The 144,179-nt window shown below is 43.9% G+C and overlaps 2 protein-coding genes across 9 annotated transcripts; both read right to left on the bottom strand.

Annotated features, from left to right (window-relative positions):
- Nucleotides 1-7,739: 7,739 nt before the first annotated feature.
- Nucleotides 7,740-87,623, bottom strand: ATF2 (activating transcription factor 2). Of its 8 annotated transcripts, XM_069982986.1 has the most exons (14): nt 87,253-87,623; nt 86,667-86,835; nt 76,112-76,182; nt 73,865-73,961; nt 71,882-72,000; nt 70,630-70,758; nt 69,251-69,426; nt 66,566-66,680; nt 60,184-60,270; nt 55,250-55,303; nt 48,437-48,589; nt 45,621-45,827; nt 23,289-23,394; nt 7,741-11,067 (listed from the first exon to the last, which is right to left on the bottom strand). In XM_069982986.1, the coding sequence occupies exons 3-14, from the start codon at nt 76,157-76,159 to the stop codon at nt 10,841-10,843; spliced, it is 1,518 nt and encodes a 505-aa protein (XP_069839087.1). In that variant the 5' UTR covers nt 76,160-76,182; nt 86,667-86,835; nt 87,253-87,623; the 3' UTR covers nt 7,741-10,840. The 8 variants fall into 8 exon arrangements, with proteins under 8 accessions (XP_069839092.1, XP_069839087.1, XP_069839086.1 ...); XM_069982985.1 differs by lacking the exon at nt 86,667-86,835 and having other exon boundaries at nt 87,437-87,623; XM_069982984.1 differs by lacking the exon at nt 86,667-86,835 and having other exon boundaries at nt 87,253-87,622.
- A 16,241-nt stretch (nt 87,624-103,864) lies between these two features.
- Nucleotides 103,865-110,040, bottom strand: ATP5MC3 (ATP synthase membrane subunit c locus 3). The gene is made up of 5 exons (XM_069982992.1): nt 109,934-110,040; nt 109,635-109,728; nt 109,042-109,119; nt 108,530-108,723; nt 103,865-104,120 (listed from the first exon to the last, which is right to left on the bottom strand). Exons 2-5 carry the CDS (start codon nt 109,671-109,673, stop codon nt 104,006-104,008), a joined length of 426 nt encoding a protein of 141 aa, XP_069839093.1. The 5' UTR covers nt 109,674-109,728; nt 109,934-110,040; the 3' UTR covers nt 103,865-104,005.
- Nucleotides 110,041-144,179: the final 34,139 nt, after the last annotated feature.

Genomic DNA, 144,179 nt, shown 5'->3' on the forward strand with positions numbered 1-144,179 from the left:
CAAATGCCAAAAATTTGATTGGTCAGGGTCTCAGTGCTAAGACCCCCATAATGATTAGAACAAGTAGGGCTTGCAGCGATCTCAGTCCCACATCACAGGATGGCCCTATAGATTTTAAAAAGTGACATATAGTGAAGCAAGACAGAGATAGCTTAGAGCTGGGGTGCTACTATGCACTTCTCCCTGATTATTCTGATGATCGGCAATCTGTGACTTCTGCATAATGAAGGGGGATTATCTGCTCTGATTGGGTCCAGTGGCCATACTGGATAGTTGGCTGTTCAGGCACAGCAAGTGCAGCCCTAGCAGCAGCCTTGGTCAAAATGACACATGTTATAAGTGACTTCTTTTTCTAAATCAGTAATCCCTTAATGAGAACACAAATAAATTAATATGGACTAAGTAAAGAATAAAGTTAGGGGGGATTAGTTTATCAGTTTTTAATGTAAAAAGGTGCACAGTATAAAAAAGGTAATTTATGGTACATGTTCTGCCAAACTGCACCCAAAGACAATACACAAAAAAAACAAGGCCTCATACAAACACATCAATCAAAATAGGTTTTGGCTACTTAAACACAGAGAGTCAAAAATGAAAAAAAAAAAAAATCTGCTGCCTATTATGGGGTTCCAAAATAATCTTTCTAATTAAAACTACCAATAATAGAGGAATAAAAAGAAAATATTACAGATCACAGACTTGTAACTTGTATTTCTGGCCACTAGATGGCACATTAGACAAGCAGACAAGATTTCCCTGGATATCTTGCTAGCCTGCTATTTGCTTTCTACCAAAAGGGTTACAACTCCCATCATGCCCAGACAGATGAAGACACAGTAACTCTCCCCAGGTGTATTGCCTAGTTTAAATGACCTAAGGACTAAGGTCCAAATACTTACTGTTCCTGCACACAATGTATCAGGCCACAGCATATATATATATATATATAATCTGTACAGTTAATCGGCTGCAATTTATGTTCCCAACTGCTTTGTTGTTAGGTGAAGAAGACACATGGCCCCTTTTATATATCTGTCTGTACTGCCATAATGTAGAAAAACACTTTCATTCTCTAAGGCCAAGTGTCAAAAGAGTTCCCAAGCTCCTGAAGTGCTGAGGGCTGTAATACCTCCTCAGCTCTCCCTTCCATCCATGTTCTTCCTTGATTGACAATCAGCAGGAAGCTGAGCCTTGCTTCCAAATCTTGATCCTGTGCTGTGCCTACAAATTGTGGCCAAGTTTGACATTTGAGGGATAGATTTATAGCCAGAGGCTACCCACCAAATACACTTAAAGGGGTTATCCAGCACTACAAAAACACGACCACTTTCCCCCCTCTCTTGTCTCCAGATTGGGTGCGGTTTGAAACTCAGTTCCATTGAAGTGAATGGAGCTTAATTGCAAACTACACCTGACCTGGAGACAAGAGAGGAGGAAAAGTGGCCATGTTTTTGTAGTGCTGGATAACCCCTTTAAGAGAGTGCACCATTGTGCACTTATACAGGAGAGAACTAATCTCCTTACCCCCAGAACTGATAGAGATACTGCAAAGGTAACCTGTCTTATGGCTCCTTATGACATGCAAAAAGCTTTTTCTTTCAAATCCACTGGTTTCAGAAATGTATACAGATTTATAATTTACTTCAGGAACTGTCCCGAGCAGCACCAAATCCCCATAAAAAAAACCTTTCCTGCTCTGGACAGTTCCTGTCTCAGAGCACTGTGTCAGACTGTGTCAGACCACTTCCTGCAGGACATACAGCAGCTGCTAAGTATGGGAAGACTTGCGATTTTTAAATATAATTAAATTACAAATCTATATCACTTTTAGAAATCAGTTGATTTGAAAGAAAAAGATTTTCACTGGACAACCCCTTTAAAGATAGTTAAGATTTTAAATAGTAATTGGGACATCCTAAGAGCACATCCAGACCTTGCAGATATAATCCCAGAGAAACCTAACTAAGCAATAACTTATTGTAAGGAAGGTAGCCTCAAAGATGGGTTATTTCATAGTCACTATGTGAGACAGAGAGCAGCAGACAGCTGGCTGAATGGACGTTTTATTGGATTTACAGGCTGTAGAGGGTGTAAGGCCTGTCCGTTTATTGAACAAGGAAATAACATCCTTAGTGCTTAGATGGGGGCTAGCTTGTCATATAGGTGTCAGGGTGTCATATATCTCTGCAAGTGTAAATACCGACATTATTATATTGGAAAAAAACAATTTGAGAATTCAGACGGTGCATTCCTGAACAGGTGGGGGATGTAGAGTATAGGAGAGACATGTGGGAGCATCATGGAAGAGACCCCCGAACATTACGCCTCTGTGCTCTAGGGCAGGGATGGGGAACCTTCGGCCCTCCAGCTGTTGCAAACTACAATTCCCACCATGCCTGGAGCAAAGCTTCGGCTGTCCAGCCATGATGGGAATTGTAGTTGTGCAACAGCTGAAGGGCTGAAGGGTCCCCATCCCTACTCTAAGGCATGGATAGGGAACTTTTGGCCCCCAACTGTTGCAAAACTAGAATTCCCATCATGCCTGGACAGCCAAAGCTAAATCTGCAACAGCTGCAGGGCCAAAGGTTCCCCATCCTTGCTCTAGAAGCTCGACAGTCACGACGAAAAGGTGACTGGACCAAGGAAGTAGTACAATGCGAACTCCAATGGATATACAGAATTAGGTTTAGGCTATGTTCCCATTACATAGAGAAGCGCTAACAATTAATGATCATGAACATTAAATTCTGGACGTTGCTCTACAACGGCTGTTGTTAGCACTTCTCAATACATAGTGGGAACATAGCCTTATGAATCTGTGTATGTTTTAGTACCTACTTGCTTTTTGACTGGTCATGACTATTACAAGCATGGTTTGCAGACAACTAAAGGTTCACATTAGAGATGAGCGAACCTGGAGCATGCTGGAGTCTATCCGAACCCGAACTTTTGGCATTTGATTAGCGGTGGCTGCTGAAGTTGGATAAAGCGCTAAGGCTATGTGGAAATCATGGATATAGTCATTGGCTGTATCCATGTTTTCCAGACAACCTTAGAGTTCAGCAGCCCCAGCTAATCAAATACCGAACTTTCGGGTTCGGATCGACTCTAACCCGAACCCGGTTCGCTCATCTCTAGCTCGCGTATATAGTGATTCTATGATACGGATTCATTATAGGCCTAGATTCCAGAGCGGGACTGCTCTTTAAGGGAGACCACCCTGCCTAGGTCCAGGGTATTTTATTAGTGCTGACCGGGGAGAGAGACCAAATCCCTAGTCCACTCTATATACCCACTCTGTGCCTCCCACTAGTTCATCTATACCAAACCTCAGAGGTAGTTTAATATATCGGTTTTCTTTTCTGGACAAGTAAGACTAAGTAATCACTTTCATTTTTGCACAGATAAAATGTCATATTTTAGTTATATTTGACCTTATTATCCTCAATTTTTCCTGGAATACCCCTTAAGGCTATGGTCACACTTTGTAAGAGACCGGCTGTTCCGTGACCCAGTCGGTCTCAGAAAAGATCATCCCGGACGGTACTGCAGTAGCAACCAGATTATCTCTAGCGCCGCTGAGTTCTGATGCTCGCTCCATAGTGTGCACTGACAGGGTTTTCTGCGGCCACCATTCAATGAATAGTGGCCGCAGAAAACTGACATGTCAGTTTCTCGGTGCTGCTGGGGATCCAGGCCGGAGTGTATACTATTTGTATACGCTCCGGCCGGGATTCCATAGACAGACACATAACGTATATTTTCGTATTAATCATGGCCGTTGTTGCAATCGGCAACAACGGCCGTACTTTTATGAAAATATACGTTGTGTTAACATAGACTTAAAGTGTAACTACCATTTTTAATGACATGTCAGAAGTGCGTATTGGTCGAGGGTGGCTATTGAGAACCCCGCCAGTTGCCAGAACAAAGGGGCCAATACGAGCAGTCTACAATTCCGTAGCAGAGATGAAGGGGCAGAGCAAGCGCTCGCTCGTGTGCCTGCCCCTTTGTTCTAGCGATCGGTGAGGTTCTCAGCAGCTGGACCCCAACCAACCGTTTTTTTGACGGACACAAAAGTACTGTTGCCACTACTTTTGTGTCTGTTAAAAAAAACTGATCCGTTTTGATCCTTTTTTTTTTTTTTTATAATGAAAGTCAATGGAAAAACGGATCAAAATGGATGCACACAAATGCATCCGTTTTTTGCAAAAATGCATCCGGATTGCAAAAAACGCAGTGTGCACCTAGCCTAGCAGTAACAAATGCTTCACAGCAAACTGAAACCATTTTTTTGAACCTGGAGCAAGAGTTCCCGCTAATACTAGACTAGTATACTGTGGTCCCTTAAAGTGACTGTACCACCAGGCCCAGGCTAAAGCACTGGAGGCGGCCAACCCACCCTTAGTGGGAGGAAACCCTAGCTCCTCTATGATAGGGTTCCATTGATTCTAATGGAGTCACGTCATGGAGGGGCTGGGGTTTCTTCCCACTGGGGGTGGGTCAGCCGCCTCCAGTGCTTCAGCCTGGGCCTGGTGGTACAGTCACTTTAAGGCTGTATTACATGGCACAATGTGAGGAGTAAGGAGGCGACAGCGAGTGGGGGTGGGTTGGGTGCGTGGGAAGTCCATTGAGGTCAGCAGCAGTCTGTCCTTTTACAACATATCCTTTTACACGAAACTATTATTGTCCCGAACAAGCAATTGGCCAAGTAAGGCCAACAATTGTTTCAGTAGTAGGGCCCTTAGTTGAGCAGAGAATGCAAATGTATGAGGTGGTCAGGCACCATAGCTGTCAGCCAAGAATGTCAGCTATCTAAAGTGTATAAACATACACGAGGTAAAGTTAGTGGGATCAACCAAATATACATTTTGTATGTTCTCTCCCCTACTGTGACGCTCACTGCAGCTGATGGGGAGAGGTGGAGTTGGCCATCTTTAATTTTAACAGGTCTGATGCTTTGTTTTCATGAAACAGTGGTTTACTGCCATCTCCTCGGTGAAATAAACATGAATGATCAGTGAACAACTGAAGACTGAAGAATGAACGACTAATATCTCATGTATACAGCCGACTTTGGTCTAGGTTCAGACAATAAATTTAACCAACAAACATTCAGCTTAAACATAAATGATCCTTTCTATGACGATCTGTGCACATAAAACCACAACAAATTACCCAATAGGAAGAAAAAGATGACATCAATGGATTTTTAAAATGTTTATTTAATGTACATTTATGTGCTTGCCTTCTAGACAGATCATAAAGACATTTTGTAAACAATGGAATTACAGTAACTGAAGATTATTAAAAAAACAAACAAAAAAAAAACAATTTTAAAACAATATCTCATTTATTTTATACATAATTTACTCATGCAAACTGTACTAAAAAATGATGCCGTACAGTTTGTGAAATGTTAAATCCAGAGATTAAAAATTGCTACGCATAGACTTGTCGACAAGTTGCAAAATGGACTCAAGAACAAATCATTTACTCGCTTATTTCCAGGACACAGATGCACATTGTTTTCCTAATATCGAGACTAACACCATTCACCATTGACATTTTCTCTCCATACTTACAGAATGAGATCTTAATTTACAGCTGCGACAATTTTATAATACAAAAAAATTAAATAAAATGAAATGTATAAATAAAGTGAGAAGTGTCGGCAATAGAGATTAGGAAATGATTCGACGACAAATAAAATATAAAGCTTTCCTGCAGAATTCACATTTGCTGTAGCTGAGGTTAACAGGCATTAGAAGAAAAGAAATGCGTTGTGTATGCCCAGTCAGCTGGAAAATTAAAAATGAATAGAAAAAGGTAGTGCATTGTCTATAACCTGGACTACTGCAGCTTCATCCAGTGCTTGATTCGTGCTGACTTACATATATACCCTAAGACATGACAGATGAAAATCAATTCAAAGTGTAGGATGACTTTAAAATGCGATTTTTTGGGGGAACTAGAAAAAGTTATGTGGACCACCCCTAATAGCAGCAGTCTTCCGATGTAGTCTGGACCCCCACTATAATAGCAGTCTTCCTGTGAAATCTGGACCACCCCCATAACAGCAGTCTTCCTATATAGTCTGGACCAACCCCTATAACAGCAATCTTTCAATGTAGTCTGGACCACCCCTCTAATAGCAGTCTTCCTATGAAGTCTGGACCACCCCCATAACAGCAGCCTTCCTGTGTACTCTGGACCACCCCTATAACTGCAGTCTTCCTATATAGTCTGAACCACCCTCTATAACAGCAGTCTTCCTATACAGTATGGGCCACCCCTATAATACCAGTCTTCCTATGTAGTCTGGACCACCCCTATAACTGCAGTCTTCCTGTGTAGTCTTGACCACCCCTATAACAGCAATCTCCCTATGTGCTGTGGATCACACCATATAACAGCAGTCTGGCTATGCAGTCTGAACCAACTGCAACCTGGACCACCGCCTATATATGTGGTCTTGACTACCCCAACAACAGCAGCCTGTCTATGTGGTTTAGATGGTCCCCTACAACAGCAGTTTATCTATGTAGTGTTCATTGGCCCCTATATCAGCTGTCTGGCTATGTAGTCTGGACCACCATCCCTTATACCTTCAATCTTGCTATGTAGTCTGGACCACCATCCCTTATACCTTCAATCTTGCTATGTCGCCTGGACTACCCCATATAAAAGAAGTCTTGCTATGAATTCTGAAGTGGCCATTATATGAACCGTATGGCTATTCAATCTGGAGTCCCCCCTATAACAGCTGCTTGGCTATGTAATGTGGGCTGCTCCCTATATGAACAATCTGGCTATGAAGTCTGAAGTGTCTCCTATAGCAGCAGCTTGGCTATGCAATCCGAACTGCCCCTACAACAGAAGTCTGGCCATGGGGTATGAACCACTTTCTATAAAAGCCATCGAGCCCCAAAAACAGCTGTCTGGCTATGCAATTTGGACTGCTTCCTATAAAAGTCTGGGTATGCAGTTTGGACCACCCCCTATAATAGCAGTCTTGCAATTCAATCTGGACTGACCATTATATGAACTGTATGGCTATGCAATCTGGAGTCCCCCCTTATAACAGCTGCTTGGCTATGTAATCTGGACTGCCCCCTATAGGAATTAGCTGGCTATGCAATCAGGAGTGCTCCCTATAAAAGAAATCTACTGACGCGTTCTAGACTGCAACCTATATAAGCAGTGAAGCTATGCAATCTGCACTGCCCTCTATAATAGCCGCCTGGTTATGTTATCATGACTGCCCCCCATAACATAAATCTGCCTATGTGGTGTAATCTGCTTCCTATAAAAGCACCCTGTGCCTCCCCTATAACAGTAGTATATTTATGTAGTTAGCAATCCCAGACATTTCCACTATACCAGTAGTCTAGTCATGTCATCTTACCCTTCCTCTATATACAGCAGTCTGACCAGTTTGCTCTTCCGCCCATCACAGCATCTATGTAGTCTGGACCTCCCTCTTACAGCAGTAGTCTATATGTTCTCTACATTCCCTTACAATTCCCAAGTGGATACCCAGGCATGATGGGAATTGTAGTTGTGCAACAGCTGGAAAGCTGACGGTTCCCCATCCCTGCCTTTTAAACAATAGTCTAGCCAAGAAGCCCTATAAAAGAAATTGACTAGTCTGTATTGTCTAAGCATGGGTCTCCAAACTGCGGCCCTCCAGCTGCTGCAATACTACATTTCCCATCATACCTGGACAGCTAAATCCAAAGCTTTAGCTGTCTGGGCATAATGGTAATTGTAGTTTTGCAACAGCTGGAGGGCCGCAGTTTGGAGACCCATGGTCTAAAGTAAGGATCTGTCACCTATCTGCAAAACCTTCTTAAAATCATTCACTTTAGGCCTCCCATCATTTTAGAGACATCATACACTTCAAATATAATGTTCACTTTAAATACAATAAATTACTTTGAGTTAAAATATTTAATTTAAGTTGGGTCCGCAACCATGGAAAGTTTAAAGAAAAAAACATTATGTAACCCCCTATCTGTCGCAGATATGCTGCTACGGTAATAATTTTATATACATAAGAACTGTGAAAAACTGATTTGAAGTCAAGTAAACACTTTTTACTTTCCTAGTAATCCTTGAAATATTGCATTGTGAATGAGAATACATAATGGCACATTGAGAGGACTCAATTATCCTGCAGGCAACCTCCGTAATGAGAATGTGTACCTTACAATCATCTCCTCCAAGACAAAACTACCTCACATCATGGAATGTTAGTTATCAATCATCACACACAGAAATATATATATTTATATACATATACTTTTTTTTTTAACCTGCAGTCTTCTATAAGCCAGCATCACATTGAAGGCATCGTAAAACATTCAGGCATAGATTGCTGGCGAAATCTATGGGTTCCACTCTCCCCTTCCTGTTCCCTTACACTCCTGACTCACACATCATAAATCATATTAAAGGGGTTCACCGACAATATATAAATAGGGGTAAATAACAAAGCACTGACTGTGATAGTATAGTCTCCATCTACTGTATCTCCAGTATGATGGGATTTCCCACTCTTTTCCTTTAGGCTCCCGAATGAATGGTATTCACGTGCTGTATGTGCCAGGCAACATATCTAAGTATTGGGGCTGCTACCTAACAACATGAGACAATGACAGCACTCCTTACTCCAGTGGGACGATGGACCACAAGTTTCTGCACCCCATGAATATGGCTACTGGTCACTGACACTGTACGCAACAATAAAAAACATTGATTTTTCTATATTGAGTTGGGTTGGTGATCTTGTGCCCAGTGTGATTCCTTTTACAATGCACACATCAAACATTGATCCACATGTATGCAAACACAAAGCCTCCCTATTTTGAAGGCATGGGTCACAAAATGTATATTCTGATGGTTACATAGCACCAACATATCCTACAGTGTTGTGTAGAGATTGCCATTACTCATATTAGACCCGGTCTTGAGTGAAGGGTACAAATTAGAAAGAGTTTGGTAGGAATCTAACCAGCCTATCTGCAAGCTCGGGAAACAAGAAAAGACACCTATAAAGGTCATCCTTTCCACTGAACAGAGTCCAGGACTGGTAGTATGTCGTAAGCGCCAATTAACTGGAGTTTACGTTATATAATACCAATGACCAGGACATTGTAATATAGACTCTTTTCGGTGGAAGGGATGCACTTTATGGCTATGTTCCCACCTCGAGAACATATCAGGCAAAGGCAACCATCTTGTTTTATAGACTTGTTATATTTGCCTGATGTGTTCCCGAAGTGGGAACATAGCCTATAGGTGTCATCTATCACTAGAATGAGCCGGTAGAAGTACTCGGCTCATCACTTCTCTACACATCTCTCTGCAGGAGAAAGGCTCCTTAGACAGCTGCATGCTCCTCCCCACTTATTCTAGCGAATGATGGAGGCCCAGACCGATCAAAACTTTTGAAGTGTCTCTAAGACATACCAAAAGTTTTTGGAAATGGCACAACAAGAAAATTTTTGTCGGTGAACATAACCATACACCCATACAAACATGGAGAAAACATACCCCATGTTGATGTTGCCCTTAGAGAGATTTGACTCCAGGAACTCAGTGCTGCCAAACAACAATGGTAACCACTGAGCCACCATGCTATCCCCAGATTGGCACTTAGGGAATAGTCAAATATCCAACATAACACATTAGGAGGTTAGAATACATTGACCACTTAGCTAAATATTACATACATATATTGCCACAGAACTCCTTCACCTGACTGTCTCTCCACATGTATCAAAAGTCTGGTACAGAATGATAGTGCTTATACAAGAGTTAAGTACATCTCAGGTTGGAAATATAATGAAAATGTATGTTCCAAGTTATCTAATGTATGTATGTAGGTCTTTAAGCTCTTCCTGGCCATCAAACGTACAGTAAATAAAACCTTAGGGAGCCAAGATATACAGATCTCTTGAAACTATCCAGCTTGTTTCTAATAAACTAGAACTCCGTGGGCATCGGGGTCCTTCTCACTGTTTTCAGTAGGTTTGCCCAAAAAAAAAAAAAAAAATTATTATTATTAAAAAGGAATGAAAAAAGGCAACTAAAGTGGTATTGCACTTAGACTACAACTTATCCAAAGAAAAAGCACTTTATTTTTTTAGTTTTTTTGCTTATAGTTTTGTTTTCTTTTAAACTTGAAAATTTTAAAAAAGTGGCGATGTTCAGACCACTCAGATTTTGTGCAATTAGAAAGAGGAAAAAATGAAAATAAAAATAACGACAAACAAAATGTGAATGTAAAGTAATATCCTTAACTATTCTCCCTTTCCGCTGTGCAAATTATAAAAAGACAAAGAAACGGCAAAAAGATTAAAAGCAAAAGCGATTTTTGTCTTTCTTTCTCATGCCTAGTGCATTTATGACCTTAACAATCAAGATCAAAAGGGACTATGCAACTTTGGTATAAAGGTGACATAGTAATTGTTATGAGCATATTTTCTGCCCTGGGTCTCAGGAGATCACCCCAGTATTGTTTACACAAAAATAGGGTTACTTTTGTTTTGTTTTTTTCACCTCCTATAGTCAAACATATGATACATATGTTTTTAGGGAGGAAGGGATCACATTAATTAATTGAAAGTTAAAAATAAGTAACTTTAAAAAGCCAATAAAGAAAACTAAGTGACTTGTTCCTGAAGAAGGGCAGAACTTGTTCCATAGTGGCTACAATGTAAAACCATAAAATAAGAGTTTACATTTTTCTAACTCTTAAGACTGGCATTTTGCAGTTTTTCCCCTCTGAAGTTACCAATCATCTGCTAAAACCTGGCGTGGTACATGTTTCTAATCAACTTCCCGAGGGCTGCGCAGGAGGCGGGGCCAGAGGAACGTGTGAGGCAGCTGGTTCTGTACTCTGATCTGCCATCTGGGTGAGAACAGATGTCGCTATTGCTTCTGCCACTGAGGTGGAGCTCACGCCATTGGAAGTGCTGATTGAACTGTGCTGGATTGCTTCAGTCTGTGGGCTGCCAGGCATTGAAAGGTCTTCTGAACTTTCATCTTTTTCTGTATCAACTAAAAATACAAAAATATGAAAACATATGTTAGTGTCCAAATATACTAAGCATCTGTGCTACCCTATCTGCCATTTGATTTCCGTACATTATAATCATGAACTAGGCCCAATGAACATCTCCAGACCCTATTCTTTGTATGGGACACATTTGTAAGCATGCTGTATGACCTCTGTGACCTGTGCAAAGCTCTTTTCAGAGGAAGGGTAAGGCTGAGCTTTATACATTATCTACTGTCTTTGCAACCAAATGGTTTAAATTTTCGCTGTAATGCTGTACAGATCACTTTACAGCGGCCCTCTGCTTAGCATCACAGACACAACAGGAAGTTTTAGCTTAGTCTTAAGGCTAGTGGCCATAAAGAAAAACTGCTAAATTTACGGATTATTTTGTAAAACAGTAAATTGAAAAATCAGGAAATCATCGTCAAAGACTATGTACAAAATAAAAACTTGATTTAAACAGTAGGTCACTTTAAGATGACAGATTATGTTGAAAATATCAAGATAAACTCTTTAAATCTTGAGAGTCTAATTGGTATAGTTAACCGATTCACAAATATTAAAGAAGAAGTCCGGTGATTTCTAAAAGCCGGCAGCCAGCAGGGGGAGAGGGGAGGAACTTATCTCTCCCCGTGCCTGCGGTGAGCAGCTGGAACAGCCGCAGGACGCCCCCCAACCCCCCCCCCCCCCGAAGTCATTTTCCCCTGAGTTGTGATCACATCAAAGTCCTTTCCCGGCTAATGGACTGATGGCCAATCAGTGGCTGGAGCGGCGTCCTGCCCCAGTCACTGACTGGTTGAGTGGCCAGTTCATCAGCCAGGTTGTGACGTGGACACCCCGAAGATCCCAGAGCGGGTCCTGCTGTCGCTCACTGTGGGCATGAGGGAGGTAAGTTGTTACTTGTAATTAATTTCCCCCTACAGGCTGCCGGCCTTTAGAAATCGCCAGACTTCTCCTTTAAAATAAAGGAGTTAATTGTTTATGAGCTCCTTCAGTAAACAGCTACAAGCAACTTTCTGTGGAGGACCTAACATTATGGAAATAGCTGATTTATTTTAACAGCACCATGCAATGCTCCATTTCTCCACCGGTGGTGCTGCAGTAGACGTAATCACTTGCTGCAAGGTTCCACAACAAATCACAGCTGATTCTTGGGCTAACACGAGACTATTTTCTATTCAAATAAAAAGCAGATAACCCCTTTAAATACTATACATAGGGCTATTCTTCTCCAACTCTAGTGCAAGAGTGGGTGATCAGATGAGCATGTTATTTTTTTGGTGAGAGAAGGAGTAATCCCTTGATAGAGACATCTTAAAAATGCCACTATCTTTCTTCAGAAGCCAAAGGCAGATCCTGCAGCTTAATAAAGATGCGAGTTTACTGTTAGATTCCAATGAAAATAATCTCATGTCTATGGCCAACTGGTTTTCTCGCTTAATGGAAAAAAATTAACGATGGTCATGGAAAAAAAAAAAAGACCTGTGAAGACCCAACAATTTAATCATTACTGTCATTTGTAATAACATTTGACGTCCGCTGCGATGCTAAGATACAGCCAGGGAGAAATTAAGGCAGTGCTCTACAATCCCCGGCCAGCCAAAGACCTGACTCTCTTGCTTCATATATGACTATATGTAAGCCAAACAGTAGGATTAGCCATAAAGAGATGCGCACCTCCCCCGACTGTATCTCAGGTTCACAGCTGGTCTCATCAGTATAGCCCGCCGTGATGAGTAACTCTTGACACGCCAAATGTTATTACAATTGAAAGTAACGTTTAAATCTGAAAGGGTTTGGTCTTTGAGGAGACAAAGAGACACCCCCTTCCACTTTACAACCCTCCTACAAAACTCCACCCACAAGGTTCCACTTCCCAATCAGCCACAAGCAGCCTACGCCTTTAAGACGGAACGCCAGCAATTGCAATCATCTGCCATTCAGCTTCGGTAAAGTCCCCCGACATCTGACATTTTCCGCTTTCAAATTTAGATCAAATTCGGAAGAAAAACAAAACATGTCAACCGCGCAACCTTTTTTAAATAAACTGCAAAAATGTTGTTCTTGAAAATTTCTACTGTAACCGGTCTAATTGGACTAATGGCGTCTAATTATAGATGTGATGTAAACACACCTTGCAATGATTCCATGGCAAATAAAGATTATTTTTCACATTTATGGGGATGCCTTTCCATTAAGTGCGGCAAGTGATGATGCCGGCACCTGACTGTAATGGTGTGCACTCAGGAGAATAAGCAGTATTTAGAGTCTAAATGCCACCAGCTGTTCCAGAGATGCACAAATTAATTGGGCTCAGGGCACCGAAAACATCCACTATTCTGCACGCTGAATCTAATAATTTAGTCATTCTGAGCGGATCCTAAAAAGATAATTAAGAAGCCAATGAAAATACATCACTGTAAATTGTAGATGGCAAATGTGCAAATTGCTTTGCTAACCAACAAACATTTTTTAATGGTAAGGTAATGATGATGATGTTTTAACACATAAAAGAGTTAAGGCGAGCGCTGCTATGTTGTGAAGAGACCGGCAATCATGATCCGAGCCGATAGAGCTTGCTTATTTGTGAACAGATTTTACACTAATGCCGCTGCAAGGACGCCCCAAAGTAACTTTGCAAACATGTTCTGACTTAATTATTGTTTGGAACAGTAGCTGAATAGGAAATTACAGTCAAATGGAGGCGTTCGCTTTATTCTAATCCCCAATTTGTCTAGGTAGAAAAATGCTGTAAGTGCAAACAACGAGGTTTGGTGGATCGCCATTTCAAAATATCCTGTCTTTTTCTTAATAATATAATCAATACCATCTATAGGGTTATTATTGGAATTACTACATTTTTTATGTATTTAAATACATAAATTAATTAAAAAAAAATATGTGGAAAAAATCCAGGGCTGTAGAGAATCCTGGGACTTTCAGACCAGTAGAGAATCCCGAAACGTTTTCTTATTTTTGGCAGGAAAAGATGCAGCGAACTATTTGTGTGCCCTGCAGGAGCCACTACAGAACAAATACTATCTATATAGTACAGGATAAAGCTAGAGATGAGTGCAACTCAAGCATGCTCAACTCTGTTCGTTCGGCATTTGATTACTGGTGCCTGAAAAAGATAAAAAGAGCCTATGCAATAATTTGTGACTTTCGTTTCCTGCTCTGATTTCCAAGGGAAAAGTGTGTGTGGTGGTATGAATTCTTATACTTGTGGCCGCTCTCATAGACAAGTTTCATTTATTACTTTTTGCCCAACTCTACACCAGCCCTGATCAGTATTATTTATACACAAAAACGTACACGCTAGGGCCTAGTGGTATACACTGCACATGACATGTCCTTTGCCCGGTGTGTGTACTCATCTATGACCAGTTTGAACAACAGTAAAGGCAAAACCGCTAATTTCGGTGAGACCACCCAACCGTGTAGTGTGTATGGGGGGCATCTTGACACTCTCGTAAATGTCGTCGCTGGAGAAATGGATGAGGAATGTTAGATATTAAGACTTGTTTGGCTTTGGCTTACTTGCTCTTTTTCTGTTTGGGTAACATTCTGTTCGACTACTCTGGGCACTAATTTGTATGGGGCGAATTAAAGGGATGGCGTCTAACAGAAGTTCAGATGGCAGCTATTAATGGTCAATTTATGGCCAATATAGACTATAATCTATATGGCTGGCTCTACAAAACAATTGCTCATCAGATGATCATCAGTTCAAAAATCAACTAACTTCTCGCTAACGGTTATATCTATCTTAAAGAAGCATTTCCTCAAAATGTTTGATAATCGCATGATACAGCTTCATTCTGATGGTACGTCGCCTTTTGGATCCTGCTGATGCTTATGTCACAGCTTTTCTGACCCTCTCGGTTCTTCAGTGATTTTAAAGACCAGAAATTAGTGTCTTCAATGCATCTGTATGAGAGAGCTCTCATAGAGATGCATAGAAGATTCTTACTTCCGGTCTCTGAAAATATGGGAAAGCTAGAAGAGGAGGTCACGTGAGTGCCAGTGAGATTTGGTCGGTGTTGTAATACCAGAATGAAGCTCTGACACGGGAAAGCGATCAATATGGAAGAATATACCGAGAAGCCTGCAGTTGGTGGGGCAAATAAAATATTTTGGGGGGGGGGTGCTTAAGACCAAACCCCAAAGACAAAGCAGGAGTTACTTTACCACCTAGGCCGTATTCCTCTGAGGATGCAACTTTTGGTGGTCTGGCATGACCCATGCTAGCTTATTGGGATTTAAGGAATGTTGATCGATAGATATGCATACATATATTTTATATACACACACGCAATATGAATCGCAATGTTGTTTTTACTAAATGACAACTATGTTGAATGAGCAAATTTCAGGAATGATCATATCATACAGCAGAATTTCCCAATATGACAGCACATTTAGACATCATAATTGCATCACACCGGGATCTCATTTACTCTGCCGATGAATATACATGTGGCATGTTTACAAGGATATTGGGAAGTCATCAAAAGACAACGGCAGCACACAATGCCAGATATTGGGAGCATCTATTTGACATTATGTGGGTTTATCAGATGTAAAGGATAATAGCCTCATCCTTGCCGCAATCATTGTTAATACCCGTCTCCAACATATGCCTATGCCGATCCAATTTACTGCAAAATGTTATTCTCTAGCCCTGTCAAATGACTGTGCCTCCGTGTAGTAAGATTTATCAGCTCAGAAATGACAAAATCAGCTCCCTAAATATATATGGCAATGGAAAGTTGCCTTTACCGCTCAATTCTTTTAAATTAAAAAATATTGCCTGTTCAGATAAAACCGCTTAAAATGACTACAAGTAAAGATGGAGGCTATTAAGTTTTATCGCGAGCACCTGAGGAACTGTTTGCATGCAATTCAAAATGTTTCTTTATCCTCCTGAATTACTGACACTGGCAAATTAAAATGAAGTGGCTGCATATGGCAGGGACAATCTTCACATTTACAAATATCCTGGAATATCATTAAATCATAAAGGAGAAAGCTGTGGGTTATATATTATGAATGTTGCCTAATGCATTCCCAGCTTTGTTATTTGTTACAAATTTGTGTACCAGGGACAAAATTGGCCATTTATTCAGCGGCAGCAGCTGGTTGGAGCGTTGTATATCACAGCCAAAAAAAGAGAGAGCAAGGCAAGGCTCAATTAACCTTCCAAATGCCAAAGAGGTGACTAGTCACATTCTGATGGACAGACGTTCCCAAGCATCTGCTTTTATAAGCTGGATGTCTTACAATGTTAACACTGTGCGGAGACACATGAATAATTAGCAATGGCCGGGATTCATTTTTATCCCGGGTATAGGGTAGTTTTTTCCCATTAGGGCTCATCCTGACATGATTTATTTCTTCCATGAAAAGAAAAAGTAAGAGAGAAATGTATTGTAAATAAATAAATAAATAAATAAAATATAAATAAACAAAAGTAAAAAATAAAAAAAGTTAAATATATTAAAATTCTTCCCCTTTAAATTCAATGGCTATGTTCACACTAAGTTAAAAAAGAGAAAAAGTGTCAGCTTTTTCTTTTTAAAATGACGTCCGTCCGAGCATTTTAATTGAAGCTAAGAGAATGCATTGAAGTTAACAGAATGACGGACGTCCAATGCACATAGGGGGACATTTAGAAAGGAGTCTAATTTGTGTGACTCTTGGGTGTATTATGGTGTATTTTGTTCCAATATCTTGTGATTGATTTATTAACATGTAGCACTGCCATAGTGAATGTATCTAAGTAAAAAGTCGCAAAAGTGCAAAAATTGCGCAAGAATAATCACCTGGTACTGACCAGACGTAAGCCTGCACTGTTTTTATAGGCGGCCAAGCAGGGAAATGATTGACGTCATTTTGACCTCAAAATAACGGCATCATTTAAAAAAATAAAAATTAAACGGAAAAACTATACGTAAGCATAGTCTTTGGGAGATTATGGAGGAAAAAAAAGATCAAATATGCATTTTGGGTATCAGTTTATCACTCTTCCATTGACATTAATAAAAAAAAAATGAATTCACCTGCATGATACATGCACCAATACCTCTATCACTCATTCCCGCAGAGATTTTCAGTTTTTATCATTTTTTCCCTTCATATTATTATTATTTTTTTGCAGAATAATTTGTACTGTTGTGGTTAAAAATTTTCGGACTGATACAAATTTTGGTTTTCTGGCTCAGTTTTTACAGTTGGAATTTTTTTTTTTTTATTGACGATAGATTGTTAAGACGATTAATCAGATGAATGGTAATATATTGTAAAGTCATTCCTTGCCATGAAAATGAGCTGAATTCACAAAACTCAACTTTTACTACATTTCATCCCTGACAATAAATTACCTGCTATCATGCTTTTTCAGTGATCTTCTCTCTAGCTTGGGAAAAAGTGTTAAGAAAGACATGGCTGCTTGAATTATATGGTGCTTAAAATCATTGTTTTCTTTTGTTAACCGTGGTTACCTTCAAGATACGTGCAATCATCGTTGCTGTGCATCAAAAGGGCGTTACAGGCAAGGACACTGCGGATGGTGACATAGCTCCTAAATCAACTATTGATCAGATTATCAAGAGCTTCAAGAGAGATACAACTGCGGTGAAGAAGGCTTCAAGGCACCCATGGAGGTCCAGTAAGTGCCAGGATCAGCTAGATGGCTGGTTCAACACCAGTGCAGGCCTTGCTCAGGAATGGCAGCAAGCAGGTGTTCTGTGTTCATCTGCTTTTCGCTCATATGGCTTATTACCAGTTCTCAGATATCCTCCAATGTGTGATTCCCCACCCCTCCCATCCTCTCCATACCCCCAAAGGCAACACTGGCATTCCCCCCCCCCCCTCCACTCAAACATTTACACCCTAAGGCAGGGTTCACACTACGTATATTTCAGTCAGTATTGTGGTCCTCATATTGCAACCAAAACCAGGAGTGGATTAAAAACACAGAAAGGATCTGTTCACACAATGTTGAAATTGAGTGGATGGCCGCCATTTAATGGCAAATATTTGCTGGTATTTTAAAACAACGGCTGTTATATTGAAATAATGGCAGTTATTTACCGTTATATGGCGGCCATCCACTCAATTTCACCATTGTGTGAGCAGAGCCTTTCTGTGTTCTCAATCCACTCCTGGTTTTGGTTGCAATATGAGGACCACAATACTGACTGAAATATACGTAGTGTGAACCCAGCCTAAGGGTATGTGTACACTGAGTAATACATGTGGAGGACTTGCGGCGGATTCCGCCGCTTGTCCATGCATGCTTATGCTTCACTCTCCGCCTGTGCCATAGACTCTAATCTACGGTCAGGCAGATTCCGACGTCCACCCAAAGAATGAGCGGGTTCATTCTTTGGGCGGACATTGGAATCTGTCAAACCATACATGAAGCCTATGGGACCAGCGGAGATGCGCGCGGCCACCATTGGGGGCGAACTGCGGAATCCACAGCGGGTGATCCGCAGGGATTCCATAGTGTGCACATACCCTCACACTATAATGTATAGAAGTAGGCCTGGTAGGCCCCCTTGTAATACAGGACATATAACCAGATAGCTAGAGCGGTTGTCTTTCCGTTATTTCTATGGTTATTTACAAAAACTCTATAGTGAAGATTTTTTAAACATTATTTAGTAAGTTACTCTCTGCTTAATAATGTGGCTGAAACTACTGAATAATATAAAACATGGTGCAGAGTGTTATCCGAAAATGTTTGTCCTATTCAGACGTTTCTGTTTCTACTACCCTTTTCAGATTTTCTTTCCTGAACCCTTTATTTTTATTAATAAAAGTTTAAATATAAAGAAAGGGAATGACAGCAAAGAAGACCCTTCTCCCCATGAAAAACATCAAGAACAGACTGACATCCTGCCGGAGTTACAGGGACTGGACGGCAGAGCACCGGGGAGAGTTATTTTCACTGTTAGGGACATCTGAAAGAATCTTTGTCTGGAGAAGTCCTGTGACTTGCCAACAGTATCCTGAGAATATTCTAGGGACGATTATTGTGCGAAAAATCGTTATATGGTTCGAATTTAAACGATAATCGTTGTGTGTAATTGCAGGCAATGATCAAAAAAACGTTTTTTTATGATCGTTGATTTAGATCTGAACCAAAAATTATTGTTAATCGTTCGCTGTAATTCCACGTTCATTCGCTTAAAGGGGTAGTGCACCAAAAAAAATTTTTCTTTCAAATCAACTGCTGCCATGAAGTGCCAGAGATTTGTAATTTACTTCTATTAAAAAATCTCAAGCCTTCCAGTACTTATCAGCTGCTGTGTGTCCAGTAGGAAGTGGTGTTTTCTTTCCTGTCCGACACAGTGCTCTCTCTTGCCTCCTCTGTGCATGTCAGGAACTGTCCAGAGAAGGAGCAAATCCCCATAGAAAACCTCTCCTGCTCTCCAGACTGGAAATAATACCACTTCCTGCTGGGCATACAGCAGCTGATAAGTACTGGAAGGCTTGAGATTTTTTAATAGAAGTAAATTACAAATCTCTGGCACTTCATGGCAGCAGTTGATTTGAAAGAAAATTTTTTTGGGTGCACTACCCCTTTCCACATGTGTTCACTAATCGTTCAGTGTAATTGCACATTGTTCATTGTTTTCCTGGGATCAGAAGGAGTAAACAATCGTAGTAACAATCGCAACAACGATCATAGTAACAATCGTAACTAACGACCATCGTTCTGTGTAATATGGTGAACGATTTCAGGTTAACAATAAACAATCTCGTTTGCGGTCGTTTATCGTTAGTCGTTGAAAATCGTTCCGTGTGATTGTACTTCAGTATATGATAAAAACAACTCACTAAAAGATCTGAAAACAGTGAAGTGGCAAGCTTTGTGAAAACCAAATTTTTTTCAAAACTTTTGGCCATAACGGTAATATTTATTGGCCTTTTACTTTACCATGTAATGTACTTCAAAACTGGAAAGAAAAAAATCAAGAGTGGGACAGTCATTTTTTTTTCTCTGTTCACCGTATAGTAAAAGTGACATGTAAGCTTTATTCTGCAGGTCGGCACCATCACAACTATACCACATTTACATGGCTTTTGTTTTCTTTTACTATGTATCAATCTGCTTTGTATCGCCATATTCTGAACTTTATAATTTTCCCATCTATAGCGATGTGTGATTGTTTTTATTGTCATATATTTCTATAGCAACTACCTGGATGTAGTAGTGACTGTTTGCACACATCTAACGGGGGGCTCTGACAGAGTGCTGGGTTTAGCTTTCCCAGTGTCAGGAAGCAGATTTTATCATCAACCTGTCACAATTCAGGTACTGGCCTGCTAATATAATTCAAGCACATACTGCCATTAAACTAAAGCTGACCATACATTCCTTTCGGTGGGACAGGCCAGTTTTCTTAGGACCATCTTATCATATAAAATGTAAGGAGCTGCCCGACATTTTCTCAACTCACTTTATTCTTTTTAATCAGGCATGTTGGATTTCAACTGCAAGATTACCTCCCCCCCCTTTCAGAATAGGAAAGACAGCAGTCCACCAAATGAGTATTTTGTAAACATACATCTTATGCGTATCTTGTATTTTATTTTGAATATAATCCAAATCTAGTGTAGGTAGGTAGTATCTCCTATCTATCTATCTATCTATCTATCTATCTATCTATCTATCTATCTATCTATCTATCTATCTATCTATCTATCATGTCATCCTTATCATTTGGCCAGACTGGACAGTGGCTAGAGAGGTCCTCTATCGCTTCAGAAGAAGACTTTTCCTGTATTGCAACCCACTGATTTGAATGAGAACTGTGTCTTTATTTATTTCCCCGTGGGACATCGGGCTCTTACTACCAGGTTTATCAACAGAGACAGTTGCTGAGAGTCCTAAGAGAGAGGCGCTTTGTGATCAGATTATGGTCAATGAAGACTTCTAAAGGCCCTATTCCACAGAACTTTTTCGAACGATTATCGTTCATAAAATCGTTCAAACGACCGCTCGTTAACGAAATTCGTTCTGTGGAGTAGCTGTAAACGAGCGAACGACAACAGCGAAATAGTCGTTGAGTCGTTCACTATTTTTTTTTCAACATGTCGAAAAAAAATCGTTGGTCTTTCAACAATAATTCGCTAATCTTTTTGTTGAATAAAAAATCTTTCAGTCGTTCTTGAAATGTCTACCTACATTTCCCCACGTTTTAAACAACCAAGTAACGATGTAACGACCGCAAAAAAATCGTTACACTACAGATATGTGCCACTGTTTATACTCCTGTGCGGTCCGGTACTGTGCCGATATTAGCTAACTACTGATATGCTAATAAGCGGCTTCCGAGCATTTGCTTCGGGCGTTCCTCATCAGCCTGGAGCACCCGTTCGGTCTGCCTAGCCTGCCCTCCCACTATGCATATTCATCTATGCATAGTTAGGCCACTTGTTACAGGCTGCTCCCTTCACATGCGCAGTAACAAGCAGCCTAACTATGCATATATGAATATGCATAGTGGGAGGGCAGGCTAGGCGGGCCGAACGGGTGCTCCGGGCTGATGAGGAACGCCTCAAATGCTCGGAAGCCGCTTATTAGCATATTAGTAATTAGCTAATATCGGCACAGTACTGGACCCCAGATGAGTATAAACAGCGGCACTGCAGTCCTAAGGTAAATTGCGGCTGGCGCATATCAGCAGGTTCACTGGCCTGAATCTGCAAATAGTGCCGCTTTCATTAAAAAAAAAAAAAAAAAGGGGTTAAATATTTCCAGGGCCATCTTGCACTATGGTTGGCCCTTACTTGAAAACATCTTTTAATACAACATTGCATGTACACAATGCTGCTTAGTGTATCCCCTTCCTTGTTAAGCTGCTGCTTTCCTATATGCTTACACATCACATTGTGTACCCAGTATATTAATAACCCCTTCATCGTGCCATCTACAGTAGTGTATTGTGTAAATCATCCCCAGCACAGTGCCAGTCTGGTCAGTCTAGGGCACCTTCTCTAGCACTGTGTCATGGTATAGCACAGAGGGGGTGCTGTCCTGTGACTGGACAGACAAGTAAGGGAAAGAAAGTACATGCACCATGCAGGGGGCTCTTAGGGCTTATCAACCCTCTGAAGAATTACAGTAATAAAACCATGCAGATTTAAAAAAAAAATCTGTACAGGTATGCTTCAAAACTTAGCTTCAGACATATAAAGATCTGTATTTGTTTCCCATTATGATTATGTATAGGAGCTAACATATTCTGTATGGGGCTAAGAAATTCTGCAGAACACAAGCTGTAGTAATTCACTAGTGTCCCGCACAGCTCATACTCTATTATTCTAACTGAAGTGGAAGTCCCAGAATACCCTGCAAGCTGTTGTGTGGCACTAAGGTCACACTCAGGCTCAGGAAGATTTGTTGCACAATCACGTAAAATCGACAACTGTTGATAGTACAAGGTTAGTGAATAGTGCCTGCAAAACACTAGGCAAATCCACAGCAAGCACCCCCCCCCCCCCAACCTCTCTGCACGCTGTACAATTCAAAGAAGTGAGAGAGGCCATGCTGAGACTTTTAGTTCTACAATGGCAGCAAGAAGTGTAATCTAGGGTCTTGTGAATTACATGCTGTCTACCTCTGACAACATTAACATTCAGAACACAAGCCGCCAACGCAGAAATATTAGACGTTTAATTCAAGATGTGGAAATCAATTCCGTGTGCAGCCGGAATAAATCCCATTACAATAAAATCTGTCAAAATATACATACATATAATTTTTTATGTGTTTATTTCACACACTGGAGAAACTTACCCGAGTCTTTTTGCATATGTTTATCCCACTGTATATACGCAGACAGGAGTACAATAGCTTCAGGGATTTTTTTCTTTAACATACACTACTAATTAAAAAATGCTTGGAAAGGAGAAAAAAAAAAAAAAAAAAGCTACAAAATATTTTAAAGCTTTAAATGCCGGAGAGACTCGCAGTGAAGTTAATCATGTAGAGCGGAAAATATTTCATGGAGAAGCGGTGTGGAGATTAATTCTATTGAAACAACATCTAAATGTAGCGGAGCTCTAACCTTCCCTTATTCTCCATATTTAATGTTAAACACTAGAAGTGCATATGAGCCTTCCTATATTAATAGAGGCACGGGTTTTTTTGGCAGTATTTCACTACGTAGCCCAAGGCCATGGGTAATGGAACATTACTCACTATGATAGCCAGATTTCTTCTGCATGGCGGTTACAGGGCAATCTTTATGAGCCAGAAGAAGCTGTTTCAGCTGCGCCACTTCATTTCTCAGCAGGGTGACTTCATTCTAGAGGTAAAGGGGAAACTTTCTCTTTAGAACCGAGTAGAAAGAAGTTCTCAAAGTTCAACGCAAAGTAATAACATCCATGCAAGTGCCGTGACAACTCTGGAAAAGGAACTATTACACGGTGTACAGAAGAATACCTGAGAAAAACGGACAAAAGTCAATGAACTAACAACAAACAGTATAAAAAAGTTTTCGTTTTTCACGTTTACGTTTGCTGTCGGGGTTTTCCATTACTTTTGATGGTAAGAATGGCACAACGTGCGATGCCGGTTTTGCAGTGAAAACTATGGCAGCCTTGATGGATGCATGACAAAGCCAAAGCGCGAATGTAAATGGAGTCTAACCCTAGTCTCACGAACACAGGGGTGTTCGTTCATAGCGCTAAAAGGTTATACAATGACATGGTTGCCCTCGAGTTTTTAACAAACAAGAAACACCATCCAAAGGAAATGAATTCAGTATGAATGCATAGTGCTATATTATCTTCACTTACGGGCAGTGTCGGACTGGCCCACCAGAGTATGGGAGGATCCTCCGGTGGGCCTCCAGCTTTAGAACCTGCACAAACACTGACTGATATGTTGTTTCTCACTGGCTCTTCATTGATGGGCCCCCAGGATCATTTCCTCTGGTGGGCCCCAAATACCCCAGCTTACGGGACCGGAACTCTTGTAGTTCATGGGTGTCCAGTGTGAAATCTGTTTGTTGGGACTGGCTAGCAGACTACCCCTGCCTCTGTATCGGCCCAGTTATCCTGCATGGAAAAGCGGCCTCCTAGCATTTATCTATGTACTACAAGACTTCTGGTCGCGGTAAGTGCAGATAATATAGGACTATGCGACCAGTTATAGTTATATAACTTTAGTGGCCAATCCAATAGTTAAATATTGCTTTTGGCTGACATACCCCATTAAAGTTATGTTGGCTTTGAATATGAGAATGTGGGTTAAATGGACTAGTTTGACAGTCAGATGCTGGCAGAGTTTGGGGAGATCACCAGAACAATCAGAAGAATGCAATATCAGACACTTACCAAAAGTTGTAAGATGTCTGTGCTGCATACTAGATCTATGGTGTCAAACCTGCTGCAAAACTACAATACCCATCATGCCTGGACAGTCAAAGCTAAGCCAGGCATGCCAGACATGATGGGTATTGTACTTTTGCAACAGCTGGAGAGCTGCAGGTTTGACCCCTGTGTACTAGATCACCCCCCTATTGGGGGCCAAATATCTCCGGGGCCAGCAGGGTTATTGTGCCATCTTTAGTTGGCCCTTACTTGGAAACATCTTATACTGCAACAGGGTGCCCATACACATTAGATAACACAGAAACAAAAAGCGACACCCACTAATGAGTCTAGTAAAGTTGGCCATACACTAGTGATTTTTGTCAGCCATGGTGATGGATTTCGAGAAGTTAATGCTGTTAATCACTCTTTTTTCATGACACGAAAGACCCTGTTAGACGCTGACCACATGACAGTACTGTGAAAAGTCTCATCTGTCAGATGCTGTCAATGGTCAACACTTATAAAGTTGTGTGCAACAAACAACAGATTTGCACCTTATGAATAGAAGCCCGGATAACAAATTAACCCAGAAACACTGGTAATCAAATTGGTTTTTCTAGTACAACAGACTCGCATAAAATAAAATAAAAAAAATACTTACAAGCCTGATAGCTCACTGCTGCAGTCCTGATGGTGCCCAATCCTCACTGATTGGTGCCTCCTTGGTGACATCTCGACATGCAGGAGATGCCTGTTCAGCCAATCACTGGCTGTAGCAGTCACCCACTCCTGCCAGGGGTTGGCTAAGCAAGCATTACCTGTGTGTTTAGATCAAAGCAGGAAGCAGAGCTGTGCTGCAACTCCAGGGGGGGGGGGGTTAGTGTTTAGCTAAAGCAACTTATTTAGTCACTAGCAAACTTGACAATCGCTGGGGTTTGTCCGAATGATCAGCATTTGATTCTCGCTGCCTTGAAAAGTTGGATGCAGCTCTAGGGAGTCCTGGAAAACAAGGATTCGGCCATAGGCCATAGGCCAAAGGCTGTATCCATGTTTTCCTGGCAGCCCTAAGGTTGCATCCTAATTCTCCAGGCAGCGAGAATCAAATGCTGAGTGTTCGGATTTGAACAAACCTGAGCGTTCACTAAGTGCGCTCATCACTAATCATCTTCTTAAAGTTCTCCATATACAGCAAGCAACTTACTGGAAACAACAGGATCCGACGTGTTTTGAGGGAAAGCTCTTATTCAGGGTCTCTGAATAAAATTTTTCCCTTGAAACACATCAGACCTGTTTATTTCCTGACCATAACTGCAGAGAGAGCAATTTGTTTTAAGGAGGTTTTACTTCAGGATGCTTAGTACATCTGACTTATTGCTATGCTCCTAAACATTTTAACACAGATCTCTCATTTTAGGTCAATACATAGTAAACATGGTCATACACACTCAGGACTTTCGTTCTTCAAGTAGTAAGTAGTAATTCTGAGTAAGAATGTGAACTAAGGATCACCCATAAATTCCATGTTAGTTAACACCTTATGAGCCTACACAGCACACATTGCAATGCAATTTATACAGAGGTTTTCAAAGAATAGGCAATTTTAATAGGGCAAACATGGCTTTGCTCCAATGGGTTAATTTTCCCATAAAATCTTTATGAGCTGTTGAGAACTGGCTGCAAACTGAAAGTAAATCATTAGAGAAGATGGCAAATGCATTGAAAGTGGAATAGACGGTATAGGCTGGGCAGTAAAACTAATGCATTAAATAATTATATTTAATCACGGACAGAAAGGCACGACGTTACAATGTAAGTTATGGTTCTGAACACAGGAAGGTTCTATTAAAGGAGGAACAGAAAACTCAATTCACTTCATGCTTGTGGTCCTGGGAATCAATAGATACTTAAAAGTAAGTCCAGGCACATAAACTGTCCCGAGATTGCTTCCAGGGAGAAATGTGAAGTGTAGTGCAGAAAATAAGTCTCACCTTCAAGTACTCTGTCCGTGCCCCTCTAATGGCAACTCTAATAGTGCTAGCCAGACAGTGTGCTCATAGTCTGCCAGGAAGTGTGCCGCAAACAGCCAGAGAGTGCCCACATACAGTGTCAGCCAGAGAGTGCACCCACAGTGTCAGCCAGAGAGTGCACCCACATAGTGTCAGCCAGAGAATGCACTCTCATACAGTGTCAGCCAGAGAGTGTGCCCACATACAGTATCAGCCAGAGAGTGCCCACATACAGTGTCAGCCAGAGAGTGCCCACATACAGTGTCAGCCAGAGAGTGCCCACATACAGTGTCAGAAAGAGAGTGCACTCACATGCAGTGTCAGCCAAAGTGCGCCCACATACAGTATCAGGCTGGGTTCACACTACATATATTTCAGTCAGTATTGTGGTCCTCAGATTGCAACCAACACCAGGAGTGTTTCTGTGTTTTCAATCCACTCCTGGTTTTGGTTGCAAAATGAGGACCACAATACTGACTAAACTATACGTAGTGTGAACCCAGCCTCAGCTAGAAAGTGAGCCAACTTTGTCAGACAGACAAGGCACCCACATACTCTGTCAGCCCACATACAGTGGCAGCCAGTGTGTGTCCACACAGCGTCAGCTGGAAGGTATGCCAACAGTGTCAGCCAAAGAGTGCATCTATAGGCAGTGTCAGTCAGAGAGTGCACCCACATACAGTGCAAGTCAGTGTGCGCCCACATACAGTGTCAGCCAGAGAGTGCACCCACAGTGTCAGCCAGAGAGTGCACCCACAGTGTCAGCCAGAGAGTGCCCACATACAGAGTCAGTCAGTGTGCGCCCACATACAGTATCAGCTAGAAAAAGTGCCAACTTTGTCAGCCAGAAAGGGCACCCACATACAATGTCAGCCCAAGTGCTCACATACAGTGGCAGCCAGTGTGTGCTAGAAGGTATGCCAACAGTGTTAGACAAAGAGTTCACTCACATATGGTGGAAGTCAGTGTTCACACAGTGTTGGTTAGAGTGTACCTACAGCCTGTGCCAGCCAAAGTGTGTGCCCACAAACTATCACCCAAAGAGTGTGCCCACATAGAGTGTCAAACAAAGAGTGTGCCTACAACTGGTGTCAAAGAGTATGCCCACACACTCAGCAAAGACCTAGGGCAGCAACCAACTTCTCCAGCTGCCAAAAGTCAAATGCCGAGCATTCAGGTTTGGAGAATGTTACAGAACCCAAACAGTTTGGAAAGTTCGCTCAAGAGACAAGACTTCTCAAGAGTCATAGTAGCCGAGCCGAGCTGCAGCATGCATGACTCCTCCCTTTCTGCATGATGTACATAGCTTGGTTCCAAGAACTAAGTCTTGTACATCAATCATGCTGAGCATTGAGGGGTGGAGGAGGGACAAGACATGCATGTTGCAGCTCAGCCTGGCATCTACAAGGAAGGAAAACATGATGTTTTATTTTGCAAATATCCATCAGCTATGAGACCGGTATCATTTATGTTATTCCCCTCTCACCTATCTGCCTATGTCTGTAGCTCTGACCATTATATAGAGCTGACAAATTCTCTTTAGGTTTCTCCAGGATTACGTAAACATAGTTGCAACAAGTCTTACATTTCATAGCTTTGGAAGTTTTTTCCTCTCAGAAGAACATAGAGGACACTTGGTAGCTGCAGTAGTGGAACCCTGAGACACCCCAGCCTAAAAAGGGGACATTGGGGGATTCGCCCCTTCTCCCTGGAATACGCCTGCCGTATTCTTCACTTGCCCGATGGGCGGGCCGGCGCTCAGCAAGGCGAGTAGGAGGCATGACAGGCGCAGGTTCAGGCACCTGGCCGTCCGGATTCACTAAGAGACGTGCGCCGGTCTTGATAAATCCCCCCATTGTGTGCAAATTGGCAACTTTTATACACCTAAAAAAAATTGAATTCTTCAGTTATAAATTTTTCCTGAGTGTTCCTATTTATTTTAGCCAATTTTAGAGAACCTCTTTATATGGTTTTTGTTTTTTGTTTAGCTACAACACTGGTTTTTACATCCTGGTTTATATGTTTATCATATTCATCATGGCTTTAAAATCTCACTTGCAACTTGTTTCTGTAATACATAAATTGTTACGGATTTTTGGAAATGGTTATTAATAATCTTTGTTATCATATACAGATAAAGCGATAGAATTATCTTGTTGGCTCACTACGATATGAGCGAGCTCTATATTAGCGGGTGATTTAGATTGAAGGATTCAGTAAATCAATTATATTGGCGGAGGACACAATCATTCTTGTTCTGCTCTGCCGCCTTACTACATAGTAACATAGTAACATAGTAAATAGGGTTGAAAGAAGACAAGAGTCCATCAGGTTCAACCTAGGAAAATCCTACTGTGTTGATCCAGGAAGGCGAAAAACCCCCACGGGGCAGAAGACAAACGCCCCACCACAGGGAGAAACTCCCCCCCCTCCCCCGACTGCAATGGCAACCAGAACAATCCCCGGATCAACGTATCACCAGAAATCTAATGCCCATAACTTGTAATATTATATTTTTCAAGAAAATCATCCAGGCCTCCCTTGAACTTATTTAATGAATCAGCCATGACAACATCATGTGGCAGAGAGTTCCACAGTCTTACCGCTCGTACAGTAAAGAACCCGCGTCGATGCTGATGATGAAATCTTCTTTCCTCTAGACGTAGAGGATGCCCCCTTGTCATTGTTACAGACCTAGGAGTAAAAAGACCACTACAAAGATCTCTGTACTGTCCATTCATATATTTGTACATTGTGATCAGATCGCCCCTAAGACGTCTTTTTTCTAGCGTAAATAACCCCAAGCGTGATAACCTGTCCTGGTACTGTAACCCACCCATTCCCTTAATGACCTTTGTTGCCCTCCTCTGCACCCGCTCTAGTTCAGCTGTGTCCTTCTTATATACCGGTGCCCAAAACTGTACACAGTATTCCATGTGTGGTCTGACCAGTGATTTATAAAGAGGCAAAACTATGTTCTCATCTTTAGCATCTATACCTCTTTTGATGCACCCCATTATTTTATTAGCCTTGGCAGCTGCTGCCTGGCACTGATCACTAAAGTTGAGTTTACTGTCCACCAATACCCCCAGGTCCTTTTCGGAAGTAGTTTTACCCAGTGTTTTATTATTTAGCACATAACTGTACTTATTATTTCTATGGCCCAAATGCATAACCTTACATTTATCCACATTAAACTTCATTTGCCATTTCTCCGCCCAAGCCTCTAGCTTCTCCAAATCCCTCTGTAATATGATATTATCCTCCTCTGTACTGATTACTTTACCCAGTTTAGTATCATCTGCAAAAATGGAGATTCTACTCTGTAGCCCCTCTACAAGATCATTAATAAAAATATTAAAAAGAAGTGGACCCAACACTGACCCCTGTGGTACCCCACTAGTAACTAAAACCCAATCTGAATATGTTCCATCAATGACCACCCTCTGTTTTCTATCACACAACCAGTTACTTACCCATTTGCATACGTTTTCCCCGAGTCCCAGTATCCTCATTTTGTAGACCAACCTTTCATGCGGCACAGTATCAAATGCCTTTGAAAAGTCCAGATACACAACATCCACAGCCTCCCCCAGGTCCAGTCTATAACTTACCTCTTCATAGAAGCCGATCAGATTAGTCTGACAGGACCGATCCCTCATAAATCCATGCTGGTGCTGCGTCATAAGATTATTTTCATTAAGATACTCCAGTATAGCATCTCTTACAATCCCCTCAAATACTTTACCTACTATAGATGTTAGACTTACAGGCCTGTAGTTTCCAGGATCACTCCTTGACCCCTTCTTGAATATTGGTACCACATTAGCTATGCGCCAGTCCTGTGGAAGAATCCCTGTCGTAATAGAATCTTTAAATAATAGGAATAACGGTCTGTCCAACACAGTATTTAATTCTTGCAAAACCCTAGGATGGATACCTTCTGGGCCCGGTGACTTATGGATTTTAATGTTTTTAAGGCGTTTCCCCACTTCTTGTTGTGTTAGGCAGGTGAGATTTATGGGAGGATTAACATTATCCCTAGTCATGTCGTCTGTTATGGGATTCTCCTCTGTGAATACAGTAGAGAAGAATGTATTTAGTAGATTGGCCTTTTCCTCTTCCCCCTCCACCATTACACCCAGATTATTTTTGAGGGGACCAACATTTTCGGTTTTAAGTCTTTTGTTATTTATATAGGTGAAGAACATTTTGGGATTTGTTTTACTTTCTGTGGCTATCCTTCTTTCTGTTGCTATTTTTGCTTCTTTTATTTGCGTTTTACACATTCTATTCTTCTGTCTATAGTTGCTCAATGCTTCCCCACTACCTTCTTGTTTTAGTAGTCTGAATGCTTGTTTCTTATCATTTATTGCACCCCTTACAGCTGTAGTTAACCACATTGGATTTCTCTTATTTCTACTACGTTTATTCCCATATGGTATGTGTCGTTCACACGATTTACCCAGGATGCTCTTAAATATGTCCCATTTCTCTTGTGTACTTTTATTTCTGAAGGCATTGTCCCAGTCTATGTTCCCAAGGTCCTCTCTTAGTTTTTGGAAATTAGCCTTCCTGAAATTTAATGTTTTTGTAGCCCCTCTGCTAATCATTTTATTGAAGGATAATTGAAAACTTACTATGTTATGGTCACTATTACCTAGGTGACCCCCCACCTCTATTTTTGATATTCTGTCGGGCCTATTGGTTAAGATCAGGTCCAGAAGGGCCCCCCCTCTTGTTGGTTCCTCTACTAGTTGGGAAAGGTAATTATCTTTTACTATTTCCAAAAACACGCTTCCCTTCCTGGAGCTGCAGGTTTCTGCTTTCCAGTTGATATTTGGGTAGTTAAAGTCCCCCATAATAATGACTTCCCCCTGCTTCGCTGCCGCATCTATTTGTCTTATAAGAAGATTTTCTGATTCTTCCACTATACTTGGAGGTTTATAACTCACTCCTATAAGAATTTTATTATTCTTCGTCCCTCCCCTTATTTCTACCCAAAGAGACTCCACATTATCATCACATATATCCTCCCACAGAATAGGCTTAAGGCATGATTTAACATATAGACAGACCCCTCCCCCTTTCTTATTTTTACGGTCATTTCTGAATAGACTATAACCCTGGATATTAACGGCCCAGTCATAGGTCTCGTCCAGCCATGTCTCGCTTATCCCCACTATATCATATTTCTCTTCAACCATTATGAGTTCTAATTCCTCAGCTTTATTAGTGAGGCTTCGAGCATTAGTATACATACATTTAATATATTTGTCCATATTCCCTTTCCTTTTATCACTAGTGACTATTCTAACCCCTCCCGCCGCTCCACCCCCAGTTCCATAATCTAGGCCCAGCTCTCCATCTACTCTGTCTTCACTTACTATATTGTAGTTGCCCTCCCCCCCGGTCCCTAGTTTAAACACTCCTCCAACCTCTTAGCCATCTTCTCCCCCAGCACGGCTGCACCCTCCCCATTGAGATGCAGCCCGTCCCTACCGTACTGATATCAATTTTCAAAATATAACTAATATAAACGCTGTCAGAAGTAACTGCGAGACTTGCCCCATTTTTCATCTATGCTTAATGTTTAGGTGGCGTTTATTATATAACTATTTTATCACAAATAAATAGGAGCTGGTTCATTGGGTGGTTTGGGCTATCTGTGCTGGAGGATTAAAGGAGAAGTCCGGCGACAATTTTTATTAAAGTATTGTTTAGCCCTACAAAAGTTACACAAATCACCAACATGCACTTATTACAGGAAATGCTTATAAAGTGCTTTTTCCCTGCACTTACTACTGCATCAAGGCTTCACTTCCTGGATAACATGGTGATGTCACTTCCTGGATAACATGGTGATGTCACTTCCTGGATAAAATGGTGATGTTACTTCCTGGATAACATGGTGATGTCACTTCCTGGATAACATGGTGATGTCACGGCCCGACTCCCAGAGCTGTGCGGGCTGTGGCTGCTGGAGAGGATGATGGCAGATGGATGCTCAGTGTCCCTCCAGTGCCCTGTGTCCCTCAGTGTCCCCCTGCCATCATCCTCTCCAGCAGCCACAGCCCGCACAGCTCTGGGAGTCGGGTCGTGACATCACCATGTTATCTAGGAAGTAAAGCCTTGATGCAGTAGTAAGTGCAGGGGAAAAAAGCACTTTATAAGCATTTCCCGTAATAAGCGTACATTGGGGATTTGTATAACTTTTGGGGGGCTATACAATACTTTAATAAAAATTTGCTGGACTTTAATATGGAGATAAGATTTTAAAGGGTTATTCAGAATAAGAAAAAAAAAAACCTGTCACTTTCTTTCAAAACAACTCCATACCTGTCCTCAGGTTGTGTATGATATTACAATTCAACTTTACTTACTTCAATGTAACTGAGCTGTAATAGCACACCAAAACTGAGGGCAACAGTAACGTCATTTCCGGAAGAAAACAGCTATGTTTTTTTCATTCCTAGATAATCCCTTTAATTACCGCTTAGGCTACGTTCACACGTAGCAAAACTAGCGGAATTCCACGGAATGCCGTTGGCCTCCCTCTCATAATGGGAGTCAATGGGAGGCGCACGCAGCTGCTCTCTCCGCGCTGAAGAATGAACATATTCATTCTTCAGCGCGGAGAGACGCTGTGAGAACAGCAGCGCACGCCTCCCATAGACTCACATTATGAGAGAGAGGCTAGCGGCATTCCGCGGTGGAATTGGAATTCCTCTAGTTTTGCTACGTGTAAACGGGGCCTTATGGTTTGACTACCTAGATGTCACAGTCAGTTGCATCCTGCTGGTCACTTCAATAACTCTTCCAATGAATGATGAGGATCAGATGTCATAGAAACTGGCAACTCCTATTATACCCTAGTAAATGCAAGATCAGCAAATTGACAGTACACTGAAATACATAAGCATTACAATGTACTGTACAAAAAAAAACAAAACACCAAAATAAAAAAAATGTTTGAAAGAAAAAGCAAAATAATTATATAAAAGTCTAATGTACCCCCAAATTTTACCAATAAAAACTACAGATTACAGGACAACAATACAAGCTCTTACAAGGTGAAAGAAAACAATAAAAAAGTTGCTCAATTAATATTTATAGTTTTATATGGGGGTGTTCATTACATGTAAAATGTACATATGGGTAGCACGGTGGCTCAGTGGTTAGTACTTTCTTGTTGTCCCACCAAGGACAACATCTGCAAGGAGTTTGTATGTTCTCCCTGTGTTTGTGTGGGTTTCCTATGGGTACTCTGCTTTCTTCCCACAAACATACAGATAGTTGAATTTGGAATTTAGATTATGAGCCCTAATTGGGACAGGGAGCAATAACCAGCTATGTAAGGCTCTCGGTAACTAGTCCCAGCCACTTACGTTTTATTCCCAGCCTGAGCACTGCCCTTGGCATTAAGTTCCCAGCACTCAGACTGCCAATCAAGCATGAGCGATGGGGAAGAGGGTAAAGACAGTGTGACCACTTGCCACTACGGCTCCACCCTCATGACTAGTTACCAGGAGCCAGGACTGAGCATTTAAGATGGATTTTTTAAATTATCGCCCTGTCTAAGACTGCCGGGCACAGTGTTGGAGAGCTGTGCACAGCATCTAAAAAGGTACTGGGGCCAGCTCACCCCCTACCATGGAGGTAATTGGCTCCCTTTAAACACAAGTTTTGATTGGAACACAAAGGGGAGAAGAGCTCAGGTGAGCACTTAATCTTCCTACCATTAACTTGCTGCAGGAGATCCTATAGAAAGATTCTAGGGTACGCATAGTCAACCATCTAGTTCACAGAGATGGTATATTATACTGTGTCTTCAGGATATGACTGTATAATATCTGTGTTTGTACTGATTTTTAAATATACAATGTCACTGCTACACTTTGTTAAATTGAAAAATGTTGAAAACTTTCAATAAAACATTTATAACATTTATACAGTTATAAGACAAATAAATACATTCTAGGGGAGAGAAGTGTTTGCCTGAGTACCTCTACCTGCTTTTTCTAGCAATTCTAGAAATCAGTGGGATTCACAGCACCCAGACCCCAATTGATCAAGACTCTAAATATGACTTTGGGTACTATTACACGGGCCGATGGGGGCCCGATAATAACTGTAAACGAGCGCCGATCTGCTAGATTGGCACACGTTTACTGGGCCTATTACATGGCCCGATAATCGGGTAACAAGAACTGCATGGACATTGTTACCGATGTCCTTGTGGCCCTTGCTTAAACTGTATCCATTACCTATCCATGCTGCAGGGCTCCTCTTGCACACTGCTTCTCCCCGCTTCAGCTTCAGAGCAGTCTGTCTCAGCTGACAGGCCGCTCAGCCAATCACGGGCAGCGGCGGTCCCGGCCTGTGATTGGCTGAGCGGCCTGTCAGCTCAGACAGGCCGCTCTGAAGCTGGAGCGCGCAGGACCCGGGGAGAAGCAGAGCACAAGAGGAGCCCTGGAGCATGGATAGGTAATGTATAGAGTTTGGAAATCGTCAGCCGCCGTCCGCACACCGCTATTACACGTAGCAATGCACGGTCGGCGCCTGACAGTTATAGGTTCAAACCAGGGGCGTAGCTAGGATTCATGGGACCCCATAACAAAAAACTGTACGGGGCCCCATGAATCCTGTACCCCCCCCACACAGACAATGACGCACATATACACACACACAGAGGCACCATTAATTTATATACAGATACACCGCTGACATACACACATATATACGCTGTAATGTGATTACACTAGTGCTGATGTATACACCATGAATAGACTGTACACAGGGAAATCATCTCAGTGTAATAAGAAATACTCAACCAGAAATAAAAGAAAATGCAGCAGATATTAGTGGTGGGTTCTTTTATTAGAGCCCAACATTAATAGAAGCTGCTGCAGAACATCTTTGGGAGCAAACCTGTCAATCACTTGAGACACTACTGACATACACAAACACACACACATATACACCAGTGCTACAGACATTACTTACATATACACACATATACACCAGTGTTACAGACATTACTTACATATACACACATATACACCAGTGCTACAGACATTACTTACATATACACACATATACACCATTGCTACAGACATTACTTACATATACACACATATACACCAGTGCTACAGACATTGCTGACATACACAAACACATATATATAGCCACAGATACATACACATACTGACATATACATATACCCACAGATACATATATACACTCACTGACACACAGCACTTACAGCTCCCAGGCTTCCCCCTCCTCCTCCTGTAGTCCGGGCTGATCTTCACATAGAAGTATTAAGGACCTTTGGTCATGTGACCCAAAGGTCCTTCATCCCTCTCCTGTGCCGTCTGGCAGGTCCTGCTCCTCTGTTGAGCCCGCTCACCCGGCACTACAGTGAGGGGGCTGAACAGTGCAGTGGGGGTCACTCTTCCTCTCTGGACCCCTGGGGGAGCTGGGTGCCTACCATAAAGGCAGGGCAGGCTTCCTCGGGCCCCCTTCCTGCAGGGGCCCCATAGCAGTCGCCTTCCCTGCCTTCATTGTAGCTACGCCACTGGTTCAAACCTATATCAACGATCAGCCGATAATCGTTGTGTTTATTACACGGAGCGGATAGGGCCGATTCGACTGATTATCGTTACCTTTCACAATATATTCCCCTAAGCAAAAATAAACAAAACTACCAATTAGTCTAAGGAATAGATGTAACTAGTAAAGACTCAAACAAAACATCTAATGCATTCGAATGAAGAGAAAACTAAATGACCTATATATGTATATATAGTACTAGTGATTTTTTGACTGGGGGAGAGTATTTAACGGAGAAGTGACTAAATGATTTTATGTGCCGACCACCAGCATAATGATGTCTAAAGACAAAGAGGTAAAAGTGCTTTTCTTGGTAAGGAATGGAATCTATAAAACGCCTTTTACCTATGCCAAGCACAATCTTGACACGAAGTGCAATGCAAGCTCAAGAGAGAAGAAAAACAGTCCCTGGTCTGAATTGCCATGTGAAAGGCAGACCTCCAAACATATTACTTTTACTATTAAATGCAACGTAAAAGTAATCATGGGTCATTACTGCCCACTATGCTCATCAGCTCTGCCAGCATGTCAAGTGAAGAGTTATTAAGGAAAACGCCGGATTGATTAATGCGCTCACATAAAGAACACTTTAATTATTTCTGTGACATTCAATTTTCTTTACAAGTCATTCTGTTCTTCACAGCCGACGGTTCTGCTGTTGGCAGACAGAAAGATTTCATTCTCTTAAAATCACCCCCGGTGTGGGCATTTTAACACCTTACCGCCTGGCAGACAACTCCTAGGCATTTATGTCTGCGACACCTGCATTATAATAAATGGGCGCTCTATAGGGATCTGCCAGGACCTTTCCATCTTTCCATGGTTTAGTAGGCACTGGTACCATATTATAGGACTTTGCTAATACTAGGAAACTCTTGGCTTACACACAATTAAAGTGACAGTCACTTTACACATGCGAAGAATGAAGAGTTATATTCAGCCCAGTTGTCCTATTGGCCTAGAATGGAACAAGCATTGTTGGTAGAGTTGTATGGTCGAGTTTAGGGGGGGAGGGGGAGCTAAGGCTCTAGGCACACTAGCATCATGACTTCCATTTAGGACACAGTCACCTATCCACTGCCCAACTGATCTAAATGATCAATCACTGGAACTCTTGACAAAAAAAACAAAAAAAACTAGAAAGACAAAATCTAGAAAGTAAAAATGTGCAGTTGTAGTGGATTTTGCAGCATAAACACCGGTGGGGTGGGGGTTGGGGGTTAAGGCTCGCATGCAGGTTCTCTGGTGGAAATTTCTTTTTTTTTTCTTTTGCACAAGATTTATTCTGCCTTAATGTTGTTCAGATATGTCAGAAAATAATGATTGCACCCAGGGGCGTAGCTAGGAGTAATGGGGCCCCATAGCAAAAAACTGCATGGGGCCCCATGAAACCTTGAATGGGGTTGTGAGCAATTAGAACTGGGGCAGCTGGGGGTGACTGGGGCAGAAGGACAGTTGGGGGTGATTGGGGCAGGCTTAGGTTAGACTGGGGGGGCTGGGGCAGGCTGGGGGGACTTGGACAGACTGGGGGCAGCTGGGGGAGACTAGGACAGACTGGGGCAGCTAGAGTAACTGGGGCAGGCTGGGGGTGACTGGGGCAGAGGGACAGCTGGGGGTGACTGGCAGACTAGGGCAGCTGGGGGTGACGGGAAGAGGGACAGCTGGGGGGCAGGCTTGGGTTAGACTGAGGGAGAATGGGGCAGGCTGGGGTGGGGGACTCGGAAAGACTGGGGGCAGCTGAGGCGGGCTAGGGGTGACTGGGAAAGGCGGGGGGTGACTGTGGCAGGCTGGGGGGTGACTGAGGCAGAGGGAGAGCTGGGGGGGGACTGGAGCAGGCTGGGGCAGAGGGAGAGCTGGGGTGGGGGCGGAGGTGGGGGCGGGGGCAGAGGGAAAGCAGGGGGGGACTGGGGCAGAGGGAGAGCTGGGGGAGGGACTGGGGCAGAGGGAGAGCTGGGGGAGGGACTGGGGCAGAGGGAGAGCAGGGGGGATTGGGGCAGAGGGAGAGCTGGTGGGGAGGTGGGGGCTGGGCAGAGGGAAAGGTGGGGGCTGGGGCAGAGCTGGGGGGGAATGGGGCAGAGGGAAAGGTGGGGGCTGGGGCAGAGCTGGGGGGGAATTGGGCAGAGGGAGAGCTGGGGGGGAGGTGGGGGCTGGGCAGAGGGAAAGATGGGGGCTGGGGGGGAATAGGGCAGAGGGAGAGCTGGAGGGAGGTGGGGGCTGGGCAGAGGGAAAGCAGGGGGGGACTGGGGCAGAGGGAGAGCTGGGGGGGGACTGGGGCAGAGGGAGAGCTGGGGGGGGACTGGGGCTGAGGGAGAGCTGGGGGGAGACTGGGGCTGAGGGAGAGCTGGGGGGAGACTGGGGCTGAGGGAGAGCTGGGGGGGACTGGAGCAGAGGGAGAGCTGGGGGGGGGACTGGAGCAGAGGAAGAGCTGGGGGGGGGACTGGGGCAGAGGGAGAGCTGGGGGGACTGGAGCAGAGGGAGAGCTGGGGGGGACTGGAGCAGAGGGAGAGCTGGGGGGGGGACTGGAGCAGAGGGAGAGCTGGGGGGGACTGGGGCAGAGGGAGAGCTGGGGGGGACTGGAGCAGAGGGAGAGCTGGGGGGGACTGGAGCAGAGAGAGAGCTGGGGGGGGGACTGGAGCAGAGGGAGAGCTGGGGGGGGACTGGAGCAGAGGAAGAGCTGGGGGGGGGACTGGGGCAGAGGGAGAGCTGGGGGGGACTGGAGCAGAGGGAGAGCTGGGGGGGACTGGAGCAGAGGGAGAGCTGGGGGGGACTGGAGCAGAGGGAGAGCTGGGGGGGGACTGGAGCAGAGGGAGAGCTGGGGGGGGACTGGAGCAGAGGGAGAGCTGGGGGGGGGGACTGGGGCAGAGGGAGAGCTGGGGGGGACTGGGGCATAGGGAGAGCTGGGGGGGGGAATGGAGCAAGGGAGAGCTGGGGGGGGGACTGGAGCAGAGGGAGAGCTGGGGGGGACTGGGGCATAGGGAGAGCTGGGGGGGGACTGGAGCAGAGGGAGAGCTGGGGGGGGACTGGGGCAGAGGGAGAGCTGGGGGGGATTGGAGCAGAGGGAGAGCTGGGGGGGACTGGAGCAGAGGGAGAGCTGGGGGGGGGACTGGAGCAGAGGGAGAGCTGGGGGGGGGGACTGGGGCAGAGGGAGAGCTGGGGGGGGGACTGGGGCAGAGGGAGAGCTGGGGGGGGACGGGGCAGAGGGAGAGCTGGGGGGGGGGGGACGGGGCAGAGGGAGAGCTGGGGGGGGGGACTGGGGCAGAGGGAGAGCTGGGAAGGAGACTGGAGCAAGCCGAGTGACCGGCCCGGGCACACACCTGCCATCCCCTCCTGGTCTCATGCACTTGCACCGGAAGTGGGGCGCAGTGCAGTCCTCCGGACACCAGGGACCTCCGGTGCACGAGATCAGGAGGGGAGCCATTGTACCGTCCTCAAGGGTGGGGGTGGGGGAGGCTGCTGCCGGGGACGGGAGTACTGATGATGCCGGGGGGGGGGGGGGGGGTCCCGAAACACACTGTCACAGGGGGCCTGGCAGATCGCACTGTATTCCCATGGAATTTTTACCGCGGGGGCCCGGGCCCCCAGCCCCCCGGGCCCCATAGCGACGGCGTACCCTGCCCCCATGGTAGCTATGCCAGTGATTGCACCAGGTCTCTCTCCTGAGACTCACTTCGCTGCCGGGATACAGCGGGGAGAATCTTACGTACCAAGCTTCATTCCCAGGCTCTCAATCAAATCCAACTCATTCCAATCAGATCTATGGAGCAAACAAGTTGGATGTCCCTGATACCTGGAAAGTGGGGAGCACTGCTGGGCAATCCCCCAGCTGTAACTCGGGATTAGAGGTGGGAGCAACTGGAACATGCTCGAGTCCTATTGTTCGGCAGTTGAATACTGGTGGCTGGAGAAGTTGGATGCAGCCCTCGAGTATGCTCAAGATGCTATGATCTATACTCAGGATCACAGTATCACAGTGTGTCCCAGAAGTGAAACCCGCTGTGATCAGTAACTTCTAAAATGTCTTAGTTAAAAACAGTAATTCTACAACTTTTAGGAGGGTTACTTTTTACACAAATTTATAATATGTATTCATTCAGTGTATATTTTAGCATAGTATTTCTTGCTTGATGAGTTGATGTCTTTCATTCAGTTTTAGGGAAATGAGTATATATATATATATATATATATATATATATATATATATATATATATTACCTTGGTTTAAGAGTAACTTGGATTGAGAGCGTTTTGCAAGAAGAGCTCACAGTTTTTCAAAATTGTAACTTGGTTTAAGGGCATTGCTCCCTGTACTGGGTGGGAGGGGAGTGGAGGAGGGGCAGGGCCTGCTGAGCTGGGTCTACAGCCCTGTACTCTGAAGCAGGAAGTCTCCCTCACCTTCCAAATCATGGCAGATCCACTTCAGGCTGGGGCTTGCATCAGGGGACAGGACTGTGAGGTAATCTCTCCATAGCTGCGACCCCTCTCTACCAGGACAGAGAGCGCTGCATGTAGGTGCCCATATCTGCTCATTCCTTCGTGCTCCCTGCAGTCTCTGTCCGCCCTTGTGTTTCCCATCCTCTCCATTCCTGTACAGTAACTTATAATATCACATATTCTGCTGTTTCTCATTGTTTGTTTCATCAGTTCTACATGTTATTCAGAATAAAAAGTCATCATTTTGGGGGTGTGGAACCAATTGTCTGCATTTCTATGATTTCTTATGGGAAAATTTGCTTTGCTCTAAGAGTGATTTGTCCCAGAAATTCTCAGCAGAAAACCGTAGCTTGCTAGAAATGACAGGGTTAACACTTGTAGGGCTCTTAAGTAACCATATGGCTCTTACAAGATTTCCACTTAGTGCTAGAATTTTTATTGGCAACAGCTTGTCTGTTTTACTTCTTAAGGTTTGTTCTGCCTCAAAACCCCAAGGTTTAAATTAAAAGTTCTAGATTCTCTCAAGAATGTCGCAGCCTCCCAAGAAGACAGCGTGCGACCACAGCAAAGATCCTCGGCCTCTCGGTTCCTCCTAAAGCTTTGGCTGTCCAGGCATGATGGGAAGTGTAGTTATGCAACAGCTGGACGTCAACAGATTCCCACAGTGAGTGCTTCATTTATCTTGTGTCCTGTCCTTCTCCATTTACATCCAAAGCAAGCTTGAAAACATTGATGGCTGCCTGTTAAAAGTGCATTGTGGAATTTCAGATGACGGCTATAAAACTTAAAGGGATTTTGCCACCGTGCACAATTATCCCCTCTGTTTAGAAGACCGCATCAGGAGTCCCTTTGTCCAGTTGGGAGGGGTCCCAGTGGTTGGTCCCCCTGCAATCACACACTTAGGGCCCTATTACATGCACCTATATTGAGGAGAAAGCGAGTGCAGACCTGTCAGGTCAGTAATTGCTTACTTCTCGTTCCCCGCTCGCTGTCTGTGCTATTACACGCACAGCTATTAACAGGGGTAAATTACATCTATTTAAACATATCATGTCTTCTGCTACTTATCAGCTGCTGTATGACCTGCAGGAAGTGGTGTATTCTTTCCAGTCTGACACAGTGCTCTCTGCTGCCACCTCTATCCATGTCAGGAACTGTGCAAAGTTGGAAGAGTTGCTATTGCTCTGCACAGTTCCTGACATGAACAGAGGTGGCAGCAGAGAGCACTGTGTCAGACTGTAAATAATACACCACTTCCTGCAGGACACACAGCAGCTGAAAATACTGGAAGGTTTGAGATTTTTAACTAGAAGTAATTTACAAATCTGTATAACTTTCTGACAACAGTTAATTTAAAAACATTTTTCTTTCCATGTGGAGTACCCCTTTAAAGAAAAGTCAGCTGAACCCGCTGTGTGACTGGCCAACTAGTTTATATATAAAGACCTTCCAACTCTCCTGAAATCACCACTATTTAACATTTCTCTTGGGAAAAAAGCCAAATCTCCGTGGGTGTTTGACAGCAGCTTACTCCTCTCTTCCCACTGAAAACATATGCATGCTCAATTGAGACGAACATGTGTGCGTATGAGGGAATCAGGGGGAACAGCTGTTGGCTAACAGGGATGGAGGGTGCTCTAAGGGCATCAGCCCTATCAGCAGAAATGTTACTTTTACTTTGGATGTGAGAAACTTTTTTTGCTTATATAATAATAATAATAATAATAATAATAATAATAATAATAATAATAATAAAATCTGGAAACCATCAACATGTATGTAGGCCAATGCAGGCAGATCTTATTTTCCTTTTTAGGGTACGTTCACACGTACCGGATTTCTCGCTGCGGATCCCTGCCCAGTAAACTCTATGGGCAGACAAACTCGCAGCAGGATGCACATCCCGCTGCGAGTTTGTCAGCAGCCCGCCCATTTAACCCCCCAGCCACCGGGGCCTATAATTCACCTGGTCCCCGCTCCGGCTTGCTTCGGGACTCCCGGTGTCTTCACGTCCGGCTCAGCCAATCAGTGCGCTGCGGCGGGGCAGCGCACTGATTGGCCAAGTGGGACGTGCCGAAGCAAGCCGGAGCGGGGACCAGGTGAAGTATAGGCTCCGGCGGCCGGGGGGTTAGCTGGGCGGGCTGCAGTTTGTCTGCCCACAGAGTTTACTGGGCAGAGATCCGCAGCGGATCTCGCTGTGAAGACGCAGCGAGAAATCCACTATGGATCCGGTACATGTGAACGTACCCTTAAGCATGGTTTGGTATGTAGAGATGAACGAGAACCTGAATGTTTGCATTTGTCTCCCAGTTGCTGAAGAAGATAGGTGTCCTTGAAAACATGGATACAGGCTATGTTCACACAACAAACATTTTATGAAAAGAACGGCCTTTGTTTTTAATCAAAACAACGTCCATTCTTTTTATGTTGAAATGTGTTGCATTAAAGTCTATGCACACAATGTATTAAACAGCGGCCGTTGTTCTCTACGGCCGCCGGAAATAATTAACATGTCAATTATTTCCAGCCGTTCTGCATTGATTTTAATGCTATTTCCAATGCAACAATAGCCGTTGTTTGACACTGAAGACAACAATTTTTATTCCGCTGCCAGTATGTGACCCGGCCCCTTTAACCCTCTGCCATCCGCAGCAGATTTTGCTGCAAAGTTGCAGTGTGAAATCCTCTGCGGATCCAGTACGTGTGAAGCTACCCTTAGGCCCCCTTCACACGTCCGGAAAAACCACCCGGATTTCCTATCAGGAAATCCGGACGGTTTTCCGGACCCATACACTATAATTAATTTAATTTCTCCGGAAGGGTGTCCGTTCCAGAAAAATGATCCGGAAAAAATAGGACATGTCCATCAGGAAAGTGGTAGGGATTCCGGACTGCCTTCTCACCCCCCACCGCCTATACCCCTCTTCCCCACAACTCACCCTGCACCCGACTCTTCCGTCCTCCTGCTCCCTGGTGGCGCGCATCCTGGTGTGCACCGGGTTCTGCTGCTGCCGCCGCACCTGCCCTCAGGTTGGCGGCCCCCTCGCTCGGCGGCACCCGACAGACCCCCCCCCCCCCCCCCCCCGGACTTCAGGTTGACGACCCCCCCCCCCCCCCCGGACCGCCCCCAACCAGCAGCACCGGCGGCCCCCGAATCTCGCCCGCCCGATCGCTCACCCAGCAGCCCGGCAGAAGACCAGGACGGGTGAGATCACTGCTCTCGCCCTCCTCCTCCCCCCCCAAAGACGTAAAACTCCCACCATGTCCTGTCAGCAGGGCATGTTGGGGGTTATACTTCTGCAACCTAGATGGCCACAGGCTGCAGAAGTACAACTCCCATCATGCCCATCTGACAGGTCATGATGGGAGATGTAGTTCTGCAGTCTGTGGCCATCTAGGTTGCAGAAGTATAACTCCCATCATGCCCTGCTGACAGGTCATGATGGGAGTTGTACTTCTGCAACCTGGATGGCCACAGGCTGCAGAAGTACAACTCCCATCATGACCTGTCAGACGGGCATGATGGGAGTTGTACTTCCGCAAGCTGTGGCCATCCAGTTTGCAGAACTACATCTCCCATCATGACATGACCTGTCAGACGGGCATGATAGGAGTTGTACTTCTGCAAGCTGTGGCCATCCAGTTTACAGAACTACATCTCCCATCATGTCCTATTTTTACTTCTTCCATCAGGAAATCCTGAAGGTTTTTCCTGATGGTTTCCTGAAGGTAAAAACGGATTACTGTCAGGAAATCCTGATACTTTCCTGATGACATTTGAGGTCTCCTGATCAGGATTTCCTGACAGTAAAAACTGACACGGACGTGTGAAGGGGGCCTTAGTTGGGATTTCTCATAAAAGTATATAGAGACTATATAAAGATATAGGAACTGTTCAGAGTAGTAGCAAATCCCGATAGAAAACTTCTGTTTTGCATAGTTCCTGATATGGACAGGGGAGGCATACAGCACCTAATAAGTAGTGAAAGACATGGCATTTTTAATAGAAGTATTTTAAAAAATCCGTATAACTTTCTAATACCACTTGATATAAAATACATTTTATTTCTCTCCAGAGCACCCCTTTAAGCGAGACTGGAGTTATCCCTGATCCCAGCCTTTTCAGCATAGTGTGAGCTGTAATGTAATGCTGACATGATGATGTACTGATAATGATGTGATCAAAGCTTAATACATATATTAGCACTGTATACTTATATGGTACCAAAGGGTTAAAAAAATTATTAACAGGTATAAGATACAAAAAATCTTGTTCCATTAGTAATACTGGTGTACTGTAATGAGGCAGATGTGACTGTGACCTCTTCACCTCCCCCAACCCCCAGCGTTCATGTTTAGTGGGTTTAAAAAAAAAAAAAAAAGAAGTTTACAGAAAATATGTAAACCGCTCACATCAGATCGAGACAACCAAATCAATGATTGTTTTTATTGTCTGCATAGCCAAGCTGGAGCGCTAAGTACACAATGAATTCCATGACGAATGATTAAAGTGTCAGCAGTTTATACCATCCCTGTGAGGCATTCCTCTGTTTGCTTTAAGGGCTGTAATATGTTCTTATAATGAATGGAATAAACCATGCACGCTTTAATTGCCTTAAAAAAACTAAAAGAAAAAAAAAAAAAAGAATGTATTAAGACCGTTCAGCACTGTATGTGTGTTTGTGAAGATCCCGTTCCTACACTTCAAGTGTCTCCAAGTTGCAGCCGGTTATGGGTTGAATTAGCATAACGATCCCCCTATCCAAAAAATACCGTCTAAGCATCGATGGCAGACAGGCTGCAAATAAAACGCTGAGGCGAAATGACAACTGTCATCAGCCCCGCCATCTAATTGTGAGATTCATCCTATAAGGCATTTCATTAAACAGCCAACCATTTATATGCTGTCATCTTTACCAATAAAGCTTTCACATTCAATGTATCAAGCGGGAGGAATTTTAAGAAGAATTCCATTTTACATACGGGGAGGGGGGGGGGGGGAACATAAAAGGGCCCCTTTCCGCTTCTTTTAAATGATTACCAGTTTACGAGACTGAAAAAAAACCATTACGCCGGAAAGAACACATACGCCGCGAAAAGCTCTCACTCGCTCTGCACTTAGATGCGGCAAAGTTTTATTTTTTTTTCCAGGTCATCCATACCTGTAGCTGCACATTAAATGAGCCCAGATCCTCCGCTTTCTTTTCCAGGGATTGCACCCACACTTTCCTCTTCTGCCGGCACCTGGAAGCGGCAGCGCGGTTCCGTTCTAAAAACTTCCTCCTCTTCTCATCTGGGTCATCGCTTGCTGCTTTCCTCCGACGTCCCCCTGTGCTTTGAGTTTGTGGTGCGGGGGGAGCTGGAGATGCCTACGACAAACAAGGACAAAGTAGTTTGGTGTCTGGCTGATTTGTATATACAACTTTACTTGCATTAAAAAAAAAAAAAAAAAGGGGGAAAAGCAAAGGAAAATGTAAGCATTAAACAATGGAGACAACAGCTGGTGAAGCAATCTCCCAGAACTGCCTTCTGTTCGGTAGATGTTGAGGAAGTGCATGGAGCAGGAATGGAAAATTGCTCCTTCACCGCAGTAAGACAGCATGTGCGATTTCAAACATCGTAAAGCAACAATAACACATAGCACTCACATTTATGTAGAATGTAAGCGCTGGTAATGCTGCTGTAATGCCGGAACTGTAACTAGACGTTTACTTAAAAGTTATGGCTCCAGTCCGGATAAAAAGAAACTCACACCAGAGAAGGGATTTTAAAGGCACATTCCACCGAAAACCTACATCCACTTTACCGCTCTGGGGTGCATGGCAATTTTTATTTGTTTTTGCTACTTAACTAGCGGCTAGCCGTTCCATGAGTGTGAATGGGGCGGCCTTAATTTAAAGGGTTCTTGTGCGGATCATTTGGCTCATTTGCGGCACAAAGAAGAGAATGTATCAGGATTCTCCGTTAGGGTGCCTTCACACTTCACGTAGCAAAGTTCTGCAGTGAAATCCGCTGCGAATCTAGCCACTGTAATTTTGAATAGAAATACATACTCGCTACGGAATTTTAATCCTGCTGCGAGTATCTAAACATTGTCCCCCTTAGCCCACCGCTGAAAGGTGAATACATTAACGATCCACACTCTGATTTGCTTCTAGGGCTCCTGTCATCCTAAAGTCCCGCTCAGCCAATCAGTGCACTGCCCCACTAGTGCCAATGATTAGCTGAGCGGGACGTCAAGATGTTGGGAGCCCCTGAAGCAAACCTGAGCGTGGACCAGTAATGTATTCACTGCTCCGTGGTGGACTAAGGGGGATGGTGTTTACATACTCGCAGTGGGATTACAATTCCGCTGTATGTACTTCTATTTAAAATGACAGTGGCTGGAATTGCAGGGGATTTCACGCTACGAGTTCCGTAGCGAAATCCGCTGTGATTCCAGCCACTGCCACTACACTACGTGTGAAGGCACCCTTAAAGGAGAAGTCCGGCGAATATTTTTATTAAATTATTGTATTGCCCCCCAAAAGCTATACAAATCACCAATATACACTTATTACAGGAAATGCTTATAAAGTGCTTTTTTTCCCTGCACTTATTACTGCATCAAGGCTTCACTTCCAGGATAACATGGTGATGTCAGGGAAAAAAAAGCACTTTATAAGCATTTCCCGTAATAAGTGTATATTGGTAATTTGAATAACTTTTAAGGGGCAATACAATACTTTAATACTTCTCCTCTAAGCATACACTGGATTTTGCATAGACAAATTCTGAACATATATGCTTAGCTGTATAATCTGTATAGCATTACTTTCATTGTAGTATCTTTTGATGGTTCATCAGACTAGTCAAAAGTTACTGATCCCACTGGGTCTCACTCCTGAGATACAGCCAGTAGGAGAGCACTGCAGCGTGCCTTGTGCCCCAGCTGTCAATCAAATCCAAGCCGTTAACGTCATTATAGTCTATAAAGCAAGCGCTTTGAATATTCTGCCGGGGAGTCGAGCGCCCTCCCCCAAATGTATTGTGGGCTTGCAGCGGGTCTCAGGAGTGAGCCTTGGTTTGATCAGTAACTTTTTGACATGAGGATATGATGAAAAATCCTGTTAATGACACTACTGCTGTGAGTGTTTAGATCCGGAACAATTGCTAGAACTAGCGGGACGTGAAAAGCTTCCTTTTCTCTGTGCACACAAGCAAGACGGTCCCATAGACTTACATTAGGAGTTAGTCTCTTTGAGAAGACATTAAGTGTATGGAGGATCTTTATGACCGTTCCGGTCGCTTCTCCCGGACATTTTGTTATTGGGACCAATTTACTGATACTTCTAAGTTTAAATCCTTCTTAACTCAGAAGGCCAGCCAGCAGTGGCGCCCTCCACCCCCCCCCCTTTCCCATTCTCTCTTTCTTGTTCTCCCTCTGTTTGGGTTTCGGCCCTCTCTGGATTTGCCACGTTTCCTTTATCCTATTCTCTGACATTTGTTGTAACTATTTTGGGGCCTTTTTTCTGAGGTTATATCTATCACATGGTAACTTGAAAATTGTTTCTTCGGTTGCACCTTATCCGGCGCCTATTATTGTTAGACTTGAAAAGCGTTATTAATAAAATTAAGAATTAAAATAAATTAATAAAAGGAGTTAGTCACATGGAACAGAGCTGGGAGAGCACACCCCTATGCTGGCTCCTTCTTATGATTGGTCCGGGACAAGTCAAAGCTTTTTTGACAGCACCAATTTGAAAGGATTGTCCCAAAAAAAACCTTCTCTAAAAGTGTCTTACTTGGGGCAAATGACTGTGAAAAAGCTTTGGCTGTCCAGGCATGATGGGAATTGTAGTTTTGTAACAGCTGGACATTCATGAACTTTACACTTGTGACCTACAGGACTACTAAAGAATGATCGTTGGATACGTGTACCCTCCGTCATGTAGAAACTAGCATAAGAAAGCTTGATGCAGTCCTGGTTGTGACATACCGGCGTTTCAGTAGTTGATGTGGCAGGTTGCTGTAGTGACTGTGGGTGCGTTTCCTCCGGCTGCTTCTTTGCAGTTGCGCTCGTCGTCTGCCCCTTGGTGGTTTCACCATTTGTTACCTGAGGATGCTGCTGGGTCAGGGCAGCTTTAAGTCTCTAAAAAGGAGAAAAAAAGATAATGATTTAGGCGGAGACAAGTATAAAAAAGTACAATATAATACATTGCATATATAAGGAAATGTGGATTTCTAGCACAATAATCTTATAATCAAACCCATTTCCTTAAAGCCAAATATATTCAGAAAAAAAAAAATTACGTCAGACATCTCAGCAGATTTTATACACGTTCATAATAAAAACCTACAACCTTGCCCCTCACCGGGCCAAAAAAAGGAATGTTGCCTCCCAAACCACCCAGCTATCTAAGGGTCCTATTACACAGAGCGATTTTTAACGATTAACGGCTAATGATAAACGATCGCAAACGAGATTGTTTCTCGTTAACCTGAAACCATTCACCATATTACACAGAACGATGGTCGTTATTGCGATGGTTACTATGATCGTTTACTCCATCTGATCCCAGCAAAACAATAAACAATGTGCAATTAAACTGAACGATTAGTGAAAAAATGCAGAACGAATGTGGAATTACAGCGAACAAATAACAATAATTTTAGGTTCAGATCTAAATAAACGATCAACGACACATGAACGATTTTTTGATTGTTGCCTGCAATTACACAGAATGATTATCGTTTAAATTTGAACGATATAACGATTTTTTGCGCGATAATCATTACGTCTAAAAGGGCCTTTAGACTCTTTGATCATTTCCACTCCCTCCTTTACACTGCCCATACATGATCAATGACACTGGGAGAGGGATGAACAATGGGGGTTGACCCTATGCCCTTATACTTCTGTGATCCCACTACTACTCACTTAACTAAAACATTTCAAGGGGGTTTCCTAGCCATTGTACATTGTTGGCCTAAGCACATAATAGGTCATCAATATTGGATCTGCGAAGTGCTGAGTGATGATCAGCTGTTTGACAGAGCGGAGGTTCCAGCACACACACAATAAATGACTGGAACCAGTTGGCTCCATTCATTGTGTAGTAACAGTAAAGTCCCAATGGCAGTTGTTGCTTATTAAACGATGCAACGCTACATTTTACTGTCCAATTACAGTTTACACTGCAAGCGCATAAAAACATACAAAAAAGTGGAAATCAACCACAAAATATTTATTTACAGGGAATGCTTTATCAGAAAACATCCTATTGTTTATCTCCTTAAATGGGCACCACAACTTTCAGAAACGTATATATGTATCGTATAGAAACGTATATATCTTGGTTTTGGACTCCTGTCAATCACAAGAACGAGGCGGGATAAATGCACACTAAGGGCGAGATTTATCAAACAAGGTGTAAAGTGAAACTGGCTCAGTTGCCCCTAGCAACCAATCAGATTCCTCCTTTCATTCCTCACAGACTCTTTGGAAAATGAAAGGTGGAATCTGATTGGTTGCTAGGGGCAACTGAGCCAGTTTTACTTTACACCATGTCTGATAAATCTCCCCCTAAGTGCATTCTCTCTCAGCTCTGTGTGACCAGACTTCCATAGTATATCTAAGGGCCTTATTACATAAAGTGATAATCTGCCCGATCAGGCTAACTGGGCAGATTATTGCTCTGTGTAATAAAGACAATGATCAACCAAAGAACGAATTATCAGCTGATCATTGTCTATTAAACATGTTTACCTGTAGTAGTGCACTACATAATGTTTATATTTACTAATTCTCCCCCGATGTCCTGCAGCCCTCTCTCTGCATTACCCATTCCCCGCTGAAAGTGAGACTTTGACACTTTCCATTCTGATATCTCTTCACAGGTGTAAAGGGTAAATTTAGCAGTTTTCATACCTTATTTTATATTATATGTCATGGTGCTTGTTCCAGTAAAAAGTGATCTTTTATCATCAGCGGATTGTGCTACGTGGGCGGGGCTTCTCAACTGAAGTGCCCCGGGCTGGCCTAGAGGTCTTGGCCCCACCCCCTCTAGGTTGGCCTATACCAATGGCTGCCGATGGGGGCCTATGCGCCGATGGCATCACGGAGGGGAGCCCCTACGGTGGTGATGTGGGCGGGGCTAAGTTGCGCTGTGGCTGTGAAGCTCCGCCCAGGTAGCACAATCCACAGATGATAAAAGATCACTTTTTACTGGAACAAAGACCATGGCGTATGATATAAAATAAGATATAAAAACTGCAAAATTTACCCTTTACGCCTTTGTAGAGAAGTCATAATGCAAAAAGGGAGAGACAGTGTCACTTGAAGCTTCCGGCTCAGTTTCTTCAGTGACAGGCCATTCATCCAATCACTGGCCACTGAACTGTCTCATCTCGTCTAGTGATTGGATGAACAGCCTGTCACTGAAGAGATGGGGCCAAAAGCATCAGTGGTGAGGAGGGAACACAGGCATGAAGCTGCAGGACAACAGGGGAGAACAGGAAAGTATGAACTTTCATGTAAAAAGCAAGAACTGCAGGACATTGTTGGCAATGTATATACAGCCCTCATGCACGATTATCGAGCTGTGTATAGGCTTAGTAAGTGAGCGCCTATCTGGCAAATCAGCGCTCGCTTACAGAGAAATGTCAGGCTGTCTAAAACGGCCCTAAGGGACTGAGCCAAGGGCACAGAGAAGCAGCAGTCACCAGCTTCTCCCAGCTCATTCTGGCAATCAATGTGGGTCTAAACACCCAGACCTCCACCGATCAAAATTTTTGATGTGTATCTATAACGTGTCAAAATTTTTGGGGCGTGACAGGTATGCTTTAAAGACCATACCAACTTGGGCATAAGAAACAGCTACATTTTATGTTTTTAGCAGCTATTGCTTTTTTTGTTTTGTTTTTCCCCCATTGACATGGCTGTATATGGCCTTGCTTTATATGGCAGAAATGTTACTTTTTTAGTACTGTGGCTATAATTTTCTTTTTATGCACTTATATAGCAATTTTATTTTTAAAAGGACCCTGTCACCAAGATGAGCGGGTTGATATATATCTTTGTGGGAAAAGATTCAGTATAACTTGTAATATGTTGATTGAAATCCTTGATCATTATATGCTATAGGCGATTTACTTTTTCTGCTTAGTTAACACACATTACAAAGTTATATAACTTTGTAATGTCTGTTAATAAGCTGTCTGCCCCTCCCTCTCCCCCCTGGAAGTTAAATAAAATATACATACCAAATAACTTCCTCTTCGCTATCTTCAACAGCAGTGAATGGGAGAGCAAAAGGAGAGGAAGGTTGCGGAGCAGTGAATGGAAGAGAAAAGGCTGCTGGTGCTCTGCCCTGATTGGCTGAGCAATCTGGAAGCCATGTAATGCGCTCCAGCCAATGAAAAGGCTGCCGACGAAGATGACAGGGACCCGGTCGGCGGGAAATTCGAACGGTGATTGTCAGCGGAGGGAATGGTAAGTATATATCCTGTGTGAGTCTGTTTTGTTTTTTTTTGGGGGGGGGGGGGGCGGCAGGTGCCAGAGTACTCCTTTAAGGTGTCCAGTGTACTGTGGCACTCAGTAGCCTGGACTCTTTAGCATGGAAACATCAGAGATTTAAATCACTAATTTAAAATTTATACTAAATCTTTTCCCATAAAGATAAAGATATGTATTGTTTAACTCCTTAAGGCTGGGTTCACACTACGTATATTTCAGTCAGTATTGTGGTCCTCATATTGCAACCAAAACCAGGAGGGGAATAAAAACACAGAAAGGATTTGTTCACACAATGATGAAACTGAGTGGATGGCCGCCATATAACAGTAAATAACGGCCATAATTTCAATATAACAGCCGTTGTTTTAAAATAACAGCAAATATTTGCCATTAAATGGCAGCCATCCACTCAATTTCAACATTGTGTGAACAGATCCTTTCTGTGTTTTTAATCCACTCCTGGTTTTGGTTGCAATATGAGGACCACAATACTGACTGAAATATACGTAGTGTGAACCCAGCCTAAGGTTGCGTTCACACTACGTATATTTCAGTCAGTATATGTATATTTCAGTCAGTATATTTCAGTCAGTATTGCAACCAAAACCAGGAGTGGATTAAAAACACAGAAAGGCTCTGTTCACACAATGATGAAATTGAGTGGATGGCTGCCATTTAATGGCAAATATGTGCTGTTATTTTAAAACAACGGCTGTTATATTGAAATAATGGCCGTTATTTACTGTTATATGGCGGCCATCCACTCAATTTCAACATTGTGTGAACAGAGCCTTTCTGTGTTTTTAATCCACTCCTGGTTTTGGTTGCACTAGTCTATGCCGCCTTTATTTAAAGGGGTAATCCAGAGACCAAAAACTTATGTTAAAGGAGAAGTCCGGCAGACTATAAAATCTGGCAGCCGGCAGGGGGGAATTTGATTACAAGTACTAACTTACCTCTCCCCTTGCCCGTGGAGAGCGGAGGGACCAGCTGCAGGACCCCCGACAAAAGGCAGCTCCCCCCGAGTTGTGATGACGTCACAACTCGGGGAAAAGGAGTTGTCCTGGCTGATAAATTGACTGCTCAGCAAATCAGTGACGGGAACTTCCCGCCCCAGTCACTGACTAGCTGAGCAGCCAGTCCATCAGCCGGGTCGTGAACTGTCAGCTCCTGAGATCGAGGAATCTAAATTTAAGGTTAGTGTAAAAACAGTCCTGGGGTGCTTTCTAGGTCCTCAGTGCTTAGTGCGCAGGTGTTACTCAATGCCTCAATGTATTACCAGGTAATGGAGAAACCTCATGTTGACAATAGAGTTAAATGTCTGGGTCCACAATGTCGAGTTTTACTAAATAAGTGTATATGTGTAAGCAGTGGTCACTAGGTGATTACCTTCAGGCCAAAGCAGTGATTGGGCCCTCTGCAGCCCGCTACCTTTTTTTGACAGGATGCTAATGTAATACCTAGAGTGGACTGCATTAAAGGGGTTATTCAGCGCTACAAAAACATGGCCACTTTTAAAGGGGTACTCTGGCGGGGGGGCTTTTTTTTTATCTGGCCGGAGAGGGGGTGGCTGAGGGCAACAATGTCCACTCACGTCCCAGGTTCCAGCGGCAGGTCCCGTATCGCGGCACTCCGGTCCCCGCTGCCCGGCCACTTCCTGATCTCTGATGCGGGCTTGAGACATGACGTTTAAAGTCCGCTCAGCCAGTCAATGACGAAGGTGGGATCCCGCCTCCATCACTGACTGGCTGAGCAGACTTGAAACGTCACGTTTCAAGCCTACATCAGAGATCAGGAAGCGGCCGGGCAGTGGGACCTGAGCGCTGTGATAAGGGAATATTTTACAGGCTGGTGAATCGGACTATGACTCTGGCTGAGCAGTACTCGTCGGTGACAAATTTTTGCATTTTTTTAACAAATCAAAAATGTTATTTACTTCCAGAAAACCTAAAACCCCAGACGTGAAAGAGTCAATATTTGTATAATAGTAGATAATGCCTTCTTGCGCTCAAGCTGAGGTCCCAGAGAAGGCCAAGAAGATGTGTCCCTTGTCTTTGGCCATTACTGTGGGTTTGTTATTAAGAGTAGACTGGCTCGGAGGAGTTATGAGGTTAAGCATTTGTCAGCGACCTTTCTCTTGTTATTTCCAGGAGCTGACATGCAGGGTCTCAAAGTTATCAGGAAATTCATGTCTTAAATGGCCATTAGGTCCATGCTATGGGTTGTCTTGCACATAATGTAGGTCATCTTCATCTACGGATTAATCTCCCTATGCCAATTAAGGCGATGATTTAATCAAGGTGTAGAGAGATAATTATGGCCTTAGAAACTGAATTACCTTCATAGGGATTAGTAGTGCCAGGTGAGTACAGAAAAATTAAAAAAAAGTTTTATCCCCATGTTGGCTCTTTATCAGTAAAATGTGCTGATAATCTGGTCCTCAGTGACTATTCTACATGTTAATGGCAATAATGCCACCTATAAATAATCACAGGCTTACTCCATGGAAAATTTTCCACTGCACTTAGCCTTTTGCAATAAGATAGTGGGGACCAGTAAAGGAACCCCCCCCCCCCCATTTTGAGGAAGCTGAAGAATCTGCAGGATACCAAAACAAGCAATAGAGAGAACATACAAGAAGTCCTGTTGTCAAGATTCAAGCCTAAACCTCTGTGCTGGAAGGCAACAGTTCTAACCAGCAAGTGGTCCTTATCCATCATACAAGGGGTTACATGGTAAATAAAAAAATAAAATAAAAAAATGTGATTAAGCTCAAATGAATAGACTGGAGGTTTGCATAAATTACACCCAGCAGACTGTGTTCCATATGTACGGAATGAAGACCAAAATGACACACTTTTGGCTTCCATTTGGTATATGGGGATGTATGGATGCATTTAACGCATGCTTTGGGACCTATCCTGGCATTTAAGTAAATGGTACACTTAACACAGTATAAAAACAGCCTTAGGCTCTTTTCTCACTATGTTTTTGCAGTCAGTCTTTCTCGACCTCCAATGCATGCCATAGTGGAGTCGAGTAGTGGCATCCATCATACGTAGATTCCCATGTTAAAAAAAAATAAAAAAAAACATTTTTCCTTTTTTATTCTGCTCTATGGCATAGCACAGAGCTGCAAGAATTCAACCCTGCAAATAAATGGAAACCACCTAAACAAAGACAAAAATTGCCTCCTTGACCTGACGAGGGTTGTATACATCTGCCATTGACTCCTACTGTTAAAAACAAACAAACAAATAAATAAATAATAAATAAATATCCTGTTTAACATACTTTACGCTTGTGATGGGTTTCCGCCATACAGTTGTTTACATCTGCCATTGACTCCTATTGTTAAAAATAAATAAACAATATATAAATAAATAAATAAAACGGATTGTGTGTAACATACTTTGCAACCGTGCTGGTTTTCCAATACAGTTTATAGATAAAGATGCCAATGTTTTCTAAGCCAAAAGGTCACACTACTGGCCCTGATAAATTTGCCCAAAACACCAAACTATAGCCTTAGTAATTCAAGAACATCTCATTGTATGCCTTTAAAAAAGAAATAAATTGTGTTCGGTTAACATTCACGTAGGGCGGTGAAAAATAAAAATCATTATGTTGAAGAATGACTGCAGGGCGAGGTAGTAATCTCATGCAAGGAAACAGCAGCCATGATTCCTCATCATCTCCTTGTGCGCCCCGATCACACAGCATATACCGTATGGTCTTACAGACATGAGCTATATGTCACAGTCTCGCACAGTTTAAGAGAACTGATTAGGTGTGACTTAGCGCTGTAGGGCAAACGCAGAATAGGATTTTCCCCCTTAAGATTTGTTAAATTAAATAAATGTACACAAAGAGATTTGTTTAATCTTTAAACCCCTCCAGTGCAATATGTTGCTGGCCCTATTGGGAACAGTTGAGGGTTAATGGCGCTTACAAAACTGTGCGTACAGTTTAATACAAACACAAGCACGGCTTTAAAAGGAGGTGTTTTTTTTTTTAATTCACAAAGTGTTATTTTCTCTACAGACTCGGCAATAAATCTTACTAATAAAATGAAATGCACACAGTAGTACGATACGCAGACGTGGAAATTTTTATATTATGCATCGTGGCTGATGTAGGATATTATTTATACACACCTATATATGCTATCGCCTGAAGCCAGTCACATTTCCTTTCACCTCCACTATGCAGCAGTGCCGTACTGATGGGATACAAGCTTACCATACATGTTAGATAATTGTCAACTGCATGTGTGTTTACAGTGAATGCCGCCATTTTGCCATGCAGTTATGAATGCTATAAAAAAACTTAAAGGGGAAGTAACTTCTGATAGCACCCTGTAGCGCTTCGGAGCACAGTTAGGAGCACTGGCACGTCATCTGGCCCGCTCCTTCTAATGATAATCAATGGAGGGGGAAGGCCGGATGACGCGTTTGCATTTCTTAAAACTACTGATGGGCATCGTGAAGCATGAGTCCATCATGAAGCAGATATGGTGCTAGATTATAGTTTCTACTATAGGGCATTAGTACTATAAATATTTTGCCTTTTGTCAGTCACTGTCAGATGAAGCGCGCATGCGCGCGAAATGGCTGTCTTGTCTAGTTTGTCTATGTGAAGTGGTCTGGCGTCTGCCGAATAGCGATATGCACCACTGAAGTGTGTAACTTTATGTTGAAATAAAGATATACTGCAACTTAACGGTGAGTGCCCTCAGCTTTTACTAAACTTGCTGTTTGTACTACACGAGGTGCACCTCCGATATATGCACATGTGGCCCTGAGTGTGTTAAAGTCCAAGAGTATATAACACTACAAACTGGTGGATGAAGCAGTGCCAGTGATTTTCTAAGACTGTGTGTATTCTGCTGTAGCGAACAGCCCAACACTACAGTGCGGCCCCCCTATTATTTATGCCAAGGCCTTAAAGGTAAACTATTTAAGCAGGTTAGACAAATGTGACCTGATGATGAAAGGGCGCTGTGGTTTGACGTTTAGTAATACCCTTAGACTAATATGGTAGTTTGGAGCCTTGGGGGCGGGACTAACGCCCCCAGAGTACTGATCCTGCCTGTCCCCGGCTGGCCTGTTTCGGGGGCAGTAGTCCCGGCCCCGGTGCTCCAAATCGCCATATTAGTCTAAGGATAGAACTACTAACTACACAGAAAGACTTACCATCATCCTCAGCACCCTGTGCACAAAAGGGACATATCAGCATGTTAGATTAATCTAACCTGTTTCCCTTTAAAAAAAAAATCTTCTTTCTGCTATTATAAAGCACAATAATATTCCCTCTAGCAGATTTTATCAGATATCTATGAAGGCCGCACACAATTAAAGAAAAGCACAGGGGGAATATACTTGGAGGGAATTTTCAGAAAAATGGCACCAGATTAGCATGAATTACTTGCTATACCAACTTGGGTGAGGGCAAACATCGGAATGGGTTCACATATGGTTATACTGAAACCCTGAAGTGTCCCAGAGGTTGGTCCTTTATGATAAGGGTCCAGAGCTCTGTGCACCCCCCCCTCAGTAGGAACTGACAGCTCTATTGGCCTCCTGACTGGACACTAGAGATATCACTCACAGCTTAGAGGAGTGGATAGAGAAGTGCCCAGGAGGCGGATGCTTTATGCTAAGCACCAAGAGTTCTGTGCACTTCCCTAGTCCTACCTCAAAGCTGTGAGTGGCAACTCTTGTGTCCAATCAGGCGAGTGCTAGAGCTGTCACTCACTGCTGAAAGGGACGGACAAGGGGTGATCAGAACACAGAGCTCTGTATACTTCATTTCTGATCATATAATCTAGAAAACCTGTAAGTATACTGTAACTTCTCTCCTGTCCTCTATATGAAACTATGAGCAGTCTAAATACCTCTGACAAATTCCCTTCAAGGAAATATTATCTGTTGCCCCTAATAACCAATCCCAGCCCAGCCCATACATAAAAAAATAAATAAAAACTGAGCTGTGATTGGCTGCTACGGGTTTTTCATGTTGCCAGTTTTCATCTATGTCCCCCACGCTCTCCAGGCATCTTTCCTACCTTTAATCGCACATTCTATGGAAGTAGGGCAGCACTAATACACAGAACCGTGTAAGAAACACTTCCCTCATTAGCGTTTACACACTGAGAATTTTTCCGAGTTGAGCATTAAGTACCCTTGAAAAACAAACCCCCTCAGACATCTGTCAAAATTTGGTAGGAACAGGTCGCTCCATCATCGGCTTACAGAAACCAGGTAATATTCTCTAGGAACAAGTCGGGAAAAAGTCAGATCCATATTTCATATCTGCCACAAAAGCTCATCAGGGTAATAACCCTCCTCCTCCTGGGTGTTATCCTACCATCTGCCGCTCTATTACTTATCTTTATTTTGCAACTAATTAACAGCATAATCTTCTAAATTCAGCAAGTTAATTATCATTATTGTGGTCTTTGCAGCATCATCAGTCCTCATGAAGTCTTGTCTCTCCTACCCCAGAGGACGCAGGGAAATGAAGTAGGTTGGGAGAGGGTCTGTTTAGAGGGGGGTTCATTAGGTGTTTGCTGATGAGCTTGGCATGCAGAGAGGCAGGTCAGGAGAATTCTGCTGAACACAAGGTTCCATGCCGGGCTCAACCAACTTAATATAGCTTTCTGAATAGATGCCAACCTGCCCTCTGTCAGCTCTCAATAGAAGCCTCCTGCAGAAAACCGACTGGCATCATACTGTGTAGGAAGATAACTCACAGTTTGTCACAGAAGCCTTTACAAGGTGGATCCCACAGGGCAGAGCTCCATTTAATGTCCTATTGATTGTTCTTCCCTCCCTTCCAGCCCTTTCACTTACTTTAAGTAGAGCACTCCGATATAAAAAGTGGAGATGTGCACTTACCGTCACTAACTGGAAAGTGACACGCATGATGGCCGGAATGATTTCAAGGTTTTTTTTTGTCTCCCTGTGCTGATGCTCTGATGGGTTGTTGTGAAAGGAATACTAAACTACAGTGGATGCCTAAGACCTGAACTTAGAACTACAGTGGCTTAGAGCTAATAGGATTAATAGAAAGACACCTCAAAGGACCTGAACCCGTTTCAGCTTTAATGAGAGGTACAAAAATTAAAACAAAAAGTAATAAAAAAAAATAAATAAAAATAAAAAGTTACAAATAGCAAATGATGTGCCTGAGATCAGGATTAAAATCATTATTTGTCGATCCCCATCCCCCCGCGCGCGTAATAGGACGTAAGAACACCAAACAATGGCAGCAGAGGGCGCCATGAATGATCCAGTGATTGTTGTATGGCCTTCTTAAAATAATAGGCAAGTCTTGGAATAGGCTTAATAAACGAGCACCGATCTAAAGGATGAGGCGCGGGAAACCCCAACCCACATAGAGAAACACTGAAATTGAAGCCATGATTTTACTGAAACTAAAAGTTGTTTTACAGCGCTGGCCTTCAGGTCACACACATTTCTGTGGAAAATTTACGCAATTTTTGTGTAAGGTTTTTAATTTTTTTTTTTTTACCCATAATCAGGAGAAGATTTAAAAGGAATCATAAATATAAATGAAGAACGCATCCTTCTTCTTGACAACTGGTTTCGGTTCACGGACTTCTGCATGGACTTCTACCTTAGAAGGTGAGGCCCAGGCCATCTGGTGGTTTGTCAGGTGAGGCCTAGGCATCACTTTACTCTGCTGGGTGCGGCACCCATTGACAAAGTCTGAGAAGCGCTGGTCTATATCACTGTCTCACTGTATGTACTGATGAGCTATCCACGGGATTTCAAGTTTCTTGCCCCTCAGCAGTAGTAATAATTTCTTAGTATCCCATGATTTTCCACGACCCTTATACCAGTTGTAGAAATACATTATCACAATCCTTCATAAGACCCCCTCATCCCTACTTAGTTGACATTGGGACTGGCAAATAAAAGTTGCTTATCATGAAAATGTGGCATCTCAGGAGGCTTGAGGGCCCAGCGTCTGAATGCTCTGCATGACAGCTACTAGGTGCCGGGCATAGCCTATAAGCCATAAGGGAGCAGCAGGTTTCCTTTAACAATGCTTATAGCCTTCTCCCATCCAGTTTTATTAGGCCACACTTTATTATGACTTGGTGGTATACCTCATTTAGCTATTGCGTTGCAGTATCTATGCATTTTATACAAAATATATATAATACAATGAAGCAACAATATACATAGAGGAGCAGTTACCAGTTTTGCCTCTGACTGAACAGGTGGTGGAGATGGAGGGCCTGGAATCCCTGGGATAGTAGGCACCACGGTGACAGGTCTGACAAGCTACGGAAGAGCAGAAAAGATTATTGAGAATTATAAAACTAAATCACTAACACATATATATTATGAGCTGACAGCGTTTGTAACTTTAAAAGAACAATTTAGGTCACTCAACAATCCCCATCAGGATAAGCCTTTTCATATAGGGACATGTACATCATAGAAGCTACTAACATGTTAGAAGCATCTAACCTGCTAATATCTCCCTTTAGCACACTGGGCACTGAGGATAATGGTAAAGTTCTCACCTTCATCCTTGGCGCAGTTTCCATGATATTAGCAGTTTATCATCTATGCTAATTAGGCGTTTTTGGTGCACTAGAGGCAGGACTACAGCCCCCAGTGCACCAATCCAATCCGACCCGGGCATCCCTGCTCCGCTAATATTAACTAGGAGGAGCAGGATGGCCAGGGATGGATCGGTGAGCTGTGGGCTGTAATCCTGCCCCCAGTGCACTAATACACCTAATTAGCATAGAAGATAAACTGCTAATATGACAGAAACTGTGGCAAGGGTAAAGGTAAGGAAATTACATATCGGCAGGTTAGATGATTCTAACCTGCTCATGGTTTCCCTTTAAGCTGGATTAGTAAGAAGCTACAATGACTCCCGCTCTGGAGGGTTTACTGCAGCTATGTATTACATAGTCATCTGGATGTGTCCTATGTAACATTTCCTCTGCAGTGGTATGGTTTTAAAAGAGTTTTCCAGGACTAGAAGAACAGCCCCACACCTGTCATCTGGTTGTGTGTGATATTACAACTTGGCTCCATTCACTTCAATGGAACTGAGCTGCAAAATCACACCCAACCTGACAACAGGTATGGTGCTGTTTTATGAAGAAACCAATTCTAGTCCTGAATAACCCCTTAAACCCATTGCATAAATGAACAAGGTGGTACGAACACTTTCACATGCTTTTACACAAGAGTATTCAAGGTTTCACCGTTACCCTATATACAACTTTTTGAGAAAATATTCTCATGTACCATATTGTATATTGTACTGATATAAAATGCGTGTTCTTCCTCATTCACACCTAAAGGTAAATTTAGACCTATGGAGGGAGATTTATCAAACATGGTGTAAAGTGAACCTGGCTCAGTTGCCCCTAGCAACCAATCAGATTCCACCTTTCATTCCTCACAGACTCTTTGGAAAATGAAAGTGGAATCTGATTGGTTTCTAGGAGCAAGTGAGCCAGTTTCACTTTACACCATGTTTGATAAATCTCCCTTATGGTGTTTACTGTCACAACGTCTGACTGCAGAGAACTGTCTAATTGTTGTCCGTTTCCAATGGCAACCAACAGAATTTAGAAAACGGCAACGTTATATAAGCTTATATAAAGGTTAAGAACTGTAAAATATTGTTGAATGCCTCTATACTCATTACAGCGTCACTTCTAAAGAGTCATAGTGCTCCAACGCTCACACACAGTCAGTACAACCCTCCCTGGAAAGTATTGTCATTGGCCTTCTCATTGTCTTTATAATGAATAATCCCTGTGTTATTTGGAAATCATATTATAGAACAGGATTTGCTGAGCGCATTGATATATAGTATTGTGGAAAAAGTTCCAGGACAACTTGTCATTTATTCATGTAAATATCTGCTCATTCAGCACTAAGTAGCCATGTGGGTGGCCCTACCTTAATGATTGACAGCTATCTATATATGTGTGCATAGACAGTGCTGTCAATCACTGAGAAGGACCGCCCACATGACTATTTACTTACATGAATAAATGGCATATTATCCCAGAACTTTTCCCACAATACTATATATCAATCTACTCAGCAAATCCTGCTCTATAACATAATACAGGATAACTGCAGATGGGACTGCGCTCTCTTGCCAAGAGGTTCACTTTAAAGGTTATAAGGATTTTTAAGGGTTAACACCCCAGTGAAGAAGCACCGGATAAAGCAAGGAGACAGAAGTAGGTCACACTTTACTATTTCCCTGCATTGCACTAAACTTGTAACAGCAGAGAGTAAATGTTCTGGAAACAAGCGAGAAGTCCAGATCAGATATAAAATCTGCAAATTAAACTTAAAAAAGATGACGGAGCCAAGACCAGGTGTGTGCAAAAGCTTTATACCTAGCCAAGCTTTATGGATTTTAATTCTACTATTGCCACCATGGAAGTAAGCCAAGATAAAGATTTAGAACAGTATAAGATGTATGGTGGCCTCCCGAACCTCCTCTGACTGAGTAGGGAGAAGGGTCAAGTGTATTGGATTTCTGCAGCAGGACCCTACTGGTAGGGCGGCACCAGAGCTGTCTTGTTGTGGCTCGCCCCTCACCGAATTAACTATACAGCCAACAGATATTAAAAATATGTATGGCCATCTTTGTGTCACAGTCTGTCATTTATTAAGCTCACGTATAGCAATGGATGGAGTTTACAAATACTCTCCAATTCTGATAGCAGGGTGCAAATCTGGATGGACAATGCTCAAATGCACCAGATTAAGCAAAGTGCCTCAGGCTGACTGATAAATCTGATGCATCTGTAGACTGTCTAGTCAAAAGTCCGTCCAGTCTGTCCATTGACTGGCCAGATGTAGGCCAAAGAGGGAAACAGTGCCTGCCTTGTGTTGCCAGTATGCAGTTCACCTGTCTTGTGGAGAAAATCTCTTTAAAAAATGAGAAAATGATGGACGTGGAAGAATTAGAGTAATAAATGAAAAATCTGACTCCAATAGGATTTTGTGCAGTATGTGCTGTTATTCTGTAGTTAGATCCATTTTGTTTAAAAAATGGTCACTAGAGGGCGAGCTTTACAAAGAAGATCCACAAAGGATATATACAATACAATAGCGATCCCATGGCACAGTACAGACACGAGGAAAAGAAAATCTAGCAAAACACATGTCATTTAGCGGCATCAACATAAACTTGCTGCAGTATAACTGATGGGAATTCTTTATATAGATGCCCATATACATCATTGTTTGTAATAATCTAGTGTAACCAGTATAGCAATGAACCAGTTAGATGACAGAATGCATCTGTACATCCACAGGCTGCAAAAGAAAAAAACTGAGCAAGATAGATTATATATATATATATATTTATTTATTTTTTTTCTTTATATTTTATTTATTTATTTTTTTTAATTACACCAAATAAGCCTTTACATGGGTGAAGGTAAAATATTTAATAAACTCTGATCACTGCATTGACTTTTTGCCCTATAAAGCTTTTCTAGTTGCAGTAAAGACTGCTGAGTATCCAGCCTGCTTTCTTTTTGAAGTCTGGTCTGATTTCCCTCCATACTCCAGTAGGCATTCTAACATTGGTCTATAAACACCAGGGTACACACTACATGCCGATTCAGGTATATGTAACTGTACAGAACAGGGTATATAGGGTATATAAACCAGGCTAAACACCAGTGTTCATATAATGAAGGTAACCTAATAATGATTCATGACGCTGGGAGTTCCTGATGCCGGCCCCCAGCTTCATGCTCTGTAGCTTCTATGGAGTGTGTGTATGCGCCCTTAAACTGGAGGCGGGTTCGGCCATCAGTCTAAACTTATGGGGTTCTCCCAACCGTCCTCTGACAAATAATGCAGCATAGACGGGTCAGGCGTCATGGAAAATCCCCTTTAGTAAATCAAAAAAAAGTCTCAGCAGCACAAGACAACCAGGTATGGGTGCTCGTCTCACCAAACCGGACCCAGGTTCGCATCAAATTCCAAATTATGAAGAGGAGACCGCACATCCAAAGTGAAGACACTTTTAATCACACCAGTGCAATGTTTCGGCTCAGAGTGTAGCCTCTCAAGCAGTGATACAATACACATCAAATGCTGGGTATATGTACATGTGTGCACACTTCAAATAATTCAATCGATCAAGCAAAAAAAGATGTAAACACAGTGAATATCATCTTATATCATCTTATATTCACTGTTTACATCTTTTTTTGCTTGATTGATTGATTTATTGGAAGTGTGCACACATGTATATATACCCAGCATTTGATGTGTATTGTATCACTGCTTGAGAAAGGCTACACTCTGTGCCGAAACGTTGCCCTGGTGTGATTAAAAGTGTCTTCACTTAGGATGTGCGGTCTGCTCTTCATAATTTGGAAAATCCCCTTTGTTTCAGGAGAGATAAACTAAGAGCTCTCTCGCTGCTTACCCCTCCCCTCCCCCATAGAGAACACAAAACACTTGGCCATGCCAAACTTTAATGTGTATGGGGAGGGCGGGATCCAGGTGGGACTGAGATGTTATTGAAGGTGTATGGCCACCTTTAGAGGGAATGTATTACCTAGACTTATTTTTACTGATTACCAAGATACTGAAAGATTTTTTTATATATTGTGATTGTAATTTTTTTTAGTTTTCAGTACATTATTATGGGGGCTTCCATCATAATGAACACTGACACAATGACCATCTCCCAACCTTACTCTTTGTATAGGATACACTTTTGTGCATGCTCTGTGACCTACACAAAGGATTTTAAGATAAAACATTACCTTTAAGTACATTCCCTATATGTTAGAAAGATAGGATAATCATAGAGGGAATCACTGCTTGGACATCCACCAATAAGATGTAATCTATGGCAGGACCTGCCAGTAGGTTATCGATTTCCATACAGAGCCAACACAAGGGAAATAAAGTATTATATGTACCCATTAAAACCAATGCAATTAATTTCAATGCCAGGACACCCGGAGATGCCCATTTGCAGCTGCTGTGTAGCAGATGGGATAACTCCAATCAGAAACTAAACAACCCCTTTAAGCACCTTTAAGTCACACATGCACACCACCACTCCATTCATTGCCAAAGATTTTAGCTGGCTATCTCCAAAGACAATAAAAGGAGTGGTGGTGTAAATAAACAAACAAGGCAGAGGGTCCCAGTGGTCGGACCCCCTTCAATATGACACATATCCTTTACCTCTCATATGTTCCAATTTGAAATACTCTTTTAAAGGGGTTATCCAGGATTAGAAAAAAAAGACAGCTACTTTCATGCAATAACAACGCCACCCCTGTCTCCAGGTTGTGTGTGGTATTACAATTCAGGTCCATTCACTTCAATAGAACTTAGCTGCAAAACCCACGCCAAAACGAAGGACAGGAGAGGTGCTTTTTCGGGAAGAAATCAGCAATGGATAACCCCTTTATGGTGATGTCACGACCCGACTCCCAGAGCTGTGCGGGCTGTGGCTGCTGGAGAGGATGATGGCAGGGGGATGCTCAGTGTTCCTCCAGTGCCCTGTGTCCCTCAGTCATCATCCTCTCCAGCAGCCACAGCCCGCACAGCTCTTGGAGTTGGGTCGTGACATCACCATGTTATCCATCACCATGTTATCCATGTTAAAGCCTTGATGCAGTAGTAAATGCCGAAGCTGCGCCTGTGTCATCCGCGGCAGGTCCCGGCTATCAGTGATAGCCAGGGACCCACTGCAACTCTCAGCACCGGAGCCGCGCTGTTAACCCGACCCCAGCATCTACAGGGCTCCAGGTAGAGAATTCTCCCCCTACTGAGGGAGAATTCTCTGTCCGGTGTCCATCGGGGCTCTGCAAAGTGATCATAAGAGCCCCAATGGTAGCAATGGAAAGCCTGAGGCTTCCTGTATCCTGGCTACTGAGGCCGGCAGGGGGGGAGGGAGGTAAGCCAGGGCACGTGCCGGGGGGAGGGAGGGAAGGCCGTGCGCTCTGCCCCCTCCCCTCTCTCCCCTGTCGCTGTCACAAGACTGTGACAGCGGCAGGAGACAGAGGAGAGTTGGCAGACATAGGGACATCAGCTTATGGGATCATTTTGATCCCATAAGCTGATGTCCAAAAACGTCCTGGGCATTGAGGAACCAATGACCCGTGGTCATGAAAGGGTTAATAAAAATTTTTACCGGACTTCTCCTTTAAGTACAGATATGCAATCTGAACTCTTAAATTACATGCACAGATGATTTCTCTTTTTATCCAAGCAAGAAAAAAAAATCTGAATCGGGATTAATGCTCTAAGCAATACTTGTATGCCGTGGATCTGATCACTATGGATATTTAGTCTGAACTTCGCTCCATGTATAACCAATGTTAGTAGAATATGCATAGAAAAAGACAAAAAAATAAAAAATAAAAGCAAGAAAGAAGCAGTCGTCGAACCATTTTAAAACCGCCGTTTCTAATCTTATAGAAGTCAGAAATGAAAATGGCATGGTGTGATGAACACAAGGGAAATGAGAGAAGTATACAGTGAAGACTCTTCTATCTACACATTAAGACTACAAGGAGAATTCACACACATACAGACTTACTGGGACTGAAGCAGGTATGTGTACATTGGAATTTGTGATTGAGGCAGGAATAGCAACAGGCATGGTTTGTCCATTAGGTAGATGTAACAATAGAGGAAAAGGAGCTGGAACTTGTCTGAGGATAGAAAAAAGCAGGGTTCCAACCTTAAAAAAGCAAGTCAACCACAGACCTGGCAACTTAGAAAGTTTTGGTATTTAACCCATTATCATGTGCAATTAAGCAGAACATCTATAAAGTGGAGCACTGACTGCACTGTCCGGGGCTCTATCCTAGTTGGCACTGATCCTGGGATCTGCTGTTACATCCTGTAGCCTGCTCCATCATGTCATTCCCAAGCGGCTATTGTCCTATTGCCTGTGCAGGTTATGGGGTTGGCTATAACAACTACTACTTGGAGGCTAGCAGAAGGAGCAGGCTTCAGGAGATGCCAGGGATCAGTGAGGACTAGAGCTACTTAATTCCAAGCTGATTTTTAACTTTTACCTAGAACTTTAGTAATTCCAAATACATAGTTTATGTATAAGAAAATACTAATGTCCACCTACTAGTTCAAGATAGTATTTCCCATTACAAGGAAATGAGGAGTTGGCTTACTTACAGAACACATCATAGTTATGTTAGTATGTTCATCCAGCTTAACATTTATTATTATGTGACTGTAGCTGGGGTTGTCTTATGAAGTGTTATTGCACTCTGTTAAATTTAAAACAAATTTTAATTGGAATTATTTTAAAAAAATCTCAATTTTTCATACTTGCTATAGAGTCAACTGGTGTTGTTTGATTCTCTCTGAGAATGTCCACCTAATTATTTTAGTGCTGGATAAGCTATAGTCTGTAGTCTCCTGGATCTCATGGTCACACATGCTCAGTAGCTCAGTCCTGGTCACACATGCTCAGTAGCTCAGTCCTGGTCACACATGCTCAGTAGCTCAGTCCTGGTCACACATGCTCAGTAGCTCAGTCCTGGTCACACATGCTCAGTAGCTTAGTCCTGGTCACACATGCTCAGTAGCTCAGTCCTGGTCACACATGCTCAGGGGCTCAGTCCTGGTCACACATGCTCAGTGGCTCCGTCCTGGTCACACATGCTCAGTAGCTTAGTCCTGGTCACACATGCTCAGCGGCTCAGTCCTGGTCACACATGCTCAGCGGCTCAGTCCTGGTCACACATGCTCAGGGGCTCAGTCCTGGTCACACTTGCTCAGTAGCCCAGTCCTGGTAACACATGCTCAGTGGCTCAGTCCTAATCACAGATGCTCAGTGGCTCAGTCCTGGTCACACATGCTCAGTAGCTCAGTCCTGGTCACACATGCTCAGTAGCTTAGTCCTGGTCACACATACTCAGTAGCTCAGTCCTGGTCACACATGCTCAGGGGCTCAGTCCTGGTCACACATGCTCAGTGGCTCCGTCCTGGTCACACATGCTCAGTAGCTTAGTCCTGGTCACACATGCTCAGCGGCTCAGTCCTGGTCACACATGCTCAGGGGCTCAGTCCTGGTCACACATGCTCAGTAGCCCAGTCCTGGTAACACATGCTCAGTGGCTCAGTCCTAATCACAGATGCTCAGTGGCTCAGTCCTGGTCACACATGCTCAGTGGCTCAGTCCTGGTCACACATGCTCAGTGGCTCAGTCCTGGTCACACATGCTCAGTGGCTCAGTCCTGGTCACACATGCTCAGTGGCTCAGTCCTGGTCACACATGCTCAGTGGCTCAGTCCTGGTCACACATGCTCAGTGGCTCAGTCCTGGTCACACTTGCTCAGTAGCCCAGTCCTGGTCACACATGCTCAGTGGCTCAGTCCTTCTCACACATGCTCAGTGGCTCAGTCCTGGTCACACATGCTCAGCGGCTCAGTCCTGGTCACATACACGCTCATCGGCTCAGTCCTGGTCACATATGCTCAGTGGCTCCGTCCTGGTCACACATGCTCAGCGGCTCCGTCCTGGTTACACATGCTCAGTAGCTCAGTCCTGGTCACACATGCTCAGTAGCTCAGTCCTGGTCACACATGCTCAGCGGCTCAGTCCTGGTAACATACACGCTCAGCGGCTCAGTCCTGGTCAAATACACGCTCAGCGGCTCAGTCCTGGTCACATACACGCTCAGTGGCTCAGTCCTGGTCACATACACGCTCAGTAGCTCAGTCCTGGTTACACATGCTCAGTAGCTCAGTCCTGGTCACACATACTTAGTGGCTCCGTCCTGGTTACATATGCTCAGTAGCTCAGTCCTGGTCACACATGCTCAGTAGCTTAGTTCTATTGCATGTGCTCCCACAAGTAGCAGAAGGATTCCTGCTATTGTGAAGGCCAAAAAATTAAACATGATGCAATAGAAGTGACACCAGTGGACACCATAGCAAATGTTTTACAGCAATATACTGTATTCATATTTTATCATAGAAAAAAACCCTTTAAGACATATCTGCATATTTGCACCTTAGTAATACATATAGTAATTGTAATTTTCATCATGTATATTCTATAATTAACATAAAAAATTTTAAACTGGCCTACCCTTTAATAATTTACTAGAGACATCTGAAAATCAAGTAGCCAAATTCTGATATAGCCGACATCCAGGTGGGAATCCAAAACTAACAGAATTGTGCAAGATAAAATCTATGAGGCATGTCCACGTAGCTACAGTAAAGTACAGTATGGCCTTCTAGATACTCACACTATGGGTCTGTTAGAAGGTGGCGCTTGGGTTATTACAGTGCTGGATGTTGGTGAAGGTATCGCTGGTTGAATAATAACACTTGAGTCCGAATTAGTAAGCAGCACGTTAGGAACTTGAAGTGATGGTGGCCGAACAATGGTAGATGTGGGCTGTGCAGTTGGCAATGGCACTTCCTACCAAACAGAAAGAAAATTCATCATCAGATAAATCTACTGTAAAATTTGATTTATTTAAACTTGACAAAACAATTAACTAAGATAGATATAATAGGAGAATTAAAGTGATTTTCCACCTAAATGTAGGAAAAGGAAGGCTTGCAGTAGGGACACCATCTATGGGGAAACTCAGCATCAGGTGTTCTTCTCTGCAGCGCCACTTGGTGGGAAAATTAAGCATTACACATTTCCTTTCCTAATACATATTTCATGTAGACAGTAAGATTGGTTTTAAACCCCTTTCAGGCTTTAAATCACTAGTATACATCCGGATACCAGAAAAAAGGTATTACATTAATTACAATGATAGCCCTTTTCACTTTAACAGTTCTGTCCATATTCAAAACATATACTTCTATGTCACAGGGACGTATCAAAAGTTCTGCTGAGACCCCAACCGGTCAGTAGAACAAGCCAGCGGAATCTTTACTCCCTGGTCTGCTCCATTATAGGTCTATGGGGCCACCAGACAGAGATCAGTGACAGCCGGAAGGGGCAGTGCACTACCCCCACTTGTTCTCCTGATCGGTAGGAGTCTAAGCAGTGAGATCTCCACCAATCAAATCTTTTGAGATGTCCCTGTGACATGATCAAAGCTTTCTCTTAGGGCCCTATTCCACCAGACAATTATCGTTCGCATAATCGTTAACGATTAACGATCTCAAACGACCGCTATTGTAAAAGACCTGAAAACGTTCACTCATTTCCATGGAACGATAATCGTTATTTATGATCGTATTTGCGATCGTTTTTTCTTCGCTATTGCGTTCGTTATCTACTGCGAACGACCGAACGATGTCTTATTCAATGCGAACGATTTGTGAACGAGCAACGATAAAAATAGGTTCAGGTTCAGGTCTTATAAAGCAATCAACGATTTCTTGTTTGGTCGTTAATCGTTAACTGAACGATTATCGTTTAGATTTGAACGATTTAACGATAATCTGAACAATAATTGTCCGGTGGAATAGGGCCCTTATTGTCAGGCACACCTAACATATCTTGGATAGAAGCAATACATCATACTGGATGGATACTGTAAGTTCTCCAAAGATGTTCTACTGCGCGCCAGTCGTGTCTTATTACTGCATTAACCCTATGTGGTGGGGCAGCTATGAGTATGAATGTAATAACATTATAATACACAATAGGCTTACTAACCTTTTCGTCACTTGTGGTAGACTCTGGATGAGGTAATGGACTGTCCTGATGTGTTGTTTCTACAATAGCTGGCTCCTCAATCTTGCTTCTTATAACAGGTGTTACAAGAGGCGACAGGTCCAGGGGCATCTACAAGACATATCGTCAAATGTGAAATCTCTTTTAAAAAAATGCATCAGCTAAAAACAACCTGGCGCAGGGTTTATCATATTAAAGGGGTACTACAGGGAAAGTCTTCTTTTTTTTAAAATCAACTGGTTTCAGAAAATTGTATCGATTTGTAATTTACTTCTATTTAAAAAATCTTCCCATACTTATTAGCTGCTGTATGTACAGCAGAAAAAGATGTATTCTTTCCAGTCTGACACAGTGCTCTCTACTGACACCTTTTTTTTTTCTATCAGGGGGATCGAACCAAAGAAAAAACTGTTGCTGGTCTTTAGACAGAAGATTCACCCCTAAACCACAGCTCCAACACAGGCTAAGAGATTCAATTATATCTGATTGCAGATCAGTCCTCTTTTGGCAGATACTGAGTGAGCAGGAGGCCGGGCAGCATTGATAATTCATAAAGAAGAGAGAGGAGGAAGGAGAGGTGAGGCTTGCCAGAGTGCAGCACATACGCTGAGCCACAATTCCTCCTTGACTCTTCATTACAGTAGATTGCAAGATTGCATATAATCCACTCCACGGACAAATTACCAAAACATAACATGCTCACTAGGGGACTGCAAACTACAGCGTACTGCCGGAAACCTCAGGTAAGGCCCCAGTGCTGACAGATTCCCTTTAACGTCCAAAACCTATAAAAAGAGATACTCTGTATAGGTTTTGGCCACTACTTTTTGGGCTTGTCAATCTAAACCATGCTGTGCAGGGTGCAAACATTCAACACATCTTTAAACCCTATTGTCTTATATTGCCCTCCCTTATAGGATGGTAAATGTCTGGTGTGTGATGCTATACACTATGTAGTCCCTGACCCTATCATTTCTCTCCTACACAGATCCTAATACCTAGAATAAAAAACATGCACATTACTCTTCAATAACTACCACCCAGCATTCGGCCTATGTCTCTCTTCACCCAACATTAGAACAGGCTGCATTAATAAAAATGTCTACGGATATACACTCTTTACGCCAATTGCACATCCTCTTGTGTAACATCATGGACTGGTTGAACCAGAGGGCACAGCTTCTCTCAGATGTCAACCCCGGCTCACAGATACGGTCAGGAATAATTCATGTACCTTCTTAATGTCATCATCTGACACCTTCTTAAAATCATTTTCAAATGGACTCGCAAGCTCATTAAACAGACCAACTTCTTCACAGTTCTTCAGGAACCGGGTCGGGGTTGGTGTTTGATCTATAAATTCAATGGAAAAGAAAAAAATAAATAAAGATATTAAAAATAATTGTAAATTTGTTCTGTTATCCACTGGTGCTTAGAGGTGAAAAAACAACATTTGTACAAAAAGATTTACAGAGCTAAAAACACCATCTTCCAGTAGCACCAATTAAAGGGATACTTTTTTTCATTCAAACCAACAGTTTTTAGAAAGTTACACTGATTTGTAATTTACCGTACTTCTATTAAAAAAATCTCAAGTCTTCCCATACTTATTAGCTGCTTTATGTCCTGCAGGAAATGTTGTTTTATTTTCAGTCTGACACAGTGCTCTCTGCTGCCACCTCTGTCTGAGACAGGAACTGTCCAGAGCAGGAGAAGATTTCTATGGGGATTTGTTGCTGATCCGGACAGTTCCTGTCTCTGACAGAGATGGCAGCAGAGAGCACTGTGTCAGACTGAAAAGAAAACACTGTTTCCTGTAGGACATACAGCAGCTGATAAGTACTGGAAGACATGAGATTTTTAAATAGAATTAAATTACAAATCTATATAACTTTCTGAAACCAGTTGATGTAAAAGAAAAAGATTTTTGCCAGAGTATCCCTTTAAGGTTTACAATGTTTCACTCTTTTTTTTGTTAAGGCAGCCATAGATGTGAGAATGCGGTCATGATAGTCACCACGATAGTGCCATGAACAGCAGGTATATGTCGGCAACCTATCAACATGGGATTCTGACATACGAGCACATATAGGCACATGTTCTCACACATGTCAAAATTTAATGATCGCACTGGCTCTCACTCTTAAAATCAACTGCAATGCCAAAATATTGCTGGGTGTAATGTGCTGCAGTGTGCGATTTTCCTTGGCTGTCAATCAAATCTGATTTGTTCACTTCATTAGAGTCTATGAAAGGAATAATTTGGATCTCCCTGCCGGTTAGGTAGGGGGGTGCACTGCAGCCCACTCCGCTGGCTGTATCCCGGGACTGATGAGGTGCATTTAGAAACTTCTGACATGTTTGAGCACATGTCAAAAGTTACTGGAAATGACAGTAATGCTTTAAAGAAGCAGAAGCTGCAGGAGGATAGTGAGGTCTGGTAGTGGTGGATTTGCAGCTGCCGGGCATGGAGATGGGTAAGTATTACAGTCCTGCTTTTATTTTTCTGATGAGAGCAAAGATCGGACACAGCTAGAACAGTGTGCAATGTGATCTATATCAGATACTGCAGCACAGCCAAGTATGTACAGATGTTACACAGACTCTATAACAAAATGGTATGACATTTTAAATTAAAGTGGGAGCTGACAGTCCTACACAGTAGATGAGGAGTGGAACTATACCTGGTATCCCAGGTGGGCCGTTCTGGTTAGGTATTGCATTCTCCTCACCTCTCAGGTATGACTGAAACAGTCTCCTGAATGGACACTGGAGCTCCTAATCATAGGGGAGATGCCCCAAGAAAACTCAATACAGAAAGCTATGTGAACCTAATCAGAATGGATTATGCTGTGGACAAGATTTTTGCCTCCAAAATATCAAGGAGTACCCTCTTCCCCTGTCGGTAAGCAGAGGGAGAATGTCCTCATGAATATCAAGGACTACCGAGCATGTGCACATAATAGAGAGGACTACAGCACGGAGGTTGGTGTCCTTGATATTCATGATGATATTGGGAGAACAGCTAAATAGAGTAATGTACATAATACAGCGCTCTTTACAGTGTCTCTGTTACTGGATTACGATGCCCTCAGATAGGACCACATATGCCAAGTGACAGTTTAGGATGCAAATGACAAATTAATAAAATTCACATGTAAGCCACCCATAGCCTTTAATAGCCACAAACTCTCACCCTACATAAAGGGACACTCACCTGCAACTATTACGCTGTCGTTTCGGGCCGGGCCAAACTTCAGTGTCATCTCATGTTTATGCTTGTGTACGGCCAAATGATCTTCATTGGTAAAACGCTGTCAATCAAACACAAAATCAATATAAGAAAACTTTGTTCACAAAATCTCAGTTATGTTATGACATATAGCTAATCAGTTCAGAGAAGACTTTATGTGAACGTTTCTGTTACCTAGAAACCAATTATATAAGGTTAGCTGAAGATTCTCAAAATTCACTCATTTCTAATGTTTTTTTTTTCTTTTTCGGCAAAGGCCCATAGTCTCATATTAGTGGGGGCCTGCCAACTGTTCCTGAATGGAGAAGAGAAGGAGCTATATAATCCACAATTCCTATGGGAGATAAGTGGTGTATGCTTAGCCGAACCAAGCTTGCATGCTTACGTGGGAGATGGCAGTAACAGCCATTGGCTAAACATGCTATTACAGCTGTATGGTTGGCCTATATAAGTGTTACCTTCTGTGTTTCTCCTAAAATAACACAGCGTCATATATTATTTTTTTCTCTCTGAAAAAAGGGCTAGGACTTATTTTCCGGGTAGGTCTCATTTTTGGACAAACACAGAGTGTGCTCCTACACATCCCAACTTCATACAATAGTTAGCCGCCATACGTACAGTATGTCCCACTGTTGTTAGTTAGGCTCCTATATTGCAAGTTCCCCCATAATTGTTACTCCATACTGTATACCCCCCTAACCCCTCACCCCCACGTAGTCCCCATACTGTATACCGCCCTCCCCTTCTATAGTTGTCCCCCATACTGTATCCCCTTCCCTCCTCAGCCACTTGCACTTTTGTTCTGTCCTCCTTGTGTTAGCACTTGCATTTTTTCACCTACAGACCCATATGAGCCCTTATTTTTGCGACACCAATTGTACTTTGCAATGCCTAACTTAATTTACTGCTTATTTTACTTTTAAAAAATTAAAACCTTAAAAAAAAAAAAAAATATATATATATATATATATATATATATATATATGTTTTAAATTGCTATTGCCACCTTCATAACCTAAAGCTTTTTGTTCTATGGGGCTGTGTGAGGTGACATTTTTTGCGCCATGATGTGTAATTTCTATCGGTACCTTGCTTGCGTATATGCAACTTTCTGATCCCTTTTTATTAAAATTTTCCGGGTTTGATGTGACCAAAAATCAGCAATTTTGCACTGTGGCGGGTTTGTGCGCTTACACTGTTTTCCGTGTGAGATCAGGAATGTGATAATTTATGAGTTCAGGCGATTACAGACGTGGCTAAAGCAAATATGTTTGTTTATTAATTTATCTTTATTTATAAAATTGGAAAAGGGGGGTGATTTGAATATTTGATATGGGATGGGATTTTTTATTTATTAAAAAAACTTTTTTTTTGGTACAGTAATTTGGGGGACTTATATTATAACTACATTGATCTCTGAAATCAGTGCTTGATAGAACTCATAGTGCAAAGCCGGAATCAGCGTCAGAGCCCCAGCCCAGCTGAAAGCAGGGATTGCCCCTCTATGATCGCCTTGCGCGGAAGGGGCAGCCATCCCGTCAATAGAACCCAGGTGAATGCTTTTTCAAGCCATTTAAATACCGCAGTTTTGACAGTAGCATTTAAATGGTTAATTAGCCAGTGCTGCGATTGGGCCACCCTAGCTAATAGCCGGGGGCGGCGCTGTACAGAGAGGGTCGGTGTTGTAAGCTCTCTCTGTACATCCTTTAACACATGATGATGTCCCTGAACGTCAAAATGGATTAAGGGGTTATTCACACACTGTATACCTCTCCCCCCTCTCTGTAGTTGTTCCCCCATGCTGTATATATACCCCCTCTGAAGGTAGTCCTGATACTTTATACCTCCCTCTCCTTCACAATGTAAAGTATGTAACTTAGGCTCTATTTACAATTTACAGTTTAAATTGAAGGTTTACATTGAGAATTATTTAAAAAAAAAAAAAAAAAAAAACGGTTCACATCTGTCCTCAGCTTGTGTGTGTAGTATTACAACCCTGCCCCGCTAAAATGGCAACCTCCCTAACATAATGTGCCATCTATTGGGACAGTAAAGTACTGCAATAGCAAGGGAACTCTCAAGTACTATAAAATGTAAGTCAATTGAGAATTTTCATATTTAAGACAATTCTAAATTGCTCATTGAAGACATTTTGAATAAAATTTTCCCGTGCTCTAGATCTTTTTTTTTTTTTTTTATGCCATATCTTACCTGGCCACATCCAGGGGCAGTGCATACAAATGGTTTGTCATCACTCATATTCTACAGGTCCTAGTGATTACCTGGGAGAGACAGATATCCATTATTATAGGTATATATAATGTCACACGGTTTCATATACATCTTTGATCTATGCATATGTTTCAACTCATGATCACATACGTATATAAGCCCTATTTTCTATACTTTGGCCTTCTGATTGAAACCACATTACTTTCTAAAAAAATAAAAATAAAAATAAAGGCCATCCCTGCTCAAAACTGTGCCTTGTGCTGTCAATCTGGGCATTAATTTACCCTGTAATAGTGACCCATAGATGCCGATGCAGGTCGCGATGTATATGGACACAAACTATTGACAAGGGAAATTATATTGTCCAATTGTCAATTTATTTCTAGATGTCGAGGAGGAATAACAGAGGAACACCACAAAGCAGAAAACCTACCACGAGACAGGACAGGTCTGTCTGAATTACTTATTTCTCTTTGTTTCAGCTCATCTCATATAAAACAGTGTTACAAGCTATATCCTTTTTTCATTTTTGCTGCCGTGTCAAATCTATATCTTATAAAGGAGAAGTCTAGCGGGAGGGAAAGGGGGGAGGTGGTAATGGGGGGACAAAAATCATTATGTGCAGGTGGTGGGGGAAATGAAAAAAGACAATATGCTGTTCTGACTCCTGTGCCCACGCTGGTCCGCATCACTGGGTTCCTGTACCATGCCGGGTGTCTTTCTCCTGGTTTCCACGTACGTCACAACCCGAGTTCGACGTCACAAGTGGGTGGAATTTAGCCGGCTCAGCCAATCAGTGACTGCAGCAGTGTCCTGCCCCCGTCATCCGGGTCGTGATGTAGCCAGCTAGGAAGACAGCAGGCTGGGGTCCAGGAGCGGGACACAGCACTGCACGGGCACTGGTACAGGTGAATAATACTTCTTTTTTATGTTCCCCCACCCTGTCAATGGACGGCAAACCAGCGGAGTTTTAATGTGTTTTGCAATAACGTAGAACGTCATTTCGTTCTAATTTGTAATGTGTAAATGAAATATATAGGAATTACAACCAAAAATTAAAGGTGAACCAGGCATCCTCCAGTCTGCCAAGCAGGGGACACCTGGTAAATGCTCAAATTCTCCATTGATTTCAATGGGGTTTATTATTCGAATCGAGCACTGGAGCATTATAAAATGTTCAACGCGGTTAGCGATAAAGATATTCCAAAACCAAGCATAGATTTGCCAAAGGTTGAGACCATAGTTATGTATGAAAGCTTGTTTCAGTGTTTGCCTTCCCTCCATTCTGTATAATGTTCATGTCTGTATAATGTTCATGTCTTCACATAGTCCTACTCATATTCCGAATGCAAACCATGAAATGAAGTTTGCATGAGCCTAAAGTCTTCTGACATACGGTATAATAGGTTTTCACTTTCATCCCTCTTTTGCATGTTGGGAGACAACGTGTCAGCATTCTCCCTATGACATAACCATTCTGGAGAATCTTTCATTTAGTGTTTTGCATTCCTTATTGGAAGTATATAGTGTCCTCTACTGTGCTCCGCAACTTCCCAGCAGCTGCAGGGTCTGAGCCGAGAGGCTGCTCAGCCAATCACAGGAAGCGGCGGACCCATTCTGTGATTGGCTGCTGCAGCCGGGTCCAGAAAGCTGAGGAGCACAGGAGAGAAGACTGGGAGCAGGCAGCGGTAAGGTAACAGTGGTTGGGCAACGCTAACGATGTCCATGCCGCCCTTACTGCCCGATTCGGGCCGTCTAATAGGTTCAGTGAACGAGCGACAATCTAGCAGATCGGCACTTGTTTACTAAAATAATCGGGCCAAAGTTGGCCCGTGTAATAGGACCTTAACAATTTGTTCTATACTTGTTATTATCTTCAGTCTCCTTCCCCCCAGTTCTGAGCCTGCTGCTTTCTGCTGAAATGAAGAAAAAAGCAACAACAAAAACAGGCACAGGCAGCTTGTCTATTAGCACACGTCCTGGATTTAGGTCCGACTAGCTGGACACACTGATGGACTGCCAAGCTGACTGAACCACTAAAACAGGATACTACAAACAGGGGCGCATATCATACAAGAAAACAAAAAACTGAAAAAACAAACGTGGTGCTCACGGTCAGCGCTGTGCACAAGTAAACTTGTCTTTATCTGATGAAGGGGGTACTGGTCCCCAAAACGCGTCATGTTTTTATGCTTTTTGTATTTAACTTTTCTGCTATATGAAATAGTGAATGTCTTTGGAGCACATTTTTTGTGGACAGCATGGACCCTGAGCACCACGTTTGTTTTTTCTGTTTTTTGTTTTCTTAGCTTACTGCTGAGGACACAAAACTGTGTGTGAGCTGCTCATTCTCCACCCCACCCCCCTTCCGAGACCGCTCATGTAAAGAAGTCCCTGACAGGCTGTATCTGCACTCTGTAATGCCAGGAAGGTTAATCACAGTGAGGTCATCAGCAACTTGACCTCAGATTAACCCTTCCAGCATTATAGAGTGCAGAGGCAGCCTGTCAGGGACATTGTTTACATGAGCCATCTCAGAAGGTAGGGGAAGAAGGGGGATACGGAGTGAACAGCTCACACAGCCTTCTGTGTCTTCAGCAGCAGGCTCAGAACTCAGAGAAGGAGACAATATGACACCTGAGTGGAATACCACTTTAAGGCCCATTCACACTGTGCACTCCCCCTGGCTGTATCTCAGGAGTGAGACATGGCCATTCAGAGCTACAAAAAAAGTACTCTGCATTGTATACCTTCTATATCGGACCCTCTGTATGGAATGGTGCCTCATCTACGGTATAGTCTGCTGTGCTATTCTATATGAACAACACTCTTTTGGCCTCTTATTGGTGAATGGGGGCCTATGGATCAATTTAAAGAAGTTACCCAGAATTAGAAAAAGCACAGCTACTTTCTTGCAACAGCACCAGCCCTGTCTTTAGATTGTATGTGGTATTACAGTTCAGCTCCATTCACTTCAATGGAACTAAGCTGCAAAACAACTATTAAAGGGGTTATCTAGCGCTACAAAAACATGGCCACTTTTCTCCCTACTGTTGTCTCCAGTTCATGTGCAGTTTGCAATTAAGCTCCATTTACTTCAATAGAACTGAGTTTCAAAACCCCACCCAAACTGGAGACAACAGTAGGGGGAAAGTGGCCATGTTTTTGTAGCGCTGGATAACCCCTTTAACTCCATCGGTAACATGAGGAGAGTGGACAGGTCCTATCTGACGCAACGCAATGCAATGGAGGAAATATATCAGCCGGTCCTAGAAGAAGGAAGAGCGATACTTTTCCCTTTGTTCCCACCCTGGACCCCTGACTATTACTAGTGACATAACAAATCCCGGTTAGGCTGGGTTCACATTGCTTTTTTTGCATTCTGTTTAACAGATCCATTTTTAAATGGTAACTTTTAACGTAAAGAAGAACATGGTCAACCACATTTCTGTGTATGCAAAAAAAAAATTGATGTGAAGGAGAGGACGCGGGCACGTCCGCTTCCTCCCCTCTCCACTCAAAGAAATGACATATCATTTCTTTCAGCGTAGAGCGGTGGCAGCGGAGGAGCACGCACCCTCTCCTTCACTCAAAGCAGGACACTGAGCACAGCGAAATTCCGCGGCGGAGAGCTCAGTCACTGAATTCCAGCGTTCTTGCTCAGTGTGAATGAGGCCATTGAGTGGATATGTTAAACGTACTGCAAAAACGCAGCGTGAACCCAGCCTTACACAGTGTAAGTAGATTGTGACTATTTCCCAGCAAACAGAAAAGAATTGTTCTTAGGCCATGTTCCCACTCTGTAAGACACCGGCCGTTCAATGGATAGCTGCCGCAGAAAACTGACAAGTCAGTTTTCTACGGCGTTGCTAGGGATCCCGGCCAGAGTGTATACTATGTGTATACACTCTGGCCGAGATTCCCTCAGGTGCAGCACTATGTAAGTACCATAGCAATCACGGACGTTGTTGCAAATAGCCGACAACGGCCGTGATTACTACGGTACTTACATAGTGTGAACATAGCCTTAAATCACGGCAATAAGAGGTGTCCACCAGGTTATTTGGATAAAACTTGAAAAATACAAAAGTCACTGGTGGAATCCAGAAACAGACGCCAATAAAGAGAGGTCACTGTAGAAAAAAAATGGCCAAATGTGGCCTCTTTTCTTGTGTTTTGTCTGGTATTTATTACTGGGAGTGGGAGATAATAACATTGCAGCTAAGAGCTTCCATATCATTGACCTTTATCAATTAAGTATAAATGTACAGCCGACAGCTTCCACCCTTCCCCAAACCTCGACCATAAATCCATCCAGCCACACAGCCTTTGTTTAGTGCCCCGCAGAATACACTGCTTTATTTATATGTGACCTTTGACCTTACTTAATCCTTGTTATGCCTAGCAGGAATCTTTCTGCTATACCTTTTCTCCAGTCTATGGCTATGCACACATAGTGAAGAATCACTCACCCTAATCGATTGATGCTTAGTCAGTGTAGTATATCACAGATAGGTCACAAGGACACGTTTCGGCCCACTGGCCTATTGTTCTGCACAGCCTGATTTATTGCTCTGGATCGGATCATGACTGCTCAGGACTGGGTAGTGGGGTTAGTAGATCCTTTAGGTTAGATCCTTGGTTTTGCTCAGTTTTGTGTTTTGAAGTAGTAAATCCTGCTTGTTGTTTCTTGCTATTGATTATTTATGGTCCTGGGCTAATGTAGCGAAAACTAGTCTGTCTAGTATTAGTTTAGACTTTATTGAAAGTCTAGGGACAGCTAGCTGGGACAGTCCTTTCTTCTCCATCTTCTGTTTTATTCCTGTCTGCCGTCATTATCAAGTCCTTGCCACCTTCCAATCTATTATTTCCAGTTCCGGTCATCTGTTGGTGAGTTGCTGTTCTTGCTCTTATTACCTGCCAGAGTGATACCTGCGTTGTACAATTCTCTTGTGACTGCCTGCTTGTGCTATTCAGCACTACTGTAAGTCCTGGGGGTATATGAGCATTAGTGGCAACAGTTCTGTGTTTTCGGACACTGTATCTTTAGATGAATGCTAAAATCTATATTGTGTGTATATTATGGGGGAGATTTATCAAACATGGTGTAAAGTCAAACTGGCTCAGTTGCCCTTAGAAACCAATCAGATTCCACCTTTCATTCCTCACAGACTCTTTGGAAAATGAAAGGTGGAATCTGATTGTTTGCTAGGGGCAACTGAGCCAGTTTCACTGTACACCATGTTTGATAAATTCCCCCCTATGAGTCCTTGTCTACAGGACTGCATGTAGGGTCACGTATGAAGCCCAATGCCCTTTATGGCCCAATGCACAGCATATTCCAGGCCTTGGGAAATATTATACAAGCCTGGCTGGAAGTCAATGGGTAGCAGAAGTGCTGTACCACACCAACACAAGGATGTGTAAATCCAGCACCCCCCACTCCCACCCCAGTGCAGTCACAAAACATTCCCTACTGTACTTGGGGCACATCAACAGAATGCTGCTGGCAAGAAGCTCCCACTTGCAATATAAAACCATGCTTTTCTTCTAAGCTCGAGTCACATTTTGTCTGGACTGAGCTGCAGTATGCATGTCTCCTCCCTCCACCACCCCTTCCTGCCCTATATGATCAATGTACAAGACTCAGTGCCTGAAGCCAAGCAGGGACTATTGTGGGGGAGGGAAATGGCATGTATGCTGCAGCTCAGCACAGCTTTTATTAAACATGGTTTTATAACTTAACAGACAGTCATCAGCTAACAGACATATATTACTGTATTTTATCTCCCTGTTTGCAGCTCTCAGATGAATGGAGTAGTCTGAAGGCAAAGAATCTGCCATACACCCTAACATCTCCAACACTCCGAACAGTCATCTGTGGTGTTTTTTATTTACCACAACGGATGGCAATCATAGGTCATGTGATTCCATGATTCCTCCTTGAACCAAACAGTTTGGACTCCAGGCTGACAGATTGTATCAGAGGAGACAGGAGAGAGGACGGAGGCGCTGCCTCTGATGGAAGCCATTACTACAATGGTATCTAGTCTAGACAATCCCCGGTAAACACTTAGCTATGTGTTACATCAGATTCCAACCTCAGGATGGGAAGAAGAAGGTTTTAATTCTTGAAAATAATAAGGAAGTGAACAAGCAAGTAAAACAGAAAGTGAATAGAACTCTTCATTATTAAAGGGGTTGTCCAGTGAAAATCTTTTTCTTTCAAATCAACTGATACCAGAAAACTATATAGATTTGTAAATTACTTCAATTAAAAAATCTCAAGTCTTCCCATACTTATTAGCTGCTGTATGTCCTGCAGGAAATGTTGTTTTATTTTCAGTCTGACACAGTGCTCCCTGCTGACATCTCTGGCCGAGACAGGAACTGTCCAGAGCAGGAGAGGTTTTCTATGGGGATTCATATAAAACCGAGACAGAGTTTCTGTCTGGGCCAGAGATGTCAGCAAAGAGCACTGTGTCAGACTGAAAATAAAACCTTTCCTGCGGGACATACAGCAGCTAATAAGTATGGGAAGACTTGAGATTTTTTAATAGAAGTAAATTACAAATCTATATAACTTTCTGGCATCAGTTGATTTGAAAGAATCGCTGGATTTTCGCTGGATAACTCCTTTACAGGGGTTTCCTGATATAAAGCATAAACAAATGACAGCCTGCCAGGGGTATAATGTAATAAAATACACTATACTTATCAAGTCCAGCACCATCACTCCGGTCCACCCAGACATCTCTATATACCCCTCTGGTAACTTGGTCTCCCTCCTCTCCTGATGTTGTCCTGAACACACTGGAACCCTTAGTCACTGGCTGTAGTGTGTTTCAAGGCAGACTGGACTTGACAAGATGAGTACAGTGTATTTTATTACTTTGCAACCCTAGCAGCCTGTCATTTCTTCACAAAATCAACTGGTCCCAGCAAGTGCCAGAGATTTGTAATTTACAGTGGTGCCTTGGATTACGAACATAATTCGTTCCGGGACGGCGCTTGTAATCCAAATCCACTCTTAAACCAAAGCAAATTTTCCCATAAGAAATCATAGAAATGCAGACAATTGGTTCCACAGGCCCAAAAATAATGATTTATTATTCTGAATAACATGTAAAACAAATAAAACAAACATTCAGAAACAGCAGAATCTGTGATATTATAAGTTACTGAACCGACGTCCGGCGGGAGGCCATAGTGTTTGGCATGTGTTCATGGAATTACTCAGCCTGTGGGCTATGATTGCGATATACCTTGCAAGAGAAAAATAAAGCAATGGAAAGTATATACTGTGAGTATGCGTCTTTCTAGCTACAGAAGGACAGTATATCCGGATGGAAGTGCTGCAAGAATAAGGTAATATCGTTGGGTAGATCTGACTACCTATTACACCACACATTTTTTCTGATTATGGATTATTGAACTATCGGATTTGTGGAAGTCTGGATTGTGTGGATTTGGATTACTATCCTATGAAGTGCGATGTTGTTTGTTTCTTCTAAATTATAAGTTACTGTACAGTAATGGAGAAGATAGGAAACACAAGGGCTGACAGAGACTGCAGGGAGCATGAAGGAATGAGCAGGACAGATGTGGGCACATACATGCAGCGCTCTCTGTCTGGGGAGAGAGGGGTTACAGCTATGGAGAGATTACCTCTACAATCCTGTCCCCTGATGTAAGCCCCAGCCTGACGTGGATATGCCATGATTTGGAAGGTGAGGGAGACTTCCTGGGTCAGAGTACAGTGCTGTAGACCCCGCTATGCAGACCATGCCCCTCCTCCATTCCCCCTCCCACCCAGCACAGGGAGCTCTTAAACCAAAGTAATGCTCTTAAACCAAGTCACAATTTTGAAAAACTGTGAGCTCTTAAACCAAAACGCTCTTAAACCAAGTTACTCCTAAACCAAGGTCCCACTGTACTTCTATTTAAAAAATCTTAAGTCTTCCAGTGCTTATTAGCTGCTGTATGTCCTGCAGGAAGTGGTGTATTCTCTCCAGTCTGACACAGTGCTCTCTGCTGCCACCTCTGTCCATGTCAGGAACTGTCTAAAGCAGTAATCCCCATAGAAAACCTCTCTTGCTCTCCAGACTGGAAAGAATACACCACTTCCTGCAAGACATACAGCATCTGATAAGTACTGGAATAATTGAGATTTTTTTTAATAGAAGTAAATTTCAAATCTCTGACACTTTCTGGCACAATTAATTTGAAAGTTTTTTTTTTTAACAACTCCTTTAATTCAGAAGCCCCCTTTAGACAGGTAAAGACTGAAAAAGCCCCTTTACAGTATATCTATATATGCACAATCCATCCAATATCCAGTTTTATGGAGCGGCTGCAGTAACAGCTGCCAGGTACACATGGATTACACCACAGGTAAATATTTGCTATCAGTGTTCTACATGGAGCTCACACAGGTACAGCGACCAGGGGAGAGAAATATACAAGAGGCACGTCGATGTATTCCATTACACAGATATCACTAAGGGTCCATTTACACAGAAAGATTATCTGACAGATTATTTGCCAAAGATTTGCAGCCAAAGCCAGAAACAGACTATAAACAGAGATCAGGTCATAAAGGAAAGCCTGAGATTTCGCCTCTTTTCAAATCCATTCCTGGCTTTGGCTTTAAATCTTTGGCAGATAATCTTTCTGTGTAAATGGACCCTTATATAAACTAATCTGGCATCTCCTGAGTAGGTGGTCTCCAACCTGTCGCCCTCAAGCTTATAGAAAACTACAACTCCCAGCATGCCCTGAAACTCCCATCACTCTCTGCCATCTTCAGAGTAGAGTCAGTGGTCTCCAACCCTTGACTCTCCAGCTGTTGCAAAACCACAATTCCCAGCATGCCCTGAAACCCTGATCGCAACCTGGTCAAGTGTAAGCCAGTTTTCTGTATGCCACAGCTCAGCAGCTATTGCAAAAACTACAATGCCCAGCATGCCCTGACAGCCACCGTTACATATGCTATAGCCCCAGTTTAGTTGGAGATGACTGATCCAAGTTATTCTCATCACCTGGATTCCAGAAATCAAAGGATGACAACAACAACATTATAAAAGTTCAATCTCGGCACTCACCATAATGCTTCAGAATATTTATTGTAGAAAAAAATTCATCACAGCAACAGGACGTTTCGGCGTCAAGCCTTCCTCAACTGACAGTTGAGGAAGGCTTGAAACCGAAACGTCCTGTTGCCGTTCTATTTTTGTGATGAATTTTTTTCTACAATAAATATTATGAAGCATTAGGGTGCGTTTACACCTACAGGATCCGCAGCAGATCCACAGCAGATTTGATGGTGCAGATTTGATGCTGTGTTCAGTTATTTAAATGAAATCTGCTGCGGATCTGCAGCAGAAAATAAGCTGCGGATCCGGTAAGTGTGAACGTGCCCTTATGGCGAGTGCCGAGATTGAACTTTTAGAATATAGCTGGGATTTTTTTTTCTTACTACGAGCACCACCTATAAACACAGAAGTGACGTCTTAAAGACTTTTTCAACAACAACAACGACATAAAAGGAGAAGCATCAACACTGATGGGGAAAAAAAGTGGAAGTGTTACCCCTGTCAGCCAGTCAGATTGCTGTTTATATTTTCCAAATGGAATCTGATTGGTTGATACAGACAACACCTCATCCTTCACTTGCACATGTGGTTGTTAAAGTGACTCTGTACCCACAATCTGACCCCCCAAACTACTTGTACCTTCAGATAGCTGCTTTTAATCCAAGATCTGTCCTGGGGTCCGTTCGGCAGGTGATGCAGTTATTGTCCTAAAAAAATACTTTTAGACTTGCAGCCCTGTGCCAAACGGGAGTATCTGTTCCCTAACTTTGCACCACCCCTCCGTCCCTCCTCCCCACCCTCCTCATCATTAGAAATGCTCCAGGCAGATTGCCTCCTATTCCCCACCTGTGTCAGCCCGGCACATGGGCTGGATCGTTAAAGTGACTGTACCACCAGGCCCAGGCTGAAGCACTGGAGGCGGCCGACCCACCCCCAGTGGGAAGAAACCCCAGGCCCCTCCATGAAGTGACTCCATTAGAATCAATGGAACCCTATCATAGAGGGGCTGGGGTTTCCTCCCACTAAGGGTGGGTTGGCCGCCTCCAGTGCTTCAACCTGGGCCTGGTGGTACAGTCACTTTAAGGACATGTGTCCTTAAAGTGACAAGTGTTCAGCATGGAGAAAATGTTTCAGTGGCATTCCTAATGATGGAGAGGGTGGGGAGGAGGGACTGAGGGGTGGTGCAAAGTTAGGGCACAGATACTCCTGTTTGGCACAGGGCTGCAAGTTTAAAAGTATTTTTTTCGGACATTAACTGCAACACCTGCAGAACGGACCCCAGGACAGATCTTGGAATGAAAGCAGCTATAAGGTACAAGCGGTTTGGGGGGGTCAGATTGTGGGTACAAAGTCGCTTTAATAAACCTGAGGGTCGCCAGATGTTGCAAAACTACAACTCCCAGCATGCCCAATGGCTGCAACAGTTGGGAAACACTGACCTGGTTATACATGCAATATTTTCAGATGGTGACCCCATAGTTTATTGCAAGAACTGGATGGCGAGGTGTGAATGAAGCCTTAAAGGGGTTATCCCAAAATTACAACTTATCACCTATACACAGGATTAGTGATGAGTATGGGAGTCCGACCGCTGGAATCCGAAGACCCCTGTCAACAATATACACAGCAAATTCATTAAAACTAAACAGGACTGACAAAAATAGCACAAAACAATGCAAAGATGTGCATACATGACCCCCAATAATCAGATAGGTGATCAAGTGTAACCCTTGGACAATCCCTTTAAATGATGATCATTGTCGCCATAGATACGCCAATCACCAGTATACATGGGAACAATGGTTGTCACACAGGTGACCTGCCACTACTGAGGGGCTCCACATACAGGGGGCTTATGGTGGCAGAGAACATTCTAGACACAGGAGTCACAATGCATGTCCCTGGTGTGTGGTCCAGGGGGGCTAGGAGAAGAAGGATGCTGTTGCCATGGTAACTAGACATCATGACAGACAGCGCTGGGTGAGGGAAGCTGCAGCCTGGGACCAGCTCAGTCATCCATCCTACCTGACATAGAGTGCGGGATGGGTGGAGGGGACAGTCCTGGCGGTGGCTCCGATCTCCCGCACTGGTGACACACACATTACGGCTCTATAGGCTCCGCCATGTTATCGTGCGCTGTCGGGCAGCCAAGATTTCCAGCAGTGCAGCTCGTATCGCGATAGGTGAGCGGCCGTGTTTACAAACTTACCCCCCTAGAAGGGCTGAACCTTGCTCAAGGCCAAATCCCACCAGCTCACTGTCAGGTTATCGCGATATCTCGCCTGACAGCTGGGCGGGGGGAGAGTGTGATCGCTGCCTGCTGCTCCGGCTGTGGGGGGAGAGCCAGCAAGAGGGATTACGTCATCTAGTCAGGTAACTGGCATGCCAGGAGTAGTCATGGCGGCGGTAGAGCCGAGTGTGGGCGGAGCCACGACCGGATGTCTTTGCCTTTCTGGGCTTGTACTTCCTGTTTGAGGCGCTATTACCTGTACGCATGCGCCGTTGGTTACTTTCTCATAGTGCAGAGATGACGTGTCCTGCGGTTATTTTGATCTGTTTCGTGTTTATATTCGTATTATAGTAATAGAGAATTGGAAGTGCAACATAGAGAAGCCCAGACTTTAAATGCTTCACAATGTCAGCTATTAAAACTCTTTTGTCCTGTATTTGACTCCTTGGCCACATTCACACTGCGCGGTTTTGACACAACAGCCGCTCAGATTTTGTTGCCCATGGAAACCAAACAAATAGAGCACACAAACTGCATTGTGATTGGTTGCTATGGGCAATAAAGACAAATGCCAAGGTTTATCAATCTGCCTAAACCCAAATCTGTCTGGTGGTCCCATAGCAACTAATCAAGAGATGTCAGAGAGACTTGTTATACATTTTGATGGGTCAGGGTCTGAGCGTTCATACCCAGAGCAATTGTGAGAACAATCCCTCCCGGCTCTGTGTCAAGAGAGGAGACGGCCGTATAATGGGAGTCTAAAGGGCACGTCCCCTCGTGGCAGCTCATTCTCCTGATCGGTACGGCTCTGAACACTTACACCCTGACCGATAAAAGCGTTTGACATGTCGCTTTGATGTGTGAAGTTTCCAGGGCCGTTGTTCAATACATTGTTTAAGCAACGGCCGTTGTTTACATTGACTTCAATGCAACACATTTCTCTATGACAAGATCAGCTGTTGTTTTAATTTAAATCAATAGCCATTCTTGTCATAAAAAATGAATCATCCCTCCAAGGTGACTAGTTATTCCTTCCATACTTGTTACTGTCTTTTCAGTCTCCTTCCCCCAGTTTTCTGCTAAAGACACAGAAAACTGTGTGTGAGCTATTATCTCCTTTCTTCCCCCTCTCTTCTGAGACAGCTTATCTAAATGGTGTTCCTGGCCATTTGTGTCTGCACTATGTAATGCCAGGAAAGTTAATCTTTTTTTAAGTACTTTATTGCCCCCGAGAAGTTATACAAATCCCCAATATACACTTATTGTGGGAAATGCTCATCAAGTGCTTTTTTCCCTGCACTTACTACTGCATCAAGGCTTCACTTCCTGGATAACATGGTGATGTCACTTCCTGGATAACATGGTGATGTCACTTCCTGGATAACATGGTGATGTCACGACTCGACTCCCAGAGCTGTGCGGGCTGTGGCTGCTGGAGAGGATGATGGCAGAGGGATGCTCAATGTCCCCCCACTTGATGAGCATTTCCCATAATAAGTGTATATTGGGGATTTGTATAACTTTTGGGGGGCAATACAATACTTAAATAAAAATTTTCACTGGACTTCTTTAAGTTTCTGGTGGAGAGCGCAGAGATAGATGGCCAGAAACACCATTTTCATGAGCAGTCTCAGAAAAGAGAGGGAAGAAGGGAGATCAGTGACAGAGAGAACAGCTCACACACAGTTTTCTGTGTCTTCAGCAAAAAGCAGCAGCTCAGAACTGGGGGAAGGAGATTGAAAAGATAATAACAATTATGGAAAAAAATATTAGTCTCCAGGAGGGAGTTTCCTCAAAAATGTATTTCACTTGAGGGGAATACCCCTTTAATATTTTTTCCTAACTGTAAGCGTATGTTGACACTGAGAGAATCAGACAGAATTTTGCGGTGGAACTCTCGTGGAATCTCGTCTGCCTTAGTGTGCCATAGCCTGTCTATGGGAGTGCTTGCACGCCTTTGCTGCCGCCCCTGTCCGCTCAAAGAAATGACAGGCTATGGCACACTGAGGCAGGCAGAATTCTGCCTGATACCCTAAGAGAAGAAAGGAGACAACATAGAGTTATAATAAATATTTTATTTCTAGTAATTATAAATAAATATTCTTACTATCATTCATATATGATCATAACTTTATATCTTTATCAAAAGTATATTTCTGCTATGATTATTACTCTAGTCCTATGGGATCCCTATTATTAACCCCTTCTTCATAGCAACTGTACATGGACTGGACAGTCACCCTCCCTGCAATGGGGAACCATGAAGAACCCCAGGCCTGCTGTCTTAGTATTCCTATAAGAGTAGAGTCCCATATTGCAGCCACCGCATGCGGATGAATCCATTTTGTTGGTAAAATCCTGCTGTTACCCCTGTATGCAGTATGTAAGCAATGTGGGACTGTTACTATGTAGGGCAGGGGGTGGTGGGAACATAACAATCAAGGGCTACTTTTGTATTGCAGTGTATTATATGAGCGATCGCAGAGTGAAAAAATGCAAAAAAACAAACTTAAAAACGTTTAATCAAATATAAATGTTAAAAGATCAAAAATCTATTTTTTACATGAAAATATAAAAAAACAAAATAAACGTTATTAGTATGTCCGTAAATGTTGGAACTATTAAAAGGTTATTTATTTATTATTAATTCCACATGGTGAAGGTTGTAAAATAAAATAAATACCAATGCCAGAATTCATCATTTTTGTCACCTCAACCCAGATGAGCAAATAGGCTTCGCAAACGTCCAGGTTCCCCAAAATGGTAGAAATAAAACTACAGCTTGCCTCGCAAAAGCAAGCCCTAACACTGCTCCATTGAGAAGAGAGAAAAGTTATGGGTGTCAGAATACGGCCTAGGAAACTGTAGGCTCCGCCTCCTTGACACATTTCATGGTCTGAATAAAGTTTTTCTTTTTTTTTAAATTAAAATACAGGCAAGAAAACTATGTTTAGAATAATGTACCAGGTAAGTAGTGAAAAGTACACTTCCTCTTTATTTATCTGATACAGAGGACAGAACATCAATTTGAAAGTTATGGGTGTCAGAATACGCCTTTATTTGGGTTGTGAATAGTGTCAAGGAGGTATCATTCTGTACACTCTAGCACCCCTATACCTCACTGTGTTGTAGATAGTACTAATTGTGCAAGGATGCAGGCATACAACACAGAGGCATAGAGGTGCTAGGGTCTAGGAAACAATAGACTCCGCCTCCTTGACATGTTTCATGGTCTGAATAGAGTATTTTTTTTTTATTAAAACACAGGCACAGGTGACAAAGCTTTGCTCTTAAAGGGGTAGTGCGGCGGCGGTAAACAATTATTCACAGAATAACACACATTACAAAGTTATACAACTTTGTAATGTATGTTATGTCTGTAAATGGCCCCCTTCCCCGTGTCCCCCCACCCGTGTACCCGGAAGTGTGGTGCGCTATACTCACCTGTCACATGACGACTCGTCTCCGATCTTCAGTCATCGATGTCGTCTTCAGCCGAATCCCTCCGTCCATCCTGAGTGCCGTCCGCCCTCTGCCGCGTCATCGGCTGCTCAGCTGCGATTGGCTGAGCCACACTGTGCTCAGCCAATCGCGGCTGAGCATCTGATGACGCTGAAGAGGGCGGCCGGCACTCAGGATGCTCGGAGGGATTCGGCCTGGCCGTCCGAAGATGACATCGCAGACTGAAGATCGGAGACGAGTCGGCACGTGACAGGTAATGTATAGCGCACCACACTCCCGGGTACACGGGTGGGGGTGGTGGGACACGGGGAAGGGGGCCATTCACAGACATAACATACATTACAAAGTTGTATAACTTTGTAATGTGTGTTATTCTGTGAATAATTGTTTACCACCGCACTACCCCTTTAATGCTGTACCTGGTCAGTGGTGAAATGTCCACTACCTCTGTTCTGCTCCTGATGATAGAATGTTAAAGGAGAAGTCCGGCCAAAATTATTTTTTTATATGTTATTACTTATGAAAAGTTATACAATTTTCTAATGTACATTAATTATGGGAAATGCTCATATACTGCTATTTCCCTTAATTTAGTGTATCAGGAAGTGTTAGAATTCTCTCAGATCCAGTGACGTCATGACAAAAGGTGTAATTCCTATGGAGTGTCCAGCAGGTGGCGCTCTTTATATAGAAGTCAATGAGTACCATTGACTTCTATATATAGTGCGCCCCTGCTGGACACTCCATAGGAATTACAGTGTATGTAATGTAATGTTATGCACTGTACTTTTGGGGACTTCATGAATACATTTATAGAATACTTTGGGGAGCAAGTATCCTTGCTCCCCAAAGTATCCCATAAATGTATTCAATGAATAGATTTGCAGGGCACCGAGCAGGGAGGGAGAGGAGTGCCATCTACCTCCCCCCTCCCTGCTCGGTGCTGGGCACATATACAAAGTACTACTCCCCCATTATCTGCAGATAATAGGGGAGTAGTACCTGTGCTATCCCTATCACCGCCGCCGCCGCTCACACAGGGGCTGCCTCTGACTGCCCCTCACTCCCACCCGCCCGCTCTGCTACTCACTATCCGGCGGGCCGCTACTCACTATCCAGCCGGCCACTCACTCCCACCCGCCCGCGCCGCTACTCACTATCCGGCCGCCCGCGCCGCTCCTCACTATCCCTGACTCCCGCACGCACGCTCAGTTCCTCACCGCTCCTCACACTATCTGGCCGGCCGCCGCTCTCTGCTCATGCATGACGGCCGCGACAGCCCGCCCCCACCCCGGCCGGGGACACCAGGAAGTGCAAGAAGAAATCCCACCAAATTCAAACAAGTCAGGAAGCCAGGGGGTGTGAGAAAATAATGAAGTAAACTTAACCATCTTTGTGCCCCGTAGCGCCACTCCCCGGTTGGCAGCCGCCGGCGACATGCATAGTAACATAGTAACATAGTAAATAAGGATGAAAGAAGACAAGAGTCCATCAGGTTCAACCTAGGGAAACCCTACTGTGTTGATCCAGGGAAGGCAAAAACCCCCACGAGGCAGACGACAACCACCCCACCACAGGGAGAAAACTCCCCCCCCCCCCGACTCCAATGGCAACCAGAACAATCCCTGGATCAACGTATCACCGGAAATCTAATGCCCATAACTTGTGATATTATATTGTTCAAGAAAAGCATCCAGGCCTCCCTTGAACTTATTTAATGAATCGGCCATGACAACATCATGTGGCAGAGAGTTCCATAGTCTTACCGCTCGTACAGTAAAGAACCCGCGTCGATGCTGATGATAAAATCTTCTTTCCTCCAGACGTAGAGGATGCCCCCTTGTCATGGTTACAGACCTAGGAGTAAAAAGACCACTACAAAGATCTCTGTACTGTCCATTCATATATTTGTACATTGTGATCAGATCGCCCCTAAGACGTCTTTTTTCTAGCGTAAATAACCCCAAGCTTGATAACCTGTCCTGGTACTGTAACCCACCCATTCCCTTAATGACCTTTGTTGCCCTCCTCTCCTCTGTGTGGTCTGACTAGTGATTTATAAAGAGGCAAAACTATGTTCTCATCTTTAGCATCTATACCTCTTTTGACGCATCCCATTATTTTATTAGCCTTGGCAGCTGCTGCCTGGCATTGATCACTAAAGTTGAGTTTACTGTCCACCAATACCCCCAGGTCCTTTTCGGAAGTAGTTTTACCCAGTGTTTTATTATTTAGCACATAACTGTATTTATTATTTCTATGGCCCAAGTGCATAACCTTACATTTATCCACATTAAACTTCATTTGCCATTTCACCGCCCAAGCCTCTAGCTTCTCCAAATCCCTCTGTAATATGATATTATCCTCCTCTGTACTGATTACTTTACCCAGTTTAGTATCATCTGCAAAAATGGAGATTCTGCTCTGTAGCCCCTCAACAAGATCATTAATAAAAATATTAAAAAGAAGTGGACCCAACACTGACCCCTGTGGTACCCCACTAGTAACTAAAACCCAATCTGAATATGTTCCATCAATGACCACCCTCTGTTTTCTATCACACAACCAGTTACTTACCCATTTGCATACGTTTTTCCAGAGTCCCAGCATCCTCATTTTGTAGACCAACCTTTCATGCGGCACAGTATCAAATGACTTTGAAAAGTCCAGATACACAACATCCACAGCCTCCCCCAGGTCCAGTCTATAACTTACCTCTTCATAGAAGCCGATCAGATTAGTCTGACAGGATCGATCCCTCATAAATCCATGCTGGTGCTGCGTCATAAGATTATTTTCATTAAGATACTCCAGTATAGCATCTCTTACAAACCCCTCAAATACTTTACCTACTATAGATGTTAGACTTACAGGCCTGTAGTTTCTAGGATCACTCTTTGACCCCTTCTTGAATATTGGTACCACATTAGCTATGCGCCAGTCCTGTGGAACAATCCCTGTCGTAATAGAATCTTTAAATATTATGAATAACGGTCTGTCTAACACAGTATTTAATTCTTGCAAAACTCTAGGATGGATACCTTCTGGGCCCGGTGACTTATGGATTTTAATGTTTTTAAGGCGTCTCCCCACTTCTTGTTGTGTTAGGCAGGTGAGATTTATGGGAGGATTTATATTATCCCTAGTCATGTCGTCTGTTATGGGATTCTCCTCTGTGAATACAATAGAGAAGAATGTATTTAGTAGATTGGCCTTTTCCTCTTCCCCCTCCACCATTACACCCAGATTATTTTTGAGGGGACCAACATTTTCAGTTTTAAGTCTTTTGTTGTTTATATAGGTGAAGAACATTTTGGGATTCGTTTTACTTTCTGTGGCTATCCTTCTTTCTGTTGCTATTTTTGCTTCTTTTATTTGCTTTTTACACATTCTATTCTTCTGTCTATAGTTGCTCAATGCTTCCCCACTACCTTCTTGTTTTAGTAGTCTGAATGCTTGTTTCTTATCATTTATTGCACCCCTTACAGCTGAAGTTAACCACATTGGATTTCTCTTATTTCTACTCTACTACTTTTATTCCCATATGGTATGTGTCGTTCACATGATTTACCCAGGATGCTCTTAAATATGTCCCATTTCTCTTGTGTACTTTTATTTCTGAAGGCATTGTCCCAGTCTATGTTCCCAAGGTCCTCTCTTAGTTTTTGGAAATTAGCCTTCCTGAAATTTAATGTTTTTTGTAGTCCCTCTGCTAATTATTTTATTGAAGGATAATTGAAAACTTACTATGTTATGGTCACTATTACCTAGGTGACCCCCCACCTCTATTTTTGTCTGTCCTATTGGTTAAGATCAGGTCCAGAAGGGCCCCCCCTCTTGTTGGTTCCTGTACTAGTTGGGAAAGGTAATTATCTTTTACTATTTCCAAAAACACGCTTCCCTTCCTGGAGCTGCAGGTTTCTGCTTTCCAGTTGATATTTGGGTAGTTAAAGTCCCCCATAATAATGACTTCCCCCTGCTTATAAGAAGATTTTCTGACTCTTCCACTATACTTGGAGGTTTATAACTCACTCCTATAAGAATTTTATTATTCTTCGTCCCTCCCCTTATTTCTACCCAAAGAGACTCCACATTATCATCACATATATCCTCCCGCAGAATGGGCTTAAGGCATGATTTAACATATAGACAGACCCCTCCCCCTTTCTTATTTTTACGGTCATTTCTGAATAGACTATAACCCTGGATATTAACAGCCCAGTCATAACTCTCATCCAGCCATGTCTCGCTTATCCCCACTATATCATATTTCTCTTCAACCATTATGAGTTCTAATTCCTCAGCTTTATTAGTGAGGCTTCGAGCATTAGTATACATACAGTTAATATGTTTTTCCATATTCCCTTTCCTCTTCTTACTAGTAACTGTTGTAACCCCTCCCGCTGCTCCACCCCTAGTTCCATAATCTAGGCCCAGCTCTCCATCTACTCTGTCTTCACTTACTATATTGTAGTTGCCCGGTCCCTAGTTTAAACACTCCTCCAACCTCTTAGCCATCTTCTCCCCCAGCATGGCTGCACCCTCCCCATTGAGATGCAGCCCATCCCTACCGTAGAGCCTGTAACCGACCGAGAAGTCGGCCCAGTTCTCCATGAACCCAAACCCCTCTATCCTACACCAGCTCTTGAGCCACTTATTTACCTCCCTAATCTCCCGCTGTCTCTCAGGTGTGGCTCGTGGTACAGGTAATATTTCGGAGAATATCACCTTGGAGGTCCTAGTTTTAAGCTTCCTGCCTAAGTCCCTGAAATCGTTTTTAAGGACCCGCCACCTACCTCTAACTTTATCATTGGTGCCAATGTGCACCATGACTGCTGGGTCATCGCCAGCCCCTCCCAGTAATCTGTCAGCCCGATCCGCGATGTGACGAACTCGAGGAAGGCAACACACCGTTCGACGATCCCGGTCTTTGTGACAGATTGCCCTGTCTGTCCCCCTAATAATTGAGTCCCCCACTACCAGTACCTGCCTGGCCTGCCCTGAACTCCTGTTTCCCACCTTACTGGAGCAGACACCCCCCCTGGCTTTCAGAGGCAGTGTCCTGCTGCAGCAATGCCACCCCTGAATCAACATCCCCCTCATCCGCCAATTTGGCAAACTTGTTGGGGTGTGCCAGATCAGGACTGGCCTCCCTCACACTCTTCCCTCTACCCCGTTTTCTGTGACCCAACTACTTGCCTCTTCCTTCTGTACCTCCATGCTATCACTCTCTCCCCCATCTACCCCTTGGAGCGCTTGCTCAGTGAGCAGCAGACCCCTTTCCAGTTTGCCAATGTATCTCAAACGTCGCAGCTGCTCATTTAGATCCAGGATCTGGGCTTCCAAACCAGCAACATGCACACATCTCCCACAATGTAAACAATGTACACTATAGCACTTCCCCACACAGACCCTCCGGTCTAAGTGTAATATCAAACACAAAAATTGTATATAGATGCAAAAGTTACCTGTCCCTGTGTCCTATAGGGACAAAATAGTTCAAGTCCAGTAGCATGGTAACAGCATCTCACTTAGGCGGAAATACGGAAAAAAAGAATTTTATTCCAGCATGGCAAACAGAGCGACGTTTCAACCTTATAGGTCTTTCTCAAGCATACAGAGTTAGGACAAACATGCAGTATATAAGGGATCATCAGCCAATGAACAGGGAACATATAATTAACACATATTAACCCTTAATAACCCGTGTTTCAACAACAATTACAGATAAACTTTATTTAAACAACATCAAGTGCTATATTTATTACCATAGGGTTAAAACTACTCACAGGGCGCTAGTCTCCCACAGGTGCATCCACTATCTGAGCTACAGAGGAGCGCGATAAGCACAGGCGCCGGCGTCTCACGGCGCTTACTGCGCTTGCGCTAAACAACACCAATCACAGCAAGGTGGGCGTCGACAGCCGCGATCATGTGATCGCAACCATAGCAACTCACCACGCTCAGCCTGACGTGAGTCAGCCGGCCAGTGCCAACGGCAGAAACCTAACTCCTGCCAAACATTAATACAATACAAGGAAAGGTCCGGTAAAAAGTCCTGTACTCCAGCCGATCTTCAACCGCATCCAAAGCAGGTCACATACGGAGCGTTCAAGGATAAAGTCACACCATAGCCTCTCCAGAAGCACATACGGCATAAACAGCTCCTCCTCATGCAGACAGGTTGGTGATCACAGATCACTGTTATTGATGTACCCTTTGTTTTACCCTTGTGTCTTCCAGGTTGGAAGTACAGTTTTTGGATACACGTATCTTTAAAGTTGGTAACAAACTGGAATCTGATTTATTTGTTAAGCCTACAGATAGAAACAACATCCTACACTTTCAGAGCAACCACCCACGTAGGATGTTGGAATCCCTACCGTGGAGTCAAATGCTCCGTGTTAGACGGGTAGTGGGACAAGAGGAAATTGTGGATGAGAGACTTAGCTCCATGTGCGACAAGTTTATCGCCAGGGGCTATCCCTCGCAATTGGTACAACAACACAAAAACCAAGCCCTGTCCGTAGGGAGATCGGATTTATTTACATCTAAGACACGCACGAAAGAAAAACGTATTCCCTTTATCTCTACGTTCTGCCCATTAAGTGGAAAAATTGCTAATGTCCTGAGAAAAAATTGGGGTATCCTTACTAAAGGTTGCCCCAAGGTAGAAGAATTTAGTCTCCCTCCTTTAATGTCCTATAAACGGACACGGAACATCCGGGATGTAGTTGTAAAATCTGACATAGGAGTATCCAAAGGTTCAGTACAAACATTGCTATCCACTTGTAAAACGGGATGTTTCCCTTGTCTGAATTGCTCCTGTTGTGGGAATTTAGTCAAGGGAGACACTTTCCATCACCCGCATACAGGCCGTGAATTTAAAATTAAACAGAGATACAACTGTAGATCGAGTTTTGTGGTATATTTAATCACTTGCCCTTGCGGTCTTTGTTATGTGGGTGAAACAACTAATGAAATAAGAGTGAGGATACAGAAACATAAAAGTACTATACGTACAGGTAAAGTTGAATTGCCAGTCCCACAACACTTTCTAGAAGCGAGACATACACTTAGCCAGTTGCGTTTTAGGGTCATTGATGGTGTCCCCCCGTTGGTCAGGGGAGGTGATAGAGCACTGAGGCTTAAAAAATTGGAATTGAAATGGATTTTTTTACTTAATACTATGAGCCCTAGGGGCTTAAATTTGGAGTATAAGGTATTGCCGAATATGTGATGCATCTAGTCCGTACTTGTAATATAATATTTGTTAGGATTCAACCATTTTTGCTTTAAGTGATGGTTTTATCATCTTTTAATCTGTTGTTTCTCACTGTTTTTAGACATGTCCGCTTGTCTGCCATGGGTCCACTAAATGATGAGCGTTCAGACTACAGAGCAGTTTATATTTTCTGCATCCTGATGTGATTTCAGCCGAGCCTTCTGCCATATTTGCTCCAGCTGCCTTCTGTGATTCCCTATGGGATTTATACTGGAAGCTGTCTCATAAGAACTGACAATCATGAAGTGATACTTTGACGAATGCGGTCGGGAGTTGCCAGCTTGCTACTGTACAGGAAGCCCCCTTGCCCAGGTCTATTTGCTACATGTGTTGCTATATGGTCCGATGGTACCACTGAGAAGCGGACACACGCGGACTGAGTGTGTGCTTTTGCGCTTATGGATGGAGGGACCACAACACATGATATTGGTGGAACTACAGTACACAGCAATATGTGATGGGTTGCAGCTCATGACCTGAAATGGTGAGTGGAGAACTACATCAATAACAGTGATCACCAACCTGTCTGCATGAGGAGGAGCTGTTTATGCCGTATGTGCTTCTGGAGAGGCTATGGTGTGACTTTATCCTTGAACGCTCCGTATGTGACCTGCTTTGGATGCGGTTGAAGATCGGCTGGAGTACAGGACTTTTTACCGGACCTTTCCTTGTATTGTATTAATGTTTGGCAGGAGTTAGGTTTCTGCCGTTGGCACTGGCCGGCTGACTCACGTCAGGCTGAGCGTGGTGAGTTGCTATGGTTGCGATCACATGATCGCGGCTGTCGACGCCCACCTTGCTGTGATTGGTGTTGTTTAGCGCAAGCGCAGTAAGCGCCGTGAGACGCCGGCGCCTGTGCTTATCGCGCTCCTCTGTAGCTCAGATAGTGGATGCACCTGTGGGAGACTAGCGCCCTGTGAGTAGTTTTAACCCTATGGTAATAAATATAGCACTTGATGTTGTTTAAATAAAGTTTATCTGTAATTGTTGTTGAAACACGGGTTATTAAGGGTTAATATGTGTTAATTATATGTTCCCTGTTCATTGGCTGATGATCCCTTATATACTGCATGTTTGTCCTAACTCTGTATGCTTGAGAAAGACCTATAAGGTTGAAACGTCGCTCTGTTTGCCATGCTGGAATAAAATTCTTTTTTTCCGTATTTCCGCCTAAGTGAGATGCTGTTACCATGCTACTGGACATCTCCCACAATGGTATGCACCCTCGATTGGTTGATCAAGGATTGCATACATCGCACAAGATGTACATTGGGCTGCATTGTCAAACATGGCGCTCATTTTTATGGGGATATTATGTATATATATATATGCAGCTCTTCCAACTGCAACATGACATATCCGGCTAAACAATCAATGACTGGCTGAACGAGTAATCGATGCAGCTGGAAGAGCTGGGAGTGGCACGGTGTCAAGTTATTTTCCCGCACCTCCCTTTTTTACATTTGGTGGGACTTTTACTTTAAAGGGTTTGTCCAGGCAGGGGTCTTATTGGAGATTTGTCCAGAGAGGGGGTGTCTAAAAATGATAAAGTACACCTATCTCCACACAGCCATTTTATCACTCTATCCCTGCTGTGCGCCACATCCAGGTTTTGGGGTTGTCACGTTGCAGATCTGCCCAGCTAATCAGTGGCTTCAACAATGTCCTACTTCAGTTGCTAATTGTCTGGGCCGCCACACAGCAGGGACGGAGCAGTAATATACTAGCAGTGGCATGGGAGCCAGGGAGGTAAGTGCACTTTATTTTCCAGCACCCTCTCCCCATGCATATCTCAACCCCTTTAAAATGTATCATATATCCACAGGGATTCAAAGGGGAGGCAGTAGTGCTTCTGACTGACAGCTGCACTACACAAGATTACATACAACTCATTCCATTCCTTTGCACCTCAGACCCACAAGTTAGAAGCAATCAGCAGCACGACTAAATGACTCAGTGTAGCCCTGGCCTTATACTAGGCCACATGACTAATATTTCTAAGCGCTCATTGAGAAGCCCTGCTGACTACTCATTTACCGCAGTAAAGATTCCACCCAGTTGTACAGTAGCCCTAAGCACAGAGCAGGATCACTGTGATGGTAATAACAAGTCCAGTGGGTTTCTCTTGGATTCAGATAAATGTTCTGTGATATCCAGGTCACTTGCATCATTTACTGCACATCATGGGCACTCCGCTTGCTCTGCCTGTAAATGGGATTAGCAGGTTTCCCTAGCAAATAACCTATAAACCAGACTCTGGTTAACCTTATACTTACTCTCCGAAATTAGCTTCCAGCACTTTCCTTAGTACCAGCTGTGTTGTACACAGCAAGAGACAGGAGCCCCACTTACATGAACCTTCCATGTTAAGCTCTATTAAATCCAAAAGGCCTTTTATGTAGAGCTGCCTATTAGATATTAAAGGGGTTGCTCATATTCGAAAAATTCTTTCAAAAGAGCAGTCCCACTGGTAAGAACCATGAATCCGTACACACTTGTATTACCATATTCTTTTTTGTGTATAAGCCTTTTCGCTTAAGAAACAGTTCTAGCAATATGTTCCCAATCCCCAGTTTTAGTAACCAAACAAAATTCCACAACTGAATTACATTGCAATTTTCCCATTCAAATTACTGGGGAAACCCAGGGGTTGTCCAAGGAGCAGAAAACAATACATTTCCTCACTCTCCAGTCTCTTTTTTGAAAATTAGGTCAGGAATGGGTACTCTATTGCATGAAGCAAAACCGCACCCCCACATGGTAACCAATGGCCACTATATTTTACCATTTGCTGGTCACAGAGTAACATCCACAGATTCCAGGATAGAACAGATTCGGGAGTGATAAAGGTTGGACTCAGATTTATGGATTAGTGTTAAGCAAACCTGTCAAAATGTTTTGAGTTCGGCAATGGTATCCGAACCCTCGGCCTTTGCTTCCGCAGCGGCTGCAGAAGTTGGATGCCGCCATGTTTTTCCGGGAGTCTGAGAAAACATTATACAGCCTATAACTTTGCTTAACAAACATTGACAGGTTTGCTCAATAGTGTGGATAACTCAGTGTTATTTGTATAATATGTCATCTTTTGGTATAAAAGTGACACTATACTTATACTTCAGTGTTTAAGATCTGCACCAAAAATACTCTATTCAGCGTGCACTATGGAATTCCCATGTACGACCCGCGGCAGATTCAGTGGCTCGTACCAGCACGCGCCATAGACACTATTCTGTGTATACGCGGATTCTGCATTCTGCCGAAATTGACATGCGGAAACCGCCCGTGCATAGAATAGGGTCTACGGCGCGGGCGGAGATGCGCACTGCCGCGTGTGGGTATGAGCGACGGAATCCGCCGCGGGTCATACAGGGGAATTACGTAGCGTGCACGCACCCCAATACCATTGAAACCAGGATGGGCACTGTGCACATCTTATGTGCAAACACCCAACCTTAACAAAAAGTTCTACAAGCATTTTAAGAGGTTATCCAGGGATGGATTCAGGGGTGAGGGGTTCACCATTGCAAAAAATATATCATGACACCTGTCATGTTTGTGGTGTTACAATTCACCTCGATTCACTTCAGCAGGGCAACTGCATTACATAACTGCAGACAGAAGTAGCACGGTTCATGGAAGAATGCAGCCATGTTTTTGTAAGCTTGGATAACCCCTTCATTTTATTTATTTTTTAAAGAGAACGCTGGTTAAAAGACTTAACCTTGTTCAATCCCCACCCATAATCTAAGATGGCTTCTATGAATTGGGCTGTTTAACTTTGAAGCTGCTGAAAATCCTTACTTACTGGTCTACTCCGTCTCCACTCCAGTCTCACGATAGTCTGTTTCCAGGCAAGCTGTACCACCACCCAATGGGGGAATTTACTAGTGAACCTACAATTTTTTGTGCTTTTTAGAATCGATGGAGTTCCCCTTTAAGGCCCTACTACACAGAACAATTATCTTCCATGGACACTTCCAAACCCACCTATGCAGTAACAGCCTTCTCAGCCAGTGATCCACTGAGGAGGCAGTCAATGCAAAGCCTTGTTGGGAAGGTGTTGGTTGCTGCAGTCAGCAGGTGACAAGGCAGGATGATATCAGGAGTGTATGGATAGGCAAGCACAGGCCCTTTACTTTCTATAATACAGGAGTACCCTTCCCCAATTGCCTGCAGCCCTGCCTGTTCAGTCAAACCATGTAATAGGCTCTGTAATCAAGTTCTGATCTAGCAGATTGGGCTGTCTTATGGCCTTTGAAAGGCATATTCCAGTACCAGTTTTAACAAACAATTTTCTATTACCTGGACTGGAGCTTAACTGCAAGCCACACCAAGAGTTGTGTTGTCTCCAAAAGTGGACTTTTACTGAAGCTGGAAAACCCCTTTAAAAAGGGAACCATCAGCAGGGGTGATGAGAAAAGGTATGTGTTACTTTCCTTATCTGCGCCGTTCCAGTGCTGTTAGTGTAATCTTAGTCCGGAGCAGTTAGGAACATTACCCCAACCCCAGAGCTCAAGCCAGCCTGCCCACTCCATCAATTAGAGATGAGTGAACCTGGAGCATGCTCGAGTCCATCCGAACCCGAACTTTCAGCATTTGATTAGCGGTGGCTGCTGAAGTTGGATAAAGCCCTAAGGCTATGTGGAAATCATGGATATAGTCATTGGCTGTATCCATGTTTTCCAGACAACCTTAGAGCTTTATCCAGGTTCAGCAGCCCCCGCTAATCAAATGCTGATCGTTCGGGTTTGGATGGACTCAACCCAAACCTGGTTCGCTCATCTCTAATCATTAAAAGGAGCAGGCCGGCTCATGCTCTGGGGCAGCGCTCTAACTGCTCTGGACCAAGGATTATACTGTTAACAGCACCAAGGAGGAAGGCAAGATATATACCCTTCCTCCTCAGCACCCCATGTACAGTAGGAACATTATGGCATGTTTGATTCACCTCCTCTAACCTGCTGATGTTCCCCTTAAAGCAATTCTATGGCTAGGATATTAAATCCTTTATGTGGGGGGCCTCTATGGTCCCCCCACCCTAAGGCATCTGCACAATGCAGCAGCCTGGCTGTCAGTGGTCCAGGCAGCAGTTCCTTGCACTGAGGGGAGGCCATGAGCAACATGCAGGGAGAATTTAGAAGGGGACAGTGTTAGCCAGTCTAGGATAAGCCACCTGTACCTGTTCCATGTAAGTTTCTCACAACTTTACTAGAGATGAGCGAACCTCAAGCATGCTCTAGTCCATCCGAACCCGAACGTTCGGCATTTGATTAGCGGTGGCTGCTGAAGTTGGATAAAGCCCTAAGGCTGTGTGGGAAACATGGATATAGTCATTGGCTGTATCCATGTTTTCCAGACAACCTTAGAGCTTTATCCAAGTTTAGCAGCCCCCGCTAATCAAATGCCGATGGTTCGGGTCCGGATCGACTCTAACCTGAACCCGGTTCGCTTATCTCTAAACTTTACATTAAATCCACACAAACCTTACCCACACACACACACTACAGCACAACTTGTTACTATCAGATTTTAATGCATTTGTAAAATTACAATATACATTGTAAAATTAGTGCTTTTGTGAACTCTGTGGCACCCCCCTCAGATTTATAACTGTTACTGTGCATTTAAGGCGCTAAGTGCTAACATAAAACAGTACAAACTTTTGTATCTAAGTTTTACCATTTTTAATGAAAGGACTTTGGAAATATAGTACACTTCCTTGACAAGACAACATTTCTCGGGAGCCACAGTAAAATATTGTTTACAGCTGATCGGTTGAGTGTCGACATTCCCGGCATCATTTACATGGCGAATAAGATCAGGAAAGCAACCATCAAACAAAACAGACCCATAGCTTCAGACAGGGCAAATCCCAAGATGGCGTAGGAGAACAGCTGCTGTTTCAAGGAAGGATTTCTGGTGAGGAAAAAAAAAAAAAGTTATTTTATGCCACATCATACCTTACAGTTCAGTTACCATCAAATAGAAAAGCATCCTGTGCAATGGCATTGCCTCAATGTACTAATATGTAATACATGCAAGAGGTGGGACCTGAGGAGTGTGACAGCAAGACAAACTGAAGGGGAATTAGTCTAGGAATGACTTTCTGGTTTCCATGTATCAATTTGACCTACTATACATAAGACATAGAAACTCAGTTTTGAGCACTATACAAAGTCATGTGAAGAGTGCAGAAGTACCCATTACAGCCATTGCACTTATGACATTTTGATGACATTTTGATGAACTTGACCTAGGATGAAGTAACCACAGCCCTGTACTGGACACTTCCTTGGCCCCTCCTTTAAAGAAATGTTCCCCCCCCCCCCCCCCCCTGGCACATGTACTCACCACAGGTGATCGTGTCCCACGACACGGCTTCGTTCTGGTCCCGTTCAAATCCAGCGTGCGCTCAAGTCAGCCTCTGCTGTGACTCCTCTTCAGTGTCCTGTGGTTGAACGCTGGAAGTCATGCGCTTTCATAGAGAATGCATTGAAGCACGTGACTTCCAGCATTCAATCACAGCAGACTGAAGAGGAGTCACAGCAGAGGCCGACTTGAGCACACACCGGATTTGAACGGCGCCGCGGGACCGGAATGAAGTCGTGCCACCGATCACTTGCGGTGAATCTACGCACCAGCGCCTAGCGGGGTGGCCCCCAATAATATTTTGTGAACTGCTTCTTTAAGGCAAGATTAATAGCTCTAGCAGTCTCCTGATTGGATGGTAGAGCTATTACTCAGCTGAGGGGGACAGGAAAGCCCTCTATGCCAATACTAGCTCTTGGGTATCTGGAAGAGACATTTGAGCCATGCATGTTGCACTAACTGAAACAGAGCATTAAACGATTCCTCACTAATCTCTGTAGAGTGACATCAGGTTTTATAGCTCAAAACTGCTGACTGATTAGGTTTTATCAGGTGAACACTCTGGACTGCTTCTAGTCTAAGCCAGGACTACACTGCAACTTTCGGCTGTGCTACAAGATTGAGTTTATCTACTGAGCAACAGTTCTAGTTTACAAGATTGCATGCAACTTGATGAATGGCTTATTAATGTAGCTGTAGCCTGTGATGCTATAGGCCACACAGTGTAGCATGGCCCATATTCCTTCCCCAGCTTAGTCTGGTTACAGGTGAATTAGAAGCTATTATAACCAATGGTATAATTATAACCAATGTTAATCCTCAAAGCTCGATATAAAGTGTATTCCTTCTTAATATATAGGATTAATATACTGCACGTCATTGCAGACAACTGGACTTCGCATCTCTGGCATACACTAGGGACAATATGATGGGTAGCCATGCAACTTGGTAAATGTCTGGAGTGTCGAAAGACATGTAAACATGAGCGTAGAACTTTATGAAGATACAGACCTTATTCAACAGTGCAAACCACTGAGACATACTTCATGTATTCCGTAGTGGGAACATACCCTAGGTCATGGGTGTCAAACTCAGGCCCTTCACAGCTGTTACAGGACTACAATTCCCATCAAGCCTGGACAGCCAAAGCTTTGGCTGTCCAGGCATGATGGGAATTGTAGTCTTGTAACAGCTGGAGTGCCTGAGTTTCACATCAGTGCCCTAAGTAGTCAAGTGTACTTTGCTATAGAGATAGAAACATAGAGATAGAAACATAGAAGGTTGTTGGCAGAAAGACCTGGTCCATCTAGTCTGCCCTCTTAGCAAAGCCTTTCTTATTATATTAGGATAGATATAGGTTTATTCCAGGCAGGTTTGAGTTCTGTCATTGTAGATTTACCAACCAAATCTGATGGAAGTTTCCGCCAAGCATCTTTCATTATTTTTATGTTGCTTATGATCCCCCCCCCCCCCAAAGAGTTGGCCTTTCCACTAATGGACACTCCCTGCAAGAGATCAACTACAAACCCACTGTATGTATATAGCCATCCTGTTACTAGGTTCTCCAGTCACATTATTATATGAGGTATGGCAAAGAATTCCAACATACAGAGGCAATCCACATACCTAACTTTTCAAAGGGGTGCCCTGATATGGAAAAGGCTGCCCTAGATATTCTGCAGGATTGGATAAAGATATCCAATGTTCAGAGATTTACAAAATATATATATATGTTTTTAGAGCTGACCTGCGGTGTAGACTTTCCAACCTGCATCATGTAGTTTACTTGGCCATGCTGTGGACTTATTACACATTCTCCCCACCGACAACAAGTCAAGATATGCAGCAAGCTGGTCCACCACCCCATGCCTCCTACCATCCCTGCCCAGGCATGAAGTGAAAGCTGGGCCCAGACAGGGATAAGAGGGAGAGCAAGGAAGCATTACAGCAATTCAGGGGCTTTTGAAGCACAGACATGAGTGGTACCATGTGTCTTTACACTGACCGTATCAGTTTGGAACATGAACTGCAGCCGATTGCCTTTAATGCTGACAAACCCAGTGCTCAACTGTTTCTACTCTACATGGGTATGGTTCCATTCATGGGTTACAGCTGCACCATTCCCCCCCAATATATATGGACCCTACGAATTTGGAGACACTGGCTAAATTTCTAGTATATGTAGGACTCCCAACAAATGTTATGGGAGAGAAGGATTGGGCAGAAGTGAGAAGTCAGGGCCAGAGCCATCTGGGTCCTGTGCCTCATTCACAACACCCATTCCAACATGTTCAGGCCCCTTTAATGTGTATGGATGCCAATTCACTTCAGTTTGTCTATAAATGCTATGGTATAGGCAAGATTTTCTAACACTGTTCATTAAAGCCTCTACCCAGATTTCCCTGGTTCCCAAATGGCAAGTGTGACCACTTGTGCTTTAAGAGTTGGAAACTCAATGAATATGCACATGTGGAGGTCTGGACAACATGAGGAAGACTCCAGGGATCGTGGCACAGTAATGTACACAGTTTGTTATTTACTATATACAGCAAGGGATACACGACATTGCTAATTATATACACACAGCCCTTGCTGTCTGAGAGTTGGGCCATGTAATAGGCTCTGTAAATGAGCGCTGACCTAGTAGAGCAGTGCTTGTTCACTTAAGTGATGGGTCATGTAATACGACCCTAAGGGTAGTATTCAATAGGTGGGCATGGGCCTTGATTAAGAGCTGATCATATAGGTCAGCACTCGTTTAAAGGACCCCAATGCACAGCTCTACTATCTTCCAAGCAGGGCTGCAGCAGTGAGCACAGTTAGTAGTTTGTAAACATGTGATCAGCTGATCAATGAGCATTTGTTCAGTTGTCAAGTCAAATCACTGGACCTATAAGAAGGTAATATCTGACTATTCAGCCAGTGGCCCTCATGCAATAAGGCCTTAAAGGGGTTATCCAGCGCTACAAGAACATGGCCAGTTTCTTCCAGAGACAGTCCCACTCTTGTCTCCAGCTTGGGCAGGGTTTTGACGCTTAGTTTAATTGATATGAATAGAAATTAATTGCAAACTGCACCTGAACTGGAGACAAGAGTCATGTTTAGAGATGAGTGAACCTGGAGCATGCTCGAGTTGATCCGAACGTTCGGCATTTGATTAGCTGTGGCTGCTGAAGTTGGATAAAGCCCTAAGGCTATGTGGAAAACATGGATATAGTCATTGGCTGTATCCATGTTTTCAAGACAACCTTAGAGCTTTATCCAACTTCAGCAGCCGCCACTAATCAAATGCGGGACAATTGGGTTCGGATGGACTCGGACCCGAACCCAGTTCGCTCATCTCTAGTCATGTTGTCTCTGAAAGAAAGTGGCCATGTTTTTGTAGCACTGGATAACCTTTAAAATGCAGACATCCAATTGGGACCCACAAGATGTTCCGTTGTCCAGACTCCCAGGTAACAGCATATGTTAGAAGTGTTACTGTGACAACCTTTTGACACATGACAAACAAGGCAAAAGTTTTGATCTGTTGGGGTGTCAGTGTAGAGAACTGCACTGATTTCTAGCTGGAAAAGCACCCAACTCTGCACGTCATGAACTCCATAAGCTTACAGCCCATCTTCTGCAACAAGTTGAATTAAGCTCATGGGGATCAAACTTCTGACAGGTCTTGACGGGGCAAAAGTGACTAACCCTTTAAGTAGGTAATGGTAAACATTTCTATTGTTAGGCCTATGACCTAGAGGCTGCCAAGGGAATGCTCAACACCCAATGGGCAGAGCCTTCATGTTCTCACGTAGAGGACAAGTCCTTAAAACCTGTAGCAGATTGCTAGGGACCCCCAGTAAGCAGCCAGCCACTAAATCTATGATCTCCATGCCTTAAGGGGGGGAAAAAAAAAAAAAGTCTACCTAGTGACAAATTACCATTTCTCCAAGACAACATTGAATAATTACCTGGCATAACCAATGATGAGGCTACCAAAAACTGTTCCGATTCCAGCACCAGAGCCAGCCACACCTACGGTGGCAGCACCAGCACCAATAAACTTAGCAGCAGTGTCAATGTCCCTGCTGATGGCGCTGGTCTGGAATTCCCTCAATACCAGCTGGGTGCAGGGGTTCTGTGTCCCACTGAGGAGTGCACTTCCCTAGAAGAAAAAAAAAAAAAACATTAACATTGTAAAAAGTTCTGAAGATTCTCTCATTTAATTATCCCAGACTCCTAGTGATCCCACCCTAGACTGGAGGTGATGTCCTTGAATTAACCCAGTGACCTGCCCTGAGGGTGCCCTTCAAGTTAAAGGCCTAACTAATCCCAGTCATCAGCTTTATCAGTGTTATCCTGAACCAGCCTACAGCACCATACAGGCTGACATTCTTGAAGGTTGTCTATAAGAGGACACCAAGTTTTTATGATAACCTCTAGCCGAGTGTCATACAAGGATAATATTTCAGCAGATAGTTACCTCTCCAGTTCGGACCTCTGGCCGAGACAGGACTGATGCAGAGATCGGTCTGTATACAGCTCTGGACCCAGCACGGATCTAACAGGACAAGAAGACAAACAGTAGTAACAAATATAGAACATGCACTACACAAACAATGCTGATCACTTTCTGCAAATCACTACTGTGCACATAAAGGGTTAACCTTAATCTTGGAATTATAGCTACAATGCAATAAGATACAAGTTACAGAGTAGCAAATAAGTATAAAAAAAACAAACAACACCATAGACAGGATAGACTAGGATCTGTGCTAGTAAAGCTTTGCAGGTGCACTGCCATTCATACTGCAGCAGGACTGAATGGCGGCCTGCTCATGTCCTTGGGCTGTCTGCACTGTTAAGGTCACACACAAGTTGCAGGCCGCCGAATGCAAAAAAAATTGCCATTGTAAAGTCAGACCACCTTAAATGATAGCTGTGAGGATTAAACCAAAGTCCTGCAGGGCGGAGGGAGATCGTCTGCAAAAGGCATTGACTTTGACCTACAGAGGCCCAGAGAATAATCCACTGCGGGTGGTAGGCCCCGGCTCCTCTGCAGCCCCGACTACTCACCAGAGAAGGGGTAGACACGAACTTGGCGCAGGCATACATGTTGTCCGGGGTGTGTGGGCTTCGACCGGGAGTCGGGTCAGCTGTATCAGTCCCTCTGCGGGAAGAGAGCGGGGAGAAGCGTCAGACGGGCGGAAATGTCAGAAAACAGGTGGGAGACAGGAGTAAATACAGCAAGAAACGTGGCGTCCGAACGGAGCCTTAGTGACCGCACACAAGAGGGGAGCAGTGCGATACGGCACGGTAACGGATGGCTGCGGATTGTCAGCACCCCCCGGGGAAGAATGCTTCCCTCCTCTTACCGGCACCAGAGGTCGAACTGAACGGAGGACACCACGCAGGCGCGCTAGGCTCTTTATAAAGAGGACCCGGATGGCGGGCGGGGAACACACTCAAGGTCACTTTGTAACAACTTTATTGACACGAATTGGAATCACAAAAAGCATTTACTGGCTGTTGGGAAGGAGGGAATGTGAATGACCTTACTGTCACATGAAAGCTCTTTACTACTACTGGCAGAGCTGCTTCCAGTTCCTGTTCTGAGCAGACAGAACTGTACAGTGTGCTGCAGCAGATTATTGTAGCTTTACTACACTCATTGCAATATATATATATGTATATCTGTATATATAGATATGGATACACAGGGGGAGATTTATCAAAGTGAAACTGCCTCAGTTGCCCCTAGCAACCAATCAGATTCCACCTTTCATTTTCCAAAGAGTCTGTGAGGAATGAAAGGTGGAATCTGATTGGTTGCTAGGGGCAACTGAGACAGTTTCACTTTACACCATGCTTGATAAATCTCACCCATATACTGTATTTATAGTTGCCAAATAATATCCAGGGTATGTCCTGGGAAGCCTCGTCACCTAGCCGCCCTCTATGGTGCAGAGCAGGGAAACTGAGTCGCAGGAGGAGCGCTGCAGGCAGGTGAGTATAGCTTTTATTTTGTTTTAATTACACATGGGGGAGGATGCCTACATAGGGAAGAAGGGCACTCACAGGGGAGATGCCTACAGTGGGGTCCCAACTACATATATACTGTGGGGGCTGTGGGACCTAACTAATATATGGGTGCACAGAAGGGTCCTGAGTATTACACTAGGGCACAGAGGGGTGCTATCTTCTATATGGAGGCACGGAAGGGGGGCTTAAAGGGGTTATCCAGCGCTACAACAACATGGCCACTTTTCCCCCTCTCTTGTCTCCAGTTCAGGTGTGGTTTGCAATAAGGCTCCATTTACTTCAATGGAACTGAGTTTGAAACCCCACCCAATCTGGAGACAAGAGAGGGGGAAAAGTAGCCATGTTTTTGTAGCGCTGGATAATCCCTTTAACTCCTATATGAGGGTACAGATAGGGGCCTTACTGCTATGTGAGGCACAGAGGGGAACTAAGTACTATTTGAGGACCCAAACTGCGCCTACATTCTTCATTGGAGCACAAAGTGGGTATCATTAAAGAGGTATTCCTAGAAAAAAAATCACTTTTCCCCTATCCACAGGATAAGGAAAAAGTAGGAGGTCGCAGGGGGTCCGACCTCTATACTCCCCGCCGATCTTGGTATAGGGCTCTGGTATGAATAGAGCCGCGTGTATGGCACGCAACCTGCAGCTTTATTAATTCCTAGGAATGGATAGAGCCGCAAGTCGTGTGCCTTACCTGCGGATCTATTCTTACCAAAGTTGGCGGGCTCGATGGTGACTTTGCATGACCTGTTGGTTATGAGGACTGGAGTTGTGAAGCACTGATATTCAGGAGATGATGCGGCTGGAGCCAAGGGCTCTGCAGAGACGAGTTGTGGCCGTGAGGAGTCTTCATGATGGCCAGGCCAGATGGAGAAAAGGAAAAAGCTACAATACAAGCCACATCACTCACTAAACACACCCACAATAGGCCACACCCATTGTTGTCAAAGCTAAAGTGTCCCTGGAAAAAAATGGCAAAAATGGGCACGGGCTGCTGAGAATGAAGTCTGTAACCTTCATCCTCTGTGCCGTTCCCTTGCTGTTCTGAAATCCTCTGGCCAGTAAGCCATTAGGAGCACTGGAGACGGGGCTCCTGACCCTGAGCCCCTAACCGCCCCGCCCGTGGCTGCCCCCCTCCATTTATAATCATGGCCCGCCCCTTTTAATGATTATCAATGGAGGGGGCAGGCCAGATCAGTGCCCAGGAGGGAAGCCCCACCCCCAGTGCTCCTAACTGCCAGAGGATTTCAGAATAAACAGCATGGCAACAGCGTAGAGGATGAAGGTAAGAGACATGCCTTTATCCTCAGCAACCCGTGCCCACTAGGGAGCTATCAGCAGGTTAGATTAATCTAACCTGCTGATGGTTCCCCTTTAAAATGTGTTATTTAAACATAAGGTTGTATATTGAACCTCCTATTGAGCAAGATGCTTGTGTTCCGGATGAACTCACTTCATTGCGGATGAAAACCAGCTGCTATCAGCAGCCAGGCCCTTACCCTCAATGGCGGGCCACCATCAACCCCTTTAACGCCACAGCGTTTAAGTGTAAGTGACATCGCATGGCCTGACTGCCGGAGGTCTCTTACCTTCCTCAGGGGCGTAACTAGAAATGGCTGGGCCCCATAGCAAACTTTTGATTGGGCTCCCCCCCCCCTCCCTCGATCGATCGACCACTACGCCATCAACACACTCAGCTCTACACAGGTTCTGTACACCAAATACATTACAGTGCAGTTATATCAGGTGACTCACAGGAGACGTCTTCTCTGATCACAGTTGTTTCCTTTTCATTTTCTTCTCCATCCTTCCTGGGCCATTATGAGAACTTCTCCAAGCCACGAATCCACAGAATCTGCCAGACAAACATATTAGGCTCCTTATACTGGCACCATCCTCATCTCTATACACACTGCACATCTGTATTGGCCCCTTTACACCTTCATTTAGTTGGTAGCCCTAACACTATGTGACCCCCTTATAGTATATGCCCCTCTGTGTATTCCCCCTTACAGATGCCCCCGTGTTAGCCCCTTATAAATGATCCCCCCTGTGTTTTCCATCCCCCTCATAGATGGTCCCCCATGTTGCCCCCCCTTATAGATGCCCCTCATGTTTTCCCCCTATAGATGGCCCCCTTGTGTTGTGCCCCTATAGATGCCCTCTCATTTGGTCCCCCTATAAATGCCCCTTATGTTGTCTCCCTAGAGATGGCCCCCTGTATAATCCCCCTATAGATGGCCCCTTGTATTATCATCCATAGATGCCCCCCCTGTATTATCCCCCATAGATGACCCCCCTGTATTATCCACCATAGATGCCACCCCCCCCGTATTATCCCCCCATAGATGCCACCCCCCTGTATTATCCCCCATAGATGCCTCCTGTATATCCCCCATAGATGCCCCCCTGTATTATCCCCATAGATGCCACCCCCCCGTATTATCCCCCATAGATGCCACCCCTCCTGTATTATCCCCCATAGATGCCACCCGCCTGTATTATCCCCTATAGATGCCACCCCCCCGTATTATCCCCCATAGATGCCACCCCCCCTGTATTATCCCCCATTGATGCCCCCCTGTATTATCCCCCATAGATGGCTCCCCTGTATTATCCCCCATAGATGGCTCCCCTGTATTATCCCCCATAAATGCCCCCTGTATTATCCCCATAGATGCCCCTCTGTATTATCCCCCATAGATGCCCCCCCTGTATATCCCCCATAGATGCCCCCTGTATTATCCCCATAGATGCCCTCTGTATTATCCCCCATAGATGCACCCCCTGTATATCCCCATAGATGCCCCCGCTCCTGTATATCCCCATAGATGCCCCCTGTATATCCACATAGATGTCCCCTGTATCATCCCCCTTTGCAAAGCAGATAAAAAAAAACCCAAAAACACAACTCACCTAACTCCCCCGTCGGCTGTCTTCTCCTCTTCTCCCGGGGGGCGTCCTAGGGGGTGTCCCAGGGATTCCCGGGCAGCACTGGTACCAAACTCAACGTCTGCCCGGGCTAGTACGTTGGCGCACGGAGCGTCTGTGGACTGTGCCGGAAGTACAGGTCGGGGGGCGGACTCTGAACTCTCTGGTACCTGTGCTGCCGGGGATAGGACGGGATGGCAAGGGGGGGCCCCTCACGCGTCCCGTCCTATCCCCGGCAGCACAGGTACCAGAGAGCTCAGAGTCCGCCCCCTGGCCTATACTTCCGGCACAGACGCTCAGTGCGCCGGAAGTACTAGCCCGGGCGGACGCTGAGTCCGGTACCAGTGCTGCTCCCAGGTAACAGGACACCCCCGGACCCCAAACAGCTGCAGCACCCGGGAGGCCTGCTCGGCCGCCGGGTGCTACAGGCTATGTCAGCTCAGGGGGGGCCGCGCCACGGGCCCCCTGATGCGGCGGGGCCCTGTAGCAGCCGCTACGGCTGCTACGGCGGTAATTCCGCCCCTGACCTTCCTCTGTGTAGTCAGATCTTCACTCTCTATAGCATAGCAGTGATCAGTGTACCACATCTAAAGTGACTGTGTAATACTCCCCTGGGGGGACTAAAAAAGTGTAAAAAAAAAATAAAATAAATGTTTTTAAAAATGCCCCATAGCCCCTCCCCAATAAAAGTCTAAATCACCCCTCCCTTTCCATTTATAAATAAAACATAATAGTAATAAAATAAATAAACATATTATATGTCGTAATGTGCGTAATCGTCCGATCTAAAATAAAACAATATTATTCCTGCACGGTGAATAGTGTGAACAAAAAGCTATAAAAAATGCCAGGATCGCTTATTTTTATTACATTTTATATTTAAAAAAAATTAATAAAACGTGATCAATACATCCGATCTAAACAAATATGGTACTAATAAAAACTAGAGGTCATGTGGCAAATAATGACACCACATACAGCCCAGTCGGTGGAAAAAAAAATGCGCTATAGGAGTTACAATAGGGCCATTTTAAATATACCTGTTTGCAAAAATAAAGTTTTACTGTAAGGGTGCCTTCACACGTACCGGATCCGCGGTGTATTTCATGCTGTGAGTTTGCGGATCCTGGTATAGTGAAGGTCTATGGGGTCACATACCCGCAGCGGAATTTTCATTCCGCTGCCAGTATGTTACCCGACCCCTTTACCCCCTGCATCCCGCCGCCCACAGCCCCGGCCTGGAACATACATTACCTGCTCGGCGCCACAGCTGTGTGAGGCTCCCAGCTCCCCTCGCTCGCCATGAAAATTCTGCTGCGCGTATGTGACCCCATAGACCGTAATATCCACTGCAGATCCGGTACGTGTGAAGCTACCCTTAATAATAATAGTAAAACATTAGAAAAGCTATGTAGACATGCATATTGTAATTACTGACCTATAGAATAAAGATACCATGTCGGTTTTATCGTTAAGTGCATTACGTAAACACGGAACCCCCCAAACTTTGCGTAATTGCATTATTTGTCCCAAATTCACCCCATAAATGATATTTTGTGGTAGATTTTATGGTATTTTATGGTAGATTGAAAGGCTGCATTACAAAGTACATCTGCTTTTGAAAAAAAAAAGACCTCACATAGCCATGTAGATAGAAAAATAAGAGTTATAGCTTTTAGAAGGCGAGGAGAAAAAAACAAAAATGCAAAAATGTAAATTGGCCCGGCCATTTTGGGCTCTGTCCTTAAGGGGTTAAGTTGGGTACATATAGTAAACAAATAAACAACTGAACAGTATCCACCCAATCCCCACTTGTCTGATCAGTATAGCAGTTCAGGATCATGTCCGGACTGCTAATCTGTCAGGCCGGGCAATTGCCTGGTGGGCTGCCCAGATTGCCAGTCTCTGGGGGCTGCACAGGTAACGCTGTGCTGACAGCCCGACCCCAGGAGGAGTAGGAGGACGAGATCTGCACAAAGTCTTCTTGCTGAGGCTTCCAAGAGAGGATGAGAAGACAGTATACAGGAGGAAGCTCCGCCCACACACTGCCCGGCAAAAGAGGGGAGAGGAGCACTTTGTAAGTGCCTCTATGTGTGTGTTTCTCCCTGTATTAGTATATATGTGGCTGACTGTATGTGTACATGATACTGTATGCATATGCATGTGCCTGTATGTACAGCATGTGTGTGTATGTTTCTCTATGGTTATATATGTGGCTGACTGTATCTGTATATGTTAGTGTATGCATGTGCCTGTGTGTACAGCATGTGTGTGTATGCATAGCTCCCAACCGTCCCGGATTCCGCGGGACAGTCCCGTTTTCGGGGTGCTGTCCCGCGGTCCCGGAACGGCTCCCCGTGTCCCGCATTATATGTGGCCCGTCCAAAAAACAATAAACCAGTGACTCACCTGTCCGCTGGCCCCAGCAGCTCCTCTCCCGGCAGAGCGTGTACTCCCATCATCCTCCGGGGCGGGCAGCGGGGTACAGGGACACTGACTGTGCCGGAAGTGACCTGCAGCCTCTATCATGAATTACTTCCGGTACAGTCAGTGTCTGTATACCCCGCTGCCCGCCCCGGAGGATGATGGGAGTGCGCGCTCTGCCGGGAAAGGAGCTGCTGGGGCCGGCGGACAGGTGAGTTACTGGTTTATTGTTTTTCTTGTCGGGCCACACAAATGGCTACTATGTGGGGCGCTATATGGGGGGATTGGCTACTATATAGGGGGATTAGCTACTATATGGGGCGCTATATGGGGGATTGGCTACTATGTGGGGCACTATATGGGGGGATTGGCTACTATGTGGGGCACTATATGGGGCATTGGCTACTATGTGGGGCACTATATGGGGGCATTGGCTACTATGTGGGGCACTATATGGGGGCATTGGCTACTATGTGGGGCACTATATGGGGGGATTGGCTACTATGTGGGGCACTATATGGGGGCATTGGCTACTATGTGGGGCACTATATGGGGGCATTGGCTACTATGTGGGGCACTATATGGGGGGATTGGCTACTATGTGGGGCACTATATGGGGGGATTGGCTACTATGTGGGGCACTATATGGGGGCATTGGCTACTATGTGGGGCACTATATGGGGGCATTGGCTACTATGTGCGGCACTATATGGGGGCATTGGCTACTATGTGGGGCACTATATGGGGGGATTGGCTACTATGTGGGGCACTATATGGGGGCATTGGCTACTATGTGGGGCACTATATGGGGGCATTGGCTACTATGTGGGGTGCTATATGGGGGCATTGGCTACTATGTGGGGCACTATATGGGGGGATTGGCTACTATGTGGGGCACTATATGGGGGCATTGGCTACTATGTGGGGCACTATATGGGGCATTGGCTACTATGTGGGGCGCTATATGGGGGCATTGGCTACTATGTGGGGCACTATATGGGGGGATTGGCTACTATGTGGGGCACTATATGGGGGCATTGGCTACTATGTGGGGCACTATATGGGGGCATTGGCTACTATGTGGGGCACTATATGGGGGGATTGGATACTATGTGGGGCACTATTTGGGGGATTGGATACTATGTGGGGCACTATTTGGGGGATTGGATACCATGTGGGGCACTATGTAAGGGGATTGGATACTATGTGGGCACTATTGGGGGGATTGGATACTATGTGGGGCACTATAATGGGGGATTGGATACTATATCGGGCACTATAATGGGGGATTGGATACTATATCGGGCACTATTCAGTCAGCAGCATGTGGTGACTGTAGGGGAGTGGCTATGGAGGGTTGCTATGGGGGTGTGGCTATGGAGGGTTGCTATGGGGGTGTGGCTATGGAGGGTGGCTATGGAGGGTCGCTATGGGGGCGTGGCTATGGAGGGTCGATATGGGGGCGTGGCTATGGAGGGCCGCTATGGGGGCGTGGCTATGGGGACCGCGTCGCACATGTCCCTCTTTGCTCTTTGCAAAAGTTGGGAGGTATGTGTATGGGTATATATGTGCCTGATTGTATGTGTGTATGTGACTGTGTGTATCTCTATGTATGTATGTGCCTGACTGTATGTGTATATGTGACCGTATGTATGTGCTATTGTGTACAGCATGTGTGTTTGTATGTGGATGGGTATATATGTGTTGTGTGCTTGTGTCTATATGTGAATATGTGGCTGTATATATACAGTACATATGTATGTCATACATATAGAGCAAACTTGTCACTGCAGCGCACTTTGCACCACAATTTTTCATTTTTCCATTTTTTTTTTAATTTACTGTGTGTGTGTGTGGGGGGGGGTATGATATTTTGTGGGGGCTGGTAGGGTGCTAGGGTGCAGGTGATGTGATGTCACTGTATGGGATATAAGAATGACTGGTGGGGCATTGAGCTGATGGCTCCTTCTAGCCTAGTAAACATCTACATTTACGCAAGAACATGGATAGAAAACTATTTTTTTGCTTAATGACAAATATTTTTTGCACAGACTGAAGAAAAGCCTTTCCTCTTCCTCTTCTCTCTGCTCCGTGGATGAGGGGGGGGGGGGGCAGTTTTGTCTCAGATACCTTATCTCCTGGTATCTTGTATTTCTTACGTCTATGTCAGGTTTCTTTATTGTTGTCATTTGTGCCATAACTTTAGTTTGTATTAATGTAATATTTGTTCTCAGTAGCGGTCTTGGGCACCAAGCATCCCATGCAATTGCGTGGGGCCCCTGACATCCAGGGGGACCCCGCTCTGGTGCACAAGACCGCTGGCCCGCTGCTGCGATCTTAACTGTAACTATGTGGCTCCCTCCCTGGCAGTCACTCTTGTGGCCGCAGGAAGTGTTTTCCCTGCAGTCACAAGAGGCCGCTCTGTGTCCCTGGTGCCGGCGCTCTAGAGGAGTCACTGGAGCGCCAGTGCCATGACAACGGGAGAGCGGCCTCTTGTGAACGCAGGGAGAACACTTCCCGCGGCCACAAGAGTGAAGAGAAGACGCCCGGACCCAATGTTTTTTTTTTGTGTTATATATTATATGGGAGGGGGAGCACATAGCAGGGGTCTATATAAACAAGGGGAGCACACAGGGGGGCTATATAAACGGAGGGGGGGAGCGCACAGGGGGGCTATATAAATGGGGAAGCACTCAGGGGGGGCTGTATAATGGAGGGAGCATACAGGGGGTCTATATAAACGGGGGGAGCGCACAAGGGGGCTATATACTAGTGGGGTGCACACAGGGGGCTATATACAAGTGGGGAGCACACGGGGCTATATACTAGTGGGGGGCACACAGGGGGTATATACAACTGAGGGAGCACACGGTGTATATACAATTGGGGGCAGAACACAGGGGGTCTATATAGTATACTGGGGGAGCACATAGGGGGCTATGTATAACTGGGGCAGCACACAGGGGGTCTATATATAACTGGGGGAGCACACAGGAGTCTATATATAACTGGGGGAAAACACATAGGGGGTCTATATACTACTAGGGGCAGCACCAAGGGGTATATACTACTGGGGGCAGCACACAGGTCAATATATAACTGGGGGAGCACACAGGGGTCTATATACTAATCGGGGAAACACACAAGGAGTATATAATACTGGGGGCAGCACACAAGCGGTATATACTACTGGTGGCAGCGCACAAAGGGTATATACTACTGAGGGCAGCACACAGCGGTCTATATTACATTGGGACTGCACAGAGGTGCCTATATACCTTACTACTAAACTGGGGCACAGAACATTCCTAATTAAATCTTTGGGGTCACTGAGGGGTGTAACTACTATAGAGGGGTACAGGGGACCTAACTACTGTATGTGTTGGAGCCTAAAATATTTCTCTGAAAGAGAGAGGATTCACAGCCGGGAGAAGACTTCAAGGTGGCCCACTCTGGATGGAGAGAGAAAAAAAGAAGTAAAAGACGTTGATCAGAGACGACACCCCCTGTGAGTCACTGGATGTATCTGCACTCTGTTATAGGCTTGTAGTGATAGTGGTCATAGTGTGGCAGTATTATGTAATTGCATCATTGGTAATATCTTTCTGTTTTGTTCAGAGCAGTTTTGAGGCAATATGTAATCGCTGTATGGTGGTAGGAGGGTTATAAGAGGACTACTGGGGGGGGAGCACATATCGAGGGGGGGGGGGCGGACATGACTTCGCTTGGGGCCCCAGAAATGCCAAGACCGCCCCTGTGTGTTTTTCATGCAGCACCTGTCAGGGCGATCTGTAGCTCCTCATCCTCCCCATAATGTCAGAGTGTGTTACCCTGTTCTCTCTGAAATCACTCCTCCATGTACCAGAATATAGGGATTCTATTAAAAACCTCACCGATCTTACCCCCCCACCCCCCCAGAAACAGGCTTGATACTGGGTCTATAACATGCTGGGGTGTGTAATATGCTGAAGGTCTGATACTTGGGTCTATAATATACTAGGCGCCTGATACTGGGGTAGGTAATATGCTGGAGGTCTGTTAATGGGGTCTCTAATATACTAGGGGCCTGATACTGGGGTGTGTAATATGCTAGAGGTCTGATACTGGGGTCTGTAATATGCTGGAGGTCTATACTATAATGATCATGGGGTCTATAATATGCTAGGGACCAGATACTGGGTCTATAACATGCTGGGGTGTATAATATGCTGGAGGTCTGATACTGGGGTCTGTAATATGCTGGAGGTCTATACTATACTGATCATGGGGTCTATAATATGCTAGGGACCAGATACTGGGTCTATAACATGCTGGGGTGTATAATATGCTGGAGGTCTGATACTTGGGTCTATACTATAGCAGGTGTCTGATACTGGGGTCTGTAATATGCTGGAGGTCTGATACTGTGGTCTCTAATATACTAGGGGCCGGATTCTGGGGTGTATAATATGCTGGAGGTCTGATACCGGGGTCTGTAATATGCTGGAGGTCTGATATTGGGGTCTGTAATATGCTGGAGGTCTGATACAGGGGTGTATACTATACTGATCATGGGGTCTATAATATGCTAGGGACCAGATGCTTCGTCTATAATATGCTGTGGTGTGTAATATGCTGGAGGTGTAATATGCTCCCTCTGTAATGTATTTATGAAAAAAAACAAAATAATGTGAAAAATTGTGAAAAAAATGCATTTTTCCAACTTTAAAACTTTTCTGCTTATACAGAAAATGGTTATGCCATATAAATTATATATTAAAGGGGTTGTCCAGCGAAATTTTTTTTTCTTTCAAATCAACTGGTATCAGAAAGTTAAATAGATTTGTAATTTACTTCTATTTAAAAATCTCAAGTCTTCCCATACTTATACACTGTTGTATGTCCTGCAGGAAATGTTGTTTGTTTACATTCAGAAACAGTGCTCTCTACTGACATCTCTGGCGGAGTCAGGAACTGTCCTGAGCAGGAGAGGTTTTCTATGGGCACTTGCTGCTGCTCTAGACAGTTCCTGACTCCGCCAGAGATGTCAGTAGAGAGCACTGTTTCTGAATGTAAACAAACACCACTTCCTGCAAGATATATAGTAACTTATAAGGATGGGAAGACTTGAGAATTCATCTTGTTTGTATATTACCCTCAGTGTTTCTTGTTTGCAGAGGAACTACAATCACCATAATATCTAGCACAAGTCATAATTGGAAAAAAAAAAAAAAAAGTTCACTGATGGGATGTGAACCCTGGTCAGTGTGCATGGTAAACCTGTCACTTACCACTGCACCATAGTGGGAAGCTGATGAAGCAAGAGGGAAATAGTCTATAAAATAGATCTAATTCTGAATAAATAAATAAAAAAGGGATGGTGAACCAGGTGGTGATGATTTCTATTTGAAAGAAAAAAAACACAGAAATAAGATGTGCAGAAGTCATCTGTGGCTGTTTCTGCTGCTGCCAAGAGTGCTCCCCCCAGCTGCTTCAGCTCTATGTACATGAAGGTTTCCCCTGACGGCTTCTCTGTGTGTGGGGAGGGGGGGAGGGGGAGTTAGGACAGCAGAGGAGATGATTTATGTGTCAGGGAACAGTGTTGTGTCACACAGAAATCATCTCCCCTGTCCTGACCTCCTCCCCTCCCCCCCAGCTGCTTCAGCTCTATGTACATGAAGGTTTCCCCTGACGGCTTCTCTGTGTGTGGGGAGGGGGGGAGGGGGGGTTAGGACGGCAGAGGAGATGATTTGTGTGTCAGGGAACAGTTGTGACAGAACGAAGTGTTGAAGCGATCAGAACTGCAGCAGCGCAGACAGCATTCTCCCCTCTCAGGATGACTCAGACTCACTCTGGGGATGAGGAGACACTGCCTGTGCTGCTGCTGAGAGTGTGATCTGCTGGGACCTGCCTGACAGAAATCAAGCCCCTCCGTCTTCACAAGTCCCCCTCAAGCTTGATCTGCACAGGCTACTGTGTAGCCAATCAGGCTCAAGTACTCTGTAGCCAATAAGAAGAGGGAGAGGCTGGCACAGGCGCAGAAGAGCTCAGTGCAGCTGACGTCACCGAACCAGAAGCAGAGACAGGAGAAGCTTCCGGTCCGGAGAATGACAGGAAGACAGAAGATCTGAAGCAAGCAAGTCACGTGACCGTCCCAGCGATCTCCCAGAGCAGACATCTAATGACAGGTAAGTATATTAGAGAAGGGGTAACCTTGGTTAACCCTTTCCTAATACAAAAAATCATTTTTCCCTGGACAACCCCTTTAAGCAGTATTAGCAACATGTCTACTTTATGTTGGCAGCATTTATTAAACTAGCTTTAATTTTTTTTTAGAAAATAGAAAGCTTAAAACATTAGCAGCAATTTTCCAAATTTTCAGTAAAATTGGAAAATCAGATATTTTTAGGGACATGTTCAGGTTTAGGCTATGATCACACTCTGTATAAGACCGGCCGTTCCGTGACCCAGCTGGGTCACGGAACGGCCAGTCTCTGCCCGGATCATCCTGTCCAGTACTGTAGTACCGGCCGGATGATCTTTCTGGCCGAAGTGTTCTGATGAGGGCCACTGCACACAGTGAACCAAGCGGCCGGAGCCGCTCGCTTAATTGTGTGAACTTACACGGGCTTCTAAACTGACATGTCAGTTATTTGCCAGACCGCATGGGACCCCACAGGTGCTTCACAGATTTTCAGAACAATGTGGCGTGAAAAAGGAAAAATGTAATTTATTACACTAAAACGTTGTTCTAGCCTTTAATTTTTCATTTTTACAAGGGGATAAAAGAAAAAACACCAAACGTGTAACGCAGTTTCTCCCGAGTACAGAAATACCCCACATGTGGACATAAAGTGCCAAACAGGCGCAGGACAAGCCTCCAAAGGGAAGGAGCGCCAATTGGCCTTTGCAAGCTGGATTTCACTGGAATGGATTTCAAGGGCCATGTCGCATTTACAGAGCCCTCATGCTGCTAAAACACGCGAAACCCCCCCACAAGTGACCCCATTCTGGAAACTACACCCCTCAAGGAATCTAACAAGGGGTGCAGTGAGCAAATGGACCCCACTGGTGACGGGCACAAATGTGGAACAATGTGACATGAAAGGGAAAATTTTCATTTTTTCAGTGTCACGGCACAAATGTGCCTGTCATCAAGGGGTCCATATCCTCATTGCACCCCTTGTTAGATTCCTTGAGGGGTGTAGTTTTCAGAATGGGGTCACTTGTGGGGGGTTTCCAGTGTTTTGGCAGCACGAGGGCTCTGTAAATGCGACATGGCGTTCATCATCCATTCTGGCCAAATCCAGCCTCCAAAATCCAAATGGCGCTCCTTTCTTTCATAGGCTTGCCCTGCGCTCACGTGGCCCTTTATGTCCACATGTGGGGTATTTACGGACTCGGGGGAAATTGCTCTACACATTTTGGTGTTTTTTTTCTCTTTTAACCCCTTGTGAAAATAAAAAATTCAGGTATAAACCAACATTATGGTGTAAAAAATTTCATATTTCATTTTCACGCCACATTGTTCCACATTTGTTCCCCTTACCAGTGGGGTACATATGCTCACTACACCCCTTGTTACATTCCCTGAGGGGTGTAGTTGCCATAATAGGGTCACTTGTTGGGGGTTTCAACTGTCTTGGCAACACAGGGGCCTTTTAAATGCAACATGGCCCTCGAAATCCATTCCAGCCAAATCCAGCCTCCAAAAGCCAAATGGCGCTCCTTCCCTTCGGAGGCTTACCCTGCACCCGCATGGCGCTTTATGTCCACATGTCGGGTATTTCCGTACTCAGGGGAAATTGCTCTACACATTTTGTGTTTTTTTTTTATCTTTTAACCCCTTGTGAAAATGAAAAAATCTAGACAAGATCAATGATTTACACTAAATGTTGGTCTAGCCTTGATTTTTTTCTATTTCCACAAAGGGTTAAAAAAGAAAATGAACGCAGAACGTGTAGGGTAATTTCCCCTGAGTAAGAAAATACCCCACATGTGGACATAATGTGCCATATAGGCACAGGGCAAGCCACTATAGGGACAGAGCGCCATTTAGAGGCTGGAATGGAAGATGGAGGCCATGTCGCAATTACAAAGCTCATGTGCTGCCAGGACAGTAGAAACCCCCCACAAAAGGCCCCATTCTGGAAACTACACCCCATAAGGAATCTAACAAGGGGTACAGTGAGCATATGGACCCCACTGGTGACGGGCACATATGTAGAACATGTGCCGTGAAAATAAAAAATACCATTTTTTCATTTTCACGGCACAAATGTGCCCGTCACCAGGGGGCCATATGCTGCACCTCTTGTTAGATTCCTTATGGGGTGTAGTTTCCAGAATGGGGTCACTTGTGGGGGGTTTCTACTGTCCTGGCTGCACAGAGGCTTTGTAATTGCATCATGGTATCCTCTAATGGGAATGGCGGCCATACCTATTTAGTTGGGGAAAGGGACAATTTTTAATTTTTTGGGAGGTATTAGGCCAATTATTAGTTTATAAGGTTGAAAATGACAGAAGTCCATCAAATTCAACCTGTGTTGATCCAGAGGAAGGCAAAAAACCCTCGTGAGGCAGACGACAGTAGCCTCATCACAGGGGAAAAATTCCTTCCTGACTCCATAATGGCAATCAGAATAATCCCTGGATCAACGTGACCCCTGAAATAGGAATAAGGGAAGGAATTTAGAAAATTTAGAACTCCAATGACGTGTGGTACGCCTTGAAGCGATCCAGTTTGCAGAGGCCGGGGTGATCAGGACAGGTGTCACACTGGAAAATGGTGTCCCTCCTGATCCCCCTGTTACGCCACACTCTGCACTTCTTCTGGGATCTACCGTTTTCAGTGTGGGGGACGTCACCTGGAAAATGTTGCCCTGGTGCGATATGGGGCCCTTCATATCCAGAAGCGCTGGGTCCGCTCCATGGCTGCTGAATATTAGGACTCTAATTACTTCTTCTGATATTTTCGGATCGTGCCGCAAGCTACAGTAGCTCGGGCAGCGAGGGACCAGAAGAGGGGGATGCTGGTATAAAAGTTATCCCCGTCCCTGTACAGGTGGTAACCTTTATCCAGCAGTCGGAAGATCAGTTGCCAAACGATCTTCCCACTAACTCCGAGGATGGGGGGGGCATTCTGGGGGTTAGATTCGGGTGTCCCTTCCTTCATACACTCTAAGGGTACATGCACACTCCGGAATGGCGAAGGTTAACCCTTTGTGCATTCCGCAGCTGGCACCCGCCGGCAGACTGATGAAGGCGCGCGTCTCTGCCCGTGTCATAGACTCCATTCTACGCACGGGCGGATTCCATCCCCTGTTCAAAGAATGAACGTGTTTATTCTTTGGACGGACGACGGAATCCACCCATGCCTAGAATGGAGTCTATGACATGTGCGGAGATGCACGCGCCTGCATCAGTCCGCCGGCGGGTGCCAGCTCCGGAATGCACAAAGGGTTATCCGTCGCCATTCCGCAGTATGCACGTACCCTAAATCTGTAAGTGTACCCTGAGGTACTCTCACAGTTTGTAGAATTTCACGCCACACCGTGGTCTCTTATTGAGAAGGTAATGGCGGAAAAGACATGTCTGGGGGGCAGCATACACTACGCTACCCCCAGACACATCACTGGATGATGAGGATGAGAATGAATGGAGGAAAAAAGGATCCCCCCTTTCATCCTCACTGGCTGTTTCGGTGTCGGAGGCAATAATAGCGTATGCCTCCGCCGCCGAAAACACCCTGGGGGCCATCTTTATATGGGGATTAGTATATGGGGTATGTATATGTGTAGTGTAGTGTAAAACTTTATTTCATGTAGTGTGGTGTAATGTAGTGTTTTTTACGTTCTTTTTACAGTAAGAAAAAAACATACCTACGCCAAGATGTTGCTGATAAATGCCGCACTTATGTGCGGTACTTATCAGCAGACAGTGTCGGTAGGATATAGGGGGGAAAAAAGCCCCTACGCCAAAAAGGAGGAGTTGCTGATCAGCGACGCACTTATGTGCGGTGCTGATCAGCACTCAGCGGCGTTAGGGCGCATAAAAAGGAAAAAAATAAATTAAAAAAACAACAACTTTTTTTTACCCTAAAGCAACTGCCTCTTAGGGGCAGTAGAGCGAAGATTGCCGAAGTTAGACGACTCTGGAGCCCGAGCAGAGATGGCCTGCTATACATTATAAGAGGCCATCTTCCCTGATCGCTATGTTTGTACACACAGCGATCGGGGAAACATCGGCGTAAATGCCCGGCCTGTGGGGGCGTACATTTACGCTCAATGTCATTAAGGGGTTAAAGCGAATGTACCATCCGTTACATTCGCTTTCAGTTTTGCCCATAGCGCCAGCGCGGGGAAGCCGGCGCTGTACACGGGACCCGGGCCGCAGTTCAAAAAAAGGACCGTTGCACTGGCTTTAAGAAGCCACACCCCTCACTATTAAATCCAATGTGTCCCTGGAAAATTTTTTGAAATGCCAACTATGATATTGTAATCTGGGACATTGCACATAGATTTTTTGCTGCATGAATTTGGAAGGCGGCAGTGGATCTATATCCAGCTCACAAGAACACGTCTACCCTATAGACATTATATATTAATTATAATTATATTAATGAGTTAAGAATTCTTAAAAGGAGTCAGAAATATCAGAGGGGAGCGAGAAGCGGAGTCAGGTCTTCTCTATATCCTCAGAGGTCACTACCTGATCTTGTAAACTGCAGGGACCATCATAGGCTCATAATGGGGTGTAAACTATGGTGCGATCAAGTCTGATCAATTTCCTGATTATCTCTATTTGTCAGAAGTGAAGCTCAGATGTGATCGGCCCAATGGATTCCATGGATTTGCAAATTTACCAAATATTGGACAAAAAAAATTCTCCACTGTTCAGCAAATTTTTGCGATTTTTTTTTTTTGCACTTTCGTTTTTACTCCTTGCGTTTAAAAGGCCGTAGCACTTCCTTTTTTCACCTACAGACCCACACCAACCCTTATTTACTTGTACTTTGCAATGACAGACTTAATTTTTCCATAAAATATGCTGCGAAATCGGGAAAAAAATATTTGCCCAGTGAAATTGAAAAAAAAAAGGCAATTTATTTTTTATTGGGGGATTGTGTTTACACTGTTTGTCCTATGTTATCTATGTTCCTCCAGTCAGTACGATTACAATGATATGTAACTTGTGTAACTTTTCTTTTATTTGATGGCTTTTAAAAAATTAAAACCTGTTTAAAAATCAAAATGCTCCTTAAAATTGCTCTATGACCATGCTTATAACACTGTTAACCTTTGATCTATTGGAGTTGGTTGAGGTATCATTTTTTTGCGCCATCATCTGTACTTTCTATCGGTACCTTGATTGCATAAATGCGACTTTTTGATCGCTTTTTATTACAGTTTTTCTGGATTTGATGCAACCAAAAATGCGCAATTTTGCACTTTGGGGGATTTTTGCGCTTACACCATTTACCGTGCGAGATCAGTAATGTGATAATTTAATAGTTTGGGCGATTAAGCATGCAGCGATACCAAATATGTTTATTTATTTATTTTTATTTATAAAATGGGGAAAGGAATGTGATTTTAATTTTTATTAGGGGAGTTTTTTTTTTTTTTTTTTTTTTTTTTTTTTACACAGTAAATAAAAGTCTCCCTTTGAGATCAATGCTGCGTATATAATAGAGCACCAATCCATTAGATCGGTGCTCTATTGGTCTGGTCTGCTGCAAACCAGATCCACTGAATATCGAGCCGGGATCAGCGTCATTCCGACGCTGAGGCCCGGCCGGGTAAGTTAAACGGATCGCCCCTCCGCGATCGCATTGCATGGGTGATATGCCCTCTAGACACCAGGTATGGGGGAGAAATAGCAATTTAGATGCAGCTGTCAGCCATGACAGCTGCGTCTAAATGGCTCATTAGCGGGCGCAGCGATCGGACCGCACCCGCTAATTGCCTCAGTCCCGGGCTATTAATAGATCGCGCGGCCCCGCTCTGAACTCCCCTACCCGACCGAGGACGTACAGTTACATCCTTGGTCGTGAAGGGGTTAAAGGGGAACTATCAACAGGTTAGACGAGTCTAACCTGCTGATAGCCCCCTTTTGTGTACAGGGTGCAAAGGAGGAAGGTATGTCTCTTAAAAAAAAAAGAAATCCAATGAAACTTTGGGGGATAGTGTTTCACATTGAAGAGATCACCTGTATATGGAGTTCTAGAGGCAATGATCCATGGGGAAAATATGCAAATTAGTTCTTTCAGGAGACAAAACATACTGTATGATGCTATCTAGTGGAGGGAGCTACTCTCTAAACCAATGTTTTTCAGCCAACCCTAGAACCTATATGTAGACAGCTGTTGGACATTGACCTACAGTATAGCTACTTTCAATAGATGTTACTAGAGAATTTTCTTGCTGGAAAAGAATAAATTTGCATACTTTTTTTTCCCATGGAGCATTACCATTAAGGGCCCATTCCCACTACAGAATCAGTGCCAAAATTTTGTGCGGAATGCCCCTGCGTGGACTCGGCACAGAAACCTGCCTCCTATCTGTTTGAATGGGAGGGCTCACGCTCCTCTGCTCTCCGCACCACTCCACCCAAAGAATTGACGTCAATTTTTTGAGCGGAGAGGCACAGAGAGCGGATGCCCCCCGGTGCCATTAGCCTTAGTGGAACTTCCACTACTAGTGATGCACACAACTCTCCATATTTTTTTTAGGAATTTCTCTCAAATCGTCAATCACATCTGTTCTCAGATGTTCTCTGACTCTTCACTCCTGAGCACCCAGACCATGGGCTACATGGGAATAAGTGGCCATTCACAGAATCATCACTTACCTCTATGACCAGAGTAACCAGTGGGATACAGTGCATGGCTACTTACTGTACTGGAGCCTGGACACCTATAACAGTGATAGAAGCTTATGGAGTTTTTGTGGTGACGTATGCAAAAACAATGGCTCCTGGATTCTGATCGCCTGATCACTCCTGATCTATGAGGTGAAGCATTGCAAAGTCATCATGGTGGGGGTGGGTGTTATAGGTTACAGGTTATAGGGGGTTAAAAAAACATGGCTGCTTTCTCCCAGAAACAGCACCACTTGGTGATTAACTCACTGTGATTACATAGTTGCTATAGAGTTACAGGTAAAGCCTGCCAGGGACTTGTTTACATCACCCATCTCTGAAGGGGTGGGGGCAGGGGGAGACAGGGAGAAAAGCTCACACACAGGTTTGTTGCAGAAAGCAGCTTGTGGAAGGAGACAGAATAGATAATAACAAATATGGAATGAATTGTTAGTCTCACCATAGGCAGCAACATAAGAATAGTTAATAGTTGTACATGTGAATGTACCCCCAGGCTACAATTTGCCACCCAGCTATGTCTTTCCAAAGGCATCTGATACTGTGATCAGTGCTGCTAATGCTAAGTTTACATGGAGCGATAATTGGGCTGATCGCACGATTAACGATTTCGAAGTAACGTTTTTTTTATAACGATCAGCGTTTAGACGGTACGATATATCGTCCAGAAAAATCGTTTGCGATCGTTTTGCGATCGCGCGCCCGCAGCCCGGCCCGCCCGCAGCCTGGCCCCCTGCTTTTCCGCAGCCCGGCCCCACGGTCAACCGCAGCCCCCTGGGCCCCCCCCGCCGCTCCGATGGCCCCCCCCGTCGTCGCTCCAATCGCCACCCCCGCCGCTCCGATCGCCACTCCCGCCTCTCTGATCGCCACCCCCGCCTCTCTGATCGCCACCCCCGCCGCTCCGATCGCCACCCCCGCCGCTCCAATTGCCAACCCCGACGCCGCTCCGATGGCCCCCCCTGCTTCGATCGCCGCTCCGATCGCCACCGCTCTGATTGCCACCCCCACCACTCCGATCGCCACCCCCGCTACCACTCCCGCCGCCGCTCCGATCGCCTCCGCCGCCCTGGCCACGAGCATACGTTACCTGCTCCGCGTAGCAGGTCTTCAAATCCCCGGCTCCCCTCTTCAGTGCATTGATTGGCTGAAGAGATGAGCCGGGAATTTCAAACGGCTCCTCTTCAGCCAAGATCTTGGCCGCAGCCGCGTGGGCGATCGGAGCGGCGGCGGGCTGGCGCGCGGTGGGTGGCGATGGGAGCGGCGGCGGGGTGGCGATCGGAGCGGCGGGGGTGGCAATCGGAGCGGCGGGGATGGCGATTGGGACAGGGGGTGGCGATCGAGCCGGCGCAGGGGGAAGCTGATGAGCGGAGGGCCGAGCTGCGGATGAGCGGGGGGTCGGGCTGCGAGCGGGGGGCTGGACTTTGGGCAGCGGGCGGTGGGCCTTTCGCGCGACGACTGTTTACACGGAACGATCGTCGAATTTTTGGCGAACGACGAACAACAATTTAAGAACAAGTTTAGGCTATGTTCACACTGCGTATATATTCGGCCGTGGATTTACGCTACTGGCTGCCGGCTACGCACGGAGCGCGAACTTACGCCCGTAGTCTACTTAAGCTTCCCGAGCGCCCTACGTAGCGATCTGACAGCGGTCTTTTACTTGGAAATCTTCGCCTAGCCCCGGACACCCCACAGAACCTTTCGGCACAAAAAGCTTGAAAAATGAAGAAATCACCACTACGTACGGGACCGCATGTTACGCTACGGGCGTAAGTTACGGCATTTTCGTCCTGAAACAATGGTCTGGTTCATTTTTTACGGCGCCGCGTACGATCCTCGCGTAAGTTCTTACGTAGTGTGAACTGTGCAGCCATACATCCTATACTTTCCATTGTACGCAAACTACGTAAGTCTCCGGCCGCTTATTCACGGAACGCGCTACGTCCGGAGACGTATATAGTGTGAACATAGCCTAAAAGATCAAAATGAACGATTTCTCGCTCGTGGTGCGATCGTTCACTGCGTTTACACTTACGATTATCGTTCGAATTCGATCGTTATCGTGCAAATTCGCACGATAATCGTGTAAACCCAGCATTAGGGTCCATTTACACAGAAAGATTATCTGACAGATTTTCTGCCAAAGATTTGAAGCCAAAACCAGGAACAGACTATAAACAGAGATCAGGTCATAAAGGAAAGCCTGAGATTTCTCCTCTTTTCAAATCCATTTCCAACTCCGACTCCACAGCCCTGGTGGGAACTGTGTGAAAACCAGTATTCAGAGGTCAGTGCTGACTTCAGAGGAGATAGCCCGGTGATGTAGCTGTAAATTAACTCTTTGTTGTCCTGTTTTGGTGCCTCAACACCCTCCACCCCTCCCCTCTCCATAGAAAACCATGAAGACAGGGGGGGGGGGGAATTTCAAACTGCTTTTTCATGATAAAAATGCATTTTTTGGCTAATAAACCCAATTACGTTTCTCAAAATCGCCTGTACTATTGATTTTTGCAAAAAATTTTTAATGACTGACACTTTAAATAATGGCCGTTGCAACATTGCCCGCTATTTATTGAAAATAACATTGTGTCCTATGGAATCACGGCCGGAGTGCCTATGCTCTCACCGGGATTCTGTGTGACCGCATAGAAAACTGACATGTGCAGGCAATGTAAAGTGCGGTTCCGTCACAGAACGGCAACTCGGCAGCTGTCATACCCAGTGTAAACCTGGCCTCAGAGTGATCAGATCAGTGTACAAATTTATGATTGGACAGTACACAGATCTTTCTAGCGATCTTGTTATATCTAGGCCTGTAACAAGGGGGCATCCTCTACGCCTAGAGGAAAGAAGGTTTTACCATCATACCAGACAAGGATTCTTTACTGCAAGAGCAGTAAGACTTTGACAAAGTCAAAGACAAAATGTTGATTCATTTTTCAAAGCTGGATGCTTTTCTTGACAAATATACTACAAGTTATGGACATTAGATTTCTAGTTATAGGATGTTGATCCAGGGATGTATTCTGATATTTGGAGCCAGAAAGGTGTATTTTGCCATTCTCTGAAACAGTACACAGTAAGTCAGCACAGGGCTTACCTGGGCAAGTGCCAGGGCCCACAGCACCTCTAGTGGCCCAGAGAGGGAGAGGGGCCCGGTGTTCTAATGTTCAGCCCGCTCACTGTAGTGCAGGATGAGCCGGCTGAAAATCAGAAGACACAGGAGACAGAGCAGGACCTGCACAAAGAGAGAAAAGGGTGAAGGACCTGATCACATGACCCGAAGGTCCTCAACCTTAGGGTATGTTCACACTTTCTGCCATGGAATCCCGCCTGTCTCAGTGTGTCATAGCCTTTCTATGGGAGAGTGCCTCCACTGCCGCCGCTCCCTGCTCAAAGAAGCGACATGGCGCGCAAGCTCTCCCATACAAAGGCTATGACACACTGAGACAGGTGGGATTCCATGGCGGAACTCTCTAATTTCGCCTGATTTACTCAGTGTGATCATTCACTTACAGTGTGGGGAGAAGCCCTATAGACAGGAAGAGAGAGAAGACTGAGCTGTAAATGTCTGTATCAGTGTCAGTTATTAAGTGTCAGTGTCAGCCAGTCGGTGTCTGTGTCAGTAATGTGTGTGTGTTTGTGTATGTTAGCGGTGTCTCAAGTGATTGTGCATAGTGGATGGCCCTGACAGTACAGTATGGTTATGGTTTTCACAGTCACCCCCTTTACTCTCCCTTCATTTCATCGGTTAACAGTATCGACTAGGCGGGGCTTCCTGGCCTGGTAGAGGGCTCAACTGTTGTGAAGCCCCGCCTAGTTGACACTGTCCAAAGATGAAATAAAGCAATTTTACAGCAGAAAGAAGACAGACATGTTTTATACAGGTATCTATCAAATGTGCAGTGTCTAAGTTTGTGGATTATGCAGAGAACCGCACATAGAGTAAGGCTACGTTCACACAGAGCAAAAGGAGCGGATTACGCAAGGAAATATTTCCGCCTGAAATCAACTGACGCTGAATTCCGAGCAGAATATAAGCAGAATGCAAGCAGAATCCCTGCGTATTCTGCTAGGAAAGTGTTCAGCTCGTAATCAGCTCTTGACAAATTCAGCGCGGAATACTCGAGGAATCCGCGCTGAATCCGCATGCATTCAGCGCTGAAATTCAGCGAGTATTTGGTGAGTAAACTAGACTATACCAGAACATATACTAGAATCCTCCTCCCCCCCTTTTCCCCATTTCCGTGCTGATTCAGCGAGTAATTTCCGCTTGTATTACGCTTGTATTCCGCGCTGAATCCGCGCTGAATCCGCGCTGAAACAGAAAATCAGAGCCCCATTGATTTGTATAGGCTTCCGCTAGCGGAAGAATGAACATGTTCATTCTTCTGGCGGAAAGCGGATTAGTTCAGTGCGGAAATTCCACCGTGTGAACTGCAGAGCAGAATTTCCATTCAACACAATGGAAATTAGCTCTGCACCTATTTTAACGGCTGAAATTTCAGCGCTGATTCAGCGCAGAAATTCAGCTGCTTTTGCTCAGTGGGAACGAGCCCTAAGAGGGTGACAGCATCACTTTAATGGCATTTTTTAAGCCTCACCAACTATGTAACTGTTCTAGAGTAAATACAGTACTTGTACTTGTTTTCACTGTTTCCACCCCAAGATATTTTTTTTTGCCCTTATATGTAAATGACCCTAGAACATTCGGAGCAGCATTATATTTACAGGAGGATGCTGAGGTAGACTATTTCAGGTCATGCAATACATGATAAATTCATGGGAAATTAACAACTGCAAAATGCTAGCATTCAAAAGGTCTGTGAATGGTTTTCAGGCACCTAGAACCATTGTGAAAGGGCAAACACATACCATAAATTCAAGAATAGCTTGACCTACATATCATGGAGTTATGGATCATTTGGCCGGTTGGGAGAAAACATTCAATTACCACGATCTTTTGGCTTTTATAAACAACATAAATTTATCAATGTTTTGAGACTAGTCATTGCCTGCAGTATCCATTTTCAACACTAGAGGGGGTCATAAGTTTCCTTTATCCAAAATTCAAGACTAGCTCAGTAATAGTAGACCCTTAGAACTCCCCATTATATTTTCTACACTTTTCAATTCCCATAAAAAAATAACATAGTGAATAAATCATAGAAAACAAATCAGGGATCCCAAGAAGATTGTACTGAGGCTTTTAATCCTGTTAGTGTACAGTGAGCTAGCAAAGCTCGATTGTTCTTTCTGATTCCCATTGTATAGCCGTTAATTAGGTTTGAGTAGAATTATGTTCAATTTATGCAAACCTGCAGAAGATGGGCAGTTATACAGTCACTAGGGGGGCATATATTAAGTCATGCAAATTGCAAAGATCCACATACAGAGAAAACCAATTTCCAATCAGAAATATTTGGTCCCTGTAGGATAAAAAAAAATTCTTATAAAATAATTAGATCCTAATTAATTATGTGAAATTAAATATAATGAAGCCTGTTTAAGGTCTTGATCGGTAACAGTATTTAAATAATTAAAGGGCTTGCTCATATTAGCTTAGCCATGACAACCCAATGAAGATCAGAGGCTGGGTTCACACTGCCTTTTTGCACTTCGTTTAACTGTTCTTTTTTTTATCAGGCAATTTACGTGCTTGCACCATTCACTTTGGATGGTAGTCACTTATGCTGCATTTACACAGAACGATAATTCGCCCGATTGTACAATTAACGATTTCGAAGAAACAATGTGTTTTTTATTACGATCAGCGTTTAGACGGAACGATGTATCATACGGAAAAATCGTTTTGCGATCGTTTTGCAATCGCTTAAGCCTATCTCACACATAGGGTAAATCGGTGAACGACTGGTTACATGGAACGATCTGCAAATTTTTTGCGAACGATCAACGACAATTTGAGAACATGTTCAAAGATCAAAATGAACGATTTCTCACTTGTCGCTTGATCGTTCTCAGCGTTTACACGTATGATTATCGTTCGAATTCGATCATTATCGTGCAAATTATCGCACGATAATTGTTACGTGTAAACGCAGCAATTAATTAGGGTGCCTTTACACAGAGAGATTTATCTGATAGATTTTTGATGCCAAAGCCAGGAACAGACTATAAACAGGGAACAGGTCATAAAGGAAAGACTGAGATTTCTCCTCTTTTCAAATTCATTCCTGGCTTTGGCTTCAAAAATCTGTCAGAAAAATCTCTCTGTGTAAACACACCATTAGTGTCTCAGCAGGTGCCAGACAGTGTATAGACACACATCAAATTGGTAACCCCCACTTGGTTGTATTAGAATTGTTATTTCATGCGAAACCAGACAGGTCAGAAGTGCTGACATTGCATTCAAGAATGTATATATATATATAAATATACAGTGGTGCCTCGCTTCTCTGACTGCTTGGAACTCAAACTGTATTTTCAAGGAAAGTTTGCTTTGGTTCTCAAACTCTTGCTCAGTTCTCAAACACTTTTCGTGCTCCCAGTCTTGAAGTACAGCAATTCCGCCATATTCGAACGAAAATTTACCTGTAAGTAACATTCAGAATTCAAACTTTGCTCGGTATCTGAACGTTTTTGTGAGCGTGGATCGTAGCTGGTGAGCTTAGCACTGGTGAGGCTTCACATACAGTACAGTACTGTATAAGATTGCTGGAGTGCATATACAGTACAGTAGTTTTACAGTCAGTGCACCACCATCTCCTATCCTGTACAGTACTGTATAAGACTGCTGGAGTGCATATACAGTACAGTAGTAGTACAGTCAATGCACCACCATCTCCTATCCTGTACTGCATAAGACTGCTGGAGTGCATATACAGTACAGTAGTAGTACAGTCAATGCACCACCATCTCCCATCCTGTACTATATAAGACGGCTGGAGTGCATATACAGTACAGTAGTAGTACAGTCAGTGCACCACCATCTCCCATCCTGTACAGTACTGTATAAGACGGCTGGAGTGCATATACAGTACAGTAGTAGTACAGTCAGTGCACCACCATCTCCCATCCTGTACTGTATAAGACGGCTGGAGTGCATATACAGTACAGTAGTTTTACAGTCAGTGCACCACCATCTCCCATTCTGTACTGTATAAGACTGCTGGAGTGCATATACAGTACAGTAGTAGTACAGTCAGTGCACCACCATCTCCCATCCTGTACTGTATAAGATTGGTGGAGTGCATTTACAGTACAGTAGTAGTACAGTCAGTGCACCACCATCTCCTATCCTGTACTGTATAAGACTGCTGTAGTGCATATAAAGTACAGTAGTAGTACTGTCAGTGCACCACCATCTCCTATCCTGTACTGTATAAGATTGCTGTAGTGCATATAAAGTACAGTAGTAGTACTGTCAGTGCACCACCATCTGCCATCCTGTACAGTACTGTATAAGACTGCTGGAGTGCATATACAGTACAGTAGTAGTACAGTCAGTGCACCACCATCTCCTATCCTATACAGTGGTGGGATGGGGGGGGGGGAGGCACTATACAGTAAAGGATTAATGAGGAGTTGGTCACTACTGGACTATAATTGTTGGTTTTGTTGAATGTTTTTTTTTTTTTTTAATGAATGTCCTGTACAGTATATAGTGCTGCTCTGTACTGTACTGTTGTGATTATACTGGGCACTATACAATGTAATATATGGGTACTGTAGGTAATTATTGGTGGGTGTTGGAACCAATTAAACACATTTACATTATTTCCTATGGGAAAACACTGCTCAGTTCTCAGACTGCTCTCCGTAACCAATTGTGTTTGAGAATCGAGGTACCGCTGTATATGTATACACTAAAACATGCATGAATATATAAATATATATATATACTGTATGCATACACTGAAACATGCATGAATATATAAATATATATATATATATATATACTGTATGCATTCACTGAAACATGCATGCTAGGATAAACACACATAAATGAAAATACATGATTACACTTATACAGATACACATACATACATAAACATGCGTACACATAGACAAACATACAGCTATACATATACTGTACATACTCTCATATCACTGAAAAAACACAACTACACACATACTCACCTATACACATACATATGCAAATACTGTACATGTTTATAAACACACTTTACACACTCTCATAGCTTCCTATAGCAATCTAAGGTACTTAGAGAGACAGTAAAATTACATGCTGCCCAGGTTGTTTTACTGGTTCTGGTATTGCAGTCCCATCTATCGTACCATAGTGACACCCACATTGCTTCAAATGCAGGCATGGAAACATTTAATATTAAAATATAACTGTAATGTAAAAATATTTTTTTGTTGCCGAAATCAATAGTACAAGTGATTTTATGATACTCTGTTTATTAAGCAAAAAAAACTTTCTGTATTCAAAAAGCTCCCCCCTCCTTCATATGTGTGCATTAGGAGGAGCAAAGTGAAGATGGGTGTGCTGAGTCCATTATAACCTGGAGGGGCTGAGGGGGATGAGTGAGCAGGAAGACAACTCTGCTGTTTGGAGACTGTCTGGGCAGATAAAATGCTTGATTCACAGGTTAGAAAGGTCAGTGGCAGTCTGGTATCTTGGTGAGAGAAGATTGCAGGATGTAGTGTTTTGTGGGGATTCCTTTTCTCCTCTCCGTGCTCATTCATCCCCCCTCAATGGACCATAATGGACACAGAAATCCTGCTTCTTCTGGAGTGAGGGGGGGACCTAGAAAAACAGCTTTTTGAGTACAGATGGAAACTCTTTTGCTTAATAAAACCTCTTACAGAGTTTCTTACAATTGTTTGTACTATTGATATTTATTGATTTCTTAAAAGCGACATGTAAATGACAATTACACTTTTAATGATATTTTTATATTTTTGTATCAGCTTTTACCATTAAAGGGGTAGTGCGGCGCTAAACATTTATTTAAAAAATAACAGTTATGCTCAGCCAATCACGGCTGAGCAGCTGATGACACGGCAGAGGGGGGGGGGCGGCATGAGGGACGGCTGGAGCGGTTCGGCCGGCCTCCCGAAGATGGCGGCCGGGGGTCGACACAAATGCGGTGAGTATATTGCACCACACTTCCGGGGTGGGGGGGAACACGGGGAAGGGGGCCATTCACATGCATAACATACATTACAAAGTTGTATAACTTTGTAATGTGTGTTATTTTGTGAATAAATGTTTTGCGCCGCACTACCCCTTTAATGAGCCCTGAATCCTTCATGTTTTCTTAGTCATCTGCACTGGAAGCAGTTATTGTACTTTTTATCTTCCATTTACAATGCGGTACTGCATAAGTGATAGTCTATTAGTAAATTATAATTCTACGGTGTCATATAACTGTCCGTTCCTCCTGTCAGCCGCCCCGACAGCTTTAGATGCCTGTAACACAAAGCCAGATTAGGGAGAAACTCATCCAGTAAGATTAAAGGACTATACTAATTCAATCAGCATTTTACTGCACATTGCAGAATAAAATAATTTTTACTGCTTGCCACCGTCTGCAAATAGTAGTCTCTTACTGTGCTCTCCCTTCGCGTTATTCAAGGTCCTTTAGATTTACGATCCTGTTACTTATAGTCCTTTAATAGGACAAGTTTGATGCTGATTAAAAAAAATCAGTGTAGATTTATTAATGAAATGTGTTTGACCTTTCTGCCTATGTAGCTGCGCCGTAGCGTTCCCTCATCGCTGTCATGGTACAAGCTGCGAGAATTTGCATATTTCGTCTGGAGCAAATCTTACGTCTCCATTCCCGAGCTTTCTTTAATTTCTTCACAGCGTGTTGGTTATCTTTTTCTTTTCTTTCTTGAGAGTTTTAATTGGTTAACCTACATCCTAATTTGGGCCGCTCGTAAACCTCAGCCTTTGTTGTAGGTCCAACGGCTGCATTATGTCACCGGCAACTAAAAACATTTGTAAAGTTCCGGAATGCGGCAAGACGTTTTATGGGTGGCGCAATAAAAAAAGCAAATTGAATTCACAAAATAATGCATTTCTGGGTGATTAAAAACGGACGGTGTTAATTAAAAACACTGTCTAGGTGTTGCCACACAGTTCGTGGCGAGGCTGCCAACTCCTGGAGAGCTTTGCCAGGAGAACAAGAAGTTCAGTGACCTCTAGAAATAATAGGAGAAAAAAAGATCTGTATGCTAGTTATTCATAGTCACATCATGCATTTTTTTTAGGTTTTTTTTTCTTTTCAATAATGAAGACTATAGTTGATTTTTAACGCTTTATCAAAAGTTATGGCTTCCATTTGTTTGCTATGAGGCAGTGATTCCCTGTTCTTCCAGCTGTCTTGGTGGCCCTGCCTCGGTTGGCACTAGGCGTGATTTATGGATTCTTGTGACCTCAAGGCGAATATGAACCATATGTTAACCAGAGGTCACGGGAACACAATAGAAGCTAGAGCGTGAGTAGCATAACCCATCCTTGAAGAGAGAATTGGTCCCTAGCATTAGTTTTGCATAGGCGCTGTAATCAATAGAGATGAGCCCAACTCGAGCATGCTTAAGTCTGATTGTTTGAGATTTAAATACTGACTGAAGAAGTTTGGTGCAGCCTTAGGCTATGTTCACACAACATATTTATTCGTATTTCTTCGTCCGTTGTTGCCAATTGCAACAATGGCCATAGTTAGTACGAGAAAATACGCTGGCCGGGTGTCTATGGGATCCCGGCTGAAGTGTATACAAATAGTATACACTCCAGCCGGGACCCCTAGCAGTGCTGCAAACAACTGACATGTCAGTTTTCTATGGCCGCTATTCAGTAAATAGCGGCTGCAGAAAGCCCTGTCAGTGCACACTATGTAACGAGTGGCTGCAGCCGCAAGCTTCCTAGTGTGCTGTGGGGAGTTCTGATGTGGGCGCGCGCTGATGCGTCCGCATCACAACTCTGCAGCTGGACCGGCCGGGATGATGTTTTCAGAGTCTGGCCGCTCCGTGACCCGGCTGGGTCACGGAACGGCCAGTCTCTTATGCCATGTGAACATGGCCTTAGGGAGTACAGGAAAACATGGATACAGCCTATGGCCTATGACTGAATCTATGTTTTTCCCGGACTCTCTAGGGATGCATCCAACTTCTTTAGCCACTGATATTCAAATACCAAGCGAGCCGGTTTGAGCATGCTCGAGTTAGTGGAATGGTGCCCTCTACCTAGTGTAGCCAAAAGAGGTAGTAGGGGAGGGGTGGGTTACCCTAAAAAAGAAGGATCTAATTAAAGGAGAAGTCCGTCAATTTATAAAATCCGGCAGCCGGCAGGGTGGAATTTGATAACAAGTACTATCTTACCTCTCCCCGTGCCTGTGGTGAGCGGCCTCAGGACTCCCACCGGGATCTCCACACGTCACGACCCAGATGATGGACGGGCCGCTCAGCCAGTCAGTGACTGGGGCGGGACACCGTTCCAGTCGCTAATTGGCTGAGAGGCCAGGTCATCAGCGTCATCACAATTCAAAGGAAAATGCCTTCTGGCAGGTCCCGTCACTCATCGTGGGCAAGGGGAATAGTAAATTCGTACTAGTAATCTATTTCCCCCCCCTGCCGGATGTCGGATTTTATAAATCACTGGACTTCTCCTTTAATGTTAGATGACTCCACCAACTTTAGCAGAACTGGTCAGTCATCTAATATTTGTAGTGACTGATCGACTTGATCGTTGTCTTTATTACACGGAGCGATATACCCGCCCGAATCGGCTTGATTGTGTAATAGAACCCAATCTACCATTTTTTCGTGACTCTTTAGGGTGCCTTTACACAGACAGATATACAGTATCTGACAGATTTTTGAAGCTGAAGCCAGGAATGGATTTGAGAAGAGGAGAAATCTCAGTCTTTCCTTTATGACCTGTTCCCTGTTTATAGTCTGTTCCTGGCTTTGGCTTCAAAAATCTGTTAGATAAATCTGTCTGTGTAAAGGCACCATTAGAATCAAAATTGCTAATTATGTTATGCAATAGAAGAAGATATACTGCTGCATAGAAGGTTTACCTGTCTTTCCAGGAGCCTGGACAACCAGGTGACAGTCTTGGAAGTGGATAGATTAGTGGATTAAAAAATTGGATAGATCAGAATATACTCTTTTATACTATTTCCTATTTTTCTTTCTGACAAAAGCAACATGGCCGTCAACAAACTTTGAGACACCAGTAGTAACAATGGGCTGTATTAGTGCCAGTAACATATAAACATGAGCCCTATATTATATGGCGTAATACATTTACATGCTATAAGTGGATTCTATTCCACCATTGACAATTGAAAGCGATACCATTCCCTATTCTATAACCGCTGGTTACTTCTCGGTAACCTACTATTGAAGAAGAAAATCACTCGCTCTCCTCTGGGAAGGATTTGTGGTGTCTTTTGTTCTATGAACATTTGTTTTTCTCTTTTATTTTACTGTTGAAAAGTTGTTGACATGGCTTTAATATAGATTCTCATCATGTAGTGGGGAGTGATATAAGTCAGAAGCATTCAGCAAGTAGTGGCACTCAGGACATTTCCCATAAAGCAGAGAGCATTATAACCCTCTAATACTTGCAGAGCCAGACATTTCACCACCGAGGGCCGGGGGGAATCTGTTTTTGATAATTCTTTTGACAAGGAGGCTGCAGAGCCAGCAGGCCAGCTCCCTGGGGTTGCGATAAAGAAATGAAGCGCTGATTTTTCAACCTTTGACACCTACTTGTGGGGCACTTAAAGGGATCTTTGGCAGGGGGACCAGTCTTTTTGGCTATCATTTCTTAATAAGAAGATGAAAAGTAAAGACTACAATTCCCAGGATGCCTCTGTAAAACAAATAGCAAAAGAGTTTTACTGGATAAACTTCTTTCAGCTTTGGTTCCAGAGACAGAAATAAGAAAAAATACTGAGTGCGGACTTCTTTTATCATCATGTGCATGGATCTACTTCACATAGCTATAAGAAGATGTTGGTATAAAAAGGAGATCAAGCAACCATATTTATTTAAGCAATGAACAGAAAGGTATTATACTTGGCAGGATGAGGCACAATGGGGGATATTTACTAACAAATCTAAAAACACGATTTTGTCAAAGATGTTTTGGCATAATTTCCAATCTAATGTGTTTAGTCAAATTTATGTAAATTGTCTAATAGCATAGTAAATGTGTCTTAAAAATAATGGTCTTTTAATTAGTCTAATAAATTCACCTGGTTCGGAGCAGATGTAGCGATGTGCCAATATATGCGACTTTTTTAAAAATTGCGCAGTTAATACATTTAGCTAAAAAAGAATTCTGGCGCACTTTCGATCTAATTAACAACAAAAAATCTAATTCAAAAAGTCGCATCTAATTTGCATAGTCTTGTCTAAAAAAACGTCATAAATTCATATTAGATTTATTTTGAGAGCAAACTAGATATATTAGACTAAAAACAGGTGCAATTAGTTTGATAAATGTCTTCCAATATGTTTTTATAAAGTGAATGTACCACTAGTATATCACTTTTTTTTCTACATATATAGACTGGCACTGGCACAGGGATGCCCTGTTCCCGCACATGGCGCCAGTCTATTAATGAGCACAGAGGCGGGCCCTCCCAGTGTGATGATCTCCTCTTCCCCCTTTGACGTGGCTCCATTAGAATCAATGGAGCTGCATCACAGAGGGGAGAGGGGAGATTGTTACACTCCAGTGAGATTTTTTACCTCCAGTGCTTCATGTCCAAACAGTGTTTGGTACTAGACCAACGATTGTTATAACCCTGATGAGGATGATTACATTTTGCAGAAATGTGTAGGGTAAAAAAATATGTTTATTAGTTGTTAGGATAGGTACTAGTTAATGAATATATTTAAGACAAGTGAAAGCAATACTAGAACCAGCTTATTAGACTGCTACAAACTAACAGTACAGAGTCCTGTCAAGTGACTGTGAGGGTCATAATAGGTCGAGCAATTGTTTGAGAGATTATCTTGGAAAAACTCAACTCTTCCCACTTCTTCCCCCTGGCATAACATAAATGTTAATACACAGTTAAAATCACAGAGCTGAGGAGTGCAACATCAGTCGAAGCTTACAGAAAAGGAACACAGCTCAAAGGGGGGGGGGGGGGCGGGGGTGTGGTGGAGGGTAAGTATGGCTTGTATGTTTATATATATATATATATATATACATATATATATATATATTTTTTTTTTTATTTATTTTTTTTCTAAATACAAAAAACATACATAATGTATGTATGTAGCTATAAGTTGTCCTTATACATCTCGATCAAGACCATTTCCAAACAGTTGTTACGTCATAACATACATAGTTAAAATGGTTGGCTACTTTATAGTAAAATAGTTCAGTGTACAGTATTAGTAACTGTATATACTGAAACCAACTCCTTGTGTACTTCATAGAGCTAAAATCAGACTCCCCTCCTCCAGGCTGTGCTCCCCTGCTCTGTGGTGAGTCTCTCCATAAGATGGCCGACATGGAGTGACCATGCCCCGCCCACTTTGTCCACCACTGAGCCTGTATATGTCTATGGAGCACACAGGGGGTGGGGCATGGTTTCATGCTCCTCCATGTCGGCCATCTTATGGACAGACTCACCACTGAGCAGGACAGCCCAGCCTGAATGAGGGCAGTCTGATTTTTAGCTTTATGAGGTACACAGGGAGCTGCTGTCAATATATACAGTGAGTACAGTTACTAATACTGTACACTGAACCATTATTACTATAAAGTGGCCAACCCCTTTAAGTTTTTCCCGATAACCTATTTAAAGGGGTTATTTAGGCTTAGAAAAACATGGCTATTTTCTACCAGAAACAGCAGGACTCTTGTCTCCAGTTTGGGTGTGGTTTTGCAACGCGGTTCCAGTGAAGTGAATAAACCTAACTGCAAAACCAGACTCAAACTAGAGGCAAGAGTCCTGCTGTTTCTGAAAGAAAGCGGTCACAATTTTGGGTAACCGCTTCAAGTTTTAAAGAAATCAATAAAGTTTCCTCCCCAAAAGAGCAAGTCCTTCCATTTATGTCTCAGGTCACAGATTTACTGTAAATTCAGTCAGAACTGATACCTTCTTAGCATCTCCTGTTCTATGATAGTAAACTTACCCCTTACATTTTAGTGGCATTTGACATCCCTGTTGGCTCTTCAAGTGATAAGAGTGATAAGAGTTCTGGGCTTCATGGCATCAAATGTAGAAGCAATTCCATAGGTCCATATGTGAGAACATTAATTCTGTCAGATGTTATTGTAACAACAGATGTCTTGGCTCGGAATCTCACCTTGGAGACGACTGATGTCCTGGACAGGAAGAAAACATCAAATATTAAGGAGCCAAAAGCATTTTACTTAGTGCTCGTCATATTT

The sequence above is a fragment of the Dendropsophus ebraccatus genome, chromosome 9 (assembly GCF_027789765.1).
Source record: "Dendropsophus ebraccatus isolate aDenEbr1 chromosome 9, aDenEbr1.pat, whole genome shotgun sequence".
Lineage (NCBI taxonomy): Eukaryota > Metazoa > Chordata > Amphibia > Anura > Hylidae > Dendropsophus > Dendropsophus ebraccatus.

Bases quoted from the DNA above. Each gene is read 5' to 3' on its own strand.
- ATP5MC3 (XM_069982992.1), bottom strand. From the start codon at position 109,673: ATGTATGCCTGCGCCAAGTTCGTGTCTACCCCTTCTCTG. The intron at 109,120-109,634 runs GTGAGTAGTCGG...TTGTCCTGTTAG, and splicing joins TCGTGTCTACCCCTTCTCTG to ATCCGTGCTGGGTCCAGAGC. The intron at 104,121-108,529 runs GTAATTATTCAA...TTTCCTCACCAG, and splicing joins CTCATCATTGGTTATGCCAG to AAATCCTTCCTTGAAACAGC.
- ATF2 (XM_069982985.1), bottom strand. From the start codon at position 76,159: ATGAGTGATGACAAACCATTTGTATGCACTGCCCCTGGATGTGGCCAG. The intron at 66,681-69,250 runs GTGAGTATCTAG...TTCTATCCTCAG, and splicing joins CCTTCTAACAGACCCATAGT to ACAAGTTCCAGCTCCTTTTC. The intron at 45,828-48,436 runs GTATGTCACAAC...TGTTTGTCGTAG, and splicing joins CATCAACTACTGAAACGCCG to GCATCTCCAGCTCCCCCCGC.